Raw genomic sequence first — 143555 nt, forward strand, 5'->3', positions numbered from 1 at the left:
AATACGAGGTGACCATATCCGGATACATCACATTGGGCACTGACTGATAACCTTGAGCGGGCATTTGGTTGCAATAATCGGTTTGGTCTTTACTATGTGGACTATGACAGCCTGACAAGAATTCCAAAAGCTTCAGCCGAGTGGTACAAAGGAGTGATCAGACCAGAGAATACTCATCGTCAGTTCATAATCCAGGGGTAAAGGAATAAGGAATCATCAACTGGTTATGAAGAAATGCTATGCTCTAAAAAGCTACCAATAATAAATTATGCCCCTTGTGCCGTGGAGAAATATCAATGGTTTTCACGGTTTTGAATGTTCTTCTTGTTTATGGTTGCTATCCTTTTGTGGGATCAGCTTTATTGTAGTTTTTGTAATGTACCTTTATGTTGTTCTGGAATAAAGTTTGACTTATCCAAAAAATAGAAATAATTGGTTTTCAGCTTCTGTGATGCATCGAGCTACTGTAGTTATTGCTATGTATGAAACTTGTGACATATATTCTTACTAATAACGAGGGATCCATTACTAAATGCTCTTGGAGTTATATAAAGGGAACTTCATCTTTTTGGTCCCTGAATATTTTCACTAAAATCAATTTCATCCTTTATGAATTATTTTAATCAATTTAGTTCTTGAAGAAGTTTTTTATTTCCAATATAGGACTTTGGACCACATTTTACTCAATCTGCATGAACCTACCGGGGCATAATTGTCACACTTGTCTAATCTTCAGCAATTAAGGGACGAAATAATTTTTAGGAAAACTAGGAAAGAATGAACTTTACTTGCCGCTGTGGACTTATTGATTGCTTGTAAGTCGTAATTAGCTGCCTACTTTCTCCTTCCCTCCTTTTTCAATCCCCACTTCCTACCATCCAATTACTGCTACGCAATCCATTCTCTGCCCATGTCTCTGTTTCGGTCTCCTTTACTCAGACCCACCAATAACCTTTTGCTCTCTCTTCTCCTTCGTATCCATTTAGTGGGCATCTTAAGTTAAGTGTCCTCATGTCTATAATTTCTCCCTCCCTTTAATCCCTAAAATCCCTCTACCATCTAGCATCATTTGCCATATCATTTATTATAGTGTTTGCAGCCCTAAAATATATATATTCTAGGGACAAAAATAACAGTTTCTTCGATTTGGGTTTAAGGTCAGTGAGGTGATGGTAGATTTATGTGGAGGGTTGCTTTAGTGATTGAATATGGTGGTGGTAGTAATACGGCAGAGGAACTTCATACCTAGATGGTATGCGCTTTGATATCAATAATAATATGCCTTTGGCCACATAGTTATGCGATAAGCATTCCCGAGCAAAATTACATTCTAGATGTACATAAAATGATTAAAATCAATTTTTTTTTTCATTTTTTTAAGGTGAATAACATGATTATGATCATTACTCCTATCTCACCATTAATTAAGACTTAGTACCCCTTCTTCCCCCTCCCCTCTCCCCTCTCCCCTCTCCCCTTGTGATGAAAAGAGAAAAGAAGTGTTAGTTTAGGCAGGGTGAGAACGGAGGTTGGGGGGGCTTTAATCTCTCTTGGTATACCCATTTTTATGCTCACAATTAATGTACTATCCCATTCATCACTGTATTTCCTCCCATTTTTATATTAATTTGTTTTTTCATCAATGCATTTGATTAATACACTTGATTAATGCATTTGATGATGACCAATATTAATTCTTAATTAACGTTCCTTTCGAAGCCAATACTATAGTAATCAGTGAGACAAGTTTGGTAAACTATCCAACTTCTTTCTTGATTGTCTATTTCCATTCTTCCTCAATAAAATATGCGATGGAAGTGTTAATGATTATCAAATATGTCGTATGTATGTAGTCTCCAACATGGAGATTAATTATATTATATAAGTTCATGAATATTTTCTCATTTTAATTTGCTCCCACATATAAGTTTGAATTACCATACTTGATGGGAGTACGGAGTCTCCAAGTGTGGAGCTTGTAGTCTCATTTAGTTAGTCATAGTAATTGTCCAAGTGTCGTAATTGATGAAGACGGGCCTTGTTAGCCCTCATTTTCCAGCATTAGTTTTCGTTAACTTAGTTGTTGTTTGAGTTGGATTGGTCGTTAATTAGATTTGACCAGCTTATGTTTGGGTCCGTGGTCTTAGGCTAAGTTTTATGGGCCGGCTTCCAAGATCCATTAGTTGTGTTTTTTTGCATTACGGTGTAAGGAACGATAAAAACATTATTATTTTCCATTTTCAATGATAGTTCGCAATAGTTACAGAACTTTTTTCTTGACAGTTGCTCTCTTAACTCTACGAGCCTTTTTTGAACACTAGAATCATCTAGTGTTCGTTCAGATTATCAATCAAGAATAACATTCTTGATTGTGACGCCTTCTAACAATTCCTAAAGTTCGCTAATTCGTAGGATTGAGGATCGAGAATGTATCGAAATTCCAATCATGGGGATTAGAGGGTTCACATAGAAAATTCCGTCAAATTCAAACTTGCGATAAATCACCATCGATCCGGGGTTCACTATCACAAATTTCATCATCAACGTGATTCGTATCAATACTTATACATAAATAATTTGTTAAGCTACTTGAAACGGTGTAAAATAGATGGTGTTTTCTTTGACTTGCTAGTATGTACACATGAAATTTCTTTTTCCTAATAGAAGAATATAAATGCTCTCTGAACTATGTCAATGGTGGGGGTGTCTTTGTTGAGAAGACTTGGTAAAATAACAAACCAATAACAAACAAGCAATGAATACTTTAATTCATTTTCAATCATTAAATTACATAAGGGCAGTCGCATTTGACCATCTGCCCCCATCCACAAATCCCCAACAAGCATCTATAGTCTAACCTCTTTTGTCCAACACTTAAATAAATTCGTGGTATAATCTCACTTCCATAAACTTTCTTTTTCTTAATAGAAGAATATAAATGGTCTCTAAACTAATCATGAGAAGACTTGGTAAAATAATAAACCAAAACCAAACAAGCAAAGAATACTTTTAATTCATTTTCAATCATTAAATTACATAAGAGGAGTCGCATTTGACCATCTCCCCCCATCCACAAATCCCCAACAAGCATCTATTGTCTAACCTCTTTTGTCCAACACTTAAATAAATTCGTGGTATAATCTCACTTCCATAAAGATATTAATAAGAACAAAACAAAGAGAATACATTTGCTCAAAACAAAAAAGTTCAATTAATTAACTTAACAACTCTATGCCCTGTGTAATAAGGACAACATAGTGCAAGTGTATTATTTGGAATAATTACTGTAACACTTTTTGTAATGTGACGTATGTAAGATAAACAAGTGGTTGGAAATATAGAAATATGGATTGAAAAATGTTTTTCTGATGCAAGAAAAATATTATTTGTTTTTTTATTTAACAAAAGTAAAGTCAAGAAACCAATAGATACCTAAATTTCAAAAACGAAGGGGAAAAAAATAAGCCGTGGCTGTCATCTTCCGCTGTAGTCAAGAAAAAGTTTACAAGTTGCTTCCAGGAGCTTTTACTTTCAACAAGGCTCGGTGAAGGCTGGACTTTTTTATTGCAAGAGTCCTCCAACATTCATTGCACAGACTCGAGAATAAAGAATAAATTTCACTCGAATTAATGTCTCTGTTTACAAACATCAGCTTGCGTGAAGGGGTTTTTTTTTCCCTGTTTGTCAAATATTCATTTGTGAATGTAAATATTCCAGAGCAAACATGCAAATTCAAGAACGACTTTAACGTTCATTGGTGCGCGCAACTACTCAATCATGAATTGACAAGGCCTTTGCCAAACACTCAAACCTTTGATTATTTCTAAGTGCGCATGCATATGCGTATATTTGTTGGTTTTACACCTTGTGTAGATTTCTTTATTGTCGTGTTTATTCATCTAAAAAATCCTTATCTTATATTTATACTGCTTAATGATGTTCAGTCATAGTGCTGCCTTCAAATGGTTAAAACTGAGTTTGCAATTCGTGTAGTTACGTGCAGTCTTTGTGCTTTTATTCTTCACGTTAACAAAGAGAAGTCGCATTGATTCACGAGCAGGATTTCCTTTTTCATGAATGTTAACTGTTTTGGGGCAGGACGCAATTTAGTTCGTAGGTAGATTATTCTTGGTTCAACTCTCAAATCCTCCTATTTTCCCCTTTTTTCATTATAAAGCTTAGAGTTTCTCCTTAAATTCAAAAAAAAAAAAAAATTACTTGTTTCCCCTGCTCATGAGAGGTCTGCATGACGCTGAAGTTATTCTCATATATTTTTTTGGGTTTATTATACTTTGCACTTTTCTATTATACTCAAATTCTCACTTGGATTCTTATCTTTCAATGTGGAATACTTTAGTTCTTAAAATATAAAATCTATCCCACTTTGATTCCTAAAATATGAAAGCGGGAAAATGAAAAGAAAATTGAAGTGTTCAACTACCCACCCTCAACCTCCTACCACACCAAAAAATGGAAAAAGAAAAAGAATTAAATTATTATTTATCCATTGTGGTTTCGCATATTACTACATAATCCATCTATGAATTTATATACTCCCTCCATCCCATTGTTAATAGAACCCACTATTTATTCCCATTTAGAGAACCTAGAAGAGAGTGCAAGACAACTCCCACTTTATAAGGCTAGTATTAATGCGGGTCTTCAATGTATGAAAAGATGCATTTGATTGAGATGGAACCCATAGAATTATAACTCTTTGAAAAATACTACAAACTTTAGTTGACTAATGTCCTTCCAGCTAGGTAAATTTGAAAGTAAAGCATCGATTGGCGCTAATAATCTTAAAAAGTTGCAGTCCCAAGAAACGTTTCTCAATTTGGGACTGAGGGAGTAAAAAGGAAACTAGACATACGCATAAGTTAGTATACTAAAATTATGATATTCACTTAACCCTTTGATGTCTAATCCTCATATGATTTTGTGCAAAAGTGGTCAAATTTATCCAATTTTCATTTTATATAAAACTTTAAGTATGTTAGACAGATATTTTGAATTTGAAATGTGAAGTGGTGGTCTTGTGTTAATGGATGAAACATTAGAAGGTAAGTAGTAATTTATTCAAAAAAGAAAACATTGGCATTGCAAGTTAAAACTATCAATCAAACCTTTTTATTTCGTTCACAAGGTATGTACAAACTCCAAGGCAACTCAAAACCCCATCCCCTACCCAAAAAAATAAAAGAACAAAAACAGAGCAAATTGGCGTGCAAAAAAATTTTTTTTTTTTGTTGGGGCAACTTGTTAGCACTTATGTTTATCAGAATAGAAAGTATACACACAGAGGTAGACCACCTCTAAGTACATCAATCAACTACAAAGCCAACAAATCAAACACAAAAGATAAAACGATAGTATTATACCACTACTAAAACACTTAAAACTCTAGGCCCTATTCAACGGCAAGCTAGCTCCAATTCTCCTTTATCCTGAACCATTCCTGCAAGAAACCAGCACGGCTTTAACATCTCGAGTAAGCCAATTGTCATCATATTCAAAATTTTCCCCGTTTCATGAAAGAGCTGTGGATTATGCATATTCATGGACTTCAAATAGTACATCTGCTAGAGCAATTCTCTATCAGAAGGGACTTTAGGAAATTCTCTTTCTTTTCACTGCAATGGCAACTACACCATCCAAGTTCTACATGTCACCATCCATTTCAAGAGAAACGGCCAAAATCTTCATGGATTTTAAATACTTCGAAAGTCATAGGGTTCATATAAATTACTCATATCTATTTCCTTTGTTAAACTTGAAATCTATTTCCTTTGTTAAACTTGAAATGACGCTCGAAAAAATAAAACTTAAAAAGATACATAATGGCCTAATGTTGTCAACAATGACAACTAGTGTGGAAATCCTATTTATTTTCCTTAGGAAAATGTAGTCATGTCTAAAAATGCATGTGAACTTGCTCAATGGAATTTAATCAAATTGACCTCGACATTTTCAAAAATCTAGACAATTGCTTCACATCCTTTTACCAATATTTTAGTACTAAAACAAATAACTTAAACAGTTTTGAGCATAAATTATTTTCAAAATGAAAGAGACATATAGAATTAAATAGATGATCAGACTCAAAACCCTTGTACTAGCTCCAAGTCAATACTATTATTCTAGTCAAATAAAAATATGGCCAGATGCAGATTGTGCAATACCTGATACGTACATACAGAAAGGCTTTGCTCCATTACTGTAGTTGGATTGGATCTTTAACTAGTTCTCCTCCGAGGCTTCTGAAGTTTTCTGTTTGTTCTTCCAACCAGTTTATTCACTTGGATCTTCAACGAGTTTTCTGTTTATATGTCGCTTCTTCAACAAACGTTACGATCCATTGTGGCTTTCCTGTTGCAAACATTAGCCATCCCAAAGCAAGTCCAAGGACAATTCCAAAACCATATCCTATCATCACTGGTTTCCATGTAAATCCACTGAAGAAATCCGATTGCTCTTCTTCTTGATCTATAGGAAGTGGTGGTGGCACCTCAAAATCAGATTCGCTGCACTTCTTTGTTAGTGGGAGTCCACACAGTCCCACGTTCCCCTTGTATGAATCATTGGAAAATGTATTGAATTGGTTACCTTGAGGAATGCGTCCCACAAGATGATTCTGTGAGAGGTTTAAGAATTCAAGGGAGGTCATCATTGTAAGTTGCTGTGGGATCTCTCCATCAATTTGATTGCAAGAGATGTCCAATGATTCAAGGGAACTCAAATTCCCAAAGGAGGAGGGAATATGGCCAGAGAATCTGTTATGGGATAAGTTCAGAACTTCGAGGCCAACCAGGTTACCGATGACGTCGTCAATCTCTCCACTGAATCTGTTGCTTGATAAGTCAATGGCTGTGAGAGTTGTTATGATTTGGGCTAATTCCATTGATAGCCCTTTCATAGATATGCTTAACGAATATCTGTAATCATTGTCATAACCGATATAGCCAGCGCCCAAGTACATTGCTCTTGATTCAGTTCTGTCTGAATTCATCATTGCTCTCAAGCTTGTTAGAAGCCTTATAGGTACTACACCAGTGAACTCGTTGTTGGACAGATCCATAATTTGCAACTTCTTGAATGGGATTTTTGTTTTGAAATTATTGTCTATGGTTCCAAAGAATCGATTCGATTTCAGAACCAAAATTTTGAGCTCCTTGAGATTTTCCACCCACGTAGGGAATGTGTCATTTATTTTGTTATTCCCTACATCAAAGACTTCCAGTTTTTCACACTTCACCAAAGATCTAGGCAACTGTCCTTCAAAAAGGTTGCCCTGCAATCCAAGATATCTCAAACCATTGTTCCAGGCAAAAGTCATACCAATGCTTCCTTGAAGGCGATTATTTTTCAGATTGAGCACAGCCAGTCCGCTACTGAAGTTCCCGAAACAATGTGGAATTTCACCGTTGAATTTGTTTTCAGACATGTCAAGAAAGAAGAGGACTTCTAAATTGCATATTGAAATTGGCAGCGGACCTTGAAGCTGATTTGATCGAATATCCAATACAGAAAGACTCTTCCAAGGTGGCATGAAAGGAGTAGATATAGCATTATAAGACAGATTTAGGTAAGTTAGTGAATCCCAAGCCGTGGAAGGCAACCAACTAGGAATTTGACGAATGTTGTTGCTGGAGAGGTCTAAATATGACAAATTCTTTGAGTTTTGAATGAAACCTGGAAATTCTTTTAGCCCACAAGATGATAATCCCAACTGTCCAAGGTTAAGAAGTGAGACACCGCTGTCGATCCTACATACTAATCTATTGGAGGAAAGATAAAGGTAAACAAGGTTTTTCATATTCGAGAACATAATCAAATCAACAATGCCACTTAAATTGTTTGACGAAAGATCAAGCCATATTAGCTTCCTAAGTGTAGATATTGACTTGGGAATCGGACCTTGTAATTTATTATGATCCAAAAAGAAAAGAACCAATGAAGAATTTCCTGTGAAATCCGGCAATTGCCCAGTGAAATTATTAAATGCAAGATCTAACAAAATCACTGATGGAAGGTGAAACAACCATGATGGAAGTGTGCCATCAAGAAAACTGTGGGTTAACAGAAGACTTACGAGATTTTGGAGACCAGATGCATTAGAAGGAAGTGGACCAGATAACGAAGTGAATCTAATGTCTAATTCTACAAGCCCTGTAAGGTTGACAACTGAAGGCGGCAATGGACCAACTAGAGGGTTGGAAAAAAGAGATAGAGAGGTTAGTTTTTGGAGATTGTTGAAAGAATCTGGAATTGGACCTGGAAATCGATTGCCTGAAAGGTCTAGTGTCTTCAGCCACACAAAATTTGAAATACTCCTTGGGATTTGTCCCACAAAATTGTTGGAACCCAGTTCCAAGTCAGTGAGTTTTGAAAGGTTGCCAATGGATTCGGGTAAAGAACCAGAGAATTGACAGCCATATAATATCAAGGAGTTTAAGGATTTCAAGCAGCCGATTGACACAGGAAGCTCACCAAACAAGTTGGTAAAACTGAGATCCAAGACTTCCAAAGAAGATATGCTGGAGTTAAACTTAGGTAAAATACCGGTGAGGTTCTCATTGCTACCTAATACAAGCGCCTGCATGTTCGGTATCTCGAAAACATGATCTGGTAGATTACCATGCATTCCTGTACTGCTAAGATCTAGATATGTTAAGGATGAAGAAAAATTCAATGGAACCTCAGATGCTATATGTACAGAAGACAGACAAAGCACACTTATCTTGGTTAAATTTCGTAGAAGCATTTGAAAATCATGTTTTTGAAGTCTTAAAGTTGTGGAGCTTGGGGGATGTAGAGAGAAATCAAGCAAAACTAACTTGGACAAGTGAGATATTTCGGATGCAATTTGGCCATTGAAATTTGAAGTCGAGAGGTTGAGGTGTGTCAGCTGTGTTAATCCACTGAACTCGCGCAAAATTCGCGATTGCTGGAAATCATTATGTGCCAAGTTTAGTTTCCGGAGTTGAGAAAGGCCGAAGAGGCTACTATTAGGACTGATGACTCCTTCAATTTGGCTGCAGCTGAGGTCTAATTGAATTATATGACCAGTGATCTCATGGCATGTGACTCCATCCCAGGTGCAGCAATCTGTACTCTCGTTCCAAGATGTGATCTTCGGATGAGGATGCTGACCAAAGTAACTACAGTAGGAAGAAAATTCATTGGATGCGCTAATCTTGAATTGCTCTTTAAACTGAAGCAACGCAAGACCTTCATCATGGTGGCAGAAATGATGCACGGAAAAAGAGGAAGCAATTGCACTTTGCAGTATGAGAAGGTGAGCTGATATTAAACAAAGCCAATTTTGCTTCTCCATTTTGGTTGGTTTGATAAAATTTAGAAGGGCGAGAAGGTGAGTCTTTTATAGAGATTTGAGCTTCAACTTTCAACCAATCAGGATACGAATTGACTTCTGCTTACAATGACCAAAAATTCTTAGCCATCACCAAAATTCTTTTTTTGTCAATACTCTTAGCCATCACCAAGATTCGAAGCCATCAACTTGGGAGAATTTGTGGACGGAATATTTAACTTGGAAGACTTGACTAAACGAATAGTGACAAAATTACTTGAATAAAATTTCTTGCGGAGTCATTGGGCATGTCTGCCGTGATGTATTGGACGCAGACTTGACATTCTTGCTCCTGTTATCCATATTAGAGAGGAGTCTTTGGCCGTGTCTTCCTTCAAGTCTTCCATGATGTATTGGACAAAGACTTTGAAACATTCTTGCTCCTGTTGTCCACATTAGAGAAACTCATGAAAAGCATATTTTAAAACGTGAGAAGGCGTGAAATAGGGCCTCATAAATTGAGTTCTATCTATTATTCAAAACAATAAATACAATGCTAGTTGCGAATTTATAGGTGAACAACTTGACTTGTTAATGTGTTACCGTCTTCTTCCAAAGATGAAGTCAATTCATTTTTTCGCGGAAATGTGAATGAATTCACTTATGCTTACTTTTCTGAGTAGTGACAAAATCACAGACACTAAAATACTTTTGCAGAGTCTTTGGGCTATCGTTCCTTAGCTTCAACAATTCCATGACACAGTTGAGGAAGGCTTTCTAGGAACATTCTTGTGTGCCTTGCCCAAGCTGTTTTTGGAATTTTGTCTAAGTACTTCCATGCCTCCACATTCAGCTCCTTAATTCTTTCCATTGCTTCATTGAAGCCAATAATATCGAAGCTCTTAGCTGCTTGCCAAAAGTAGCTCCTTAGTAGCAATCCAGGGAATTGAGCTTTGAAATTGCTGCAGATATGTCTACAGCAGTACCTAGCATCAGCAATGGGAATTTTCTCTTCATAGGCAAGGTTTAGTCCCGACCCAAAAAAAAAAAAAAAAATCAATGGACTCAGTTATATACAATAAGAAGTGCAAAACAGAGACAAAAAAATGAGTAATGATGAATGAAAAAGTATATTTATTGCCTCTCACTCATGAATGTCCAAGGTATGTTGTTGTCAAATGGACCATAAAACTCCTCAAAAAAGTAGAAAAGCCAACTCCACGTTTCTTTGTTCTCACATTCTGCAATTGCAAAAGTAAGGGGAAATAAACTACTATTTCCATCAAAGGCTACAGCAGTTAGAAGCACGCCTCCATATGGCCCTTTGAGAAAACATCCATCAAAGCCAACAAATGGTCGACAACCTGATAGGAAGCCTTCTCTTTGTGCCTTGAAGCTGACAAAGAGCCTTAAGAATGTAGGTTCAACCTGTAAATTTGGTCTCATAAAATGAATTTTACATATGCTTCCGGGATTTGTACTTCTCACAAGTTTAGCATACTTTGGCAGCTTAGCATAAGATTCACTATGCGTGCCTTCTATCTCTTCAAGTGCCTTCTTTTTTGCCCTATACACTTGCATCTTGCTTGGAGTAACACCATATTTTCTCATTGCAGCAACTACCCCCTTGACATTTCTAGATGATCTCTGAGCACACTTACTAACTTCTTTGCAATCCAATCTGATGTAGCTTCCACAATCCTTTTATTCATAACACATGTATGCTTGGGATTGTATGACTTAATCATGAAAGTCACGGAATCAGCAATAGGAGATGCATGAATTCTCCAGTTACATCCCTGACCACCACATTTTGCAGTGCATCGACTTTTTTTCATTGTTAAGCCTCACAATTGGAAAGCCTTTCTGAATCACATAATCTTTCAATGCTACTCTGAAAGCATCTACATTTGTGAATAGCTGACCTTTCTCAAACTCTATCTCATCTCTTGGATTATACGTCCACATCTTGGACTTCATGACTTCTTTTATAGAATCAGGAATTTTCTCAGATTCAGAATCAGAATCTGGAACAATATTATCATCTTCATTTTCCTCAAAATCAGAAAAGTTTAAGTCACTGCTGTCACTAGATGCAAGGGACACTCGATCATCATCTAAACCATCTTCTTTATCACTGCCCAAATGATGTTTCCATGACTCATCAGAACTAGAATCATAATACTCATCATCATCCCCAGAATTTTGAAAGTACTCAATCTGTCTTCCAGCTTTATTATCAATTCTCAAGTTCTCTTGGAAAGATTGACCATTTAAATTGTTACCAACCTCATTAGGTATACTATCCATGTCAAGGACAAACAGATTGATTACAAGTTCACTCTTATGAACTTGGAACATTTCCTTCACAGATTGATCATCAATGATATCCATGCTACATATAGTTTTTGGAATTCCACATCTCATGTGCAGCAATAGATTCACATTCCCAAGCATGTCACTCAATGCCCGCTCAGCAACATCATTCAATAGTTGCATGTAAGAATATCTTTGAGGATCTACATTGGGAATTCTAGTTTTCTTCCCCATGTAGTGGACAACAATGTCATGAGCAGCAAGAGTTCCCATCCTGTAATTTCAACATTAAGATATTGGTAATCAAAGACTAATACAGCATGAACACACTTAATAAGAGATTTCAGTAAATGAGAGATTTTAGAAAGATCATTCCCAAAAACTCGGATTTTGTCAACATCAAATGAATTACTTAATAAGGCTTCAATCTTAAACTGGTGTACACCTAGTACTACATTTGGTAACTTTAACAAACATGACACACATGAAGAGCATCTGAACATACATGAAATACACAAAGAAATATCACCTGATCAGCATTATCAAAGCAACACATAAGTTTAGCAATCCTAGAAATCATGTAACTAATATAGGTAGAATAGAACAACGTTCCTCTTCCAAGCTATAGTACTTTCATCCTTGTCACTATATTGCTGCAAAACTACTTATATCACTTAAAAGAGCCATTTATTCACATGAAAACTACAAAACTCCATTCATTAGTTCTATAATGTCACAACATTATTTTGCTTTTACTACCTACTAGAGAAAATCTGTCATGATCTACACAAACCAGATGCTCTGTAGTTTATTTTGTTAAAGAATGAATAACTTATTTGATGTAGATGATATTTATTGACATAATAAACATTATATTTTCATCATCACAACCTAAAAGTCAAAACTTTCATGCATAACTAATCTAAACAAGCATAATGTTATCATCATCAGAATCTAAAACTCAGTTTTCATGGTAAACTAACCTAAATAACATGAATTAAGTATGATCATAAAAATAGTTTGTGCAAAATGCCTTGTAAAACCATAGTAATCGAAATTTCTAACTTCTGTTGCTGTGAAGATCAGCAGTGATTCAAGGAAGAATTGATTGTCTCACAACTTTATGTCTCAAACCTTCCTTCTAGAAATCTTTCTTTCTCTCAACTCTCAACACAATAGTAAAGATATGAGTAATATAAAGGAGATATATGACAAGAGCAATCTGCAATCATACATAATTGTCAGATTATGGCGCGATTGGAAGTATTGCTTTCGTGCCAATTCCTCTCTTCTCGTTAGGGGTGGGCAAAATTATCCGTTAACCTGAAAACCCGTCATATCCGATCCGATCCGAAAATCAGGATATCCGATTTTTATTATTTGCTCGGGTCAAAAGAGAGTCGGGTATCCGCTAAGATGCGGGGCGGGTTAGGGTCACATAATTAAAAACCCGCGGGTACCCGATCCGCCCCGCATATATATTTTTTTTATTTTTTTTATTTTTTTTTTATACACACACTATAAAATAATAAGTTAGAACTAAATAAGTAATTTTATTGAACAAATTACATTACAAATATGAGAGACTATAGTTTATTTACAAGATTCATTTGTAAAGGCCATGATCTTATATTTTATAGAAAAAAGTTTAATTAATGTGAAACATATATATTAAAAATTGTGCTACTTATTTTAAACTTTTATTGATTTTGAATTCTTTTAATTTTTATCCTTTATCTTATATTCTCTTCATATGCTTGTTTCTTGGTGGGAATCTTTTTGTAGAAAAAAAAATTATTAAATCTTAGATGAATGTGTAAAATATAAAATTAAATGGGTATAAATCATTTTTAAAAAAAAAATTAAATAATAAACGGGACGGAGCGGGTACCCGCTGATCCGACCCTATCTCAGCGGGTACCCGTTATAGGGTACTCGTTGATATGCGGGGCGGGTAAGGGTCAGAAAATGGCTGACTCGTAAGGTGCGGATCGGGTCAGCCAAATGGTGAATGGGGCGGGTATCCGATCCGCGCCCACCCCTACTTCTCGTTCAAGACTCCGGTTTCTTCTTTTATTTTCAAATTTAGTCCTAAAAATATTTTATCGAAATTACGTATGTTATTCAGTGCAAATATTAAGGGTATAAGAGTCATTATGCAGCAGCTTATGTCAGCAATGGGTCCCAATTCATAGTCAAGGGAGGTAAGTGATATTTTCAGAAGTTGAGGGGAGGCAAGTGCAACTGACAAAAACCTCAGGGAAGATTTATGAAATTATCCCTTCATGGAATTGTACATCCTCGGTTGAGTCATCATGATTCATGAATAATCTTGTTATTCAGTGTTTCGTTGGCTTTTATGATAGATGGGATGTTTTAGAAAATAACCTCGTTTTATATTTGATTTGAGATAGGATTATTTATTAATAGATCAAAACACCTTTTTTGGCAAACATTAGGGATGTTTGGATTTTGCTAAGCCTTGTCGTATAAAAAGTTATATATGTATGTGTGTGTGTATATATACACATACATATAAATATATACTGATGGATTTGAACATGAGTTTGATATTAATAAGCAGCACAAATATGTGAACTTTGTGTGGTAAGAGCCAAGACCGACCAACACATAATTTTTTTTTTGTGGACCAAGTTCAACCTTATTAAATGGGTTCACAAGTCTCAATTTACATGTTTAACTTTTTATGGATTTAATTTGACAAAAAAATATATGGTTATATAAGCAACTAGTAGGGCCAAAATAGTATGAAATTTACTTTTGCTTTTAGTATGGATAAATCGGTCTAAAATTTAGTAGAGTCAAATCAGTCAAAATTTTAATTTATTAATAATGGGTTTAAATTAGTCCAAAATTTAGTTATTTCATTAATATGAGTAAATGAGTGAAAATTTAGTTTTATTGATAACGTAGGCAAATCAGTCCAACATTATTGTATATCATTAATATGATTAAATTAGTCCAAAAATTAATTTTTTATTAGTAGGAGCAAATTTATTCAAAATTTTATTATGTGATTAATAAGGGAAAATTAGTTCAAGATTTAGATAATATTATAGCTAGAGATTAGGTTTATATAGATATTAGAATAAAACATTTTTTTATTAGTAGGGTAAATAAGTTCTAATTGTCATCATCCCAACTTTTACTCATCTCAGAATAACTCATACCACTTCTTCCATAGAATTATTTTATTCCCATGTAGAGGATTAATTCAGGCAGGTGGGATGCATCCTCCCATGCATAGAACACAGCCAAACCAAACATGAGATCATATAGGATTAACCAATACGAACCAGGGGCTTAATTGTGATTAACCCTAAAGTTTACATAGAAAATCCCGACGGAGAGAGGGTCCAAAAGTTAGGGGTTTAGGACAATTAGTCGATTACCTTCAATAATAACAAACAGAGTACCAGTCCCTTTAAGTAGGACACTACCGTAAATCCACCACTTGGACAAAACCTACTGCATCTATGGCTCCAACCAGGGGTCACACGCAGTCACACACAACCAACCAGATTACGAGTGAAGAAATTTACACGCAAAGCCATAACCATGCCCAAAACCCCCCTCCCCCTTCTCAACCGGTCCACAACTATTAGTAGAGATGGTGGGTGGGCAAATTTTGAGAGACAAAAGGACAAATGGAAATGGGAAAGAATAGGTGGTGTTGTGCGTTAGAAGTTGAGTGGTGGGAAATGGAAATGGAAATGGGATAGGTGAGTGGATGGGATGGGTGGGGGGCTGTGGTGTGGTGGTGAACTGGTGGAGTAGTTGCGGCCTTGTGGGGTGTACTGCACTGCTCACGTCCCATGCGCAAGCTAGCATCATCCGGCCCATCCTCATCATCATCATCATCATACTCTATCCGTAATCCACCCACCTTCCAGACCCAATCCCCATCCCCATCCCCATCCCAGCCGCTGCCTTGCCCTGATGCCCACTCCACTATCTATCCTCCTATTACTATTCTTACCACTGCATCAGAGCCCAAAAATTCAATGCTTTACCACACCCCTATCCCATCACCTATCAACTACCTTATCCCCACCACCACCTCACCCACTCTTTCTTTGTTTTTTTTTCTTTTTTTAACCTCCTCTGCTAACGTGCGCCGTCTAACAACACTACCACCGCCACCACCGCCTCTTGCCCCCACTATTTCTTTGCCCCACCCCACCACACTACGCCACTTGTCTCACCTCCCAACCAAGCCTCTTTTATATTCCTAATTTGCACCCAATGGAGCCCCAACCCAACCACTCTGCTTTTACTCCCACTCCTCACTATCTTTGCTAATGTCCGCCTCCACCTCATGGAACTTACCTCTACCATGTCTGGTTTTTCTTTGCTTCGTATGCCATTTCTTTTTATAGCTTTCCTCCAGCACCTCCGCCGGTCCCAAAGCTAGCACTCCAAGCATAGTTGCTAACGTCCGCCACCATCAGTATTGTCACCAATCATCATAATTTTTTTTTTTTTGGGGAAATTTTTTTTGGTCAATCATCATAAAGTTAGCATCTTTAAGGCAAGCTTATGTCCGTCACCACCACAACCGTTGCTCCGGCTGCTGCTGATGCCGCCGGGAAGCCTGCCAGGAAATTCCCACCGCCTTGTTGGACCCAAGAGGAGACTCTGGCCTTGATAGACGCCTACCGCGAGAGATGGTATGCGCTCCGCCGCGGATATCTTCGAACGGCTGACTGGGATGCGGTGGCGGCAGCTGTCACCAATCGCTGCCCAGATGCTTCTCCCGCCAAGACTTCCGCTCAGTGCCGCCACAAGATGGAGAAGCTCCGGCAGCGCTACCGAGCAGAAAAGCAGCGGTCACTCTCCTACCCCTCCGGCAGATTCTTCTCCTCTTGGTTTTTCTTTGAGAATATGGACGCCATGGAAAATGGAACCTCTGTTTCAGTGGCTGGATCGAATCGAGAACCTGAGAATCGGGAAAATTCTGCTAGTGGGTTTCCGTTGAAGACTTTTCTCGATCAGAATATATTGAAATTAAAACTTAGTACTAAAAACCGAAGTACCAAAGTTGATGGCAATTCAACTCCTAACTTTGGTTTCAGCCAAGGTGTTAGGGCTAAGAATTCGTCGAAAAATGCTGATAAAAAAGTGGGCTCTGATTTTAGTTCTAAAGTTTTCAATGGTGGATACTCTTCGTACATGGATATTGGATCTGATAAAGATGAGGAAGAAATGGATTTCCATGGCGGGTTTCGCGCTAAGAACGTTGATGATGGAATGCCAGGGCTTACGGGGTTTAAAGGGAAGAACTTTGGCAAGATTCTAGGGAATTCTAGGAGTGGTTTTGAGTTTGAATCTCTAGGAGGCAAAGGTTTTGAAGCTAGTGATGGATTTCATATGCAAACTTTGGGTGATGAGAGTATGGTTCCGCCGCGACTTAGGCTGAAGAGGATTGGGAAGGTGAACAGGAGTTTTGATGCTGATCAGGCTAAGGATGGGTCATGGGTGTCTCTTGGCACTAGGAGAAAGTATGCTGAAAATTTGGATTCTGATCTCGATTCGTCTGGAGGTTTGAATGGGTTTTACGATCAGTCAAGGTTGGGATTTGAGAAGAGGGGTTTTGGCGGCGACAGTGGTGGAAGAGGTGAGGCGAAAAGGGGGCGGAGTTCAATTGATGAAATGGTTTCGTCCATTAAGATGTTGGGAGAAGGTTTCATGAAGATGGAAAATATGAAAATGGATATGGCAAGGGAGATGGAGAAAAATCGAATGGAGATGGAGATGAAACGGAATGAATTGATACTCGAATCACAGCGACAGATTGTTGATGCTCTTGCACAGAGTTTGATGGAGATCAAGAGAAAAAAGGTGAAGATCACAGCTGCTCCAGAAACGTAGCTAAAGGCTGGGGGTTTGGGATTTACGGGTGTTGATTTTGGAAGGTGTGAGCTATTCCCAGTTTCCAGCTGGGAAAAGATGAGCTTTTCTACAGATTAACTAGTTTTTTTTTTTTTTTGGCATTCTTGATAGTTTTTTTTTTTTTGCTAAATCTTAGTTCTAACTTATGTAAGAAATTATAATTGAGGTTATGTAATGCGAATTCCTTGGCATCTGTATCTGTGAGGCATAACTTTGGTTCTACATCAGTAAATGTACATACACGTAATGTTGTCTTGTGAGGCTGTAGATATTCTGAAATGATCAATGGATCTTGGGACAGTGAATTTTCAGGATTGCCAGCTTTTGCGATCAGCGGATTAAATATAAATGTTGCCTGTGCTTATATGTTTCTATGTAGTACTACACGTGCGTTTGGATAGCTATTATTTGTACAAAAATTATTTATTTACATTATAAATATATTTTTTTTATCGTTCGAATAACTTTTTATCTTTCATATACATCACAAGTGTTATAATAATTATTTTTAATAATATATCAAATAAGCTCCTATCCATTCAAACCCAGAGAACTTTTTTTCATGTGTTTTGGAATTAGTGGCACGGTGAGAGTACCTCCAGCAGAGTACCTGCAGCAAATCGTTCCGTGACCATAAAAAAGGAATTAAATTTTTCTTTGGATTATACTTATAGGTTCGAACCTCACATACAATTAAAAAATTTCACCCCTTAGTGACCGCAAAAAAGGGACTAAGTTCTTCTTTGACTCGTAGGTGAGCACAGACCTCTAGGCCTAGAGTAGCTTTGTTGTAGGTCTGATGAAACTCCAGTAGGTTTGTTGGATTTTCCGGAGGGTTTTAGGCCTGTTAATTGAGGATTTTCTGGGCCAGGGAAGCCCAATTAGTCATAAATATTTGATTGACCCCTAGGCCTAGAGTAGCTTTGTTGTAGGTCTGATGAAACTCCAGTAGGTTTGTTGGATTTTCAGGAGGGCATTAGGCCTGTTAATTGAGAATATTCTGGGCCAAGGAAGCCCAATTAGTCTTAGCCTAACAAATGTCTCATTGACTAAGAAGGCCCGTTAAGAAGTTTCATCCCAAACTGGAAAGTGCTCTTGGCAAGGTTAGCAACCAGCGCATGCATTTCAGTCCCTGCCTAGAATGCACCTCCCAAATTCGACTAACCAGGCTTTTATTTAGTCCCTGTAGCTTTTTTAATTTAGAGAGGGTCAAAATTTCAAGAATCCAAGAAGAATTTCATGAAATAGTTCATAAAATTCACTTTTTTCAACAAAAACAACTAATTGAATAGTAAGAAAAAAAAATCGGAGAAATGGAAAAGCAAAGCAAAACTGGTTCCTTTCATTATAAAACTTGGATATCAAACTTTGTCGGCTGAACGGATGAGTTTGTGGTGACACCATTATCAACACATACTTCCATTTCTTCTGCATGATATGTAGAGTGAACACCATACACTACATAAAACAAAGTAATAAAGCATGCCCATATACCAAATCTTTGGTAGGAAAGCTTTTGTAAGGTAGTCATGAGAAAAACATTGAGAAAGATGGATATTGCAGCCGGCCATGGCATGAAGGGCACTGACCATTTGGCAGGTTCCTGGCGCTGGCTAGCAGGAGGGGCCACAAGATATTGGAAAAGGGCAGTGATAGTGATCATCAGGCCACCAAATAATGGTAGACCCCACCAGTGTCTTTTCAGCTTCCAAGAAATGGAGAAGCCAATTGAGGTGCAAGTGAGGAGGATGAGAAACAGGAGAGTGGGGAATGGAGGATGGCTGCTTGTGATTACGTATCGACGATATAGGAGAGCATTAGCCACCAGGTAGAACACCAGAAGGGTTCCAATGGAGATCATCTCAATCACAATGTCCAGTTCTGTGAAGAGTGCAATTGATGCTTGGCAAAATCCTGCATCAAGATTTGGAATCTAATGGGTCATATAAATTCATGGATATATAGTTTTTCCTGTTACACGTTGTAGCATTCGTAGTTTCCCTGGCAGAAACAAATTTTGAGCTCTTAGGTCTTGATGCTTGGAAAAGTTGGAAAACGAGTGTAATTTCCCCTATAATTGTTCGCTCATGAACATCTATGGTACCATAAAGTTAAAACCTTCAGCATAAAGATCAACCAGAATCAATTGGAGCAAGGCCATGATGAACTGTGATATAAAACTGATCAGAGGAATTCAGAAGGTTTTGGTCCTTATAGGCCTTCCAAAAACAGTAACATTGCACGAGTTCTAGAGCACTATTAAGTATTAGGATTAATCTTCTATACACTGACAGTATATACATTTTCATCGTTAGATGCATGATACATAATTTAAATTTAAATTTGAAATTCAAATTTTCCATATATATCGCATACCCAACCGTGATAGTGTTTACACCGTCAGTATATATAAGATTTACAAGTATTAATTCTACCAATTACACGGTACAAATGCTTACTCTTTAATTTCTCTATTGTCTAATCCATCATATTACTGAACTTATGCCAACAGATATGACTCATCATCAACTTGAGAACTACTCCCAAAATGTTAAATCAGACTCTCAACCTAATTCATATTTGATTGGTTAGAAAGTTTATGGTTTCAATGAACTGATGAAGGATCACTTAACATCCAAGAACCATACAGATATAATGACGATGATTATCAAGATTTAATTGCCAACATTGAAATGAAAGGACACGATAAGATAGACATTTAAGCATTTACGAGAGAATGCCATCAGGCATACGTTGACTCTATCTGCAATTGTCCTCTACTAAAAGTGCTTTGCATCAAGTGTAAAAGTAAACGACAAGCTTTTCCTGCATTTTCTCAGCCTCTAGCCGGCTATCATTTTGCAGGGATTCATGATCTCCAATCGATTAAACCAGGAGAAAAAGAAAATCTAGTATATCATTCCCCAAGATCATAAAGACGTTTTCGTTTCAAGAGTGGGATTATGAGTACAAAACTTTCTTGCTTTTCAAGAAAGACCTCAATCATTAAGTGAGGAAAAACTTTACTTTTCTTTTTTTCTTTGGGGGGTTCTTTTTGGGGGCCGGGGGGGGGGGGGGGGGGGGGGAGGGGGGTGATCGGGGGGTGTTTCTGCGGGCGGGTGTTGGAATGAATAATGATTGTATAATCATATGGTCAAAATATTAGAGCAATATTTGCCTTTTGAGACAAGGAGATTCTGGAATTTCCCATATTTGCACAAAGTAATAGTAAAAGAATGTACACTAAGGTCTCAAAAAATTGAGAATTTGGCTCAGTATAATCATCCAAATTTTCTTTCTTCCACATACAATTCCGTCAAGTAACTCAAGTTTCAATAAAGAGTACTACTTTTATGAAAACGTTTTGTAAGCAGACGAAAACCATTGAAAGGGTTGTAATTGAGAGACTCATTGGTTGAAAAAACTCACCCAAGAATATAGTTGCGTTTAGTGGGGTGCCTGTCTTCGAATGCACTTTAGCTAACCAGGATGGCACAAGCCGGGCCCTCCCAATAACACAAAGATATCTTGCTTGGCCGAGCATGGCAACCAGGAGAGAAGCCACAATTCCCAGGCTTGCACCAGCTCCTACTAAGTTGCTTGCCCATTTCCAACCTATATTTCGAAAAACAACCGAAAACGATGCCCTCTCTGGAATCTAGGAATCATTTGAAACATAGTATCAAATCATGAGAAGATACATATATCTGCATGTGTGTGTGTGTGTGTATTTCAGGATTTTTTTCCTCAATTTTTCCAAAGACTTGAATAAAATGATTCGCTTATATTTTTTGTCTACTGACCTTGTCATAAGGAACCAACAAGCACAAAGACAAGGCCATGAGGCAATAAAGTGCAGAAACAATAAGTACTGAGCCCACAATTCCAATTGGGAGGTTTCTTGAAGGATTCCTGATCTCTTCTGCCATTGTTGAAACTGAATCATAGCCTATGTAACTGAAATAGACTTTTGCTGCACCATCAAGGACTCCCTTAGCACCAAAAGGAGCCAGGCCTCCTGGTTTGATCAAGTTTTTGGGGCTTCCATTTTGAAAACCAGCAATGATAATAAAACCAAAGAAAGCTACATGGAACACTGTCATCGCTAGGTTCAAAATTGAGCTTTCCTTTGTACTGCAAATTTCCGAAAACAAAAAACCAAAAGCCATCGCTATGAAATGCCACTTATATATTTATGTTAATTAATACCTATGAAAATACAATAATTCTCTTGAAGCACTAGATGCTAAGATTGATCATAGTATTGGTGTCACTTCTATCACATTAACAAAAAAAAAAGTTGCATTTCAAATTTCATTCAATCAATGAATTTATCCAGATAATAGTAATTTGTGGCTGAACAGCGCACTATACCGGCCATCTCCAGTGGTTGATGCAACAAAAGTTCCAGATGAAGATCAAAATTCAATCACACACAACTTTTTTTCAAGTAGCATGAGGTATTATGGCATGTTTGCTGAGATCTTTTTCCAAACTTTTTTTTATATTATTATTGAGAATGGAATATCAGGGCAGTATACAAACCTTAAAAGCTGTCTTACTAACTAACTGGTATGAGAAATATAATTAGAACAAATATAAGAAGGAAAATCTGGGGAATGATTGGAAGCAGGAATTAAAAGGGATCAACCTATGACACAAGCACAGAGTTAGAACAGCAGTTAAAGCAACTGCTGGAAAGTCCAACATGTTATAACCCTTTACTAATCCATCCACTTCAACTCTCCATGAGTTTGGATCGTTCCTTCCAAAAGCAGTGCAGAGATACTCCGTGAAACTTCTTGCAACAGCAGCATTTGATAAGACGTACTCCATCAGTAAGTTGGCACCAGCAAAGTAGCCCACAAATTCTCCTGCATCATTTCAGACTATGAGCAACTTTCTGTCTTAGGCTGAACAGCTAAATGAAGACATGTCTAAAAGAAAGAATTAGTCCTACCCCTTAGTAAAAGAATGTCTGGGGATTGAAGCTCATGCCTTCCCCAAACTTCATAATAATATTAAAAGAGGTTAAGGATTATTTTCCTTACCAAAAGTAACTCTGAGGTAACTAAATGCGCCACCAGCAACTGGAATCTCAATGGAAAATTCAGTATAGCACAAAGAAGAGAGTAGAGCTGATATTCCTGCTATTATGTATGAAATGAAAACAGAAGGACCGGAGATATCTAGAGCAACAGGACCGGTAGTAACGAATACTCCGACACCAAGCATTCCTCCAACTCCAAGAGCCACTAAATCATACCAGGTTAGTTTTCTCTTCATGTCTGCACCAGACCTGAGCCTGACTTTATTGAGCTCTTGGTCTGGTGTCCATGTTGCTAATATTCTCTTCTTAAGCCTCTTAGGCGTCTGAGAGAGCGAATGAAGGTAAGTAGAGAAGTTCATAGATCCAGATGTTTCAGGCTGATCAATTGCTGCCATTTATACACTCCAGTGAATGTTTTTGGCTTCCACGAGAAGGTTAAGAAGTATGCATTGGGTTTTGTAGAATGTGTCTCTCTATATGTGTATATATATATATATTGCATGGTACATATTTCGAAGGGATGATAATTTCAAGAACCTCCCTCAAGATTTCTGAGAGATTCATCTAATACCCTTGAGATTTTCAATATTACACTAATTTCCCTTGGCCTTATAAAATAATAATAATAACCTTAACATATTAATGTTTTTCATGCAATTAAACAATCTGCTCCTAATCTACTCCTAATCTTATGCATATGAATGCATTTCATGCAATTAGACAATAAATGGAAACAAAAACAAGATTCGCTCGTTGAATAATCAATTATGTCTTAAACACTATTTTAGCATATTACAAATTAATTTTAACTTTGCTTGGAGGATTTGGGGAAGAATAGAACAAGATGAGGGCTGAAGGTTTAAGAAAGATGGGGTTGGTGTTGGTACTCCAACATTTGAAAGATAGAGTGTTATATTAATGCAATTGGTGAAATTTGTTTAAGTTTAATGGTGCTATTCCTTTTTTAGATTGAGATTTTAGAATTTAGGGACTTATGGTGATGGTGGTCATGGAGATAGTGGTACTGATGTAGGATGTGGGAATATGGAAAGTTTAAGATGGTAGAAATGAGAGTTGAAAGAATTTGTGATATTATGCATGTTCTAACTTTTTTCTGAGAATTTTATGAGAGTAAAATGAACGTTACAATTTCATGAGAGCATTTTGAGTTATTTATTCAAAATTTTGACCATTGAATAGTTTTGGTTATCAAAACAGTAACTTCAAGAGAGAGATATGTATAATTTTTAAAATCTCAATGGAAATATGTGAAATTGTCAAAAAAATCTCAAGGGAAGTTTCTAAAATTATCCCTATTTCAAAGGATTGTTGGATAATTGGAGAACCCTGATTGTGTGCCCCAAGATTGATGAAAGTACAAAGTTCTCCTTGGCCTCTAAGAGATTGATTTATCCCATTAATAATCCTTTTTCTCCTGAGCTTTTTAGGGCCCCAAGACATCAAAGAGGTTCTTCTCCTAAAGAAGCATGCAAAGAAAGGTGGGAAGAAAGCAAAACAATTTGAAAACAAACTTGTAAGACGAATCACAAAGCTGAAAGGACTTTGACCTAATCTTTGGAATTTCCCTATCCAAGTACTTTGAAAAGATGTGACTAGCATCCAAACTTTGTAAAAGCAAACTAAAGATTTCTTCCTCAAGTGTTGAGAACTATTTGGACTTGATTCCTAAACTGATTCTTCTCATAGTTTTAGTTCACAAATACTTGGTGGCAGCGTACTCAGATGCTTATTTATCCCCTTCCCACTCCGTAGAAATCGGCTTTCCGTTCTTTGGATTCTGTCTTCCAGATTAATCAAATTATACAGTACAAAACTTTTGTTGCAGTTTATATTCATCAGTTGCTGTGACAAGGAGGTTACAAATTCAAGTGTTTCACGCATGACAAGTTAATTTACCATCAGGCTATGGCTTATCAAGTCCAAAGGCGATGGTTTCGGAAGCTGTCGTAATGATTAGCGACCAACGGGCAGTATGCCAACTGCATTGCTTTATCAAGCAACTAAGTAATTAAAGAAGGATTTGCAATGAATGTAGGGACTGTTTAAAACAAGCTATGCCTTTTCCTGTAATTTATTACCCCATAATAGTACTGTGTCAGATTCATGACTCAACTGAGTTGGATTAGTAAGGGACAATTGCCAGGAAATTACTAAAGGTTGAATGGACCACCTTCTTTCTTTCTGTTACATTTTTTTGCAAAAATTTTACGTCTTATTTGAATATCATTTCTCAGATGTTTTTATATTTAGTTCTAGAGAAGGGCTTCATGTACCCCTTCGTCTATATATGTCCTTTGTTGTATATCTGCAGTGGCATAATTTTTTACATACATCATCGGTGTAGGAAATATTGATCTTAATTTAAGGTATTAGGTAACAATTATATTGAGCAGAACTTATGTACTTCTGTTCTTGAGTGGATGATTTATTCAATTCCAGTAAGGTATGAGCAAGAGATAGCAGTAATGCCTTTAATAGAAGGACCTTTCAACTTTCAACTAGGTATGCTTCAGGTGTACAGTCAATGCCAACTGTATCAAATTTAAGCTAAGATATTCAGAACAAACAAGATTCAGAAGCATGCATGAACTAGACTTCATATACGTTTACAACTGATCAATTTGATTTGCACACAAATGCAAGCAGAACAGCCCTCAGGATTTTCCTCACTAATGTCTCATAATTTAGAAATGATTAAGATGAACATGCGAGATGTCTTTGGACTCAGAGAGATCAACCAGGATTCCCTCCATTCGACCAATGTACATAGACAGCTTAGTCATTGCCTCTATCATCACAATTTGGCTGCTTGCCATTCATTCTGTTTGATAGAGACACTGGTTTATCTATATCCAGCAATTGTACCTGGCTAGCATATTTCGTACTGGAAAGGCTGGATTCATGACCTTAAGCTATGGTGCTTGATGGCCTTTTTGAATGTCCCTCATTCTTCAAATCTAGACATTTAGCCAAAAGAAAAAGTTAGGTAAAAGTCTTGTAGTTTGGACATGCAAATGGTTAATTAAGTTCTTGACAGATGCTGATTGCTTAGTAGCTATATAAGTAGCCATTTTGAGATTAAAGTTCAATATCAATGCATTAAGAAAGAGTTCCACGAGAGAGTAAACAATAAGAGTGGGAAATGCAATTAGCCACTCCATATTTAGAGGAAGGTCATTTTCCTTGGCAGAAGCAGATTCGGCAATTTCTTTCACGTAGCGTGTTACATATGTATTGGCGTTTCCTGCAAATCTCCATTGAATTCGGTTCAAGATAGGCTATTTTATTCCAGTAAAGGTTATGATTGCGTATAATTTGCGGAGAGCAGATGCAGTCGGTGGCTATTTTTCTTTGAAGCATATATTCATCAAGATCTCATAAAGTTTGTATTCATGAACTTATTTCGCCTTGATCTAGTAGGATGTACGCTTTTCCGTGCTAGTAAATCTCGAGGTTTCTAGGGCATATACCTATATATCCTTATCAAAGCTGTAATTACCTTTCTGAGATTTGCTCAAAGTTCAAGTCTGCATTATTGAGCAATGAGCCATAGTTGTCTAATGATATATATCTGAATGAGGGAAGTCTCTAGTAATCTATAATTGAACAAAGCCATTGTTTTTGTCATGTTGATGAATAAAGAAAAACTAGGACTCCTTAGCATCAGTTAAATAGTCAGCATAATTTTATGAAAACCTTTTACCCGAAAGACTGGTAATGGACATATACTGATATACATGATACAGCATCAGCAGGAAAAAGTCCAAAGGCTCTCTTACTTTGGCACAAATCAAATACAGCAACTGTAGTCACAGAATCAAAGAATATATGAACTCCTTGCCCTCAAGTATTATCTCCATATAATACGCAGAGCATCGCTGGCATAGTCCCCACAAAACTTTTAATTCTGCACGACTGAAAAGGCCAGAGAGTAAAGAATATTGAGTTCATATGGACCTTGGACTTTCCCCTCTTAAGGGTCCTCAAACAAGGAACTTTTAGTACTTTTAGTTACCGACACAAGTTTCTGTCAACAACATCTACTCGTATTGGAAATTAAGACGATTTCTTGTATGCATCAAGAATCCAGAGCAGCTCATACCCGAGATTTACTTTTCCTTGGTCTTGAGCATTTTTCAATCTTCTATACCAGCAAGAATTAGGTATATTTGGATGTCTGACTTACAATGTTCGGTTGCAATCCCACATTATTTTGACGAGGCTTATTAGTTGACAAAGCTACTGTGCTTGAATTAATTGATGGAGAGCTAAACCCAAACTCTAATCATGAAACTTAAACCATTAATCAGAATAAAGAGAATCAGCTGTTATTGCACTGTATTGCCCAAAAAAAAAAAAAACTATGCATTATTGCACCGGTGGGGTTTCTTGCCATGGTCCATTCTCAAATGCTAGAGAAGGTGAAGTCCTAAGCCTCATAATGATGGATAGTTCTGCAGCAGTATTGAAAACAGGTAAAGTTAGGCAAGGGTTTGAATATGCTTGAGCAACATTACTTCAGCAGGCCACAAATTTCTAGGGATATGGTTTCCCTCCTTCGAACACTAAGCTGGACCACTTGAATTTCCTACTTCAAACACCATGTTGATGATATCAGAGAAATTTGAAGTCCTAACAATGAAATCAACATGGGAACCTAATGTAATGCGTTGCCCAAAATAAAATGTCTTCTAAGAAAATAATGCTGGCAGTCAAAAAAAAAAAAGAGTGCCCTGTTTTAGCAAAGCTACAAGATGTTGATGGTTCTTGATTCTTGAATCATGATTTTACATGAGGTAACTCAAATTGCTGCCAAAAGATATCCCAATAGTCTATCTCACATATACTGCATGCTCAGGTCAATACCATTATCTCCGCAACCTTGCCGTGATTTGTGACAATATCCCCCCTCTGAAGCGACCCCGGACTGGCCCTTGTACATTCCCTTTTCTCGTAAAGTTCAAAACCTCTGTTAATGTTAGCAACTTTAAACATGGATGTGTTAGAACCACACATTGCAAATAAGGTACAAACTACGATGAATGGAGACTGGGACATTCAGGTGCCATTAAGATTAGATTATCATGCAGTAGTAAGCAATTGATCATAATCACAAGACTATTATATGAAAAGAATGAGGCCCGGCCAGTGGCATTGTTTGCTTTTCAATGTCATTGGTTGCTCATTTGCACTAATGAGAGTAGTAGGAACTAGTCGGAGCCTTTTGCATTTTTATTTTGACAAGTGGGGTATCCAAAACTTTCCAATTGACCTCATTCCTCACCCATCCTCGTTTGTGACTTTTGCCCAAGTATCAAATTCTTTAATCTCTGTGTTCTATGCCTTAGGAACACTCACAATGCCATTTCATGTGTTAAATAGAGCTTTCTTTCTTTTGAGTATCAGATGAGACAAGATACAACCGTAAAGATAATAAAAAGAACCCAAGCCGAGTCAGCTGTTCAGGAACAAAATACCTTTTCTTGAGGGGAGGAATCAACAAAGATAATCCTAGTTTAGCAAGTGTCTTTTGGTAGTTTCCTATATTTGAGAACAATCAAATTTGGTTTCACACTAGACCTGATGCACGTGAGACGAGCATGGTGATTGTAAGCCTGGATGGTCTAAAGGTTCAATGGATGGTGATATCCTTCAGATTCCTGGTTTGAGGTGTAAAGTGCTAAGCAGTCTCTTTGTTAACCATCATTAATCACACCATGAACACACACCTGCTTACTGTTTTAGAAGCTAATCAATCCTTTGGCAAAAGCTCAGCTCAAGATTGTTGTTGACAGCATATAATTTATCAGGAGTTGAGATATCCTACATGAGCTGCTAGTGAATAGCAATCAATTGGGAGCCCTGAGAAAGAGTTGGATATGATTCATGAATTCATCATGCCCCCGCACCTGTTTCCATTTGCATTCCCTGATGCAAATCATTATATAGCCCATCAACTATCAAGCATGCATAACTTTTGATCGTGTTCCTTTTAGGATTTATAGGCATATTTCTAGGCAAAGCATTATAGCTTGCAGTGCACGGTTATTTTTGATAAACCAGTACAGCCTTGACATGACTTCCATGTTAAAATATAATAAGGAGATAATGGTTCATGTTTGGGAAATGATTACTTCTTCATTAGTTACTCATATTTTATTAGGAAAGCCAAAATTTATGGATCTGAAAGTATGATTACAGCCTTCATACATTCGTTCTCAGATATGCAGAGCGCCCATGATGACTTCAATCAGTGTACTGCAATCGAACTTGGTATGCATGAAAGGACCTCTGGGCATTAAGAAGGCAGAATCCTTTATACTCTTTTTATGATTGAGTAAATATTATGACCTCCGTAAATTCCTTACAAAAACTAGATAGAATTTTCTTCTTTTCATTACTACCTCCAACGTGTTAATCATTTTTACTATGATGGAAATACTAGAAAGCTTCTACTTGAGATTTTGAGCATGCATAAGTATACTGTGCCCGGATTTAAATTCCAAGAAATTAATAAAGATCATCCTTGTGATAATTTTGTCTTAGCTGCTAGCTAGGTAATGTTCATGAACGTGACACAGAGAGTGCTTAATAACTATACCCTTGCCTGTATCTTCGGATTAAGCAACGTTGCCACACTTGATAATTCGCTATATGCAACTGTTCAACCCTAGTAATGATTGTCCTGCTCCGCAGAATGTTAATTTTTTGGTTTTCCAAATGGGAGTCCAGTCACCAATTTAAGATTTGATTTAACCTAACAAGTTGTCTAAGAATAGAAACAGAAAAAGTTTAAAGCACGTTACCATGAAATCATACCAGTGAATCGGATCTTACTTTCATGAAAACGTAAGCTTGGTATCAAACAAGACAAAAACAAAACTTCACCTAAGAACATATTGCTAAAGAGTTTGTCTGTTGTGAATTGCTTTTGGATTATCAGACATAAGATATCAAGAAATTATTTCTATTTAATTAAGATTGTCTGCCAACACTAAAAATAAACTTGTTTTGTTTCATGACAGACCAATAGAAAATTGATAAAATAGCAATGCATAGCCCACAAATCAGTAAAACCACCATTCGTTTTTCTCCTCTGATCAGCAGTGCTCAAAGTGATCTAGATTCATCTCATGGATGAATAGTCTTGTCTACCACAAGGAATGGATTTGGAATACTTAACACTTGAATAATTAAACAATCTTCTTCCTTTAGAAAATCGCAATCCACCAATATATACTGACATCCCAAAAACACATATCAAAAGTCACACATTTATTAAGCGAGTTTATCCCAGAAATCAAGTTGGGGGTTGACAATCAAAAAACAAACATCAGCATCAATCAGCATCAACAGAAACAGTTATTTCAGCACCCATACAATGAAAACAAAGTGGCGGCTTGTATAGATGTAAAATAAACAGGCCTTTCACAGACCAGAATTTTCTTGGATTTTTCTCCATTTGCTGTCTTTAGGTAGATACCATAAAAAATCAAGGTTGCTTCCACACGATAGCAAGTTCTAGAAGGCATCTGCAAAAGCAAATGGAAGTGGCTTCTGAAATTTCTCCATCTTAATAATGCCGACAATCTATTGAAACGAAATAGTTCCATTAGATCAACTAGACTAGTAGAAATATGCAGAACTCTCCATGAACTATTTCATGGAACTTAATTCATTCAGATTTCATTCTCAACTTGTTTTGTGAATGTCATTTTACAACATACTTCTTTCTGACTTGACGCCAATAGCTACCATATAATATGCAGAATCTAAGCAACTACTTTTTCATGATTGAAATTCAAACAGGACAGTTGCTATTTTCTTTAATTTCACAAGTACGAAAAGCAATTGTAATCTAAAACACTGTCCAACTGATAAGAACTCAAGCGCACTGATGTAGAGGATCCCTTTTCTCTTGAAGGTAACCATACTGAAATGATGACTGAGGTAAACAGTGGCTAGTACATAATGATGTTTAGGATAATGTTGAACATCAGGAATTTAGGACCTCGGTTTTATGGACACTAGTTCATGAATAGGATAAAAGAAACATCAAATCAGTGGGACATAAGGACCAGGAATTCACAAGGCCGGAAAGACCTGAGGGAGGGCTTCATTTGGATACATATTATTTCATGTATCTTTCAGATAGGAAACGTGAATTCTCAGTCAATCAAAATTATCCTATTCTCAAAATTCTGTAAGCTTTTAACAGCAAGAAAATGTCGGTAGTTGAATCTTGTTTGCTAAATCTATATGAATTTCAAAACACAGTTAAGAACATTTGTTAAAAATCTGACTTCTTCTAGCGTAAACTAGTAAAACTTTGGTTTAATCGTGAATTAGTTGTATGAATTGAAAAAATTCACGTTTACACAAAAAATGTAGTAATATCTTACAGCAAACGCTGTATGAATTACATAACTGGACAATGTCAATGGACATAATTTGCAGAAAGAAGCCGAAATTTGTTGAATTCTGGCTATGTAATGTATACATCGTATGAGATTAGAGTTACACAAATTAGTGTTTCTGTTAAGTTAGTACTATTTACGTGTATGTAAACTACACAATGTTTTTTTTCTTTTTGTCGACACGATAGATTCTATACTACAACTACTCCTACTCTACACTAAGGAGAGGGGGACCTAAACAAGTCAAAGGGAACCGGTAAATTATCACCAGTCTAGACGGTTGTTTATGCACCAACTAGCGAAATATTTTCAGAAAAGTCTAGATATTAGAATACAGGTTAAGGGATTTGATTTCTTGACCTACGTTCAAGTAGAGTTTTAAAACTCTCTTGATGACTAATTACTCTAGGAGCAGGTGGTTTACACAGCATTGTTAAGTAGATCCAAATTGATGTTCAGTAAGCGCTTTCCATGGCCAGCTCCACATTAGCATCAATAACTTGGCTCTTTTTAATTAGATGAAATTCATTGAGAATAATTACTTGGAACATAATTCGATTAAGGTTGACCAGAAGACTTGATTAGAGACCTTGCTCGATTTCAATGGACTTTAAGAAGCAGTCAAAAGCTTTAACATTAAAAAAGCACCAAAACCCGTTTTTGATCAAAGCTTTGGGAGGGAATTTATTAGAGGCATCTAAGCTGAATGAATGGCACCAATGATGACTTTAGAGAAAGTGAAAAGACTAAATCCTTTCGCTAGAGAATTAGGTAATGCTTTGGGATCGTGATATTCCCATTTGGGAAAGGCTGATCTGGATTGGATGTATTCCACCAAACATATTATTGTGGAAAATTGTATCAAACGAATGGTGAGGAAATTGGTCGTAGGATTTGTGCTCCCTTGCAATTTATTCGTGGGGACACGCAGCAGATGCATCCTTAGGTGGTCTCAGAGTTGCCACGTGGAGTCATTTCAACTCCTGGTTTATTTTCCATGATCATGATCATGATCTTGATCTTGTGGGGCAGCAAGGGTTTTGGCCATAGAAAGTGAGTACACATTTACTTTGGGGATGATGACGATAATGATGATGGTTAAATGCGGCTAATATAATTACGTGTCTAAAAGTGATTCCTAAGTTGAGACTAATACCACAATGCTGATTAATTTACAAGTTTGAAATCTGTAAATTGCTAGATCCATCATTAATTACTTGCTTGACCTTTCTTGCTTAAAAGGGTATAATAATCTTAGATTATCCTGATAACGTTTACAGTGTTGCATAGCATTTTACATCCATTGACTCTTTCAAGAAAATGCAGAATAGAGATAACATTCTAGCTAGAAAGAGTTGAACGTTGATGAAGGAAGTTATATATGTTTGGAAATCAACACCCTTTACAGCTACCTCACTAGATTGAAAACTAGCTTTTCTACCTCATTTCAACCATGTTTTATACAACGCAGCTTTGAATGGTGAATTCCTTGAACCATCATTTCTAAGAGGGTACATTTCTTTCTTGCTTCTGCTGCAGGAGTCACTGTTCCCTGCTAAATGTTTATTTACTATGTTGTTTAATACGGAAGCTGCATATCTCATCCTTAGTTTTGCAAGCCATTTCTGAATCACACAGGAGAGGAGCAAAAGATTTCACCCTACAAGTTTTAACATTTAGGGAAACAATGAAAAACAAATTTAAAGATCTAAAAAGTTCTATCACCTGACTAGTAATTGCTTCCACGGTGTTAAGAGTCCATTTGATCCTTTCTGTTGGTGGTATCACTCGGATTAATGGTGCATTAAGGGTTTGGTAACTACAAGGAGTTTTTTCAAGGAAAGACTTCACGCTTGACTTAATACTATGAGGTGGTATACAACATTCTTCCTCAAATTTTATTGAGAACTCTTTAATGTCCCAAGTTTACTTCATCATATGGACTGTAGCCATTATGTTCCTTGTACAATAGCACAGTCCCTTTCTTTCTCTTCAAGATTTCTCTGGTTAGGCGAACTGAATAACCAAAATTGACATTTGCTGAGCTGAAAATTCTCCATCCATTAGGTTATGATGCAATGAAATGAATCCAGAAGATAAATCAGATGGTGCAACTGACATGCCTTGTATAAAGAAGACTACTTTGTATTTTGCTTCGCCACGTGTACATGTACTCTTAGAAGCAGACCATCAAGCACCCCAGATATTACTACATGCCATTACATGGGATTCCTATTTACATCCTTATACAGCAAATAACGTGTTCGGCTTTTGCCAAGGGCAGCATACCTGAAAACAGGAGCAAAATGAATCACTATTAACTTAGGTTGTATCTATTTTAGGAAAAAGAAGCATAAAGACCCAGAGTCCCTCACTTACCATTGAGGAACAAATGGTGCCATCCAAATGGCATCACCAGCTTGAACAGGGTACCTGTTGCACAAGTTCACACAAACAAAAGGCTATAAGGCACCTTAAAAGCTAAGAATACCCAAATATGTTGCCAAGAGATGCCAGTAATAAAGTGCAAAGGACGAAAAAACAAAAGAGAAATGAAGCAGTAATTAGTCTTGATATTTGGCATTGGAGTTTTTATTAGTTTCTCTTCTCGTTAGAGTAAACAATATTCTCTGTGATCAGTCAAATCTCCATGAAAAAGGGACAAGTTCGTGTAGTTTGTGATGCTATGTCCTTGATCAGCATCCAAAGTCTGGCCGAAAATGCTGCCTACAGTCCAAAAGAAGCCTTTCTTGACCATCAAACAGCAAATCTTGGAATGACGGATCGAGCCCGTCCTTGGCCTCGACGACTGGCGAGCAGCACAGAACTTTAATCATTTTAAAGAATGTGCAACACTTTAATTCTAAGGGGGCTTATGGTTGCAGGCCTGGCCGGAATAAATTTCTAATAGATTTCATTTAACCCTCTCCCCATCATCTTTCCAATTGTGCCTTTTGGCATGAAAGCAGCCAATGCCAAGTATGTATGCCAATCAGGATAAGACCATAGTAAAATCACAGCAAAACTCAACATGTTTACTTTGAATTAATAGTCTGTGTGACAGATTGCAACTCTTACCAGCTGTCACCTAAGCGGTAAATTCCCTGGCCCTCCAAAAGCAGTAAACCATGCTGGTTATAATGGACCTCCTGCCAAAAAAACCGAAGATATTTTAGATGCATTCATAAATCTGGAAGGGAAACAATAGAAGGAACATGACAACCATGTTTGATTATGCTTGTTTGAAGAAGATTCCAAACACGTAGGTAAAAAATACTTGGCTTAACTTGGTATAGCGTAAATGATTTGGCTCAAAACAAGGCCAACATCATGAACGGATCCTTTTCACGGAATTTGCACACGAATTTACGTGCGTAAATTCCATGAATAAGAGGTGCAGCTTCTGTTTTTTATTGGAACTCTTGCAGAGACACAGTTTTCAGTTTTCAGAAATGAAAAGTGAAAATTTTAATTGTACAACAGAGTGTCTTTTTTTTTCTTTTCTTTTTTTCTTTCTAGAAGTCTAGAATGGAGAGTCTTTGATGAAAATTTATATGCATAAAGTCCACATATTAACAAGTAATTACAAATTTCCAAAAGCACTCATTTTTCATGAATTCCTTGTATTTGGCAAAGATGCTAAGAATTTACTCTGCGAAGAACCTCAATTGGTTGGAAAACTTTCAGGATCCGAAAAAGCAGAAGTCTGAATCACAAATAAAATGTTCATTTTGGAAATTGGCAGCAAAATGCAAACCTTCATCTAAGGATAACCAGAGATATTGGCAGTAAATTCAAAACAGGAAAGCTGCGGCAGAATCAAAGAAAAGTATACCTTCACATTAAGAAATTCTCCTGGTTGAAAATCCATAATCTGCGAAGTGGAGTATAATAGTCATTAACTGATGCTTCAAGCAGATATATCTATCAAAATTGCTACATGCTCTGTTGAATCCTTGTTCACAAACAGATAAGAATTTACATCTTGCTATCTAAAAGTGAGATGTAGTGTAGGCAGCCAATGCATCTCAACAACAAGATTATGCAAGGTAACAACTCACATGAATGTTGAAATCATATGGCAAAGAAGTGGGAAGTAGTTTCCTGAGTTCAAAAACCTGAGAATGAACAAGAAGGTAATATTTCAGTTAATAGTATTTATAATGTCTGATGAAATTCTAATAGCTTTGAGACTTAATTAAACTTCTAGTCATAATCTTCTATTCTTAGGAATATTGATCAGGAACTGCTCAGAAAGTAAAGTAAATTTACCTCGCCAGGAGTCTCAAGAAGAGGCTGCTTATCTGTTGTACCAACAATTAGCCCTGTACTATAGTTTTCCAGGTAGGAGTACCTGTAAGAACAAGACTTTGGTCACCTAATAGGAGAACCACTGCAAATTTTTTCAGAAGGCAAGAATAGGAGGTTGATTTCATATGCAGCAATCTAATAAATCTTCTGCATGTATTGTGTTGATTGGGTGAAAAAAGTTAATAAGTGGCCTTAAAAAAAAAAATAAAAATAGAGTTAGAAAGTATATTCAACGAGTACAATTCAGGGTAAATAGGCCTTTGTGATTAAACAGAGTAAGAAAAAACTGACTAAATTGTCAGTCAACTTTGATGCATAGGAAAGACAAACCTTCTTTCAAATACAACAAGAGTTGCGGTTGCCTCACAATTCAAGTGATGAGTTGAGTTTGGAGGAAGATAAGCATAGGAATCCACCTACATAAACTATGAAATTATTGAATAACAAGTGGCATCAAGTTTTCCAAGACTTCATTGAACAGCTGAAAAAATTGCTAGACCCCAGATAAGCAAAAGGACAGCAAAGATATCCAAAGAAACTCAGTGTTGCTCACTCGGACTTCATATTTGAAATTTATGATACAGAAGCCCAAGTAATGAATTAATTAAGAGAACATGAGCACCTGCAAGTAATATACTTGGAAAAAACCTCCCAACACTGCACACCCACAGAAACAGAAAATCCCACATTGTGCATAGAAGCAATCAGAACTTTAATATATCATTTCACATCATATTTGTTCCCTTCGATGCGCTCTTCCTCTTCATCATTATTACATCCCTTATGCAAACTATCACAATGAGCAGTAGTGCAGGGTTTCATGAGCGTTAAGCCTTGCTAATCTAATTGCAAAATCTAAAAAAGAAAAAAATGCTTAGTATTCTTACATTCAGATTATGGGTATAGCCAGATGCATCAATAAGAACTGCAGTACCATGAAGAACGAATATGAACCTGATTGTGAAAAACCAAAAGAGGGAGGTAGAATTTATAAATTGCAAGACAAATATTAAAATTGATTTTTCAGAAATTTACATAATAATGATTTTTCTATGTAGGATTTCTCAGCAGAGTCATAATAGCAGGTACCTCTCAGCATCACTTAGTGGAAGCCCTGACTTTGAATTTTCTGCAGACAAGAAGATGCAGAAACCAAGTTGAAGATTAAAAAGTAAATAACAATAAACAGCAGAAGATACGAAATAAAATTTACGACTAGATTTTCATGTTGATGTATCCAGTAGCTAGACCATAGAAGCAAGCTGTGCAATTTGTTGAAACAATAAGGTAATTTTTCACCTTAAAATCACATATCAATATACCAAGTAAATCATACCTTGCATCTTAGCCAAGTACATAACAAAATGTGAGCCCATTGCAGGTGTTATAAGATAAGCACCCAATGTATTTGTCCTGCCAAGCCGATTCTGAATAAAATTAAAAGAATTCTAGCTATCAACAAAACTAGCTGAACAAAGTCAAGCTGAATATACCAAGCAGGCAAAGGGCTGAACACTTGACTTTCAGGAGTTATCAGAGCATGGTCCCTTTTGTACACGCTGCGAGTGAACCCTGGCAAGTCTGCCAATAACATAATTCAAGATTAATTTCCTGTAACAGCACTACTTCTTCACAGAGTAGTATTGAAACAAATAATCAACTTTCAACAATTTCCAGCTACTAAATTGAGTTTCCCTTAAAATGCCTCAACCAACTTTCCCTCACATAAGCTCGATACCAAAAGCATACTATATTACAGTAGCCTCATACCATTATTAGTCCACAGAACCTAAAAAGTTGCTTAAGCCTTTCTGTGTTCATAAATCAATTTCAGTATAATTGATGCAACGTTCAATGAAAAAATTGAATCCCAAAAATCAAAAGTTGTGGCTGCTTTAGAGTCAGTAATAACAGACCTTGCAGATGAGAAGGAGACAAGGTGGGATTGGTAACTTTCCAGTAAAGTGGTAGAGCATTGGAGTCAGTCTTCAAGATTGATGGTGCAGTGCAGAACCCTTCTTGAGACAATGAAACTTCCAAGACGCCTGAAGAAACAATTGAAAATGGACACAAACAGAAACATAACATGTAGGATTCTGATTTTGACCAAGAAAAAGAGACAAGAAATTGGAAAATGAGTTTACCTAACATTAGTGAAAGAAGCAAGTAAAGTTGCACAGAGAATACTGAGAAAGATTGCATCTTTGGCATGATTATGGCTTCCTGAGATCGGTTGATTCTGGGGTTCCGGATTTTGTGCTTCTCCAGTGAGTGGAGTTCAGTCTCCGCCAATTCCTGACAGCTTTTGTCTACTTCTTGTTACATATCACCGGCAGCCTCACAGCGTGTTAATTTAGGATTTTTTGGTGGGAGCTGTGTCAGCTCCAAGAAAAAAGTGACACTTTCTGAGCATGAAAAAGAGGAAAAGGAGAAACGCTGCCAACCCTCAAGTTCTCGTGAAATGTATAATCATATCTATGACATTTCAGGTACCCTATATCACTATTACATTAGATTATGTGATTCCAAATTCATGAACACCAACCGTTGGTTGCATTTTTTAGAAGTATTTTGGAAAAATAATACCGAAACACTTTTTAGAATATAATATATATAAGATGAAAATGTAGTTGAAGAAGTACAAATGTGATTAAAAAAAATATATTTAGAGAAAAAAATTTTAAATCAACAAGGTGAACGTTCTAAATGTGTGCTACAAATAGTTAGCTAATTTTTTGTTTTAAAAAGTCACAATTTAATCCTTTCAATTCTACGATGATATAATATTTAAATTATCAAAAAACACGACGGAGCATAGTCACCCTTCTTGTTTGAGCATTTGTTGATTCAATTTAGGTGGGAATAAGAGTTCCTAGCATGAGCTTATTCAAAGATGTTTGAGAATTGGGGTTTCCATGCAACTCATAGAGCAATCACAATGAAAAATTAAGTGAGTATTTGACTCGTGTATCATCGTTTTTCCATCACCTATGTATCACTTCTTACACGGGCTAAAGATCTTGGTATTAAAAGGATAAAAAAAATTGTGCAACCGCACCGTGCAAATGATGCCTTGATCTACCATAGAGAATTGGAAGAAATTTGGACCATCTAATATAAATTTTAAATGAATAGCCTACATCAACCCAATTTCTTACAGCAGATTTTTGTCTGTGGCTGCACATGTAATCGCTGCAAACAACTCGATTACATCTTTGATTTCGTTTCCCATTGAAAAGAATGATGCTAAAGTTGTTATATTAAATAAAAGTAATGTTAATGAAACTTAAAATGCCTCACTATTTTATACAATCTTAAACATTTCTTTAAAAACTTCAATTAAAATTTGACACGTGCAAAATACGAATTTATAAGAGTAGATCCAGTTAAAAATCAACCTTTCGACGAGATAAAATATCTAGTTAAAATCAAGAAGAAAATCAAAGACGTGTAAAATATAATGTCAAAAAACCAAATTTGAATTAAAGAAGAGGTGATGAAATAGTGATTAACTAATACATATCATTACTTTGAAAAAAATAACTAAAAACTAAACCTAAAAGAGCTAAAATCAAACATGGTAAGATATAATTTAAATTGTTAAGTGCAGTGAAGGCATTCAATGATTAGCTAAGAATGGATGCCTAATAGAAATGTATTAAGGAAGTGGGAAATAAATGGGATATAAAGAAGGAAAACAAAGCAAACAAGAAAAAGGAAGGACTCAAAGAAGATATGGATGTTAGGGCCAAAATCAACATTGAGGCAATATTTTAGGGTTTTACTCTAATTAACCCAATGGTTTATCATCATAAAAAGAAATAGTTGAAGGGTCAAATTGAAAATTAAATTCTTAATTAACACCCCAAACATTTCTTTTCATTTGGAAAAACCCTTTGAAATAGTACTAATAGTCTACTAGGGTATATAATAGCCGTTTAAAGCCTCTTCCCTCTCCCCCGATTTCCTGACTCTCCGTATTTTCGATGGACCCCATACTCAATTCCTTGTTAAGCAGCTTCCGGCGGGTACCGCCGGCGGCTATTCCGGCGATGCTGGACTGCATCTTGGCTTCAATGAGCTCTTCTCCATCTTCCCTTTTCGCCTCTCTTCTCAATGAATTTCCCAACATTACCAAGGTAACACCAACTTCTTCCCTTTTTCTTATTCAAAAATCCCATTTTTCTGCTAGGAAAAAGAGCTCCTTTTTCTTCTTTCTTGAATAACTCTCTCATTTTTCCTTGCTGAAAAACAAAAAGAGAACAAAAGAAGAAGAAAAGCCCATTTTATTCATAAATAGTTCTCTATTGCTTGCTTAAGCAATTGGAGAAAGCCCATCTTTTTATTAGCAGTGAACGAAATTGTCGATTTTGAGCTTTATTAATATGATTTTTAGGATAAAATGGTGGGAAGCAATGAGAGGGATGCAGAGAGGGACTATTGCATTGTATCTTACGTGGCTGCTCTATGTCATCTTCTGAAAAGATCAGGTTTGCTTGAGTTCTGATTCAATTTTGGCTATCATTTTTGTTATTCAGCATGTTTTGAAGATTGAAGATGCTAATAGGTTGCATGACAAAATATACTGCTGCTTTTTTTTTTTCCCTCCTGGCTCAATCCTTGGACAAATGTAGAATTGAGGGCAGTATTACATTCTATGAGTATTATTTGAGGATTATCATCAGTGCCATTCTAGATTTTCAGGCTCAGCATTTTAGATAAAATGACGAGAAGCCATGTTGGGGATGGGTTGTACTTTTTGGATTTTTTGTTATTTTTGTGGTTCAAGTCCTTCTTGCTGAATTGTTAGTTTGCAAGTTGTTGTAATTGTTAGTTTGGATTTTTTATGCAGGTTCAATTACCAGTGAAATAGAGTTGTTTGTATGCAGAATTTTGATTCCTCTTCTGAAGTTGGCACCATCATCTCATCTTGACATATTTAATGAGGTAAGTTGACAAATGTCTGGGTATTGTCGGATGCCTTGGGCATGCCAAATTATGTATCTTGTGATCTGTGGATGGTCCAAAACCTGTCTGTTATGTCTCTCATGCTTTCTTTCTTTTCTATGGACGACTTTTAAGTTTAGGTTGCAAGTATGTTCTTTGACGCTGTGCTTGAAATGAACAGCTGGGATGCTGTTGAAGCAACCTTGGTTCCATTTTTGTTCAGATTGATTGGTCTATCTATGGGGATGATTCAAAGCCAAGAGTCGGCTATGTTTGAATGGAGTTCACGCCCAATTCTTCAGGATTCTGATGACCACCAGCCTAGGCTGCATTGTTTTCAGCAATGCAGTGACAAGCCAACTAATGAGCTGAACAGGGACTTGATACAGTCTCAGTTTGACTACTTTCCATTACCAATATCTTGCTATATCCTGGCCTTAACACTGGATGCTTCTTTACAATGTAAACATGTGGTGGATTGTACCTGTAGCTTGCAAGTTTTTGCTAACAAATGGATCTGGGATCTCTGTAACCTGACTTTTCAGATGCTTTTACACAGTGTTGAGCATCGATCTTTTGCACTTAGCATTCTTCTTCCATCTATTCTTAGAGTATTAGCTTCACATTGTGCTTTTGAAGTCTCAAGCGGTGTAAAAAGCCATATACTAACCAGGTGCTGTAACCATTGCTTTTGACTCTTATGAAGTCTAATGCATGTTAGTTACATGTTCATCATCAATACTTGGATTTATTTATAAAATTTGACATTGGCTTCCAGGAAGCATCTTCTTGAGGAAATATGGAAATGCTGCAAGAAGCTTTTCTCAATGGGGCTTTCAGAGAGAAGAGATGCATATACGATACTTTCTCTTTCCCTATCAACTGGTGCTTTTAATAGGAGAACTAAAGATGGGAATGTAATTGTCACCAGAGAAACATTTGATTTGACAGTTGACAATGATTTCTGGGATGAAATTAAAAGAGGCTTGGTAAATAGTGTTTGGTTATCATAAAGTGAATTTCATCTGGAATTTTGTGATTTTGCGAAAGAAAAATTTTGTTACTGATTTTAATTTGTGTTCATCTTGTGTTCTTGTGCTGCTAGGTTGATAAGGAGACATTAACCAGGAAACAGTCATTACACGTGCTAAAAAGTATATTAAACCTGAGGGCGGAAAGCTGTCAGTACCCTGGTCTTTCACATACTATAACTGACAGGAAGAGTTTAGATCTTTGTGGTATGACCAAAAGGGAAAGGTGGGCTGAAGAGGAAGCAAAGTCCCTGGGTGTTGGGAAACTCTATAATTTAAATGATCATCATTTGGACAATCGGCAGAGATGGGAAGCTTTTATTTTGCTGTATGAAATGCTTGAAGAATATGGTACTCACTTGGTTGAAGCAGCATGGCATCACCAGGTTTTACGAGTGACTGAGCTTTAAGTTCTTGATTTTTTATTACCCCACCCCCGAGACACACCCACAGAATACTGTTGTAAAAGATGAGCTGTTCTTGTTGGGACGGGTATTTATCAAATGGCCTGTTGAATAATTCAGATTATTGCTAGTCTTGGAAAAAGGATTACTTGCAGATTAGTTGTGAAACATTGAGACAATAAAAATTTTTTTCTCGCAACTGATGATGGATGACCTAAAACCACATATGTTCTATAATTCCTCTTCTTTAAAGTATGTCATAACTCTCAATGTTCTATTGAACTGCAACATATAGGATATCATATATATTCTAAAACATATTGAGTTGCATTTCTTGTGTTATCAGATGAATTTGTTACTCCAGTCTTCTCTTTCATTGGAGAATTCAGTGAGTTCTCATGGTGGAGATTTCCGTCAAAATTGGATGGAAAATTTGGAGGAAATTTATGAGTGGTTGGCTGTCCTGTGGGAACGAGGATTTTGTCATGATAATCCTCAAGGTAACATTGAGATTCTACAATGTATAGCCTCATAGTACTTTTTATTTTGTCAAATTGCTTTGTACTTCCACCGTCCCAATTTTTTTAAAAAGCATGAAGTTTAACTGGCTTTTCAGTTCTACTCTACCAAGCTAGTGGACGAAATTTTATAGTCCAAAGGATCTGACATTAGGAACAAAACACAGGGCCCACATGCTTAGGCATCTGAGCTGCATGCTTTCCAAATTCCACTCACTGGTGGAATCACACTTTCTTGTTCAACTTGGTAAACACTTAGTAAGAAATAATAGACCAAACATGAATCATCATAGATTTTGTGCTTTTTACAGCAACATGCAAGGGTAAAATTTGAAATGGAATGAAAAGTCCTTTGCCGATTTTACTTGGTGACATTAGTTTGGTACATCCCCAAAAGGAAATTATGACAGTATCAATTGGATGGAGGGAGTATTTGGTTATCCTTTGAATCTTCATGATGATGATGAATTTGCGTTGTCTGAATTTTGTAGTGAGGTGCTTGATCATGCAATCATTTTTGGGCGTTCCATGGAAGGACTATGGAAGCAATGTAAGATTAGTGCCAGAGGAGTTCATACTAGGTCCACTTATGCAAGGATTGAATGATCCTGTTCACCATCAGGATTTCGGTACGTTCACTTCCTGGAACTAACTTTTCATAAATGGTTATTTTCAATGAGGCTATTCGAGAGAAAAGGATACATTTGTCTTATTATAGGGGATCTATTATGTGCTAGTAGTTCTAGATCTATTTCCAATGCTTATTGTATCCTTGTCCAAATAACCTAAAGAGTGACAGAAAAGTCAGGTTAATGTAGCATGAATCAATCTTCTATCTTGTATACTGCAACTAGCTTCTTCAGAACTTAGTGAGCTAGTCTCCATGATGTCCTGTCAGCTTGTACCTTAAGTAGGCATCACATATAGATTTTAATTCTCAAATATATTTGTATTACATTTTCTAGGTTTGAAACGAGTCTACTCTTCCTGTACAATTGATGCTGCTGCCAGTTTTCTGTGCCAATACTGCTTCTATCTTGATCCGAGGTAAACTATTATTTAATTTGTCAGATTTTTAAATGCCTATTTATAGTCCTTGTCTTGATAAGTTGATGCAACAACAACTTAGAGCTGCTGAGGGTTGATCTTATGATTCTAATGATTTATCTTTTTTTAATAATTTCAGGAAACAGATTAAATTCTTGATTGACTTAGCATCAACTGCTAAAAAGCATTCTTTTGGGAGACCTGGATTAATGTGTCTTGTTGAGTGCATTGCTTCAGCTGCCCGTGGTGTTGAGCAACATAACAACCCTAGAGTTGCAGGATTTAATGATGCTTCCTTGAACATGATCCAGGTTAAATCTGGTCAAGGAAGCTCCTGGAAAGATGATAAAGTGGATTTACTAGATTTTCTGCGATATATTATTGAAAGCAGTAAACAACACTTTAATGCCAATTACCGTCTTCAAGGTAATAATTGGACATTTTAGTATCATCTTCAACTATGAACTTGCCAAATTGTGAAGGCCCTTAACTTTTTTTGAGTTTTTTAGTTTGTGAAAGGATGCTTGATGCTGCTACTTCTGTAATGGCTGCTGTTGACATTCCTCTTGAGATACTTCTGCACTTCATTTCAAACCTTCCTCGGGAGTTCACTGATTTTGGTGGTATGAGTTAGATGTACTTTCTGTCTTAATTTGAACTTTCTTGTGATAATTCTTTGTCTGATTCAGAGGGCTAATTTCTTCGCTTGTTCTTTCCTTTATGCCTACTAACATACTATTTTCTGAATCCAGGGCCCTTGAGATTCAAAATACAAAAATGGCTCATTAAGTCTGATGACAAACATTATACTGCCAGTTGTCGCATTCCGAATCTGGAACTTTTGACAGCTCTTGATGGCTTCCCCAAAAAATTTACCTATAGTTATCCAGTAGAAGCACGTTTTACTTTTGATGATGCTGACATTGACAAATGGGAATATGAAGCAAAGAGATGGGTGAGGGTGATTTTTCTTCTGAGTAAACAGGAAAATTTGGAAACTTTATTTACCTTTCTGCGGGACCATGGAAAAAATGTCTGCAAGCAGCAAAACCTTTTGGAATGGGTACCTGTGAAATATCTTATTCTGGTCTCTAGCTTGGTTCAGGAACTTCAAATAAACCAAGATAGAACGGTTGAAGGTCCCATCAGGGAAAGAATCAAGGCCAACATTCACCTTCCTGGGACAGCTGCTTATACAGATTTCCTTGTGGAATCAAGTTTTCTTCAGAAGTTTGCCAAATGTTTTTTGCTCATATTGGAGGAGCTCGTCTCATTTGCCAAATCCTCATGCTCCATTTTCTGGTCCAATCAGGTGGAACACGACTGCATTCTTCCCAGTTCAATTAGAGGGAGACTTGGCGGCCCAAGTCTACGCCGGTTATCATCTAGTATTGCTACTTCTGTTTTGCAAGCTATAATATCTTTGAAGTCTGTGGCATCCATTTCAAGGTGGTGTGCACAATTTACACCTGCTACGTCACTTAATTCTGCTCTTACCTTTCTGTGGAGCTTCTGCTGGAAAATAATTACCACTCCATCAGGTAGATCAGAAACAGAGGCAGAGATACGACTAGGGTCATATGAAGCATTGGCCCATATCCTAAAAGAATTGGTGTCTGTATTCTCTCCTTTGTCTTTCGATGTTGTCGTGGATGATGGAAAATCTTGTGTGTCAGAAGCAGATGATAGACCCACTTTAGATACCTTGGTTCAAACTTTTCTACAGTGTGTCAATAATCTCATTGAAACTGGAAACTTGGTACGAACTCGGCGGGCAATTTTGATTAACTGGAAATGGATCTGCATAGAATGCCTGTTATTAATTCCTAAGTATGTGCTTGAGAAAGGAGTTTATCTTAGAAGCTGCAATATTTTCCTATCAGATGTTACAGCAAACTGGATCTTTAGTGATCTTGTTGATAGCCTTGAAAATGCTGGAGAAGTGTCTGTACTGCCCCTGCTAAGATCAGTTAGATTGATTATGGAGCTGTTTGCTTCAGACAGAAAGGGTTTAGTTGTTACCTCCTCTGATGGCATGAATACCCGGATGATGTGGGATTTGGTCAAGTCCTCTTGGATATTGCATGTTAGTTGCAATAAAAGGCGGGTTGCTCCGATTGCTGCTCTTTTATCTTCTGTTCTGCATTACTCAGTTTTTGGTGATGAATGCATGCATGAAATTGATGGTGCACCTGGGCCTTTTAAGTGGTTCATTGAGAAAATTCTTGAGGAAGGGACGAAAAGTCCACGCACAATTCGTCTTGCTGCATTACATTTAACAGGGCTGTTGCTTGCAAATCCCATGACCATAAAATACTATTTGAGAGAGCTGAAGCTCTTAACCTTGTATGGGTCTGTTGCATTTGATGAAGATTTTGAAGCCGAACTGACCGAAAATCAGGATGCAAAAAGTGAAGTATCAATGTTAGCCCAAAGCCCAGATCCTGAGCTAACTGAAGAATTTATCAATACAGAGCTGTATGCACGTGTCTCTGTTGCCGTTTTGTTTTACAAACTTGCAGACATGGCTGATATGGTTGGTTTTTGTAATGGAGGCAGAAACAGCCTGGCAGCCCTTGCATCTGGCAAAATCTTTTTGCTAGAGCTTCTTCAGTCTGTGCTAAATGACAAGGACCTAGCTAAAGAGTTGTATAAGAAGCATAGTTCAATTCACAGACGAAAAATTCGTGCATGGCAGATGATTTGCATTTTGTCACGATTTGTTTATGAAGATATTGCTGAGGAAGTTATGTGTAGCTTGCATAAAGCACTTCAAAGAAACAATTTGCCCTCAGTTCGTCAGTACCAGGAAACATTTGCAATCCATATATACTTGAAGTTTCCTTCACTTGTTGGCCAACAGTTAGTTCCTCAGCTCCATAATTATGATGTGCGTCCTCAGGCTTTATCTTCATATGTATTCATAGCGGCTAATGTTATTCTGCATGCTGGTGAAGAGTATCAGTCCGGGCATCTTGATGAATTACTACCTCCTACAATGCCTTTGCTTACTTCACATCATCATACTTTGTGTGGGTTTACACAGTTACTAGTGTATCAAGTTCTCCATAAATTATTGCCTGGCATTGATGCTGGTCCCTCCATTGTCATGCCACTGGAGAAAAGGTGCCTGGAGGATTTGAAGTCGTACTTGACAGAAAACCCAGACTGTGCACGGCTAAGAGCATCAATGGAGGGTTATCTTGATGCTTTTGATCCAAAAAGTTCTGTCACACCAGCTGGGATTTTTGCAAGCCGGGTGGAGGAACAGGAATTTGAATGTGTCCCAAAGACTCTAATGGATCAAGTGACCTGCTTTTTAAATGATACGCGTGATGAACTCAGATGTTCAATGGCCAGGGATGCAGCTGTTATCAAATATGAGGGCTTACCTTCTGGTGATTATAGCAATTCTCCTAAAGAAGCAAAAAATTCCAATCAAGAACAACCTTCCTTCCATCTGCAGGAAGATGTGTCATTGGATTTCCAGAAGAAGTTTACCCTGTCTGATCAGGAAACACAAACTACTGCTGTTTTTTCAATAGACAACAGCAAGTCGTTGAAATTGCTTGCTGCTATTGAGAAGGAAGATGAACTACTTGATCAGCTGCTACATTCAAGAAATCTAGCGATGCAAAAATTAAAAGCAAGACGACAGCAGTTTATCCTTGTAGCGTCATTGGTTGATCGAATCCCAAACCTTGCTGGATTGGCACGGACATGTGAAGTATTTAGAGCAGCAGGACTGGCAATAGCAGACAAAAATATATTGAGTGACAAGCAATTCCAACTTATCAGTGTAACGGCAGAGAAGTGGGTTCCAATAATAGAAGTTCCAGTTAGTAGCATGAAAAATTTCCTGGAAAAGAAAAAGAAAGAGGGTTTTGCCATCCTAGGTCTGGAGCAGACTGCAAACAGCAAACCTCTCGACCAGTATGCCTTTCCTAAAAGGACTGTTTTAGTCCTTGGCCGGGAGAAGGAGGGTATTCCTGCAGAGATAATCCATGTTTTGGATGCTTGCATTGAGATCCCACAGATGGGAGTAATTAGGTCACTCAATGTCCACGTCAGTGGTGCGATTGCATTATGGGAGTATACCCGGCAGCAAAGGTCCCATTGATCTTGCTTGCCTAAGTGGGTATGATATCTAAATGAAAGGGATTGAAGCTCACTGCTTTGTGGAAGAAATTTGCATGTAGGATAGGATTTAGACAGCGGAATTTCTTTGTGTATATATGGTGTTGATCACTACGAGCCTTTTTGTATTCATTCAGGTGGAGTAACTGACCAGTAGTCTGGTGCCAGTGCTCTCATGTTCCTTTACAGATCCATTTTGTACATTGATGATATATATTGGTTACAGTATGGCCACTTGCTATACTTGCACAAAAGTGTACAGTGCCGGAACGTGTTCTGTGATCTTTCATCTCTATTTCATGTAGGCAACGTTAGTTTTAGTTATACTATTCTTAGAATTGATAGAAGCAGATGAATACCGTTGTGCAATGCATATCATGAATTTCTCTTTCAATTGGCTGAAGGAGTGGAGATATTTGAAGAAGGATCTTATCATTTGAATTCAAATCTCTTTGCTTTTATACTAGTGTCTGCGATTCTCTGGTTTGCTAATTATCTGTGTAGACATGATTGTCGAATAAAGGAAATTACGGGCAAACGGAGAATACCACCATGTTTACTTTTGTTTCTAGACAATGAGCTCAGCTGATGCTTCCTAACAGGATCCTGAAAGAATGTCACTTCGCAAATATTTCACTGATGTAAGCTAAGTCTCAGTCATCCATTGTGGTCAAGGGGATGAAAAAGGAGCCAATTGCATGAATGCGGTTGTTTAAAAATGAGAAAGGTGTGCATGGTCTTACTGAAGGCATGAAATCGATTACCTGATTGATCATGGAAGGTACACGGTAGACTGGGGCAGAGAAAAGACTAGGAACCATGCTTTGCATCTTTAAGATACCATCGTATGTGTCAGTTCATCAAGCATTTCCTTTACTTCTGTAGAACTATGGACTCATTTAGCGTTTTCATTTTACTCGTCCTCTTTATGAATGCTTTTATGACCTTTACAAGTGAGGCCAAGGTTTACATGGTTTTACTGGACAAAGCTTCTGGTGGCTCCTCCAAGAACACAAAATTATTGTTGAGGTACCAAATGATCTGCTCAAAAGCATAGACAAGAAATCTCTTTCTTTTCATTTTTCTTTCTGTTGCTAGTTATGGGATGTTCTGCTTCACTTCTTAGTCAAATCATCTGCTGAACTTCATGGTAGGAATCAGGAAAAAATAGCCAGTTTCAAAGAGAAGATGGCACAAGAGCATGACGCTTTCCTTGAATCTCTGTTATCCAGAAGTGCCTATACGAAACTGTACAGCTACACCCATCTCCTCAATGGATTTGCGATCGAGGTGTCATCTAAGGAGGTCTGTAATCTGAGGCCATAGCTGAGTTTAGATAGGCATGCTTTTATGTGTGTATATATATATATATATATATATATATATATTAATAGTATGTATACTTAATACATATAGATGGGACACTCTTGCTCTACCATTTCTTATTCAGCAAGACATACGTACATCATGTTCAATTGTTTTGATGATTATGTGATATATGCGAACCATGAATGCAGATGTGTGAAGAAGAGCAGTCGTATCGTATCATCTGTTTATGTGGAAATTTGAAACTATGCTGCCAATAGAAAAAGCTGTTCATTATGAGATAGAATAATTGCATTAATTTTATTTTTTTTTTGGTTTTGTTTGACATGACTTGCTCAATAATTCAATACTAAAACATGTAAATATTCCCTAGGACATTGACACCCTACGGAATGCTGAAGGAGTTAGGACAATCCATGAAGATGTGAAAATGGAGAAGATGACAACACATACGCCTGACTTTTTAGGGATTCCTACTGGGGTTTGGCCAACACTTGGAGGAGCTCGGACATCAGGGGATGGAGTGGTGATAGGTTTCATTGACACGGGGATAAATCCTTTCCATCCAAGCTTCATGATTCAATCATCAACAGATACGAGTAGGGGAATATATTCAAAACCTACAAAATATAAAGGGAAATGTGCATCTGGGGAGCAATTCCCTCCAACAGCATGCAATGGTAAGATAGTAGGGGCGCAATATTTTGCAAGAGCTGCAGTTGCTGCCGGTGAATTCAATGCTACCCGTGACTATGCCTCCCCTTTTGATGCTGATGGTCATGGGAGGCAAGTACTACAATAGAGGATTATCTGCATATTTATTGGATCTTGACATGATTTTTACTTAAAGTCATTATTTTTTGCTCAAGCAGAATCTGTTACTAGGTGCATATTTCGGGTTTCTAATATTTGAATTGTCCAGTTATATAACAATACTAGTCCTGTACTCTTAACTCATTGGAAATGGTGCAAATTAAGCAGCCATACAGCTGCAACAGCAGCAGGAAACCACCAAATTCCTGTAATAGCAAATGACTTCAATTATGGTTATGCCAGTGGCATGGCTCCAGGAGCCAGGTAAAAAATATCTGCTTTGATACAGTTCTCTTATAAAAATTTTGAAAGAAAGGAAATCCTAAAGGTTCCCTTTTATTCAAATTCTATAAATGTATATGTAATATGCAAGTCTTCTCTTTTGCTTATACAGGATTGCTATTTATAAAGCTCTGTATGCTTTTGGAGGGTATATGTCTGATGTTGTGGCTGCTGTTGATCAGGTTTCTACTTTAGGAGTCAATGCACATGAAGAAATTCTTATAGATAATTGATTTGTTTCTCAATTAATTTGACATGGAACTTTGATCAAACAACTTTAAAGTAACTTGTAATGTTATTGTCTTGTGCAGGCTGTGGAAGATGGAGTTGACATACTGAATCTTTCTATAGGGCCATCAAAAGTGCCATCTGGACCTTCTGCTTTTCTGAACCTGTTAGAGATGGAGCTTTTATTTGCCACAAAAGCTGGTGTTCTTGTTGTTCAAGCTGCTGGAAATGGAGGGCCTTCTTCCAGTTCTATGCTTTCTTTTAGCCCATGGATCACAAGTGTCGCTGCCTCTATAACTGATCGCAGATACAACTCATCAGTTAGGTTGGGCAATGGACAAAGCTTTTCTGGCACAGGACTTGCACGTAGGTTTGTTGTTAATGGTTAATTTTGTGAATCTTTACTATTGCATCCTCTAGCAATTTTAACAAGGAGATGTGCTCACTGATTTTCATTTTAGCAGCTCCAACAGTTGGAGAAGTGTTCTTCCCTCTAGCTGCGGCAGCAGATGTTGGGCAAATAAACTCCACTGATGGTCTTCTGACGATTGATAGCTGTCAAAGCTCGGAGCAATTTGTCCGCTCCTTAGTTCAGGGGAAGATAGTTATTTGCACATACACACTTGATTTCGACTCTGAGCGTCTGGTATTGCCACAGTTGCAGACACCATGAGTAAAGTTGGCGCTGCTGGCTTCATACTTACAAGGAACCCTGATATTGGTTTTGAGCAGATTAAGGGTGCTGCAGTAACCTTACAAGTTCCTGGAGTCATCTTGAACAATATGGAAGCCTCTTCGGTACTTCAATCAACATTTGTTTATAATACTGAAGTATACTTTCTGTACTTGTATGGAAAACGTTTCGTTACTCTAGCATCTGACAATTCACAAGTGTAAAGGATGATCCGACATACATTAAAGCCAAGTTTATTGCATAAAATTGCATTTCTTATCATTGTAATGCAGCTGATTTTAAATGAAGACCTTCTTCCATTCTCAAAAAATTTTAGATGGAATTGAATCTGTTGACATATATTTTACAAGAAGAAAAGGAAAACATATTCTTTCTTCTCTTGCAATGTGTGAGTCAATCCGGGACTTATTTGTTTACTGAAGTAATTTGGCAATAGTGAATTTATGGTTTGCAGAAGTTGTATAAAGACATCTTGTATTACAGGCACTCTGGGAGTACTACAATGCAAATACAATAAGAAGCAGAAACGGAAGAGCCATTGGCTTCAGAGCCACAGCAAGAATTTTGGATGGGAGGCGAGCAATTTACACAGGGCAGGCTCCAACAGTGGCATCATATTCATCAAGAGGCCCTGATGTCAATAATGAACTCTTAGAGAATGCTGATGTCCTCAAACCAAATATCATGGCTCCGGGCTCCTCAATATGGGCGGCCTGGAGCCCAAACAGTGAAGGAGATGCTCACATCAAAGGTATGCAGAAATCCAGTATTCTCAACTCTTTTAGCTAAGTTCGAAGCTGAAACTAGGTAATGGACAGCCTACTTATTTCAGATAAAAACTTGTAACCAATGGTTTAACTTGTATAATATGCCTTCCTTTCATTTATTAATACACATCTGGCAATTAGAACTGCAAAATGATATAGATAAACAGGCAACCTAATTTGGTCTATGTAAACTAGTCTTTTAACGAGACACGTGACATGCTACAATTGTGATCCTTTTCCCAGGTCAAATTTTTGCGCTATTGTCCGGGACAAGCATGGCTACTCCACATATTGCCGGTATTGCAGCTCTAATTAAGCAAAAACACCCACACTGGAATCCTTCAGCTATTATATCAGCAATGACGACAACAGCGGATATAGCTGATCAAACAGGTGCTCCAATACTAGCCCAAAAAACCAAGCAGATATCTGCTGCAACCCCCTTCGACTTTGGAGGTGGTGCTATCAACCCCTCTCGAGCAATTGATCCTGGACTTGTTTTCAACATCAACTTCATGCAATATGTAAAGTTTTTATGCTCAGTTCCAGGTGTTGATGACATGTCTGTTAGACAAGCAGTCGGCGTTTCATGTCCAATTCAGAAGACACGGTGCTCAGATCTGAATACACCGAGTGTTACAGTTTCCAAGTTGATTGGATCAAGGAGGATTCTCAGAAAGGTAACTAATGTTGGTAATGCAGATGAGAAGTATATGCTGATAGTAAAAGAGCCTTTAGGGGTGAAAGTTACTGTGATACCACAGGTTTTTAAGATCAGTGTCAATGCTTCAAGACGTATTACCATTCAGTTTAATGCAACTGAGGCAACAAATGCTTACACATTTGGTGAAATACTGATGCTGGGAGAAAAGAAGCATGTTGTAAGAGTGCCTATGGCTGTCTATGTAAGTAGCACTATAGGATGATGAAGTCTGTCGCGCCCCATTTTTCGCGATGGAAAAGAAAAATAAAGTGTGAGGTTTATAAAAGATATGATTTTATTTTTAAACAAGTTAAAAGGGACCTAGAATGGGACTTAAAAAGAATGCGACAATTTGGGTCCAAAATTTAGTCTAAAAGGGTTTTTAAGAAAAAACAGGAGTCGCCACTTGGTATGGAGTTTTGGTGTACCAAGTCACCCAAAAAATAAAGTAAAACAAAATAAAACCCTTTTTGACAACTCCAGGTCTTTGAAAACAAGAGAAAATGGATTCGGGAGTCACGGTTGAAGAAAGGGAAGGCAAAGATTCGATTAACTCAAATCTAAGGCACCCTTTCAACCTAGTCTAAGCTAGTTGCGAGGTTTAGTCAAAATTTTCCTAATCTAACCCTTAATTTATCACATTTGGATGTTTTCTATATGAATGCAAATCTAAAAAATATCGCAAGGGACAACATGTTCATTCAAGGGTTTAATTGAACCAATCGCATTAATTGCGAAGGTCAAAATAGATCCTCGAAGGTGTCACAAGGATGCAAATGATGAAAAAGAAAAGAAATTAAATTATATACATATATATAAGTGATCAAAGAAAAAGGGAATGCAACATAAAGGGTACGGGAGGCAAAAAAATTCGTGACATAATTTTCTTATACAGGGATTAATGGGGTATTTAAACTAAAAAGTTATAATCACCCATTTCCATATTTGAAAAATAATTCTCCTAATATGCACAAACAAATGAGCTAACTTACTATACAATGTCCTAAATGAAATGCAATTCTAAATGACATGATTAACACATATAGAGGATAGGGGATAATATAATAGGAAATATCATGCAAATGGGAAAAGATCCTAAAAATGAAAATATGCGTGAAAATGTAATAAATATCACACAAAAATGAATCTAACGCACGAACGATCTAAGGGTCTAGCGTTGCACTAACCCATTTCTAAAAATCCTTACTAGCGTTGGACTAGCAAGTAAACGGAGGGAGAAACCACAACTAGCGTTGGACTAGTGTGGTGACGTCATGCATTTTTAATACATAATAAGACAAGTAGACATAAATTAAAACAAATAAACACATAAGAGCACGTAGCACGTAACACATAAGCATAATATCTAGATGCAAAAATCCTAAGGAAAGCAAGTAAGGCACGTAACACATAAGCCACATAAGCACACAACCTATCTATTACATCGGGGAGCGCCTAACTACAATCTAAAAGGGGAAATAAAATAAAACAAATCTAATTATCCTATCTATTACATTTTTTGAGGTATTTAAATGCCTCTCAAATAATTATAAAATTAACTAAACAAGTATAAGAAAATTTAAATGAACATTCAAATCAAATAAACAAAGCATATAAAAATATATAAACATATAGGAGCACGTAAGAGCACATAAGAGCACGTAATTGACATTGAAATAATAATAATGAGGTACCTCCCTTTTGAAGTGGTGACTAAACGGAGTCAAATTGCCCTATTTATACTCAAAATGAACAAAAGAATCACGGCACCAATTTAATTGAAAAATAATAATAACAAAAATACTAAATTCACACTAATATGTCAAACGTAAAGAAATTTAAGAACATCTAAAAATTACAAGTTAAGTATATTCAAAAGTAGCATAATTAGCTATTAAAGAAAAGAAACAATCATAATAAAGAGAGTCAAAATTCACTAGGGACTGAATTGCAAAAATTGAAAACTTTTGGGGGACAAAAATTATATTTTCCAAAGTTCAGGGGTCAAAATTAAATGAAAGATAAAATTCAGGGACCAAAATGCAATTAATATAAGGACCTACATGAAAGAAATTTAAAATGTTCTGGGCTGCAGTGAAACTACTCAAAAGATCAGGGGGCCAAAGTGCAAAATTCGGTTTCTGATTTGGGAGAAGAAAGGCCATCGGGCCGTTATTTTTATTTATTTGGGCCGGATACTACCTAAGCCCAGCCGAAAATCCAAGACCAAACACACAGGCCAGCCCGTCTTTTATCACTCAAACCCAACCAAAATTAAAGCATGGGCTCCGACCTTCTAGCCCAACCGAAACCCGAAAGAAATAAAACAAAAGTCCATTCCCCAAACCCAACCAAAATAACCACAGGCCCACCTAAAAAAAAAACACTAGCCCAAACCACTTTCCTTTTCTTTCTTTTCTTTTCTTTCTTTTCTTTCTCTTTTCTTCCCCATACGTTTCCTCTTCTTCTTGTTCGGCCAGCTGAAGAAAACTTCAGCTGGTGGCCATGGCGGCTGCCGGTGGCGCCGCCGCCGCCGACCGCCACCGCCGGTGACCTCTCCGGTCACCAAAAATCCTCAAAATACACCCCCTCACTCAATTTTTCGCGTAGACTCCATTTCCGGAGTTAGTTTTTACAAAAAATGAGTCGAAAGCGGTCAAAATGCCAAGAAATCAGTTCAGTTTTTTATTTTTTAAAACCTTCACATCTTCACCAAAAATCATAAAAATTATGCCAAAACCCTCCTGATAACTTCTACATTACAACTATAATCTTAGTTTGACAAATAAACAACAACAAAATAAAGCATTAAGTCAATAACAGCCCCAAAAATGAAGAAAATTATTCTAATGCTTTGAAGGCTCAAAAACTCCCAAAATTTTGGATAACCAAGCATTTTCAGATCTTTGCTAGCTAATGGTCATCCATTTAAGCAAAACATACACACCAAATTCACTCCTTTGATTCATTTTTTTTATTCAAACATTTTTTCAAACATTTGGCATGCATTCACAGCACCGTTTCTTTTTTTCCTAATTTTGTTCATGACCCATCCCAAAATTTCATCCATACAACACCAACAAAAACCAGCAAAAATAAGCAATAAAAAGTAACCACACATGCATTCAATCTAGTTAATTAAAAAAAAAGAAAAGCTGGAAAAAAGGAGATAAATACCTCAATGAAGATTTTGGTCCCTTTGCCAAGATTTTTGATGAAATTGCCAAGCTCCAATCCAACCGATTGCTGCCTTGTTGTGTGCAAATGTGTTTGGATTTTGTGAAAGAAAATCTGTAAAGGGAGCCCCCCCCCTTTTTTGTTCCTCTTGTCTGATGAGGGAGAGAGCCGAGAGAGCAAATTGAGCCAAAAGGGTGGAGTCTTTTTTTTTTTTCTTGTCCTCTGTCCGTGAGAGCCGAGAGAGGAGATTGAGGAAGTAGTTTTTTTTTTTTTGGTGGGCCTGTGGTTTTTTGTTCTCGTCTGTTAAGAGCTAGCCGAGAGAGGGAGGGAAAATTTTTTTCCTTTTTTTTCCTTCTTCTCTCCTGGAGAGAGCCGAGAGATGTCTTGTAGCCAAAAAAGGAGCTTGTGTGCTGAATCTTCCAAAATGATGATTTCTCAATTAATGAAAAGACAAGTCCAAGGTCATTGAGTGTGAAAATGGGTTAATAGTTAATTTGGTGAAACAAAATGATCAAAATGATTTTTTGATTTTTTTTATTTTTGTTGTTTTGTTGTTTTTTTTTTTTCTCTTTTCGTAAAGCAAACCTGCAAAAAATGAGAAAATGTACATTAAAATACAAGAAAATAAATAACTTATTAAATAGAAAAATCCTGGGAAAATATTAAAAATTGACAAAAATTTGGTGTCTACAGCTTGCCCCTCTTTGTCTAGAGTTTCAAAGAAACTCAAGACAAGGACGTAGACACCAAATTGCTTATCTGTCTCTTGTAGCTGCACCTGAACTAAAATAAACAAACCAACACTTGGCTGAAATTATTGGACAAAATGATGCAATAACATTGCAGAAAATGTGACCGGACCCATGTAGAGTTGCCTACGTATCCCACCATGGGAATCAGGTCAAACGTAGTTCGAATATCCATGTTTATCACAATGAAACAAGTGCATTGACCAACTGTGGTCTTTGCAAAGTCGAAAAAGTCTGAGCTCTCAGAACTTCTAAACATGAAACACCAAATGAATGAGAAAGCACAACAATTATTGGTCAAAACAGTCAAGAAAAGTAACTTGTCATAATTAGAAAAAGATGCGCGGAGGGACGCGATTACGCTCCAAGAAGGGGGATAGAAGGGTGCGCGGCGGACGCTGAGACTCACCAACAAAAATTTAAATTGTCGAGAAGGGGGACAGAAGGGTGCGCGGTGGACGCTGAGACTCACCAATAGGAAATTAAATTGATCAAGAATGGGAGGTAGAAGGGTGCGCGGTGGACGCTGAGACTCACCAACAGGAAATTAAATTGATGCGCGGAGGGACGCGATTACGCTCCAACAGGAATTTAAATTTGTTAAGAATGGGAGATAGAAGGGTGCGCGGTGGACGCTGAGACTCACCAACAGGAATTTAAATTTGTCAAGACGGGGAGGTAGAAGGGTGCGCGGTGGACGCTGAGACTCACTAACAGGAATTTAAATTGATGCGCGGAGGGACGCGATTACGATCCAACAGAAAATTAAATTTGTCAAGAAGGGGAGGTAGAAGGGTGCGCGGTGGACGCTGAGACTCACCAACAGGAATTTAAATTGATGCGCGGAGGGACGCGATTACGCTCCAACAGAAAAATTGATGCGCGGAGGGACGCGATTACGCTCCAACAGGAATTTAAATTAGTCAAGAATGGGAGATAGAAGGGTGCGCGGTGGACGCTGAGACTCACCAACAGGAATTTAAGTTGATAGAAGGGAGATAGGAGGGTGCGCGGTGGACGCTGAGACTCACCAACAGAAATTTAAATTGTCTTTTAGAAAAAGATGCGCGGAGGGACGCGATTACGCTCCAACAGAAAATTTAAATTGATTCTTCTGATCTGTCAAGAAGGGGAGATAGAAGGGTGCGCGGTGGACGCTGAGACTCACCAACAGGAATTTAAATTGATGCGCGGAGGGACGCGATTACGCTCCAACAGGAAATTAAATTGATTCTTCTGATCTGTCAAGAAGGGGAGATAGAAGGGTGCGCGGTGGACGCTGAGACTCACCAACAGGAATTTAAATTGATGCGCGGAGGGACGCGATTACGCTCCAACAGGAAATTAAATTGTCAAGAAGGGGAGATAGAAGGGTGCGCGGTGGACGCTGAGACTCACCAACAGGAAATTAAATTGATCTTCTGACTTTTTTGATTTTTTTTTAATTGAAATTTTTTTATTTTTTGATTTTTTTGATTTTTTGATTTTTTTTTTTCCTTTTTTTATTATTCTCTTTTTTTTTTTTCTTTCATTACTCCTTTCTTTTCTTTTCTTTTCTCTTTACTTTTTTTTTTTCTTTATTCTTTCTCTTTTTTTTTTTTCACTTTTCATTCCCTCTTTTTCTTTTCTTTTCTCTTTTTTTTTTCAAGTTGGCTGCTAAAGTATGTACTCCTTTTGAGCAAATAGCCGATCCTCTACTTTGCAATGTAGCATTATTGCTCCATTTTTATTCGTGACTAATCTCCAAATTTGCAAGTTGAATTGCATTTTTTCCTCGATCTCAACCATAAACACCTGCATAAGGAGAATTTTTCAAAGCACTTGAATTTTTCAATTTTCAAAAATTTTTTTTTTTTTTTTTTTTGTTTTTTTTGAGTAATGATATAACAATTAACATTCATGCAAAGTGTTGACTTATCAAGATTTGAGAAATGTACTTGACCTTGGACATACCCTACAAATGTATTAAAAATTTTACCTCAATTTGAACCTATTTGACAAAATCTCACAGATATATTACAAAAAATTTTGCCCCAATTTGGGTCTATTCTAAAATTTTATTCGAGTGATTCTCCATTTATTCGGACAAAACAAGAAAACTGTGTCTTCCAAAATTTAAAAAACTAACATGCAATGTGAGTTGATGTATAATAGAAAAAATGCATTTTTCCACAAAAAACTTTAAATGCCATGTAGAAAGCTCCATGATAAATCTCTCAAAACAAAACCAAATTACAAAAGATCTCTTCCTCTTTTTGGGATCGATATCGAGGGAAAAGGGTCCTCTTCTCGTTGGCTCATCTTTTAGGACCAATCAAATGGGTATTACTCATGATTTTGAGGTGACTCAGGGAGATGGTATGTCAGGATCTGTCTTTTTTTTTTTTTTTTTTTTTTTTTGGTGCCTAAATTGTATCCAACACATTTAGTATCACATCTTGGTGAAAGCAAATAGCTTATCACCCTTATTTCTTAAGAAAATTCAGTTAACATATAAGCTCTATGGGCTTGTAATGTATGGGTAGAAACGATAGTTAAACATATGGAAACAAGTTATGGCCTAATGATCATGAGTAATTGGTAAATTCCTTAAAGGCGAAATCTTCACTTCAAATTGTCATGAAAGATAAGTCAGCAATGGACTTTATGAGCTTGTAATGTGGCTTAACAATGATAGCTAAAAAAAATAGAATTTTCAAGGACAACGCACTTAAGATCGCCTTCTTTCACAAAAATTGCCCCAGTTTTGGATTTAAAATCCGGGACCCCCTTTTGACTCCATTTTTCTTATCAATCCTCTTTTTTTTCTTCAACAATCACTAAGGGGAATGCAGCATTGGATGTCTTCGTATTTTCTTTCTTTTCTTCTCTTTTTTTTTTCTTTCATCATTTTTTCATTTTTTTCATTTTTTCTTTTTCTCTTTTTTTTTCCCTTTTTTTTTTTTTTTTTTTTACCAATACTGATATCCCAATGTCAATGATAAAATTGAAAACTCCCTAATTTGGAGTGTAGATGGCCCCTGTTTCTTTTTGATATTGAAGACCAAAATGTCAATGGTAGAGTCAAATTCCCCCCAACTTGTAATTTTTCTCTTGCAAAAAATTTTGAGCATTTTTGCCATTTTTTTTTTCAATTCTCAAATCTCCTTCCCCAGTGTGGGGGTGCAATCATAAGTGCTTTTGAAACGAACCACCAATTTAGGTTCAAATGAGGATGCAAAGGATAAGAGTGTTTAGATGATAGAAACGATGGCCAAAGCATCATTCTTATTTCTCATGACAACTAAAGTAAAGAATAACCCGTTGGAAAAACCCATTTCCATTTGACATTCGAAAATTTTTCCGTGGAGGGTCATGATCATTGAGGCTTTTATTTGAAACGAAATTCTATTTTTAAAAGTCTCAAATGGGAAAATAAATGATAAAATCTGTATAGATAGAGAAATGAAGGCCTAAAGTATCATTCCAAATTTTCAAAACAAATATGAAGTAATGTACATTTTTGCTTTCACTCAGATGTGGATTGAATCTGGTTAGACACACTGGACATTTTCATGGTAAAAATTGTCTCACTTTGAAGCTAGTCAATCAATGCGACTGATCTTAGATGTTAAATAGAAGTGGACAAAAAATGAAAAAGAAAAGTATCTGGGTTGATCTTTTATGGGAAACTATCAAATTTGTGTGACCCTTTTTATTTCAATTACTCCCATTGAATAGTTTAGACCACAAATCTAGTGTATGCAAAGAAATTTGGGAATTGGACATACACTCATGAATTTTCGAACAAGAGGTCGAAAATTTTTAATTTAGTCTTATTTCTTAAAATCTATCATGAATTCTCCCAATGAGCAAATAAAGAATGAATATATACAAAACAATAATTGTCTAAATAAAAACTTTATTATTCAAATGTTTGAAATTTTTTTTTTTTTTTTTTGTCAAATATAATACATGTGAGCAAATAAAAATCTCTAAAGAATACATTTTCAAATATATACACACTTTTTCTTTCTATCTTTTGAGACAAAATATATTAGAAACAATGAATCAAAAGATTTTTGAGATACTTTACACTAGCGTTTTCAAATGGATTTTTCATTCATTTTTTTCATCATCATTTTTTTTTTTTACATTGTTGGATCTGCCCAAGAATCAAGTAACACTTGTAATTTTTTAAAATTTATCAGACCAAAAATATTATCAGATATAGGAAAAATATTTTTACTTTGTTGAAACAACTTTTATAAATGCAGGGGAGGGGGAAAAAATTAAAGTAAAATACCCAGAGTTAGTAAGCAAAACTGCAAAATCGGTATGCATGTCCTATGGGGGAACCCTTTTATGCCAAGGGTTGGCCTAGCATGAAAAATGCAATCCTCTGGGATAGGCACCATACAATACCTGACGGATCCGATTGGCTTATTGAGATTCAATTAAAAGACAAATTTTGAAAAAATTAGATAATTGTAGTGACAAAAGACAATTTTGTCCAACAAAATGAGGACAAAGTCCGAATGAATTGATTGCTTTGATTGACACATAAAATGATATCAAAATCAATTTAGTGTGAAAAACTTATTTTTTTTTTTAGGATTGAAATGTCTCGACTAGTTTTTTCAGTGAACCATAGATCGAAACTTTAAAAGAGAATAAATAGGTTAAATGAATCGAATGAAATTGATGGTTAGTTCAAAAATTGACTGGATTATCCTGAAAGTGAATAAAACTGATTCAATGGATTGGATGAAATTGAGAATTTATTCAAAAAAAATTGACTAAATGAATAATGAATTGGATGGAATTGATGATTTATTCAAAATTGATTGTATTGTCCTAAAAATGAATAAATTGGTCAAATGGATTGGATAGAATTGATAGTTTATTCAAAAATCGACTGGATCACTGGCCAAATGAACAGAATGAAATTGATGATTTATCCAAAATGAAATTGAATGAAAATGAAATTAAAAATGAACAAAATTGTAAGGATCGAATGATCTATAAAAAAAATCGACTCAATCATCTTAGATGTAAAAATGGAATGAATGAAATTGATGATTTATTCAAAATCGACCGAATTGCCCTAAAAATAGGTAAACTGGTCACATGAATTGAATGAAATTTAATTTATTCAAAATTGACCGAATCACCTTAAAAAAGGGTAAATTGGTCAAACGAAATTGATGATTTATTCAAAATTGACTTAGTCCTAAAAGTGAAGAAATAGGAAAAAATGGATTGGATGAATTTAATGAATAAAATGATCCAATGAAATTGATGGTTTATTCCAAAAATTGATTGAATTGTCTACCCATTGGAAATTTTCAAAAATTCATTAGTCTATGAGCCTTCGAAAATCAAGATTTGGCGTTAACATACTTATCATCTCAACAATGAGGAATTTGTGAATTTCTTCAACTTAATGTCCTTTACGCAAGGGATTTTTACCAATTCTGATAAAATGGTCAAAAAGTGATTATTAAAGGCTCATATTCTAATGCGTAAAAACTGTTCCATTATTTTCAATGTCGTCACACGAAAGGGATCGAATCCTACCTTACCTTGTGCACTACCCCTTTGAATAGTACAAGAAATATAAACGTGCCAGTCTCATTGGATTATATATCCGAGACACAAGGCGGTTTATGCCTAACGCGGGATTCCCTAAGAGGCATTCCCTTTCTAAGGCTTATGCATGATGCCATTCTTATCAAAGCAGGGAAAAATGCGATTTGAAATGAGACGTGACCTAAGGAGCCCTTTGTTTGCCAGGGTAAGCCTAAAATGGTATAACATTATGAATTTATGAACAAAATGCATCACAATTTTCAAACGTGTGATAACCTATCTACAAGGGTGGGCTTCTAAAAGAAGGTCATGCCAGACCTCTTATTTGCTAAGGGTTTGTGAATGCAATGGGGACACAAAAACCAAGAAAAGTTAGTTTAAACAGATAAATACACATAACACATTGTAGCAACGGAATCAACACAAGGAAATAAAGCAATAAAAAGAGGAAAAGGGTTGGACCCCTCCCCTCGTGAATAGTGTCCCTAATAGGGTAAGGTCGACTCTACCCTAGGCAAGCTAAAATGGATGCATGAGGTTAGGGTTCACTAATTCATCTAGACTCGATAAGTCATAGGTCCCCGAGCCTTCAGACTTAGAAACCAAGGGTCATCACTCCCAAGGTTCCTTGTCGGTGGCTCGAGCGATTCCCCAGACGTTGCTACGCACACGTCGTGTTACGGCTACCCGTCTGGGCGAATCTAAAAAGAATCCTCAACCTTCGACTAAAAACTAATAGGTCATCAACCTAAAGTTTGAAGCGGAAGATCGAGTGACCCCTCGGATCATACTACGCACACGTCGTGATACGATCACATGTCCAAGTGGGTCGCCTAAAATCCTAGTAGGGTGGAGTGGCGTGACAAGCCACTAAAAGAAAAATAAATAAGGGATAAAAAATAAAACGTATGCACGTATGCCAGTGCTCATTCTTAGAATTGATAGAAGCAGATGAATACCGTTGTGCAATGCATATCATGAATTTCTCTTTCAATTGGCTGAAGGAGTGGAGATATTTGAAGAAGGATCTTATCATTTGAATTCAAATCTCTTTGCTTTTATACTAGTGTCTGCGATTCTCTGGTTTGCTAATTATCTGTGTAGACATGATTGTCGAATAAAGGAAATTACGGGCAAACGGAGAATACCACCATGTTTACTTTTGTTTCTAGACAATGAGCTCAGCTGATGCTTCCTAACAGGATCCTGAAAGAATGTCACTTCGCAAATATTTCACTGATGTAAGCTAAGTCTCAGTCATCCATTGTGGTCAAGGGGATGAAAAAGGAGCCAATTGCATGAATGCGGTTGTTTAAAAATGAGAAAGGTGTGCATGGTCTTACTGAAGGCATGAAATCGATTACCTGATTGATCATGGAAGGTACACGGTAGACTGGGGCAGAGAAAAGACTAGGAACCATGCTTTGCATCTTTAAGATACCATCGTATGTGTCAGTTCATCAAGCATTTCCTTTACTTCTGTAGAACTATGGACTCATTTAGCGTTTTCATTTTACTCGTCCTCTTTATGAATGCTTTTATGACCTTTACAAGTGAGGCCAAGGTTTACATGGTTTTACTGGACAAAGCTTCTGGTGGCTCCTCCAAGAACACAAAATTATTGTTGAGGTACCAAATGATCTGCTCAAAAGCATAGACAAGAAATCTCTTTCTTTTCATTTTTCTTTCTGTTGCTAGTTATGGGATGTTCTGCTTCACTTCTTAGTCAAATCATCTGCTGAACTTCATGGTAGGAATCAGGAAAAAATAGCCAGTTTCAAAGAGAAGATGGCACAAGAGCATGACGCTTTCCTTGAATCTCTGTTATCCAGAAGTGCCTATACGAAACTGTACAGCTACACCCATCTCCTCAATGGATTTGCGATCGAGGTGTCATCTAAGGAGGTCTGTAATCTGAGGCCATAGCTGAGTTTAGATAGGCATGCTTTTATGTGTGTATATATATATATATATATATATATATATATTAATAGTATGTATACTTAATACATATAGATGGGACACTCTTGCTCTACCATTTCTTATTCAGCAAGACATACGTACATCATGTTCAATTGTTTTGATGATTATGTGATATATGCGAACCATGAATGCAGATGTGTGAAGAAGAGCAGTCGTATCGTATCATCTGTTTATGTGGAAATTTGAAACTATGCTGCCAATAGAAAAAGCTGTTCATTATGAGATAGAATAATTGCATTAATTTTATTTTTTTTTTGGTTTTGTTTGACATGACTTGCTCAATAATTCAATACTAAAACATGTAAATATTCCCTAGGACATTGACACCCTACGGAATGCTGAAGGAGTTAGGACAATCCATGAAGATGTGAAAATGGAGAAGATGACAACACATACGCCTGACTTTTTAGGGATTCCTACTGGGGTTTGGCCAACACTTGGAGGAGCTCGGACATCAGGGGATGGAGTGGTGATAGGTTTCATTGACACGGGGATAAATCCTTTCCATCCAAGCTTCATGATTCAATCATCAACAGATACGAGTAGGGGAATATATTCAAAACCTACAAAATATAAAGGGAAATGTGCATCTGGGGAGCAATTCCCTCCAACAGCATGCAATGGTAAGATAGTAGGGGCGCAATATTTTGCAAGAGCTGCAGTTGCTGCCGGTGAATTCAATGCTACCCGTGACTATGCCTCCCCTTTTGATGCTGATGGTCATGGGAGGCAAGTACTACAATAGAGGATTATCTGCATATTTATTGGATCTTGACATGATTTTTACTTAAAGTCATTATTTTTTGCTCAAGCAGAATCTGTTACTAGGTGCATATTTCGGGTTTCTAATATTTGAATTGTCCAGTTATATAACAATACTAGTCCTGTACTCTTAACTCATTGGAAATGGTGCAAATTAAGCAGCCATACAGCTGCAACAGCAGCAGGAAACCACCAAATTCCTGTAATAGCAAATGACTTCAATTATGGTTATGCCAGTGGCATGGCTCCAGGAGCCAGGTAAAAAATATCTGCTTTGATACAGTTCTCTTATAAAAATTTTGAAAGAAAGGAAATCCTAAAGGTTCCCTTTTATTCAAATTCTATAAATGTATATGTAATATGCAAGTCTTCTCTTTTGCTTATACAGGATTGCTATTTATAAAGCTCTGTATGCTTTTGGAGGGTATATGTCTGATGTTGTGGCTGCTGTTGATCAGGTTTCTACTTTAGGAGTCAATGCACATGAAGAAATTCTTATAGATAATTGATTTGTTTCTCAATTAATTTGACATGGAACTTTGATCAAACAACTTTAAAGTAACTTGTAATGTTATTGTCTTGTGCAGGCTGTGGAAGATGGAGTTGACATACTGAATCTTTCTATAGGGCCATCAAAAGTGCCATCTGGACCTTCTGCTTTTCTGAACCTGTTAGAGATGGAGCTTTTATTTGCCACAAAAGCTGGTGTTCTTGTTGTTCAAGCTGCTGGAAATGGAGGGCCTTCTTCCAGTTCTATGCTTTCTTTTAGCCCATGGATCACAAGTGTCGCTGCCTCTATAACTGATCGCAGATACAACTCATCAGTTAGGTTGGGCAATGGACAAAGCTTTTCTGGCACAGGACTTGCACGTAGGTTTGTTGTTAATGGTTAATTTTGTGAATCTTTACTATTGCATCCTCTAGCAATTTTAACAAGGAGATGTGCTCACTGATTTTCATTTTAGCAGCTCCAACAGTTGGAGAAGTGTTCTTCCCTCTAGCTGCGGCAGCAGATGTTGGGCAAATAAACTCCACTGATGGTCTTCTGACGATTGATAGCTGTCAAAGCTCGGAGCAATTTGTCCGCTCCTTAGTTCAGGGGAAGATAGTTATTTGCACATACACACTTGATTTCGACTCTGAGGCGTCTGGTATTGCCACAGTTGCAGACACCATGAGTAAAGTTGGCGCTGCTGGCTTCATACTTACAAGGAACCCTGATATTGGTTTTGAGCAGATTAAGGGTGCTGCAGTAACCTTACAAGTTCCTGGAGTCATCTTGAACAATATGGAAGCCTCTTCGGTACTTCAATCAACATTTGTTTATAATACTGAAGTATACTTTCTGTACTTGTATGGAAAACGTTTCGTTACTCTAGCATCTGACAATTCACAAGTGTAAAGGATGATCCGACATACATTAAAGCCAAGTTTATTGCATAAAATTGCATTTCTTATCATTGTAATGCAGCTGATTTTAAATGAAGACCTTCTTCCATTCTCAAAAAATTTTAGATGGAATTGAATCTGTTGACATATATTTTACAAGAAGAAAAGGAAAACATATTCTTTCTTCTCTTGCAATGTGTGAGTCAATCCGGGACTTATTTGTTTACTGAAGTAATTTGGCAATAGTGAATTTATGGTTTGCAGAAGTTGTATAAAGACATCTTGTATTACAGGCACTCTGGGAGTACTACAATGCAAATACAATAAGAAGCAGAAACGGAAGAGCCATTGGCTTCAGAGCCACAGCAAGAATTTTGGATGGGAGGCGAGCAATTTACACAGGGCAGGCTCCAACAGTGGCATCATATTCATCAAGAGGCCCTGATGTCAATAATGAACTCTTAGAGAATGCTGATGTCCTCAAACCAAATATCATGGCTCCGGGCTCCTCAATATGGGCGGCCTGGAGCCCAAACAGTGAAGGAGATGCTCACATCAAAGGTATGCAGAAATCCAGTATTCTCAACTCTTTTAGCTAAGTTCGAAGCTGAAACTAGGTAATGGACAGCCTACTTATTTCAGATAAAAACTTGTAACCAATGGTTTAACTTGTATAATATGCCTTCCTTTCATTTATTAATACACATCTGGCAATTAGAACTGCAAAATGATATAGATAAACAGGCAACCTAATTTGGTCTATGTAAACTAGTCTTTTAACGAGACACGTGACATGCTACAATTGTGATCCTTTTCCCAGGTCAAATTTTTGCGCTATTGTCCGGGACAAGCATGGCTACTCCACATATTGCCGGTATTGCAGCTCTAATTAAGCAAAAACACCCACACTGGAATCCTTCAGCTATTATATCAGCAATGACGACAACAGCGGATATAGCTGATCAAACAGGTGCTCCAATACTAGCCCAAAAAACCAAGCAGATATCTGCTGCAACCCCCTTCGACTTTGGAGGTGGTGCTATCAACCCCTCTCGAGCAATTGATCCTGGACTTGTTTTCAACATCAACTTCATGCAATATGTAAAGTTTTTATGCTCAGTTCCAGGTGTTGATGACATGTCTGTTAGACAAGCAGTCGGCGTTTCATGTCCAATTCAGAAGACACGGTGCTCAGATCTGAATACACCGAGTGTTACAGTTTCCAAGTTGATTGGATCAAGGAGGATTCTCAGAAAGGTAACTAATGTTGGTAATGCAGATGAGAAGTATATGCTGATAGTAAAAGAGCCTTTAGGGGTGAAAGTTACTGTGATACCACAGGTTTTTAAGATCAGTGTCAATGCTTCAAGACGTATTACCATTCAGTTTAATGCAACTGAGGCAACAAATGCTTACACATTTGGTGAAATACTGATGCTGGGAGAAAAGAAGCATGTTGTAAGAGTGCCTATGGCTGTCTATGTAAGTAGCACTATAGGATGATGAAGTCTGTCGCGCCCCATTTTTCGCGATGGAAAAGAAAAATAAAGTGTGAGGTTTATAAAAGATATGATTTTATTTTTAAACAAGTTAAAAGGGACCTAGAATGGGACTTAAAAAGAATGCGACAATTTGGGTCCAAAATTTAGTCTAAAAGGGTTTTTAAGAAAAAACAGGAGTCGCCACTTGGTATGGAGTTTTGGTGTACCAAGTCACCCAAAAAATAAAGTAAAACAAAATAAAACCCTTTTTGACAACTCCAGGTCTTTGAAAACAAGAGAAAATGGATTCGGGAGTCACGGTTGAAGAAAGGGAAGGCAAAGATTCGATTAACTCAAATCTAAGGCACCCTTTCAACCTAGTCTAAGCTAGTTGCGAGGTTTAGTCAAAATTTTCCTAATCTAACCCTTAATTTATCACATTTGGATGTTTTCTATATGAATGCAAATCTAAAAAATATCGCAAGGGACAACATGTTCATTCAAGGGTTTAATTGAACCAATCGCATTAATTGCGAAGGTCAAAATAGATCCTCGAAGGTGTCACAAGGATGCAAATGATGAAAAAGAAAAGAAATTAAATTATATACATATATATAAGTGATCAAAGAAAAAGGGAATGCAACATAAAGGGTACGGGAGGCAAAAAAATTCGTGACATAATTTTCTTATACAGGGATTAATGGGGTATTTAAACTAAAAAGTTATAATCACCCATTTCCATATTTGAAAAATAATTCTCCTAATATGCACAAACAAATGAGCTAACTTACTATACAATGTCCTAAATGAAATGCAATTCTAAATGACATGATTAACACATATAGAGGATAGGGGATAATATAATAGGAAATATCATGCAAATGGGAAAAGATCCTAAAAATGAAAATATGCGTGAAAATGTAATAAATATCACACAAAAATGAATCTAACGCACGAACGATCTAAGGGTCTAGCGTTGGACTAACCCATTTCTAAAAATCCTTACTAGCGTTGGACTAGCAAGTAAACGGAGGGAGAAACCACAACTAGCGTTGGACTAGTGTGGTGACGTCATGCATTTTTAATACATAATAAGACAAGTAGACATAAATTAAAACAAATAAACACATAAGAGCACGTAGCACGTAACACATAAGCATAATATCTAGATGCAAAAATCCTAAGGAAAGCAAGTAAGGCACGTAACACATAAGCCACATAAGCACACAACCTATCTATTACATCGGGGAGCGCCTAACTACAATCTAAAAGGGGAAATAAAATAAAACAAATCTAATTATCCTATCTATTACATTTTTTGAGGTATTTAAATGCCTCTCAAATAATTATAAAATTAACTAAACAAGTATAAGAAAATTTAAATGAACATTCAAATCAAATAAACAAAGCATATAAAAATATATAAACATATAGGAGCACGTAAGAGCACATAAGAGCACGTAATTGACATTGAAATAATAATAATGAGGTACCTCCCTTTTGAAGTGGTGACTAAACGGAGTCAAATTGCCCTATTTATACTCAAAATGAACAAAAGAATCACGGCACCAATTTAATTGAAAAATAATAATAACAAAAATACTAAATTCACACTAATATGTCAAACGTAAAGAAATTTAAGAACATCTAAAAATTACAAGTTAAGTATATTCAAAAGTAGCATAATTAGCTATTAAAGAAAAGAAACAATCATAATAAAGAGAGTCAAAATTCACTAGGGACTGAATTGCAAAAATTGAAAACTTTTGGGGGACAAAAATTATATTTTCCAAAGTTCAGGGGTCAAAATTAAATGAAAGATAAAATTCAGGGACCAAAATGCAATTAATATAAGGACCTACATGAAAGAAATTTAAAATGTTCTGGGCTGCAGTGAAACTACTCAAAAGATCAGGGGGCCAAAGTGCAAAATTCGGTTTCTGATTTGGGAGAAGAAAGGCCATCGGGCCGTTATTTTTATTTATTTGGGCCGGATACTACCTAAGCCCAGCCGAAAATCCAAGACCAAACACACAGGCCAGCCCGTCTTTTATCACTCAAACCCAACCAAAATTAAAGCATGGGCTCCGACCTTCTAGCCCAACCGAAACCCGAAAGAAATAAAACAAAAGTCCATTCCCCAAACCCAACCAAAATAACCACAGGCCCACCTAAAAAAAAAACACTAGCCCAAACCACTTTCCTTTTCTTTCTTTTCTTTTCTTTCTTTTCTTTCTCTTTTCTTCCCCATACGTTTCCTCTTCTTCTTGTTCGGCCAGCTGAAGAAAACTTCAGCTGGTGGCCATGGCGGCTGCCGGTGGCGCCGCCGCCGCCGACCGCCACCGCCGGTGACCTCTCCGGTCACCAAAAATCCTCAAAATACACCCCCTCACTCGATTTTTCGCGTAGACTCCATTTCCGGAGTTAGTTTTTACAAAAAATGAGTCGAAAGCGGTCAAAATGCCAAGAAATCAGTTCAGTTTTTTATTTTTTAAAACCTTCACATCTTCACCAAAAATCATAAAAATTATGCCAAAACCCTCCTGATAACTTCTACATTACAACTATAATCTTAGTTTGACAAATAAACAACAACAAAATAAAGCATTAAGTCAATAACAGCCCCAAAAATGAAGAAAATTATTCTAATGCTTTGAAGGCTCAAAAACTCCCAAAATTTTGGATAACCAAGCATTTTCAGATCTTTGCTAGCTAATGGTCATCCATTTAAGCAAAACATACACACCAAATTCACTCCTTTGATTCATTTTTTTTATTCAAACATTTTTTCAAACATTTGGCATGCATTCACAGCACCGTTTCTTTTTTTCCTAATTTTGTTCATGACCCATCCCAAAATTTCATCCATACAACACCAACAAAAACCAGCAAAAATAAGCAATAAAAAGTAACCACACATGCATTCAATCTAGTTAATTAAAAAAAAGAAAAGCTGGAAAAAAGGAGATAAATACCTCAATGAAGAGTTTGGTCCCTTTGCCAAGATTTTTGATGAAATTGCCAAGCTCCAATCCAACCGATTGCTGCCTTGTTGTGTGCAAATGTGTTTGGATTTTGTGAAAGAAAATCTGTAAAGGGAGCCCCCCCTTTTTTGTTCCTCTTGTCTGATGAGGGAGAGAGCCGAGAGAGCAAATTGAGCCAAAAGGGTGGAGTCTTTTTTTTTTTTCTTGTCCTCTGTCCGTGAGAGCCGAGAGAGGAGATTGAGGAAGTAGTTTTTTTTTTTTTGGTGGGCCTGTGGTTTTTTGTTCTCGTCTGTTAAGAGCTAGCCGAGAGAGGGAGGGAAAATTTTTTTCCTTTTTTTTCCTTCTTCTCTCCTGGAGAGAGCCGAGAGATGTCTTGTAGCCAAAAAAGGAGCTTGTGTGCTGAATCTTCCAAAATGATGATTTCTCAATTAATGAAAAGACAAGTCCAAGGTCATTGAGTGTGAAAATGGGTTAATAGTTAATTTGGTGAAACAAAATGATCAAAATGATTTTTTGATTTTTTTTATTTTTGTTGTTTTGTTGTTTTTTTTTTTTCTCTTTTCGTAAAGCAAACCTGCAAAAAATGAGAAAATGTACATTAAAATACAAGAAAATAAATAACTTATTAAATAGAAAAATCCTGGGAAAATATTAAAAATTGACAAAAATTTGGTGTCTACAAAGTCAATCCCCTTGTACACATAGTATTAGGAAAATTATTACCTCAAAAGCCAATTATCCATTTCCCTTTATCTTTTAGTACCGGTTAACCATTCTGACTGTCCTTTCTTTACAATGAATAAGATTGTCAGAACATTCCTGTTAGATTGTGTTTTCATGCTTATCAGCAAAATGTATCTCAGATGCAGAACTTCTCTCTTTCTGTTATCAGTTGAATTCTGGGAACGAGAGTACAAGAAAATTTTGTAAAATTTCATTCATCCAAATTGATATTATTGGATCGAACTATTACAGATCAAGCTTCTATAATGCTGTACCTTCCCATTAAACCCCTCCCTTACAAACCATGAGGGGTTAAATAAAAATGAATGGTCTGGTTTGGAGGAGGTAGAAAGCGTCATACATCAACGCTAGGAGGAGACATATCACAAAGCAAGAAAAGAACACTTTTGAGAATAGATATTTATTGAAAGCTACAATTGACACCTCCATTGCTGAAGAATATTTCTAGCGACGTTTCCGTAGTGTTGCAAACATTTTTGATGTAAAACCTTTTCTCCTGTTCACCTGTAACCGGAAGGCATTGAGAAATTGAGGCTTAGTCCTCACATTTTGGGGTAATCTTATAATTTGCCGAACAATAATCTATTGCCCAAGTGAGCAACTTCTGTTTACCTTCTAAGTTGAATATAGAGTTATAGACAACCATGGGTGGATATTAACAGCTCAATATTTTCCAGAATTCCAAATGCCAAGATTCGATGTCTTTTAAGAAACTAACAAGCTGATAAAATGTTCCTTTGATGGTCAAATACCTGAAAGCTCTTCATAATAGCTTTTATCTTGGTAGCCGTGGATCGATTGTTTGTTCTCTTCGTTTTGTTCTTTGGTTTCTTGTTGTGCGGCATCAACAACGATCTAAAAAAGCCTGGTACCAGCAATTTCCAGTTTCCCATGCAAGTTGGAGTTACTGCATGTCTTCTCTTCTTTTGAACAGCAATCATCTGTCAAGAAATCACAATGGTTGACATTTATATCTCCACACATATGTACATAAATGAAACTCAAAGAGCTTCTAACGAGATAAGGTACAAAATACCACTGGGGAAGTGACAGATAGTTGCAGCTTAGTTGATTTTTAGTGGTAACCTGCCATTTCAAAGATTACGTGATTGAAATTTGAAAAAGAAAATGCTAGTGAAAGAAAGTAGTTTGTCATGGAAATTAGTATAAGAATTGCATTCTCTTTCATGCATTTCTTGGAAGATTATACGTTTGCCATCAGGAAATAATTAAAGATTATCATGAGATCTCAGTATCCACCTGTCTTTCTTTTTAAAGAACCTTCCCTATACTTTTCTCCTCTTCTAGAAACAGTCTTTGGCTTTATCAACTCCAAGAATGCTGTCTTTTTATATCTTTTTTGGGAGATTGGTGTTTCCTATGCTTTAGCAGCATGATGATTGAATAAAATTAAAGTTTCACGTGTCACCTGAGTCATAGGTTGTCGGTGGTGGTTATGATTGGCAACAGGCTTTGGATGCAACAAGGGAGAAGATGCCTGAGATCGAGCCGATTCTCTAAGTTGTCTTGTGTACTCGAGAAGCTGAGCTTTCCTATTGTATCCTCTAGTATTACAATCCTGATGAAGGTGAAGGTGTTGGTGATGATGATGATGGTGCTGAGGCTGACGGCTATTTGATAACATTCTTCTCCTTGATCTAGGCCTCTCTACATATACTGCCACCCAAACTCCTTTCTGTCTGCCAAATGTTGCCTACAGAAATTGTAGTGCAAAACATGATCAAAAGATTCTCATTGCAACATCTCAGAGAATTAGATTCATGATGAAAAAATAAAAAGAAGGGATCATATAACTTACCATAGAGAGATGGGATAGGAGGAGGCATGGTTTGATGAAGAAATTATGCTTTGTAGGAAGAGATGGTGCAAAGAATGTGAAATAAGAATTGGATTATATGGAAAAACCCTGCAGGCCTAGTGATAATGCCAACCTAATTGATTCATATCTAACCGAATGCAGATGTTTCTTTATCTGTTCCTCCAAACATGAGAGCCAAACTTTAATAGAAAACGTTTGAAATCAGAAAACTTTAATAGAAAGTTGAAGCATATAAAGAAAGTGGAATCAACGAAAGCAACCCTAAAACAAGAGGATGAATATTTTTTAAATGCGAATATTTGACCTGCTCAATATTTGCTACCATATTATATTTGTGCTTTTGTTACCAATCATCATTAGCAAACTCCACACGTCATTTTGTTGTTGTCAGACAAATCACCTCCAGCAACAATATTGTTGCCCCTCACCTGTAAATTTTTTACTGCATATATTTTAAGTTACTAGAATGAAAATTGACACTTTGTTTCTACTAATCCCATGTTACTAGAATTTATTGCCAAATATTTGGAAAAGAAGAAAAAGAAGTTCAAGAATTTGATTTCTCTTGACCACAGTTGGACCCTCTTTACACATGATCATGATTATTTTTGGATGAACTCTGAACTTCACTATGCAATGCTGGTATTATGAGGTCTCTCTGCCGACAAAATTATGTGATTGAACATCACATCTCTTACCAAGAACTTTGAATTAGATCATCTGCCTAATCTATTCTCGAAAATAAAATTTGAAGTATCTTGTCTAACATATTGTGTGTTAAAATCCTTTCAAGCCTTTAAACACACACAATTCTTTTCCTTTCAATGCAAGATTATCAAGGATAGAGATAGAGAAAGATTTCTACTCATGACTGTGCATAGTGTTCCTTCTAAAGGGTTGTAATATTACATGCCACCATTATTTTACCTTTTCACCTGCATTGATGATTTGGATGGCAAGTCACCTTTCAACGTATGGAAAACTTTTGTATTGCCTATGAATATGAAGTATAGACTTTAGTTTTTGTTTGGAAATATAGGTAAAATGCTATTCTCATTTTGTGCAAGGGGCTGAAACTCCATCACATCTTACCAAATGTTGAAAAGTAAGTGAGTTTTTGTGTATTCTAGAGGGAAATGTTGATGGCATTCCTCTTGAATTACAACTCCATAAAAACGGAATGCCATTGGCATTTCTGTTTTCTAAAATGCTCCACCTAAATTTTTTGGAACCATTTCAAAAATTATTTGCCGACACCAACATTTTTGCCTTGAAACATGAAAAATATTCTTTATACAGATTACTGTTTAATTTAACTAAAAATTTTTAAACAACCCTTTGGCAACATGACAAAATGATAAATGCATGGTCAAAAATTGAGGAAACAGGAAAAGTTAGGCATCCGCTTAGTGGATAAGCGACTATTACAATTGCCGGCGGAATTTTAATGTGCCATTCAAAGGTTGGGTGGATTTTTTTTTTTTTGGAATTCAATGGCAGTGATTGAATTTGGTAGTAAATCCCAGATTTGAGTAAGCACTCTTTACTTCTCCATATTAGGATTAAGATTAGAGGTCACAATCTGACAGGTTTTGAGGCATTTCAAGCCAAGATATAGTGAAGGATTAACTCGCTAAAAATAAAAATGTTACACAATTAGAATGTCAAGGTTCTTATATTGGGAAAGTATAGCAATTTTTAGACATTACAGATTACCTACAACAAAATGGAGAACAGAACTTCGGTTCTCCATCAGCACAAAAAGACGCAAAATGCCGGGCAAAAGCGATGCCAAAAGGAGAAAGCTATCAGAAACATCAACTAGTCTTTCATAGAACTGCTTGAGGTCTCATCTTGCCAAGTTGCTTGCCATTGCTTGTCATAGAATGTTGATTCTTCCAGTAGCCTTTTAACTGTTTCTATGTCCTCATTCTTTCGGATCACAAGAACACCAACTACAGCTACAAATAACAATGTTTTGCAGAAGAAATTGCCCATTTGGTCGACAAGTCCTACCCCTGTTAAACTATCCACCAGGTAAGCCATAATGAAACCAATCATTGCCGCACGACCTGCAAGAATTTTGTACAGCACCATCAGTTATAAGTACAGTCAACTAGTATGCTTTGATTTCTGTGTAATTATCAAAACTCAGAAGATAGGTGTACAATGGAGACTAATCACCGTTAAGCAGTTCAGCTTCAGGAAGATGGTACCGCTTAATCCATGCCCACCACGGAATAATGGAAGTATCAAAAACTATAGGGTTATCATTGTTTGATGATTCTGGGTTATCTTGTAGCCATTTTCTTCTCCTAGCCTCTGCAGAAGATTAGTAAAACAATTTGAAGAAGAACACGGAGCAAAAGAACCCCAGCAGGTGCTACCATAAAAGTAGGAAAATATTTCCTTCCCTTTGAGACTACATGGAGCAAAAGTTGGTTGGAGGATACACCAAATAAAGTGAAATGTCAACAGCTCACACATATATCATGGACCTCTTGCGGTTGAAAAAGTAGATTAACTTGTATAGGAAAAAAGAAGTTAAATAAAAACATTTGATTTGCAACCTGTAACCAGGTAAATCAAAAGCATGACTTTAAAGTGGAAAACACGTCCAAACTTTGTTTCTTTTTCTTGCAAAGACAGTACTGTATACAAAAGCTGGTTAGAATTATTTATGATGATCTTGTAAAACATCCAAATAGTCAAACACTGCAAAGAATTCGCCAAATGTAGACTCAAAGAAAAAAAAAAAAAAAAAGCATTGCCCACAGTACCAGGGTTCATTTGGTTGGCAGATTCGATGATTTTCCTTGTGCTCTTAAGAAAGTGCATTTGTAACTTGATATGAGAAAAAAGTGCGGCACTTTAGAATAGCCCACTAAAGCATTATACAAGCTATCTTTCAAATATTTGTCACTTCCATGGTTACCTGCTAATAATTAAAATTTGTTAAAAGCATGTTAATGCATTTGCACATAGGAGATCATATCTTCTTCTCACAGATCAATTTCTTTTTCCTCATCCAAGCTTATTTCTCATAGGGCATCCATAAGTATATAAAATTTCTCAAGACAGAATGGATTGAAAAATGGCAATCATAATACCAGCACCAAGCGAGATTGCACTCAAACCATGAATATTTTTTTTTGAAAGGTAGTCTTTCTCATTATCCAATAGCAAACAAAAAGAATGCAAGAGGAAGAAATCCTGACATCTTGAGCTTCAAAGTTTTACCACTTTAAATCTTCAAAAACTAGGCAAGATGCAGTGAAAACAATGGTCCTTTACCTCATTCCCCCTAGAAAACTTTGGTCATTTTACCTCATTCCCCCTTGTTGCTCTGTTCTCTTTCTATACCACGTAATATACATGGAGATTTCCACTGTATTAAGTTATAAAACATACATCATAATTATCATAAATGCACCAGAATATTTTCAGGATAAAATTGCAAAGAATGATACTTTTGTTAGTATACTTCACAAAATTGTCATCTTCTCTACACGCACTTTGGCAGGATATAACTTTGAAAAACAACATCACATTACTTCATCTTAATTTATCGTATGAACCAGAATAGTAACTGAATTAGTGAAGCTATTTCCTCGGATGATCACAGAAAATTCAAAAGACCAAATACAAATATTTTGTCTACGGATTCAATTCTGTAATTGCCTGTATGACCTGTCCGCTAAAAATGCATCATATAAACTCAGACTAAAGCAAACATCCAAAAACTAATAGTACAATTCTTAAATTCATTTGTTCTATTTTCTACTATATAAAACTAACACATTTTCTACATCCAACAAGAAACAACCTCCCAAATTCAACATTTGTTAGACAGAGAATCATTTATAAAACTCATACGAAAAATCAATTGATAATTATCATCAGCCAAGCACCCCTGCCTGCAAAAACACACATTTAAGGTAAGAAATTCACCAGCATCAATTACAGCATCCCAATCAGTTTTCCCATCTTTCTGAAATTGGGTTAAGTCCCAAGTCCCACCAATCCATCTGGGGTCTTGAAAAGCAGTCACCGGCGCCGGAGCAGCGGTTGCATCCACTGCCACCGACCCATTGGACCCCAAAGACTCCTCCTTTTTATCCTCAGAAACCTTCTCTTCAGCAGCAGCAGGCTTATCCTCCTCTACAATTGCAGCAGTAGAAGTTGAACCAGCTCCATTTTCAGCAAATACCCAAAAAGGGGGCTGCTTTTTGGGTCTCAAAGAGATAAAATGCCTCAGGGCCAATTGGGTTTTGGCAGTAGAATGTGGTGAGGAGGGAGATGGAAGGTGGGTTGCGGGCGGAGATGAGAATAAGGCGATGGACATTGTTAATAACGATGAACAGAACGGTGGAAGCAAGTTTTGCAGAGGGAAATGGGAAAAGGAGATAGTTGTGAGTTCAGAACATTGTGATCTATGGGATATCCTTAGCCGCAGAATTTTGGGAGTTTTATATCTTGGCTTTTGCTACCAGCTGGTAGCAGTAGTATTTCCTTTCCTATTCTAGGTAGCAATAGAATAATAGACTTTAAAGTCCCATTTTATATACTTATTGACGTTTATTATTACTACTAGTTTTTCATATAAAAAAGAACTCATAGCTCGTAGTACTCTGGGTCTGTTTGGTTATCAAAATTTGTAAAAATATATATATATATTTTTTGTTTATATTATAAATGCAATTTTGAATCATCTTTTTATGTTACTTACATCACATTATAAAAAAAAACTCTGGTATTATTTCAGATAAAATATATAAGGTTTACTTGTAAGTCTGATTGGATTTAACACAAAAAATCGACATTTGTTTTCCTTTTTATTGACCATTATCATGATAAAAACAATTATCTATGAAATGAAACTTGGTGACTTGAAGACATCTCGGCTCTTGGCTTGGTAAAAAAACTGAGAAGTTAGATTTTATACTTTTAGACATGAGTAGTATATGGCCAATGTTTGAGATAAGAGCACAAAAGGAAAACCACTATGTGGAGTTTTTGGATCCTAAGAAACTTGATGATGCAATAAAAGAAGTTATTTATTTGTGGGGGAAAGAGATGAATTGAATGGTATGGGAGAAGGGAGTGTAAATGGAAAGTTTCGAATTTGCACAAAAAAAAAATATTTTCTTTTATCCGAGTTAAACTTTATCAAGATAGTGAAATTTTGCATAAACTTCAGGTGCCATTTATGATTTCTTTCCAAGAACTGTAAAAAGAAAATTTTTATTATTTTTTTTATCCAAGTTAAACTTCATGGATCATAATGAAAATTTGCGTAAATTTAGAGTTGTAAATGAGTCAAGTGGAATCGAGTATCTCATATTTGAACTCTATTGGTTAAAATACTCGAATAAGACTCACGGTTGTTCAATAATATTGGAGCTCCAAATCTATGTTAGGTTCGGTTCATTAACTAAAATTTTAGTTCGAATTCAACTCATTTAACATAAACAAACTGATCGCGAACAAGTTTTAGAAGTTCAAACCTAGATTCTTTCTCTCACAAAATTGATTCAATCTGCTTGTCTATAGCATTAACTATTAAGGAATATCATGTTTGAGACTTACATAGGTTGGAAAGCCTGGAATAGGAATTAGGAATACAGTACGAACCCTAAATTTAGTGAAATGATAATTAAACCCATATTCGCGAACGATCGTTTAAATTTACGAACGAGCTTATATTTGTTCGATTACTTATCAAGTCAGAGAATATTTGTTTAACTCGACCCATATAAAATTTTGAACCAACCATTATCGAACATGAAAGAGTCTAAACAAGTTTATAAGCTACCCAACAACTCTGTTCATTTAACAGTACTACATAAACTTTAGGTGCCATTTATGATTTCTTTCCAAGAACTGTATGATAATTTATGTCCTCCAGTTTGCGACTTCATTGGATTTTGAATTTCTTTGTCTGCCAGCAAGGAGGAAGCAAACAATCCTGGACGCTACTTGCCTGTATGGACCCGACTTGGAGCAAGGGGTTGGCAACAAATTAGAGACAATTTGTTACAAGACGATCATAAAGTATAGAGACAATTAAAGGAGGAAGACAAACGAGCAAAAATGACGTCAGAATCAACACGCGTAGTTTAGTTGGTAAGAATCACTTCCTTTCATTGTCAATACGAAGATTACATTGATAATAAGTTTTAAGTACTCGTAAGTAGGGTTACAAACGAGCCGAGTCGAGTCGAGTTTTGAACTAATCGAGTCGAGCCTCGATTGAATTTTACCAAGCTCGAACTCGAGATCGAGCTCGACGAGCCGGCAATTTTCAAGCTCGAGCTCGACTCGAATCAAGTCGAGCCGAGCTCGAGCTCGAAAAAAATAAAAGATAATTATTTTATTTTTTAAAAAATAAATAAACTAATATTTTTTTCTTAATAAATAATAAAATATTAAGGATATATACGTAATTTGACTATGAAAATAAAAAATAAAAAATAAAAATATATAATATACGTAATTTTATTATTAAATAAAAATAAAAATAAAAAAAATTTTTATATATATATATACTCAAACTCGCGAGCCGATTCGCGAGCTAACGAGCTTAATATTCTGAGCTCGAGTTCGAGCTCGAATTTGACTCGAGCCGCTCGCGAGCGGCTCAATTCGTTTGCAGTCCTACTTGTAAGGGACATTTTGTTTTGAAATATGCCTTGACACATACTCGAATCGGAGCAAAAATTACCTAAATTTTTTTTACCCAAAAAAAAAAAAGAGGATGGCATGAGAATTAACTTTATACAAGAATTCTGGGGTGGGAAGGGGTTAAATAAATAAATTTAAAAAAAAATCTCTTTATACAAGAGTTCCAGCAGGGCCTTTAATAGTGGAAACAAGGAAGCATGATTTGTTGGATAGTTTAGAATTTTAGCAATTCACGACTTTACCACCGAAAGCATGAAGGCGTAATTACTATAAACAAACTCGCGTTTTCAAGAGTTGGAATTGCTTTCTCTTAATCCGGTTAAACATTCAACGTCTTCCTTCTGATAAACATTGATTTAAATATATGAAATCAATTGAGCAAAACTAGTTTACACCAAAATGTAATTCCAAATTTAGGACAAAATGCAAATCCATTACAGAGTTATCATACATTCCTCCTCTCATTTCCACAAAGCTAATTCATGTTATGCATTGGCCACATTTTGGCTGCCATGGAGACACTGGTGGATTGGAAGATTCTCTAACTTGAGCTCCTAATGACCGGATGATTTGATCAACTATTCAGTTTATAATCTGCTTACTCTGTGTTGCATTTTAAGCCGGTAACCAAACTGGATAATTCTTTCTACCCCCTTGATGGGGATTTGGTAAAGGGAGTTTGTAGCTAGCAGAGACAGCCTGGGCAGCCACCAAGCATCATAGAATAGAGCTTTTGCAATAAACAGGAAAATCCTCACTCCAAATGCAACAGAAATGACAAACCAGGAAATAATGATCAAGAACTTAGTACTCTTACTCAGCTCTGCTATGATCTGAATTGCATTAAGATAGCTGTAGGTTAGAAAAACTAGAGAAATGTGAAGACCTAATATATAAGGCCGACCTGGGAGCACCGAGAAAATTACCATAGTTGCAAAAACGAAAGCCACGGTATTGCCAGCTATGAACTCATTGAAATTGTGGTAGCTCATAACTACTTTTCCAGCCACTTGTTTCGCCTGGAATTGTTTTCGGATATCATATACGTCAAGATTGGCTCTGTTATTAGCTGAATTGATTCTAGAGACTGTTTGATTGGTGATTTCTGCATTCCCTTGCCAAAATCCACCAGGAGGCTGGAGTATTCCCTGGAAAGCAGCTGTGACAATTAAAACTGCAACAACTAGTATAACATTGCGCATGTCGAAGGACATTTCCTTTTCCATGTAAATTAGTAGCCTGAGTGGTCTCTCAGCAAAACCCTCTCTCGATCTCAAAAACTGAGGAAGAACTTCCATTGGTGGGATGAGGGCTGCAGATCTGCCTCCACCGCGTTGCAAGATTTCTTTAATCTGAAGGTTTTGCTTTTGCACGGCGATGTCCAAAGCTGTTAAATTTTTTGAATTCAACGAATTTGTTTTGACTTTGTGAATTAACTTCTTCACAACCTGCGCTAGGAAAGATGTACCATTTCAGTTCTCTTCAAGAAAGCAAATTATGCCAGATTCATTTATAAAGCATTGAATATTGACTAGGGGTGTACAGCATCTGGGATGGGACAGGTACATACAGTTGGCTGGTGCAATTGTTGTAGTTGTACTTTGCTTAAAATTTGATATTTCTCTTATAGACACGATCGATTGCACTCATGAAAGGAATTGGTGTGCACAAATAAAATTATACATGAGATTATGTACAAAAATGCAACATGGCATGACCGTAACAAAACCGCAGCCTTGCCTGCCGAGAGTCCCTAACCTGTGTGCACAAAAAATGCCTGATGTAGATAGTAAGGTTGTCTGCATTTAACTAGCCTACCATATACCCATATATTCCATTACCTATTTTTAAAATCCTTTCGTATCCTAGAATTTTATCTAATGAAATGACATTCAATGCTATTCGATTTATATCATTGTGATGTGGTGAACCTATATATATGGGCAAGAAAGAGATACTAAGAGCTAAATAGTTTGATAATCGATGAAGGAAGGAACAAGAAGAATACCTCAGCCTGTTCAGTTTCAACTGCAATGTGCAATGCAGTATTTCTGTGCTCATCCTTGAAACCGAGCACATCTTCCCTGTTCCTTCTCAACAGCCATCCCAGAAGGACGTCAAGTGCCTCGAGCTTTCTCTCTTTTACAGCAATATGGACTGCAGATTGGAACTTATTCGTCAAATCATCAATTGCATTTGGGCAAACACACAGGAATTCAGCCAAAAGTTCCAAATTATTTTCTTTTACTGCATGATGCAGAGCGGTCATCCTTTCCCTCCCTTTTACTCGGATGAGCTCAGCGTCTAATTTTATTAAGGCTAGTGCAGTTTCATTTTTCCTCCTCCTCCTCTCTTCAGGTTCATCTGCTTCATCTATAATTGCCACATGAAGAGGGCTTAGCCCTTGAGGGTTCAGCTTCCTACCAAATGATGGCATCAATGTCATTAGTTCAATGGCAAAATCGACTTGGCCTGCTTTTGCAGCTTCGTGCAAAGGAGTGTGAACAAATTGGACTTTGTTGAAGCTGTCCAAAATCTCAGGATCCTTCTCAATGAGCTTATACAAGGCATCAATGTTTCCCTCTCCACTGGCAGCCTTGAGAGCTTCCTCCATGAATTATTTCTCTCTTCCTAACTACTTCGGGCTTCTATAGATGTTGCTTAGCCTAATTTAAGTATGATAGATCAGTAGTATGGTTTAGAAAAAGCAGCAAAGTATAGGAAAGAAATAGTAGTGTTCCACAACTATTGCTAGTATCTAGTTCGTAATAGAATATTAAACTTGCTTGTGGGGGGGATAAAGACAATAATGAAGCTGTAAAAGGTTGGCCGAATAAAGTTACTTTGTCAAAGCCATAACTCATGGTCCATGGATCATGCCCTCACAAGTTGTGTTTTTTCCTAATCAAATCCGTTCATGTAATTTTTAGAATTTTTTGAACTTGGACAACATGAACATAAACTTGAATTTGTATAATTTTACAAAATAAATGTATAATTTTACACCAAATATAATAAAAATCACGCGAATAAATCTGGATTGGACACAACTCAACTTGTGTGAGTCCCTTATGCTTGCTGCATAGGATTCAATTATGTCATTCTAGTACTACTATATTTTAAATTCTCCCTTCTTGTTGTGTGGGAAATGATAGATCATTTTCAACTTCTTTTTTAAATTATATACATTACATCATAAAAAAAATTATTATAACATATGTGAAAAAGAAAACGGAACGTGTAAAACTTGAGACAACAAACTAGAGGTTATCGAATGCAGGGGCAGAGTATGATATAAGCTTGTCATTTCAGCGAATTCCTTTTCTAACCGGTCCGGTACGTCTGCATCTCTTTACTAAAGAGGCTTGCAAGGGAATCACAATACTTTGGAGCAAGATTTGAGGAATAAAGTTTAATTCGTCGTGACTCATGTTTTGATCCTATCATGCAAACAACCATTTGTGTAGCAGCAGCTATGAGCAAGTATAATATGTGAAACCAAAATCAAAATACATTATTTGCCTTTTTGTGATCTAAAATTCCAAATAATTGACTTTGAGTAGAATAGAGAATAAAAGGAAAAATGAATTTGTTATATAAAAGGAAAAATAACACTCAAAAGTAAGATTAAAAAATGCCCCCCAAGCTAAATAGCTAAGAGTTTACGGATTCATGAATTTTACTTCAAAATTCAAGGGTGCGAATGAACATGAGACTTTTACTACCACCGTCTTTAACTAAAGATGCAACGGTGTGATGACCAAAGGCTTAAAATTGAGCTAGATGAAAGCATTAGTGTTTTTCTTTTATTTGTATTTCTTCTTTTGTGGTACAAATTAAATCTATGTTCTTTTTTTTTTTTCCCACCTAGCTCATATGTTACTAGTTTCTCAAATAGAAAGGTAATAATACAGCATAAATATTTTCCTTTGACTCCAGAATGGTAACATAATATTCAACTAAAGATTGGAGGTCATTTTAGTCTTTTTGTTTGACTTACACTAACATTTCCTTTTGACCACTCGTTATAGGGGGCAAGTGATGATAAAATTTTTCAAGGTGCCAAAATGAAACAGGTTTCATACTACAGGGGGCACAGTGTAATTAACGCTGGTTGTAACAATAATAGTAAACTATACTCGTTTTAGAGTGTTATAATTGCACTTTTGCTCAACTCATAATTTTCTTTTTCTTTCTGTCATTCTTAATTTCTTTTATTCTCAATCTTGTTTTAGAGTGTTAACGCCGTACGTATTGGTGATTGGGAAACCATTCTTTAAGAAAAAAAGAGTAACCGACTCTTTATTGATAGAGAGGATACAAATCAAGTCTGCAAATACAATCCATATATTAATCCTATTTCTTATTTCACTTCTTAGCATTGTTACATTAATGATGACAAATCAACTAAAAGACTGATCACACTCGATCTCCTCTTATTTCATCAAGCAAATTAAGGGTTGTACATACCAAACCACCCACACATCCACTGGCTGGAATGGAAATTTTCTAACTTGAACTCATGATGGTTCGATCAAATATCCTCAGGTTGCCATCTCAGTCAATTTCTTCAGTTTCTAATCTGCTCACTTTATGGTGCAGCATAAGCCGATTAGCGAATCGATTAAGACTTCTAGCCACCGGGTTTGTAGGAATTTGGTAGAAAGTGTTTGTAGCTAGTACATACAACTTGGGCAGCCACCATGCATCATTGAATATTGACTTGGCAATGTGCATGTAAAATCTCAAGACAAGGACACCACAAATGAATAACCCGATAACAATGAGGAGGGACGTAGTAAGCAAATTCTGGTCTGATATGATACCGACCGCAGCGAGATAGGCGTAGGTCAGAAAAAGCAGAGAAATATGAAGACTATATATATAAGGCCGAGCAGGGAGTGCCCAGAAAACCACCAGAATTGCAGAAACGAAAGCCACAGTATTTCCTCCCATAAAGTCCCTGAAATCGCTGGGGCTCATGATAACTTTTCCAACCACATCATGTTTCACATGCTGTTGTTTTCGAAAATTATATACGTGGAATTTGGTACTGTTACCAGATCGGTTGAATGTCGAGACTTTTTGACTCGGTTCTCCATTCCCTTGCCAAAACCCACCTGGAGGCTGGAGTGCTCCCTGGAAAGTAGCTGTGATAATTAACACGGCTACAACTAAGATAACGTTGCGCATGTCCAGGGACATTTCCTTGTCCACGTGAATTAGGTATCCGATTGGTTTCTCAAAGGGACCCTGTTTTGATTTCAAAAACTCGTGGAGGGGTTCCTTCTTGGGGAGCGAATCTGCAGATCTACCTCCTCGATGTTTCAAGAACTTTCTTATGTTCCCGTTTCGCTTTTGCACTGCGATGTCCAAAGCCGTCAATCTTTTTGAATTCAGTGAATTTCTGTTGACTTTTGAACTTAACTTCTTCACAACCTGTACAAGGACAAGTAATTTCATCTATTAGGCCTAATAACGTTATATAAACAGAAGCCGATAATACCAGCCTATGATCATAGCTATGTATTTTGTCCCCCATAGTCAAAGCCTTTTGCATCCAGTAATACTTTTACCTAATGAAATGAAGTCTCTACCCACCCTATTCAAAATTAGATTGCAGTACTGTTGGAATTGAGTATACATATATTGCTAAATGTCACTCAACTAAAGGGTTCTGAGGCTACTACAATACATGAACATGTTTTCTGGTAGGCACATAATTTTAGTGGTTGCTGCATGATCGATTGTACATACTTGGATGCTATAGGAAATAAACAAGAAACACATATACCTCCAACTGTTCCGTTTCTACTGCAATATGCAATGCAGTATTTCGATCATTGTCCTTGAAACGGAGCACCCTTTCTTTGTTCCTTCTCGAGAGCCATCCCAGGAGGACATCAAGTGCACCGGACTTTCGCTCTTGTACAGCAATATGAACAGCAGACTGGTGCTTAATCGTCAAATCATTGATGGATTTCGGACAAGCACACAAGAACTCAGCCAAAAGTTCCAGATTATCTTCTATGACGACATAATGCAAAGGAGTCATCCTTGCCCTCCCTTTTACTCGGACCAGCTCGGCGTCTAGCTTTATCAGCGCCGTCGCAGTTTCATTTTTCCTCGCCCTCTCTTCAGGTTCATGTGCTTCTGACATTACTGCCAGATGAAGAGGGCTTAGCCCTTGAGGGTTCAGCTTCTTGGCAAATGACGGCATCAATGTCATCAGTTCAATGGCAAACTCAGTTTGCCCAGCTCTTGCAGCTTTGTGCAAAGGAGTGTCAACATATTCGACCACGTTGATGCTGCTCAAGATTTCAGGAGCCTGCTGAATCAGATCATACAAGGCATCAACATTGCCCTCTCTACTAGCAGCGTTGAGAGCTTCTCTACGAGCAGCGTTAAGAGCTTCCTCCATGAATGTTCCACTCTTTCTAAATATGGGCTTCTATATCTTGTCTAGAAAAAGAATGGCCAGAAATGGAATTATGACTAGGCTGTACGATAGTTTCAAATTAAGGAACAGCAAAGTATGCGTATAAAACTGGTGATATCTCTTTGGAGACACGCTATACATTGATTAGAAGTTGTATATTTATAGTACCTGTTCATAATAGAACATTACACATGCGTGTGATATAGATAAAGATGACGGTACGGATTGATAGAATAAAGTAATCACTTGTGGCGCACGCATGTTTTGTACGCTGTACATAAGAGTCATCTGTTATCACAGTTTTGGTTTTCATTGTTACTGCTCCTGTCATGCCATGCAAATTGCCATTTCTTTTTTAGCAGCTCTGAGCAATTCTGATATGTCAAAACGTTGCTCGCAATGCTAATTATATTGTTCAAGATAAACTACATGAGGCATAATTTTCTCTAAAACTGGTTTACTAATGAGCAATTTACCAGATGGAGTGGTTTAGTTACCTTCACGGCTTGTTCGGAACATATACTTTGTACAGACAAAAGTCAGTAATTGACTTTGAGTGGAACACAGTTAAATAATATATACGAATCTTGGAACAGCAGGATCGAATAGTTGAAGCAGATTAAGAGAAACTTTATGTATCTTCATGCCATTTGAATACATTTTTATTTTTAACACAATTTCATGAGTTTCTTATTGAGGACTTTTGTCGTATTTGTTTGAAAATATTATCATTACTTACAACCCTCAAATTTGAGCAAGTACATGGGTTGGGGAAGAGAATTTAAGGCAAGCTCGCAACGTTAGAAATGTACATGGCTTCAATTAGAGCTTTCAGAAATACAACTATTCAGAACATGGTCATATTCGACTAGTTCGAATTAAAAAAAAAAAACCGATTGTTTAATAAACGAATGGAATGCAAACATAATATTAGACTCATTTAATAATTGAGTTGAATATAAACCTGTTCGCGAGTAACTATCGTTATGGTAACTAAACAGTTTTTACCTAATATAACATGTTATTATATTTTTAGTGATCATTTGATTACCTGTTGGACCAATCCACCTAAGTAGGATAATGCCTAAAAATAAGAATGTAAGTTTCTCATCTAAAATAGGAAGTTAACCGTAATAATTAGTAACTTTTGTGTCTCAAAAAGTAAATTGGAATAAATATGAAACTTACTTTTTAAAGAGATAAATTACTATTTTATATCCCAAACATACTTTTGAGAGAGTAAGTTTAGTTCAAGTAATAGTAAGTTTTTATACATAAATAGTAATTCTTACTTATAACATAGTAAATTTGATTAATGACCAAAACTTACTAATTTATGGCACAAATGTACTATTTTGCTTAAAAAACTTATACCAAACCAATACTAGGAAGTTTATTTGAAATAACAATAAAATATTTTATTAATGATTAAAACTGAGTACCTTAGTTAGTAGGTACTCATAATATACTTGTATAATACATGATTATATGTATAATTTAAAAATTTTTTGTATTTATATATTTTAAAATTCTATGGAAAATATTTTGACCTTCCACATAACCTTATAAAATAATAAAAAATTTTTGTATTATAATTTTGAATAATTTTTGAAAAGTTTAAAAGTGTGGATAATAATAACAACACATCTTCCTAGTTATGTATGGAATATCGCTTATCTATGTAATTTCTATAATTTAAAACCTATTAATATAATAAGATGATAAAGTTTTAATATATTTATTGCCTGGGACACAAGAAATAATAAGAATTAAACTTGTATTAATATCGACCTAACAAAATGAGAGAAATAGTGTAACAATTAATACAACAATAGAAATAACAGAAATAGTATAACAAAATTAATATAATCTGGAATTTTTTTTCTCTGGGGATTGTTCACGAATATAAGATCCAAGCACTAAACAAAAATCACATGCATATATAATCTATTGTATAATTTAAATTAAATTTAGTTCATGTACAAAATGATCCTAAAATAATTAGTACACTACAATACCATATTATTTTAACAACAAAAATTTTTTTTGCCAAAAGTCTCCAATATCTATGACATATGTATGAGAGATATTTTACCATATTTTTATCTCTTTTTTTCCCATATTTGTATCTCATGTCTAATCATTGCTGTTAATTTGAGGTAGAATATTTTTTATAATAAAATCATTTTGAATTTAATTAACAAGTTGAGATTTTTTTTTAAAATAAAAGTGAAATATTTTGGGAACTTATTTTTTATTTTCCCAAAATTAAAAGATTGCTATTCTTTACCAATTGTTGCCATTAACATTTCATTTTCTAGACTAATTTTTATCAATGTAAAATTAGTTTAGTTAACAATAATTGAAGTCCTGTTGGTCCGAGGATTGGCATGCTATTGTTATTATTTTACATGTAAATATATAACCTAAGTAATAAAATAAATAATAGATACTTAAAAAAAGGAAATAGGTGCTCAATTGATTGCATTAAAACTACGAATTCTGTTAATGCATAATTGCTAAATTATATTTTTATTTACAAGAAATCAATATGCATCATATATTGACCAGGACTAAATTACTGATTACTTAACAAATCATATCTAAACACATGATGTGATATTGATATTACATTTGGTCACCTTTATACTCATACCATTTTCCTTTCTTTCTATTTATATTTTAAAGATGCAAAATTCTGTTGATTATATTAGTGAAAATGCGCAAAATCTTTTACAAAATTATTTCAAATTTATTTACAAAATATTAGTACTTTTAGGAGAAGCAATGCATTGTAGGAGTGGTTTACTAATTTTTTAATAAACATAACTACTACATTAAAAAGTTAAAAAAAAACTTGATTTTTTTATGCTTTAATTAGGAGTGCTTTTGAAGAGAAGAATTAGGGGATTAATTTCTTTGATTCAAGAATTTTTAGAGATTGTAACTCTCTTATTATTTGATTTAATAAATTTGATATTTGTGCAAGTTTTCATGTCTTTTATTTTCGGCAACGAAATTTGTGCTTACAATTAGATACAAATATGGTAAAACATCCCTCATAAGTATACCATGGATATTTGAGACTTTCAGTAAAAAAATTTTGTTATTAAAATAACATCGTATCATAGTGCGCTAATTATTTTAAGACCGTTTTATACGTGAACTGAATTTAATTTAAATTATACAATAGATAATATGTGCAAGTGATCTTCATTTAATTGTCAGATCTTATTTTTATTAACAATCTCCCAAGAAAAAAAGTCCAGATTATACTGATTTTCTTATTAACTGTTATACTAATTTTGTCATTTTTATTGTTATACTATTTCTCATTTTGTTTAGGCTTTAACTCTTATTAATTCTTGTGTCCCAGATGTAAATTTATTAGCACTTTATCATCTTAATTGTATTCATAGGTGTTAAATTATAAAAATTGTGATATATAAACAAGTGATATTCTATACATAACTAGAAAGATTTGTTGTTATTATTATCCAAACTTTCAAAATTTTCAAAAATTGAAAATACTTAAAAACTTATAATATGACAAAATTTTATTACATATTTTACAAGATTATCTGAAAAGTGAAACTACTTTTCATAGTATTTTAAAATATATAAATACAAAAAAAATTTATATTATACCTATAATCCTTTATTATACAGGTATATTACGAGTACTTACTAACTAAGATACTAATTTTTAATCAGTAATAAAACATCTTATCATTATTTCAAATAAACTTCCTAATACTAGTTTGAGATAAGTTTATGTAAAATTGTACATGTATTCCAAAAATCAGTAAGTTTTGATCATTAATCAACTTTATGATGTTATTAATAAGAATTACTATTTATGTATAAAAACTTACTGTTACTTGAACTAAACCTACTCTCTAAAAAGTAAGTTTGCGATATAAAGTAGTAATTTATATATTTAAAAATTAAGTTTAATATTTATTTCAATTTACCTTTTGAGGTATGAAAATTACTAATCTATTAAGGTTAACTTACTATTTTAGATGGAAAATTTACTTCCATTTTTTTAGGTGTTATTCTATTTAGGTGGATAAGTCCAACAAGTAATCAAATAGTTGCTAAAAGTGCAACAACCTGTTATATTAGGTAAAAACTGTTTCATTACCATAACTATAGTTACTAAAGCATTGTCCTTCTCTAAAACTGGTTTAGTAATGAACAATTTACCAGATGCAGTGGTTAGTTACCTTTATGGCTTGTTCGGAACATATACTTTAAACCGACAAAAGTCGAGTAATTGACTTTGAGTGGAACACAGTTAAATAATACATACGAATCTTGGAACAGCAGGATCGAATGGTTAAATCAGATTAAGAGAAAGTGTACTTTATGTATCTTCATGCCATTTGGATACATTTTTATTTTTACCACAATTTCATGAGTTTCTTATTGAGGACTTTTGTCGTAAAATGTCATTTGTTTGAAAATATTATCATTACTTACAACCCTTAAATTTGAGCAACTACATGGGTTGGGGAAGAGAATTTAAGGCAAGCTCGCAACGTTAGAAATGTACATGGCTTCAATTAGAGGTTTCAACAAATACAACTATTCACAACATGTTCATATTCGACTAGTTCGAATTTAAAAAAAAAAAATCGATTGTTTAATAAACAAATGGAATGCAAACATAAATTAGACTCATTTAATAATTGAGTTGAATATAAACCTGTTTGCGAGTTATTTGAATAGTTCGTGAACACATATATAATTATAAAAATATAAATACATTTAATATTAGTAAATATATATATTATATTTTACTAAAAAGGTAATTATACATAAAATATATAGTAGTATTATTTATTTTCTTTAAACCAAGAAATACAATTAAGCTTATTCTAAATAATGTACTACTCCTTCCGTCCTAGAAAGTACTTTGCATTTCGGGACTTGCAATTATTATCAATAGTGCAAACTTTTAAATGATTCGGATTTAAGTTCCGGTAATACGCTACTTAACTTTCATATGTGGTTGAATGATAAAAAAGTCACTAATTGTGATAAGACATGTGGGACCCAAAAGAATGAAATGTCTCCAAACTACTTTAGAGGAAAGTGTCATGTACGATTGTTATTTGCATTTCATGTGGGAGTCATGCACTATTAAGTGCAGTGTTTGTACTTGGTAAGTGCATAATTGAGCCCCCTAAAAGATTAAAAAGAGTGGTCACATTAAAGGGTATGGAACAGAAATGTGTGAAAGTTTTCATTGCCAATTTTGGTAAGTGACAATCATTTTGAAACAAATAAAAAAGGAAAAAGGAAAGTACAACACTTTTAATAGGACAAGGGAGTATTATTTATTAAAAATTATAATTAAGTCATCTCCAAACTCAAATTCAAGCTTGAGTTTGAGGTTGAGGTCATTTTAAACTCATTTCAAACTCGAATTCACATATTTATACAAATAAATAAATCGAATTCGAATAACACTTGAAATTCGTCTAATATTCAAGTCAAATTCGAACCTTAGTCACATAATATACAAATAGAGTCTAAACACTAAATATTCGGCTCAATTTAACTCATTAAAAGCTCTAGCTTCAAAGCCTATCAATCTACAAGCAATGGAAATTTACAAGAAAAACTTAAGAGCAAGACATTTGTAACACAAAGCATAGGCCACATTCAAAATGCAACATGAGATTATTCGAGTATACATGAGATTATGTACAAAATGCAACATGGCATGACCGTAACAAAACCGCAGCCTTGCCTGCCAAGAGTCCCTAACCTGTGTGCACAAAAAATGCCTGATGTAGATAGTAAGGTTGTCTGCATTTAACTAGCCTACCATACCCATATATTCTATTACCTATTTTTAAAATCCTTTCGTATCCTATAATTTTATCTAATGAAATGACATTCAATGCTATTCGATTTATATCATTGTGATGTGGTGAACCTATATATATGGGCAAGAAAGAGATAGTAAGAGCTAAATAGTTAGATAATCGATAAAGGAAGAAACAAGAAGAATACCTCAGCCTGTTCAGTTTCAACTGCAATATACAATGCAGTATTTCTGTGCTCATCCTTGAAACCGAACACATCCTCCCTGTTCCTTCTCAACAGCCATCCCAGAAGGACGTCAAGTGCCTCGAGCTTTCTCTCTTTTACAGCAATTGGAACTTATTCGTCAAATCATCAATTGCATTTGGGCAAACACACAGGAATTCAGCTAAAAGTTCCAAATTATTTTCTTTTACTGCATGATGCAGAGGAGTCATCCTTTCCCTCCCTTTTACTCGTATGAGCTCAGCGTCTAATTTTATTAAGGCTAGTGCAGTTTCATTTTTCCTTCTCCTCCTCTCTTCAGGTTCTTCTGCTTCATCTATAATTGCCACATGAAGCCGGTACATAACTGGAACAATGGGATCAATACAATACCAATCCCTGAATCGCACATTTAACTATATCCGAGATGACTCGTAATAACTCGGCCGATATCATTCGAGTTGTGACGGTTTTGCTATGTATCGTTGAGAAATCGGCGAGTCAGATTGAGTTGTATTGAAAACGGAACCAAAAAAATTTTTGGCTGTAGAGGGACAAAAGCTGCAGCTAACAGGGAGATGAAGAAATGAGAGAAGAGTAGTTCTATTGTGAGAGTTAATGTGGGCGTATGTAAAAGAGAGAGGGTAAAAAAAGAATAAAAAGGGAAGAGACCACCGGCCTTTGTGGTGGTTGGCAATGGTTATGGAGGAAATAAATAGAAACAACAACAATGGTAGTAGTTTGAGGAGTGACGTTGAGGAAGAAGAAAAGAAAAGAAAAAGAGTTATAAGTTGCTCCTCAATCTTTTTAAAATTAGGAATCTGCCCCAAAAGTTCCTTAAACTATATTACAACGTAGGTATATTTTTTATGATCACTTTTTCCTCCTATCAATTTCATCCTTGCTAACTAGATTCATCTTAAACTCTACATTTGGTGTTTTATTTAATGCTAATTTGTTAACGATAATTGGGGTACAAGGTGCTTTTGCTACTATAATTATTACTTTTAATGCTACGAGGCCATGGCTACACTAGCATCATTTTGTCTCAATATTAGTTTGTATATATATGATAATATGGATATTCATCAAATCTAATTTGATAATTGTGCTTGTTACGTTATTTTCTATTTTTTTTAATAATTTTGCTAGGTTTTTTGAAAATTTTATATGGTATAACGTACGTATCACCTGATATATGATCGATATACCGTGACGGATGTGGAACAACCACGATCGCAATGTGACCAGACCCGCGATGGCGAACCAAGCCTTGAAGGTTCAGCTTCCTGCCAAATGATGGCATCAATGTCATTAGTTCAATGGCAAATCGACTTGGCCTGCTTTTGCAGCTTCGTGCAAAGCAGTGTGAACAAATTGGACTTTGTTGATGCTGTCCAAAATTTCAGGATCCTTCTCAATCAGCTTATACAAGGCATCAATGTTTCCCTCTCCACTGGCAGCCTTAAGAGCTTCCTCCATGAATTATTTCTCTCTTGCTAACTACTTGGGGCTTCTACAGATGTTGCTTAGCCAAATTTAAGTATGATAGATCAGTAGTATAGTTTAGAAAAAGCAGCAAAGTATAGGAAATAAATAGTGTTCCACAACTATTGCTAGTAACTATTTCCTAATAGAATATTAAACTTGCTTGTGGAAGGGATAAAGACAATAATAAAGCTGTAAAAGGTTGGCCGAATAAAATTACTTTGTCAAAGTCATAACTCATGGTCCATGGATCATGCCCTCACAAGTTGAGTTTTTGTAACTTGGACAACTTTGAATGAAAACTTGGATTTGTCAACTCTTATAACTAAATTAGTGATTACACAATAAATGTATAATTTTACACCAAGGGTCTGTTTGGTTGGAAGTAAAATGTTTTCCTTGGGAAAATATTTTCCGTGGAAGTAATTTTCCATGAAAATCATTTCCCTTTCATCATTTTCAGGTGTTTGGTTAGTTTATTGAAAATATATTTTTACTTCATTTTTCTGGTGTTTGTTTAACTTTTGAAATATTTTCACTTTTATCTATATCTTTACTTTCTACACATTATAACTACATACTTCTTCCCATGTAAAATAAGAAAATTTATCTCATTGTTTAACTTTAAAAAATCTTGGAGAAATGTATATATGAATAAAAAAATATCTCCTTAAGCAATAAACAAATTGCTGGCCATTTAGTGTCAAATATCAATCACATGCAATGCTTATTGTGACATATATCTTGCACTCTCAGTACTGCTGAAAGTTTCTCTAGAAAAGAATGTCCTTATTATACATAATTAATTACTAGCATAAGATGAGCAGGATGAGGTTTTTTTTTTATTTTGAATATACTAGGGGGAGGGTTGGGTTGGGTTGGGTGGTACGGGGAGGGAGTGTAAGGAAGGGGTCTTGGATTCGAGTCCTCCTGTTTACACTAAAAAAAAAAAAGAACATACTACAAGATGTTTTCAGTAAGTTTGGAACATACTACAGGCGGGATGCATGCATTTCGGAAAACAACTTCAGTAAGTTTGGAAGGGAAGTTGTTTTCCATAAGATGAGTGAAAATATTTTACATAGGAAAATGTTTTCAGTAACTTTTGTGCAACCAAACACGGAAAATTAGGAAAATATTTTCCTGGAAAACATTTTCATCCGAAACAAACGGACCCCAAATGTAATAAAAATTACACAAATCAATCTGGATTGGATAGAATTCAACTTGTGCAAGTCCCTAATCCCTTGCTGCATAGGATTCAACTATGTCATAGGTGTCATTCTAGTGCTATATTTTATATTCTCCCTTCTTTTTTTTTTTTAGGAAATCATCGGTCATTTTCAACTACTTTTTTAAATTATATACATTACACCGTAAAAAAAATTATTACAACACATGTCAAAAAGAAAAAAAAAAGAAAAGAGAACATGTAAAACTTGAGACAACAAACTAGCTTATCAAATGCAGGGGGCAGAGTATGATATAAGCTTGTCATTTCAGCAATTTCTTTTCTAACTGATCAGATATGTCTGCATCTCTTTACTAAAGAGGCTTGCAAGGGAATCACAATACTTTGGAGCAAGATTTGAGGAATAAAGTTTAATTCGTCGTGGCTCATGTTTTGATCCTATCATGCAAACAACCATTTGTGTAGCAGCTATGAGCAAGTATAATATGTGAAACCAAAATCAAAAGACTAATGACTCATTCGGGATTTGCCTTTTTGTGATCTAAAATTCCAAATAATTGACTTTGAGTAGAATAGAGATAAATAACACCATTCTGATCTTGAAGTTAAATAATATATGCTTTCTAAGTAGTAGAAGTACAAATTACTTTTTTGAAGTACCGTTTTGTGGTCTTCTTGAAGTTTATTACTACTAGTTTTATGATGTCAAGATAACGTTAAAAACTACATTACTCTATGAATAATTATTTCCAAAGAGAAATTCTTAGAGTTGATTTTGTATATATCACGTTTACTTATATGTTATGGTTAAGCATTCACCACGGGTGTAATATGAACTCATAATTTTTACTACTTGTGTAAAGAATTTAAAGCTGCTTGATTAGGAAGTACTTTACACTAATAAGGTATGGACCATTTAATTTGAGTCTTATTTGTTTCAACGTGGGAAACTTTTCTGGCCTCTTTGCTTACCATCTTCATGATAAACAAGAGATCACTTGATAATGCAATAAAAGAAGTTACTTATTCCAACCCAAGTAAGTATTATAGAACAAAGCAAAATTTTGCATAAACTTCAAGTATCATTCCACAAGTGTACATAGTGGATTTCTCATTTAAGTCCTCGGGTATAATGATCTTAAGAAATATGAATTTGTTATATAAAAGGAAAAATAACACTCAAAAGTAAGATTAAAAAATGCCCCCCAAGCTAGATAGCTAAGAGTTTAATAAAATAGTATTCTGGATTCATGAATTTTACTTCAAAATTCAAGGGTGCAAATGAACATGAGACTTTTACTACCACCGTCTTTAACTAAAGATGCAACGGTGTGATGACCAAAGGCTTAAAATTGGGCTAGATGAAAGCATTAGTGGTTTTTTTTTATTTGTATTTCTTCTTTTGTGGTACAAATTAAATCCATGTTCCATTTTTTTCCCACCTCATATGTTATTAGTTTCTCAAATAGAAAGGTAATAATACAACATAAATATTTTGTTTTGACGCCAGAATGGTAACGTAGTATTCAACTAAAGATTGGACGTTATTTTAGTCTTTTTGTTTCACTTACACTAACATTTCCTTTTGACCACTAGTTATAGGGGGCAAGTGATGATAAAATTTTTCAAGGTGCCAAAATGAAACAAGCTTCATACTACAGGGGGCACAGTGTAATTAACCCTGATTGTAACAATAATAGTAAACTATCTCGTTTTAGAGTGTTATAATAGCACTTTTGCTCAACTCATAATTTTCTTTTTCTTTCTGTCATTCTTAATTTCTTTTATTCTCAACCTTGTTTTAGAGTGTTAACACGGTATTGGTGATTGGGAAGCCATTCTTCAAGAAAAAAAAAAAGAGTAACCAACTCTTTTTCCAGCATCTTATTGATATAGAGGATACAATCAAGTCTGCAAATACAATCCATATATTAATCCTATTTCTTATTTCACTTCCTAGCATTGTTACATTAATGATGACAAATCAACTAAAAGAGTGATCACACTCTCCTCTTATTTCATCAAGCAAATTATGGGTTGTACATACCAAACCACCCACACATCCACTGGCTGGAATGGAAATTTTCTAACTTGAACTCATGATGGTTCGATCAAATATCCTCAGGTTGCCATCTCAGTCAATTTCTTCAGTTTCTAATCTGCTCACTTTATGGTGCATCATAAGCCGATTAGCGAATCGATTAAGACGTATAGCCACCGGGTTTGTAGGAATTTGGTAGAAAGTATTTGTAGCTAGTACATACAACTTGGGCAGCCACCATGCATCATTGAATATTGACTTGGCAATGTGCATGTAAAATCTCAACGCAAGTACACCACAAATGAATAACCAGGTAACAATGATGAGGGACGTAGTAAGCACATTCTGGTCTGATATGATATCGACCGCAGTGAGATAGGCGTAGGTCAGAAAAAGCAGAGAAATATGAAGACAATATATATAAGGCCGAGCAGGGAGTGCCCAGAAAATCACCGCAGTTGCAAAAACGAAAGCCACAGTATTTCCTCCCATGAAGTCCCCGAAATTGCCGGGGCTCATGATAACTTTTCCAACCACACCTGTCATATTGTGTTGTTTTCGAGAATGATATAGGTAGAATTTGTTACTGTTACTGTTACCAGGTCGATTGAATGTCGAGACTTTTCGACTCGTTTCTCCATTCCCTTGCCAAAACCCACCTGGAGGCTGGAGTGCTCCCTGGAAAGTAGCTGTGATAATTAACACTGCTACAACTAAGATAATGTTGCGCATTTCCAGGGACATTTCCTTGTCCACGTAAATTAGGTATCCGATTGGTTTCTCAAAGGGACCCTGTTTTGATTTCAAAAACTCGTGGAGGCGTTCCTTCTCAGGGAGATCTTTTGCAGATCTACCTCCTCGATTTTTCAAGAACTTTTTTATGTTCTCGTTTCTCTTTTGCACTGCGATGTCCCAAGGCGTCAATCCTTTTGAATTCAGTGTATTTCTGTTGACTTTTGAAATTAACTTCTCCACAACCTGTACAAGGAAAAGTAATTTCATCTATTAGGCCTAATAACGTTATATAAACAGAAGCCGATAATACCAGCCTATGATCATAGCTATGTATTCTGTCCCCCATAGTCAAAGCCTTTTGCATCCAGTAATATTTTTACCTAATGAAATGAAGTCTCTACCCACCATATTCAAAATTAGATTGTAGTACTGTTGGAATTGAGTATACATATATTGCTAAATGTTACTCAGCTAAAGGGTTCTGAGGCTACTACAATACATGAACATGTTTTCTGGTAGGCACATAATTTTAGTGGTTGCTGCATGATCGATTGTACATACTTGGATGCTATAGGAAAAAACAAGAAACATGTATACCTCAAACTGTTCCGTTTCTACTGCAATATGCAATGCAGTATTTCCATCACTGTCCTTGAAACGGAGCACCCCTTCTTTGTTCCTTCTCGAGAGCCATCCCAGGAGGACTTTGAGTGCATCGGACATTCGCTCTTGTACAGCAATATGAACAGCGGACTGGTCCTTATTCGTCAAATCGTTGATGGATTTCGGACAAGCACACAAGAACTCAGCCAAAAGTTCCACATTATCTTCTATGACTGCATGATGCAAAGGAGTCATCCTTGCCCCCCCTTTTACTCGGACCAGCTCGGCGTCTAGCTTTATCAGCGCCATGGCAGTTTTGTTTTTCCTCGCCCTCTCTTCAGTGAGTTCATCTGCTTCTGACATTACTGCCAGATGAAGAGGGCTTAGCCCTTGAGGGTTCAGCTCCTTGGCAAATGACGGCATCAATGTCAGCAGTTCAATGGCAAACTCAGTTTGCCCAGCTCTTGCAGCTTCGTGCAAAGGGTTGCTCAAGAAATCAGGAGCCTGCTGAATCAGATGATACAAGGCATCAACATTGCCCTCTCTACTAGCAGCGTTAAGAGCTTCTCCACGAGCAGCGTTAAGAGCTTCCTCCATGAATATTCCACTCTTTCTAAATATGGGCTTCTATATCTTGTCTAGAAAAAAGAATGGCCAGAAATGGAATTATGACTAGGCTGTACGATAGTTTCAAATTAAGGAGCAGCAAAGTATACGTATAAAACTGGTGATATCTGTTTGGAGACACGCCATACATTGATCAGAAGTTGTATATTTATAGTACGTGTTCATAATAGAATATTACACATGCGTGTGATATAGATAAAGATAAAGATAACGGTACGGATTGATAGAATAAAGTAATCACTTGTGGCGCATGCATGTTTTGTATGCTGTACATAAGAGTCATCTGTTTTCATTAAAAACCAAGCTTAGTACGTAAGTACCTTGTCTAGTAATTTGGAAATGAACTGAAAAACTCCATAAGAAGGACTTATCTTTTCTAGGATGATCAAATGTGGTACTTATTGTCAATTTTATTCAAATAATGATATGAGCTTTTTTTAATTATGAATGTTTTTTAAAATTATGAATATTTTTAATGATTCCTTAGAAGTTAAATGGACTCTTTGATAGAGGTCTTACTAAAACTTCTTTAGAAAAATCTTTATTGGTCTATATCTATCTATAAAAAGAGCATAAAGTATGAGGCATATGTGTACTAATTGAACCAATGACTATTCATGATTCTATAATTGAATCAATTCCATACCGGTTTCTAACTAGAGAAATGTTATGCTAAAACTTTGTTTGAAACGATGTGGTTGCTATTTTTTAGAGTTTCGTAGGGAAAAAAAAATACTACCATAATAATTTGATGTATGTGAAATAAAAAAAAGTGATTGAAAAATATATTCATAAAAAATGTAAAAATTTTTTGTTAGAAAACTATAATCCAAACATAGCAGCACTAGGTAATTGGGTCCATCATGCGAAAGATATTAGAATCAAAGTTTTGGTTTTCATTTTTGTTGGTCGTGTCATAGTTTTGGTGAAAGATTTTATCATAGTTTTGGCTTTTATTGTTACTGTTCCTGTCATGCCATGCAAATTGCCATTTCTTTTTTAGCAGCTCTGAGCAATTCTGATATGTCAAAACGTTGCTCGCAATGCTAATTATCTAATTTTTTGCGCAAGATAAACTAGATGAGGCGTAACTTTCTCTAAAACTGGTTTAGTAATGAACAATTTACCAGACGGAGTGGTTTAGTTACCTTTTTATGGCTTGTTCGAAACACATACTTTATACCGACAAAAGTCGAGTAATTGACTTTGAGTGGAACACAGTTAAAGTAATATATACCGACAAAAGTCGAGTGATTGACTTTGAGTGGAACACAGTTAAATAATATATACGAATCTTGGCACAGCAGGATCGAATAGTTGAAGCAGATTAAGAGAAAGCGTACTTTATGTATCTTCATGCCATTTGGATACATTTTTGTTTTTAACACAATTTCATGAGTTTCTTATTGAGGACTTTTGTCGTAAAATGTCGTCATTTGTTTGAAAATATTATCATTACATACAACCCTCAAATTTGAGCAAGTACATGGGTTGGGGAAGAGAATTTAAGGCAAGCTAGCAACCTTAGAAATGTACATGGCTTCAATTTGAGCTTTCAACAAATAGAGCTATTCACGAAGATGTTGATATTCGATTAGTTCGAATTAAAAAAAAAAAGGTCAATCGTTTAATAAACGAATGGAATTCAAACATAATATTAGACTCATTTAATAGTTGAGTTGAATACAAACTTGTTCGCGAGCTATTTGAATAGTTTGTGAACACATATATAATTATAAAAATAAATAAATAAAAATATAAATACATTTAATATTATTAAATATATATTATATTTTTCTAAAAAAGTAATTATGCATAAAATATATAATAATATTATTTATTTTTTAAAAAACCACAAAATACAATTAAGCTTATTGTAAATAATGTACTACTCCCTTTGTTCCAGAAAGTATGTCGCATTTCGGGACTTGCAATTATTATCAAAACTACAGACTTTTAAATGATTCGGGTTTAAGTTCCGATAATACCTCGCTTGACTTTCAATATATTTATATGAATGATGATAAGACATGTGAGATCCAAAAGAATGAAATGTCTCTGTACAGCTTTAGAGGAAGGACGCAACGGATCTTCTGTCCCACACTCTGTGCCACTCTCTGTCTCATTTTTTATTATATTGCTATTTCTCCTACATAAACATCATGTTTTAGTTCTTTTTTGTTTCCATAACATTCAATAACTATTAATTGAGTAAAAAATAAATACAGCAGCTTCAAAAAAGTAATATATAATAGAAAATTTAAAAATATGGTTATTGGATCTTAAGAAAACAAAAAAAGAACTAAAACATGATATTTATGTAGGAGAAATAACAATATAATAAAAAATGGAACAGAGAGTGGCACAGAATATGGGATAGAAGATCCGTTGCGATGGAAAATGTCATGCACAACTGTTATTTGCATTTTACGTGGGAGTCATGCACGATTAAGTGCAGTGTTTGTTTTTGGTAAGTGCATGATTGGGCCCACTAAAAGATAACAAAGGGTTGTCACATTGAAGGGTATGGAATAGAAATGTGTAAAAGTTTTCATTGCCAATTTTGATAAGTGGCTTATTTTGGGAAAGATAAAAAAGAGAAACACGATACTTTCAATGGGGCGAAAGAAGTATTATTTATTAAAAACTATAATTAAAGCATCTCCAAATTCAAATTCAAACTCGAGCTTAAGATGGAATTCGGCTCATTTAGTTGAACGAGTTAAGTTCGAACTTGAATTCACATATTTATACAAATAAATGAATTAAATTCGAGTAACATTTATAATTTATTTAATATTCGAGTCGAACTCGAACCCTATTCATATAATATACAAATAGAGTCTAACCACTAAATATTCTGCTCAATTTGGCTCATTAAAAGCTCTAGCTTCAACGCCTGTCAATCCACAAGCAACGGAAATTTACAAGAAAAACTTAAAAGCAAGACATTTGTAACGCAAAGCATGGACCACATTCACGACTATCTATTACTAGCAATATTTTCCAGGCTCAAGAAAAAGAAAAAGGTCAAATTAAAAGTCTTTAAGTTAATATTTTTATCTTTGAAAGTCACGCAAGCAAAAAAAAAAAAAGAAAAAGAATGGCACTAAAAATTGCTAAAATAGTACCTGTGAACCTTTTTCTCACCAGGTTTCAGTTTCTTCCTAAATGATTTAAACATTAAAAGGTGAAAACATAAGATTAAATAGGCCAATATATATATATATATATATATGTATAGACACAATTACTTTTTAGAGGGCTAAGTTAAATTTCTTACTTTTTTTCAGAGGCTTAATTGAAAAGTTTGACTAAAGGCCAAAATGCACAATTGGGCCATTAATCGGGGCAGATATCATATAGGGCAACGACCCACCCGAATTAATTGCCAAATCGGGCCATAATATGCCCAAATGTAGACTTCCACAACTTTGCTTCCTTCTTTCTCAGCTGCTACTGCTATGGAGGTCGCTACCATGGCTTCTCATTCGTTCCCACTCGCAAGATTGAAGCTATCGCAAACGTGCTCTTCATGCGCTCCAACTTCTTCTCCCTCTTGTCTTACTAAACCCTCCCTTCCGTCTACTCCCTTTCTCTCCTCTTCCTCTATCGGCGGCTCCGTCTCCGCCGCCTTCTCCGGCCTTAGGATCCGTCCCGCTTCTCTCAACCCTTATTCACCCTCCTACTCTCGCGGGGGCAAACGTGGCGTCGTGACTCGTGACCATGGTAAGTTTTTCCCTTCTGTTTCCCTATGTATTCTTCTAAATTGTTATTTATTTATTTTTATATTTTTATTGATGCTGTAGTTGCTAACGTGGCATATATAAGAAACTCTAATGTTGATGAAAGTGGTCTTCATTTTTAGTTACAGGTTTTCAGCCTGTGCAATAATAAAACCTGCTCAAACTAAAAGTGATTTCTGTAGATAGCGGTGAGCAGAGTCGAATCCACAGGGACTGGGAGTAATTATTTCTTTTCAAGTTCACAGTGCCAAGGGGGGTGTTTTTATATCAGGGGTAACAATTTAAGCAATTCAACTAAAAGTAAAATAATAAAAATAAAATAGCCAACTAGAAATTAAATAACAATTTACTAAAATCAAAGGATCTAGCCAAGGAATAACTTCAGAAATGGTTCACCTAATTGATCATTGAAACAAAGGCAATTCTAATTATTTATCAATAAATAGGTTATAACTACCAAACAAGCGATGACAGTCAACCCCTCCTTACTGTGTCGGTGATCAAGGTACGCCCGTTAATCACTGCTCTAATTGAGAAATAATCCTAGGTACGCCCGTAGAATTTAATTCCCCAATTGCCTTACGTATTAGAGGAGCCCTATTCTAAACAAATAACGCACTACCAGGATTATTTTAGATTAGCCCGCATATTCCCCTGACACAAACCTAATCATGTCAGTTGTCACTATTTTAGAGCAATTAAACAATTACGGATTTAAGGCCCTAATTGACAATAGATTACCCAATCAACTAATTATCTGGATCCAAGACAATCAATTAATTAATTAACCATAAGCATAGCAATCAAGAAATATGCGGATACCAATAAATAAAAGGAAAAGATTAAATTAAAACGATCTCACAATTTTTAGGCGATCCAAAGCATCCGTTATCCCTTGACTAGACAAAGGGAATTAGTTCATTTTTGGTGAACAAATCCCACGCAAAATTGAAGAGGAAGCCGCAGCCATCAATTGGGAAATGCAAAAATTCAATTCGGTCAAAGTTATAAAGCAAAGCAAAGTTGCAGAGTGTGATACAATAATGTCTTCCTAATTGCTCCTGCCATCCGCAGGAGAACTCCACTAGCAAGAAACTAAGGAAAAGTCAACAATTCAAAAAGCTAAGCTAGTGCTCCTCTGCCATGCGTAAGAGAAGCTATTCCTAAACTAACAAAAGAAAAGGCAGAGAGCAAAAGCTCTCCCGAGATAGTCCTCCTCTGCAATTCTTATTCTATCTAAATACTAACTAAGATCCCTGTGCGGCGGCTCCTACCAGCAAGAAGAAGCCCTCCAGCCGTCCTAGCCTTTGTGGTAATTACCAAAATGGGCTCAAGTGTTCCTTTGCCAATAATGCCCCTAGGATAAGCTCTGTTATTTGAGCTCTTTTCTTGTTAAATTGGCACTTATTATCATATTTTCATTCTACTCCCTGAAATAAATGCAAAATATCAAAAGTGAGTAGAATCTAGCAATTAATCCACATTAGGTAAGATAATAGGGGAAATTAATAATAAAATAAATGGTAAAATTGCAACCTATCATTTAGCATAATTTTAAGTTTTGAGAAGGTGGAATATGTGAATTTTTTGGCACAATTTGGAAAAGTAGTAAAAGGTAATTATTTCCACTATTCGTGAATTATGTATCTGAAAATGAGCTTGAATTGTTGGTTTGAACTTGCAGCATTTTACTTCTGTTGCTTACTTTTTACATGGCATGGGTTTGAGGAGATGTTAAAAAGGTGTTTGAACAGGAATTGTGGATTTTTGAATGAAATATGCACGTTTCAGATTGTAGAAATTTTTATTAGCAGAATGAAATATTAGCAGAATTTCTTTACCTTCAGTACGAAGATGAGCAAAAGCCAATTTATCTTTACATAAACTCAACGGGGACAACCAAGGTTAGAACCTGATTTACCTACTATCTTCAAAAATTTATACATACTTTTAAATTTATGATTGGACCTTAGTAAAACTCAGACTCTTCTTGGAGGGTTCGGAATCAGAAATTTTTTTTTTTTTTTAATTTTAGGCCATTTCTGAATGGATTCTTTATCCCGTTCTCTAAAAATGTAATTTGCTTGACTAATATGCATTTATGACGAACTTGGGCTTGAAGGATCTGGGAACTTTTGGGCTCGCTGAAATTTAGCGCACTCATGTAAAATTGGAAATGAAAAAGCAGAGAAGAAATATGCAATGTGACTGAAAGTGTGTGCTTTCTGTTGCAGGATGGAGAGAAGTTGGGATATGAAACAGAGGCTTTTGCAATTTATGATGTCATGGGGTAATGAAATCATTAGCTGCTCCTAATTGACAAAATGTTCTGATAAGGTTGTAATGAGTTTTTAAAATTGCATGCGTTTCAGAAGTGCCTTCTGAACTTAATGCAACATAAAGTATAGAGACAATTAAAGAAGGAAGACAAACGAGCAAAAATGACATCAGAATATGCTTGACACGGAGCAAAAATCACCTAAATTTTTTTTACCCGAAAAAAAAAGGATGGCATGAGAATTAACTTTATACAAGAGTTCTGGGGTGGGAGGGTTAAATAAAAAAAAAAAAAAATCTCTTTATACAAGAGTTCCAGTAGGGCCTTTAATAGTGGAAACAAGGAAGCATGATTTGTTGGATAGTTTAGAATTTTAGCAATTCACGACTTTACCATCTAGTGTACATAGTGGATTTCTCATTTAAGTCCTCGGTGTAACGACCCCACCTCCCCCTAAGGCGTACCAGAGGGTTCGGCGGGCCGCCTGCCCAACTCTCGCCGGGACTCAGTCGTTCGCTACAGTCCTCAATTAAAAATTGAAATAAATCACAAGAATAAATAGGGCATTGATCAAAACTTAAAGCGGAACTTATATACATTGCCAACCCAAAAGAGAATATAAACATCAAATATACAAGGGTTCTCAATCCTTCATACGTCCAGCCCGTGCCAAGCACTAGGCGAGAACCACTACAAAAGAAACAAAAGAAACAAAACTAGATTGGCTAGTCTATCTCAAGCTCACGTCCTCGCTCGCCTTCCCCTGTAAGGAAAACAAAACTAAAGGGATGAGCTAAAAGCCCAGTGAGGTTCCGAACACATAATCAGATATTCAATCCAATACATTAAACATGGAGTATCAATAATTCAAGAAACATTTACAATGGAAAGCAGGAGTAACACATTCATTAAAAGGATACGGCTCACAAGGAGCAATTCGTTATGTCGTTCATTCGTTCTCCTGACATTTCCCCTTATTCCTCCAATCATTTGAAAATACATTTTTCGTTTATCAATAAACCCTCGTTCGTTCGTTCGTTCATTCATTCATTCATTCACCCCCGTCCTGGCCGTTGGCCAGTCTCCACCAACCTACAGGGTAATACTCGAGTATACCAAACGTTCACCCAAGTCCCTAATCGCCCGACCGAGTCCGCTTCTGGCTCGAGACGACTGGTAACAAGGGGCAATGGCCAGTTCAGCCCAAAAGGCTTACATTCATGCGCAAGTAACATTTCAATCATTAAATCCTTGAAAATTGCACAATTATTTAGGTCGAGTGCGATAAAGTATACACTCGCCTAGAAAGCTCGTTTTGGAAATCATTAAAAGCACTTAACACATTAGCAAATGATAACAACAAACCATAGAATCAAATAAGGAACACTCACCTAGAAATGCAAAATATCGTGCAAAATATCCTTCCGGATATTACCCTTAATCACCAATGAAACCTAAGGTTGAACAAGAGAACATTATTATGGTTTATCGAGCAAAACATTTAAGGGAAACAAAGAAACCCGACTAATTAAGAGTAAAACGTGTAAAGATGACTTTCAAGTAAGAAGAGGGTTGTTTGAACCCAAGGATGAAAAATCATGTTTTAAAATGGAAAACCGGTCATGGTATTGGCCTAACAAAATTATACAAGTTCAAATAGAAACCTAGCCCTCGGGCGAAAATTTGGGCAGCATGCCCTTTGTGTTTACCTAATTTTCCAGCCATTTTGGCTTCATTATTTTCCTCAACCACAACCCAACATCACACATAATCAATTCAAGTCAAGAGCCGTTCCATAGGCTCAGAATATCATAAGAATAAGAAATACAGTAATAACAAGTGCAGAAATTCAATTTAGCAAAAGACAGATTTGACGTATGAAAGCGGAAATAACTTATCCGAGGCTACGCTTATCGGATTAAAACGAAACCTATGCCGTTTCGAAGTTAAGACACAAGGCTACAATGTTCATGAAGGTCACTTAGTCCAGTTTCTAATGTAACTGGGTCAAATTCTCAAATTACTAAACCAGAAACCAATTCGTCGGCTGTTTAAACGCAGAACACTGTAATGGTCATAACTCAGTCCACACAAGTCCGAATCAGGTGTTCTTAGAGGCATTTTAAAGCTAATACAGAACACTACAACTTTCATGTTTTGTCCCAGAGCTAAATCAGAATGAATCCTGGTCAAAAAACGTGATAAACTGGACTGAACTGAAGAAACGGACTGCTGGGAAATACTTAAAACAGTAAGGGTATTTTGGACTTTTCACGTCCTACGTTGCTCCGATTGAGCTGAAATTTTGTAGGCACCTATAAAATGCCATTCTATACAACTTTTCTTCTTTGACCTAAGGCCAAATCAGCCTCTAACATACAGATACAAATTCGGACAGAATGTTGAGCAAATTTTCCAGATTTTGGAATTTTGAGTTTCTAGTGCAACTTTCCTTAATTTCTTGGTCTAATCACTACCACAACACCTTATAAACCCTCAATTGCAACATATAAGCATCATACAACAATTTGGGCAGAATTTCCACAAGCCCTAGTTCATCAAATAAATTGGGGAAAACTTCTAAAACATGCTAATCATCCATGATTCCACCACAAAATCAAACTACTAAGCTTAATTTAACAAAATTGAAAGCAAAACTTAGAGAGATAAACTCTCTTACCTTGAATAAAGGTCACTAAGAGTAGCCCAAGCTTCCTCTTTCAAAAATCACACCACAAGCCACTAGCTAATCACTCAAGAACAAGTTTAATCGGTTTACTTTGTTTGTTTTCTCACTAAGTTGCTGGATTTGAAGATGAAATGAAGAAATTTCTCTCTTGTTCTTCCCCTCTCTCTCTCTCGGCTCCTTGGCAGAAATATGAAGAGAAATGGAGCTTAGTTGCCTTATAATAAAGCAAGAGGATTAGGACTAATGGTGTCCACAAATTGGGCAAACACTTGGACTAATCTTGGCCACAAAATTTTTCTCTTTCTTTCTTGTTATTTCTAGCCTCACATTCGGTCAAGCTTGCTGCCAAGAGAGAAGATATTTTGCTCAAGTTCAATAAATTTGTTTGGTAAGGAAAAATGGTGGTCAAGCGGTGCGTTCAAACGGTAGTGCGCGCGACCCGCCGGTTCGCGCCGTTTTTCTTAAAAACTCACGTACTAGGGTTTTTACTTCCCATTCACTAACCTTATATCATTGCCACTAGTCACATATTATTTCTCACTTAAAAGTCACTTTTAATCCCCAAATTAATTCTTACTCTGTACCGAAAATTCATCCGGCGAAAAATCGCGAAAACCCTAATTTCGCTCCAAACTTGAAACCGAAGCGTAAAACCCTATTTTCTAGGTTTATCTACACTTAATGTGAAATATTTGGGTAGTGGGCTTTGATAAATAATAATTTTCAAATAAAAGGGTATTTTTGAGAAAAATACAAGAAATATGCGAGTCCTCACATTCTCTCCCCCTTAAAAAAATTTCGTCCTCGAAATTTTACCTTCAGTTGCCTCAGACGAGTCCGGAACTTGTCGGTTGTCTAAAGCATAAACCTTTGCCGGTCCGCTAGTTCGTTTCCCTCCTTCATTCACTTGTGACTTAGCTCCATCCAGTTGCAGAGTATTGCTTTCACGTGACTGTCTCCTCGGACAGTTGCTAACTTGATGATCGCCACTTCCGCAGATTAAACATTTCCGCCCCTTTCTCCAACAATCGCTTTCGACATGATTTGCCTTTCCACAGTACCCACAGACCACGTGAGAAGCCATCTTTTGGCTTTCTTGAAAACTTTTCCCAAATCTGATTTGGCTTTCTTTTGTAGATCCTTCACCTATCGCCCGTAATGTCCATGGTGGGTGGGACAAAAAGTTCACTTTTTGCACTTTGGAAGGGACTCTCGCTTCACTTAATTCCTCCACTACACTACTCGATGCACTCCTTTTCTGGGTCTGGGGAGCTTTTATCTGTGCCTTTGCAGTCTCGATTCTTTGAGCTTTCTCAAGGGCCTCCGTAAACGTATTCACTTGTACTGCCGCTAATGCTTCTTGGAGTTCCAAATTTAATACTTGTATAAACCGTCTTACTCTTCGCCGTTCTGTGGCCACCAATTCAGAAGCAAACTTGGATAGTTTCGTAAATTTCGTTTCATATTCGGCCACACTTAACGTTCCCTGGCGTAGTCCAATAAACTCTTCCTCTCTCCTCTCTTGAACTAAAGGAGGGAGGTATTTCTCATTAAATTCCCTTATGAAATTCGTCCATGTCCATACGGTCTGTTCTCTTTCCCATTTTGCTTTAATAACGTTCCACCACGCTCGGGCCGATCCTTCAAATTGGAACACCGCAAAGTTTACTTGTCTTTGTTCGGTGTAGTTCAAGACGGTGAAAATATTAATCATGGCCTCTAACCATTGTTCGGCTTTATCCGGATCAGATCCTCCAAGGAATTTCGGAGGAGTAAATTTCTGGAACCTCTCAAGAGCCTTATCTTCTCCGATTTCAGGGTTTCGAGGTTGATTCACGGCCGTTTGGCCTTGTTGATCCACCAGTCTTGCCAAGATATCTGTCATTTGTTGCATTACCGTTGCCATTTGGTCTTCGGCTTCAACCCTCGTTCCTTGCTCTTGTGCAGCTGTTGTTTCTCTTTCCTCTCTTGGCTCTTGAGCTCGTTCTTTCCCACGGCCACGTCCACGTCCACGGCTACGTCTCCCGTCCATATATATGTTTTCCCTCTCTTTTCTTTTCCCCCAAAAGGTAATTTAGTAAATAAACACGATAAGGTTACGAAAGTAACTATTGAGGGCACCAAATATTCAAATAAACATATACCCACATAACACGCCATACCGAGAAGATGGATAAGCAAATACACAAATACATATCAAGTTGGACAGATAACCATGTACATACAGGTATACTAACGTCATGTAGTAACAATATACAGGTAAATCAAAAGGAAAAGGTGAAGTCGCCCCAGTATCAGCCCGTCTGGTCTCTCACGTCACTTACTATCCAAACTAGATGTCCCTGACCTCTTGTGCTCATTCTAGTCAGACAAAGCCTGTTCATGTTCCCAAAATACAAGTCTCAAGTATTTAGCAGCACCTCAACTATAGAGTACTCAGGCACGAGAATCCGAAATAAGATAATTCACATCTCGAGCTGCAGTCTCAAGAGTAAACTATCTACAATCGGAATTCCTACCTGACATACCTATCTATGGTCTTCAGATACCATGAAAAAGATTTAAGGCCTATAACATTCGCAATTCATAGCTTCACTTAGTCCCTCATACTTTTTCACCACTTAGTCCAGGGTCACTCCACGTAGAAACCACGCGAAGCAGCTATAAGTTTTATCCCTCAATCGCTTAACTTTCAAGTCCAATCAAATCCCACAGTCCGGTATCCTAATCTTTAATCTAGGATACACTACAGAGATCTGAAGCCTAAGCTCTGATACCACTTGTAACGACCCCACCTCCCCCTAAGGCGTACCAGAGGGTTCGGCGGGCCGCCTGCCCAGCTCTCGCCGGGACTCAGTCGTTCGCTACAGTCCTCAATTAAAAATTGAAATAAATCACAAGAATAAATAGGGCATTGATCCAAACTTAAAGCGGAACTTATATACATTGCCAACCCAAAAGAGAATATAAACATCAAATATACAAGGGTTCTCAATCCTTCATACGTCCAGCCCGTGCCAAGCACTAGGCGAGAACCACTACAAAAGAAACAAAAGAAACAAAACTAGATTGGCTAGTCTATCTCAAGCTCACGTCCTCGCTCGCCTTCCCCTGTAAGGAAAACAAAACTAAAGGGATGAGCTAAAAGCCCAGTGAGGTTCCGAACACATAATCAGATATTCAATCCAATACATTAAACATGGAGTATCAATAATTCAAGAAACATTTACAATGGAAAGCAGGAGTAACACATTCATTAAAAGGATACGGCTCACAAGGAGCAATTCGTTATGTCGTTCATTCGTTCTCCTGACATTTCCCCTTATTCCTCCAATCATTTGAAAATACATTTTTCGTTTATCAATAAACCCTCGTTCGTTCGTTCGTTCATTCATTCATTCATTCACCCCCGTCCTGGCCGTTGGCCAGTCTCCACCAACCTACAGGGTAATACTCGAGTATACCAAACGTTCACCCAAGTCCCTAATCGCCCGACCGAGTCCGCTTCTGGCTCGAGACGACTGGTAACAAGGGGCAATGGCCAGTTCAGCCCAAAAGGCTTACATTCATGCGCAAGTAACATTTCAATCATTAAATCCTTGAAAATTGCACAATTATTTAGGTCGAGTGCGATAAAGTACACACTCGCCTAGAAAGCTCGTTTTGGAAATCATTAAAAGCACTTAACACATTAGCAAATGATAACAACAAGCCATAGAATCAAATAAGGAACACTCACCTAGAAATGCAAAATATCGTGCAAAATATCCTTCCGGATATTACCCTTAATCACCAATGAAACCTAAGGTTGAACAAGAGAACATTATTATGGTTTATCGAGCAAAACATTTAAGGGAAACAAAGAAACCCGACTAATTAAGAGTAAAACGTGTAAAGATGACTTTCAAGTAAGAAGAGGGTTGTTTGAACCCAAGGATGAAAAATCATGTTTTAAAATGGAAAACCGGTCATGGTATTGGCCTAACAAAATTATACAAGTTCAAATAGAAACCTAGCCCTCGGGCGAAAATTTGGGCAGCATGCCCTTTGTGTTTACCTAATTTTCCAGCCATTTTGGCTTCATTATTTTCCTCAACCACAACCCAACATCACACATAATCAATTCAAGTCAAGAGCCGTTCCATAGGCTCAGAATATCATAAGAATAAGAAATACAGTAATAACAAGTGCAGAAATTCAATTTAGCAAAAGACAGATTTGACGTATGAAAGCGGAAATAACTTATCCGAGGCTACGCTTATCGGATTAAAACGAAACCTATGCCGTTTCGAAGTTAAGACACAAGGCTACAATGTTCATGAAGGTCACTTAGTCCAGTTTCTAATGTAACTGGGTCAAATTCTCAAATTACTAAACCAGAAACCAATTCGTCGGCTGTTTAAACGCAGAACACTGTAATGGTCATAACTCAGTCCACACAAGTCCGAATCAGGTGTTCTTAGAGGCATTTTAAAGCTAATACAGAACACTACAACTTTCATGTTTTGTCCCAGAGCTAAATCAGAATGAATCCTGGTCAAAAAACGTGATAAACTGGACTGAACTGAAGAAACGGACTGCTGGGAAATACTTAAAACAGTAAGGGTATTTTGGACTTTTCACGTCCTACGTTGCTCCGATTGAGCTGAAATTTTGTAGGCACCTATAAAATGCCATTCTATACAACTTTTCTTCTTTGACCTAAGGCCAAATCAGCCTCTAACATACAGATACAAATTCGGACAGAATGTTGAGCAAATTTTCCAGATTTTGGAATTTTGAGTTTCTAGTGCAACTTTCCTTAATTTCTTGGTCTAATCACTACCACAACACCTTATAAACCCTCAATTGCAACATATAAGCATCATACAACAATTTGGGCAGAATTTCCACAAGCCCTAGTTCATCAAATAAATTGGGGAAAACTTCTAAAACATGCTAATCATCCATGATTCCACCACAAAATCAAACTACTAAGCTTAATTTAACAAAATTGAAAGCAAAACTTAGAGAGATAAACTCTCTTACCTTGAATAAAGGTCACTAAGAGTAGCCCAAGCTTCCTCTTTCAAAAATCACACCACAAGCCACTAGCTAATCACTCAAGAACAAGTTTAATCGGTTTACTTTGTTTGTTTTCTCACTAAGTTGCTGGATTTGAAGATGAAATGAAGAAATTTCTCTCTTGTTCTTCCCCTCTCTCTCTCTCGGCTCCTTGGCAGAAATATGAAGAGAAATGGAGCTTAGTTGCCTTATAATAAAGCAAGAGGATTAGGACTAATGGTGTCCACAAATTGGGCAAACACTTGGACTAATCTTGGCCACAAAATTTTTCTCTTTCTTTCTTGTTATTTCTAGCCTCACATTCGGTCAAGCTTGCTGCCAAGAGAGAAGATATTTTGCTCAAGTTCAATAAATTTGTTTGGTAAGGAAAAATGGTGGTCAAGCGGTGCGTTCAAACGGTAGTGCGCGCGACCCGCCGGTTCGCGCCGTTTTTCTTAAAAACTCACGTACTAGGGTTTTTACTTCCCATTCACTAACCTTATATCATTGCCACTAGTCACATATTATTTCTCACTTAAAAGTCACTTTTAATCCCCAAATTAATTCTTACTCTGTACCGAAAATTCATCCGGCGAAAAATCGCGAAAACCCTAATTTCGCTCCAAACTTGAAACCGAAGCGTAAAACCCTATTTTCTAGGTTTATCTACACTTAATGTGAAATATTTGGGTAGTGGGCTTTGATAAATAATAATTTTCAAATAAAAGGGTATTTTTGAGAAAAATACAAGAAATATGCGAGTCCTCACATTCTCTCCCCCTTAAAAAAATTTCGTCCTCGAAATTTTACCTTCAGTTGCCTCAGACGAGTCCGGAACTTGTCGGTTGTCTAAAGCATAAACCTTTGCCGGTCCGCTAGTTCGTTTCCCTCCTTCATTCACTTGTGACTTAGCTCCATCCAGTTGCAGAGTATTGCTTTCACGTGACTGTCTCCTCGGACAGTTGCTAACTTGATGATCGCCACTTCCGCAGATTAAACATTTCCGCCCCTTTCTCCAACAATCGCTTTCGACATGATTTGCCTTTCCACAGTACCCACAGACCACGTGAGAAGCCATCTTTTGGCTTTCTTGAAAACTTTTCCCAAATCTGATTTGGCTTTCTTTTGTAGATCCTTCACCTATCGCCCCTAATGTCCATGGTGGGTGGGACAAAAAGTTCACTTTTTGCACTTTGGAAGGGACTCTCGCTTCACTTAATTCCTCCACTACACTACTCGATGCACTCCTTTTCTGGGTCTGGGGAGCTTTTATCTGTGCCTTTGCAGTCTCGATTCTTTGAGCTTTCTCAAGGGCCTCCGTAAACGTATTCACTTGTACTGCCGCTAATGCTTCTTGGAGTTCCAAATTTAATCCTTGTATAAACCGTCTTACTCTTCGCCGTTCTGTGGCCACCAATTCAGAAGCAAACTTGGATAGTTTCGTAAATTTCGTTTCATATTCGGCCACACTTAACGTTCCCTGGCGTAGTCCAATAAACTCTTCCTCTCTCCTCTCTTGAACTAAAGGAGGGAGGTATTTCTCATTAAATTCCCTTATGAAATTCGTCCATGTCCATACGGTCTGTTCTCTTTCCCATTTTGCTTTAATAACGTTCCACCACGCTCGGGCCGATCCTTCAAATTGGAACACCGCAAAGTTTACTTGTCTTTGTTCGGTGTAGTTCAAGACGGTGAAAATATTAATCATGGCCTCTAACCATTGTTCGGCTTTATCCGGATCAGATCCTCCAAGGAATTTCGGAGGAGTAAATTTCTGGAACCTCTCAAGAGCCTTATCTTCTCCGATTTCAGGGTTTCGAGGTTGATTCACGGCCGTTTGGCCTTGTTGATCCACCAGTCTTGCCAAGATATCTGTCATTTGTTGCATTACCGTTGCCATTTGGTCTTCGGCTTCAACCCTCGTTCCTTGCTCTTGTGCAGTTGTTGTTTCTCTTTCCTCTCTTGGCTCTTGAGCACGTTCTTTCCCACGGCCACGTCCACGTCCACGGCTACGTCTCCCGTCCATATATATGTTTTCCCTCTCTTTTCTTTTCCCCCAAAAGGTAATTTAGTAAATAAACACGATAAGGTTACGAAAGTAACTATTGAGGGCACCAAATATTCAAATAAACATATACCCACATAACACGCCATACCGAGAAGATGGATAAGCAAATACACAAATACATATCAAGTTGGACAGATAACCATGTACATACAGGTATACTAACGTCATGTAGTAACAATATACAGGTAAATCAAAAGGAAAAGGTGAAGTCGCCCCAGTATCAGCCCGTCTGGTCTCTCACGTCACTTACTATCCAAACTAGATGTCCCTGACCTCTTGTGCTCATTCTAGTCAGACAAAGCCTGTTCATGTTCCCAAAATACAAGTTTCAAGTATTTAGCAGCACCTCAACTATAGAGTACTCAGGCACGAGAATCCGAAATAAGATAATTCACATCTCGAGCTGCAGTCTCAAGAGTAAACTATCTACAATCGGAATTCCTACCTGACATACCTATCTATGGTCTTCAGATACCATGAAAAAGATTTAAGGCCTATAACATTCGCAATTCATAGCTTCACTTAGTCCCTCATACTTTTTCACCACTTAGTCCAGGGTCACTCCACGTAGAAACCACGCGAAGCAGCTATAAGTTTTATCCCTCAATCGCTTAACTTTCAAGTCCAATCAAATCCCACAGTCCGGTATCCTAATCTTTAATCTAGGATACACTACAGAGATCTGAAGCCTAAGCTCTGATACCACTTGTAACGACCCCACCTCCCCCTAAGGCGTACCAGAGGGTTCGGCGGGCCGCCTGCCCAGCTCTCGCCGGGACTCAGTCGTTCGCTACAGTCCTCAATTAAAAATTGAAATAAATCACAAGAATAAATAGGGCATTGATCCAAACTTAAAGCGGAACTTATATACATTGCCAACCCAAAAGAGAATATAAACATCAAATATACAAGGGTTCTCAATCCTTCATACGTCCAGCCCGTGCCAAGCACTAGGCGAGAACCACTACAAAAGAAACAAAAGAAACAAAACTAGATTGGCTAGTCTATCTCAAGCTCACGTCCTCGCTCGCCTTCCCCTGTAAGGAAAACAAAACTAAAGGGATGAGCTAAAAGCCCAGTGAGGTTCCGAACACATAATCAGATATTCAATCCAATACATTAAACATGGAGTATCAATAATTCAAGAAATATTTACAATGGAAAGCAGGAGTAACACATTCATTAAAAGGATACGGCTCACAAGGAGCAATTCGTTATGTCGTTCATTCGTTCTCCTGACATTTCCCCTTATTCCTCCAATCATTTGAAAATACATTTTTCGTTTATCAATAAACCCTCGTTCGTTCGTTCGTTCATTCATTCATTCATTCACCCCCGTCCTGGCCGTTGGCCAGTCTCCACCAACCTACAGGGTAATACTCGAGTATACCAAACGTTCACCCAAGTCCCTAATCGCCCGACCGAGTCCGCTTCTGGCTCGAGACGACTGGTAACAAGGGGCAATGGCCAGTTCAGCCCAAAAGGCTTACATTCATGCGCAAGTAACATTTCAATCATTAAATCCTTGAAAATTGCACAATTATTTAGGTCGAGTGCGATAAAGTACACACTCGCCTAGAAAGCTCGTTTTGGAAATCATTAAAAGCACTTAACACATTAGCAAATGATAACAACAAGCCATAGAATCAAATAAGGAACACTCACCTAGAAATGCAAAATATCGTGCAAAATATCCTTCCGGATATTACCCTTAATCACCAATGAAACCTAAGGTTGAACAAGAGAACATTATTATGGTTTATCGAGCAAAACATTTAAGGGAAACAAAGAAACCCGACTAATTAAGAGTAAAACGTGTAAAGATGACTTTCAAGTAAGAAGAGGGTTGTTTGAACCCAAGGATGAAAAATCATGTTTTAAAATGGAAAACCGGTCATGGTATTGGCCTAACAAAATTATACAAGTTCAAATAGAAACCTAGCCCTCGGGCGAAAATTTGGGCAGCATGCCCTTTGTGTTTACCTAATTTTCCAGCCATTTTGGCTTCATTATTTTCCTCAACCACAACCCAACATCACACATAATCAATTCAAGTCAAGAGCCGTTCCATAGGCTCAGAATATCATAAGAATAAGAAATACAGTAATAACAAGTGCAGAAATTCAATTTAGCAAAAGACAGATTTGACGTATGAAAGCGGAAATAACTTATCCGAGGCTACGCTTATCGGATTAAAACGAAACCTATGCCGTTTCGAAGTTAAGACACAAGGCTACAATGTTCATGAAGGTCACTTAGTCCAGTTTCTAATGTAACTGGGTCAAATTCTCAAATTACTAAACCAGAAACCAATTCGTCGGCTGTTTAAACGCAGAACACTGTAATGGTCATAACTCAGTCCACACAAGTCCGAATCAGGTGTTCTTAGAGGCATTTTAAAGCTAATACAGAACACTACAACTTTCATGTTTTGTCCCAGAGCTAAATCAGAATGAATCCTGGTCAAAAAACGTGATAAACTGGACTGAACTGAAGAAACGGACTGCTGGGAAATACTTAAAACAGTAAGGGTATTTTGGACTTTTCACGTCCTACGTTGCTCCGATTGAGCTGAAATTTTGTAGGCACCTATAAAATGCCATTCTATACAACTTTTCTTCTTTGACCTAAGGCCAAATCAGCCTCTAACATACAGATACAAATTCGGACAGAATGTTGAGCAAATTTTCCAGATTTTGGAATTTTGAGTTTCTAGTGCAACTTTCCTTAATTTCTTGGTCTAATCACTACCACAACACCTTATAAACCCTCAATTGCAACATATAAGCATCATACAACAATTTGGGCAGAATTTCCACAAGCCCTAGTTCATCAAATAAATTGGGGAAAACTTCTAAAACATGCTAATCATCCATGATTCCACCACAAAATCAAACTACTAAGCTTAATTTAACAAAATTGAAAGCAAAACTTAGAGAGATAAACTCTCTTACCTTGAATAAAGGTCACTAAGAGTAGCCCAAGCTTCCTCTTTCAAAAATCACACCACAAGCCACTAGCTAATCACTCAAGAACAAGTTTAATCGGTTTACTTTGTTTGTTTTCTCACTAAGTTGCTGGATTTGAAGATGAAATGAAGAAATTTCTCTCTTGTTCTTCCCCTCTCTCTCTCTCGGCTCCTTGGCAGAAATATGAAGAGAAATGGAGCTTAGTTGCCTTATAATAAAGCAAGAGGATTAGGACTAATGGTGTCCACAAATTGGGCAAACACTTGGACTAATCTTGGCCACAAAATTTTTCTCTTTCTTTCTTGTTATTTCTAGCCTCACATTCGGTCAAGCTTGCTGCCAAGAGAGAAGATATTTTGCTCAAGTTCAATAAATTTGTTTGGTAAGGAAAAATGGTGGTCAAGCGGTGCGTTCAAACGGTAGTGCGCGCGACCCGCCGGTTCGCGCCGTTTTTCTTAAAAACTCACGTACTAGGGTTTTTACTTCCCATTCACTAACCTTATATCATTGCCACTAGTCACATATTATTTCTCACTTAAAAGTCACTTTTAATCCCCAAATTAATTCTTACTCTGTACCGAAAATTCATCCGGCGAAAAATCGCGAAAACCCTAATTTCGCTCCAAACTTGAAACCGAAGCGTAAAACCCTATTTTCTAGGTTTATCTACACTTAATGTGAAATATTTGGGTAGTGGGCTTTGATAAATAATAATTTTCAAATAAAAGGGTATTTTTGAGAAAAATACAAGAAATATGCGAGTCCTCACATTCTCTCCCCCTTAAAAAAATTTCGTCCTCGAAATTTTACCTTCAGTTGCCTCAGACGAGTCCGGAACTTGTCGGTTGTCTACAGCATAAACCTTTGCCGGTCCGCTAGTTCGTTTCCCTCCTTCATTCACTTGTGACTTAGCTCCATCCAGTTGCAGAGTATTGCTTTCACGTGACTGTCTCCTCGGACAGTTGCTAACTTGATGATCGCCACTTCCGCAGATTAAACATTTCCGCCCCTTTCTCCAACAATCGCTTTCGACATGATTTGCCTTTCCACAGTACCCACAGACCACGTGAGAAGCCATCTTTTGGCTTTCTTGAAAACTTTTCCCAAATCTGATTTGGCTTTCTTTTGTAGATCCTTCACCTATCGCCCCTAATGTCCATGGTGGGTGGGACAAAAAGTTCACTTTTTGCACTTTGGAAGGGACTCTCGCTTCACTTAATTCCTCCACTACACTACTCGATGCACTCCTTTTCTGGGTCTGGGGAGCTTTTATCTGTGCCTTTGCAGTCTCGATTCTTTGAGCTTTCTCAAGGGCCTCCGTAAACGTATTCACTTGTACTGCCGCTAATGCTTCTTGGAGTTCCAAATTTAATCCTTGTATAAACCGTCTTACTCTTCGCCGTTCTGTGGCCACCAATTCAGAAGCAAACTTGGATAGTTTCGTAAATTTCGTTTCATATTCGGCCACACTTAACGTTCCCTGGCGTAGTCCAATAAACTCTTCCTCTCTCCTCTCTTGAACTAAAGGAGGGAGGTATTTCTCATTAAATTCCCTTATGAAATTCGTCCATGTCCATACGGTCTGTTCTCTTTCCCATTTTGCTTTAATAACGTTCCACCACGCTCGGGCCGATCCTTCAAATTGGAACACCGCAAAGTTTACTTGTCTTTGTTCGGTGTAGTTCAAGACGGTGAAAATATTAATCATGGCCTCTAACCATTGTTCGGCTTTATCCGGATCAGATCCTCCAAGGAATTTCGGAGGAGTAAATTTCTGGAACCTCTCAAGAGCCTTATCTTCTCCGATTTCAGGGTTTCGAGGTTGATTCACGGCCGTTTGGCCTTGTTGATCCACCAGTCTTGCCAAGATATCTGTCATTTGTTGCATTACCGTTGCCATTTGGTCTTCGGCTTCAACCCTCGTTCCTTGCTCTTGTGCAGTTGTTGTTTCTCTTTCCTCTCTTGGCTCTTGAGCACGTTCTTTCCCACGGCCACGTCCACGTCCACGGCTACGTCTCCCGTCCATATATATGTTTTCCCTCTCTTTTCTTTTCCCCCAAAAGGTAATTTAGTAAATAAACACGATAAGGTTACGAAAGTAACTATTGAGGGCACCAAATATTCAAATAAACATATACCCACATAACACGCCATACCGAGAAGATGGATAAGCAAATACACAAATACATATCAAGTTGGACAGATAACCATGTACATACAGGTATACTAACGTCATGTAGTAACAATATACAGGTAAATCAAAAGGAAAAGGTGAAGTCGCCCCAGTATCAGCCCGTCTGGTCTCTCACGTCACTTACTATCCAAACTAGATGTCCCTGACCTCTTGTGCTCATTCTAGTCAGACAAAGCCTGTTCATGTTCCCAAAATACAAGTTTCAAGTATTTAGCAGCACCTCAACTATAGAGTACTCAGGCACGAGAATCCGAAATAAGATAATTCACATCTCGAGCTGCAGTCTCAAGAGTAAACTATCTACAATCGGAATTCCTACCTGACATACCTATCTATGGTCTTCAGATACCATGAAAAAGATTTAAGGCCTATAACATTCGCAATTCATAGCTTCACTTAGTCCCTCATACTTTTTCACCACTTAGTCCAGGGTCACTCCACGTAGAAACCACGCGAAGCAGCTATAAGTTTTATCCCTCAATCGCTTAACTTTCAAGTCCAATCAAATCCCACAGTCCGGTATCCTAATCTTTAATCTAGGATACACTACAGAGATCTGAAGCCTAAGCTCTGATACCACTTGTAACGACCCCACCTCCCCCTAAGGCGTACCAGAGGGTTCGGCGGGCCGCCTGCCCAGCTCTCGCCGGGACTCAGTCGTTCGCTACAGTCCTCAATTAAAAATTGAAATAAATCACAAGAATAAATAGGGCATTGATCCAAACTTAAAGCGGAACTTATATACATTGCCAACCCAAAAGAGAATATAAACATCAAATATACAAGGGTTCTCAATCCTTCATACGTCCAGCCCGTGCCAAGCACTAGGCGAGAACCACTACAAAAGAAACAAAAGAAACAAAACTAGATTGGCTAGTCTATCTCAAGCTCACGTCCTCGCTCGCCTTCCCCTGTAAGGAAAACAAAACTAAAGGGATGAGCTAAAAGCCCAGTGAGGTTCCGAACACATAATCAGATATTCAATCCAATACATTAAACATGGAGTATCAATAATTCAAGAAACATTTACAATGGAAAGCAGGAGTAACACATTCATTAAAAGGATACGGCTCACAAGGAGCAATTCGTTATGTCGTTCATTCGTTCTCCTGACATTTCCCCTTATTCCTCCAATCATTTGAAAATACATTTTTCGTTTATCAATAAACCCTCGTTCGTTCGTTCGTTCATTCATTCATTCATTCACCCCCGTCCTGGCCGTTGGCCAGTCTCCACCAACCTACAGGGTAATACTCGAGTATACCAAACGTTCACCCAAGTCCCTAATCGCCCGACCGAGTCCGCTTCTGGCTCGAGACGACTGGTAACAAGGGGCAATGGCCAGTTCAGCCCAAAAGGCTTACATTCATGCGCAAGTAACATTTCAATCATTAAATCCTTGAAAATTGCACAATTATTTAGGTCGAGTGCGATAAAGTACACACTCGCCTAGAAAGCTCGTTTTGGAAATCATTAAAAGCACTTAACACATTAGCAAATGATAACAACAAGCCATAGAATCAAATAAGGAACACTCACCTAGAAATGCAAAATATCGTGCAAAATATCCTTCCGGATATTACCCTTAATCACCAATGAAACCTAAGGTTGAACAAGAGAACATTATTATGGTTTATCGAGCAAAACATTTAAGGGAAACAAAGAAACCCGACTAATTAAGAGTAAAACGTGTAAAGATGACTTTCAAGTAAGAAGAGGGTTGTTTGAACCCAAGGATGAAAAATCATGTTTTAAAATGGAAAACCGGTCATGGTATTGGCCTAACAAAATTATACAAGTTCAAATAGAAACCTAGCCCTCGGGCGAAAATTTGGGCAGCATGCCCTTTGTGTTTACCTAATTTTCCAGCCATTTTGGCTTCATTATTTTCCTCAACCACAACCCAACATCACACATAATCAATTCAAGTCAAGAGCCGTTCCATAGGCTCAGAATATCATAAGAATAAGAAATACAGTAATAACAAGTGCAGAAATTCAATTTAGCAAAAGACAGATTTGACGTATGAAAGCGGAAATAACTTATCCGAGGCTACGCTTATCGGATTAAAACGAAACCTATGCCGTTTCGAAGTTAAGACACAAGGCTACAATGTTCATGAAGGTCACTTAGTCCAGTTTCTAATGTAACTGGGTCAAATTCTCAAATTACTAAACCAGAAACCAATTCGTCGGCTGTTTAAACGCAGAACACTGTAATGGTCATAACTCAGTCCACACAAGTCCGAATCAGGTGTTCTTAGAGGCATTTTAAAGCTAATACAGAACACTACAACTTTCATGTTTTGTCCCAGAGCTAAATCAGAATGAATCCTGGTCAAAAAACGTGATAAACTGGACTGAACTGAAGAAACGGACTGCTGGGAAATACTTAAAACAGTAAGGGTATTTTGGACTTTTCACGTCCTACGTTGCTCCGATTGAGCTGAAATTTTGTAGGCACCTATAAAATGCCATTCTGTACAACTTTTCTTCTTTGACCTAAGGCCAAATCAGCCTCTAACATACAGATACAAATTCGGACAGAATGTTGAGCAAATTTTCCAGATTTTGGAATTTTGAGTTTCTAGTGCAACTTTCCTTAATTTCTTGGTCTAATCACTACCACAACACCTTATAAACCCTCAATTGCAACATATAAGCATCATACAACAATTTGGGCAGAATTTCCACAAGCCCTAGTTCATCAAATAAATTGGGGAAAACTTCTAAAACATGCTAATCATCCATGATTCCACCACAAAATCAAACTACTAAGCTTAATTTAACAAAATTGAAAGCAAAACTTAGAGAGATAAACTCTCTTACCTTGAATAAAGGTCACTAAGAGTAGCCCAAGCTTCCTCTTTCAAAAATCACACCACAAGCCACTAGCTAATCACTCAAGAACAAGTTTAATCGGTTTACTTTGTTTGTTTTCTCACTAAGTTGCTGGATTTGAAGATGAAATGAAGAAATTTCTCTCTTGTTCTTCCCCTCTCTCTCTCTCGGCTCCTTGGCAGAAATATGAAGAGAAATGGAGCTTAGTTGCCTTATAATAAAGCAAGAGGATTAGGACTAATGGTGTCCACAAATTGGGCAAACACTTGGACTAATCTTGGCCACAAAATTTTTCTCTTTCTTTCTTGTTATTTCTAGCCTCACATTCGGTCAAGCTTGCTGCCAAGAGAGAAGATATTTTGCTCAAGTTCAATAAATTTGTTTGGTAAGGAAAAATGGTGGTCAAGCGGTGCGTTCAAACGGTAGTGCGCGCGACCCGCCGGTTCGCGCCGTTTTTCTTAAAAACTCACGTACTAGGGTTTTTACTTCCCATTCACTAACCTTATATCATTGCCACTAGTCACATATTATTTCTCACTTAAAAGTCACTTTTAATCCCCAAATTAATTCTTACTCTGTACCGAAAATTCATCCGGCGAAAAATCGCGAAAACCCTAATTTCGCTCCAAACTTGAAACCGAAGCGTAAAACCCTATTTTCTAGGTTTATCTACACTTAATGTGAAATATTTGGGTAGTGGGCTTTGATAAATAATAATTTTCAAATAAAAGGGTATTTTTGAGAAAAATACAAGAAATATGCGAGTCCTCACATTCTCTCCCCCTTAAAAAAATTTCGTCCTCGAAATTTTACCTTCAGTTGCCTCAGACGAGTCCGGAACTTGTCGGTTGTCTACAGCATAAACCTTTGCCGGTCCGCTAGTTCGTTTCCCTCCTTCATTCACTTGTGACTTAGCTCCATCCAGTTGCAGAGTATTGCTTTCACGTGACTGTCTCCTCGGACAGTTGCTAACTTGATGATCGCCACTTCCGCAGATTAAACATTTCCGCCCCTTTCTCCAACAATCGCTTTCGACATGATTTGCCTTTCCACAGTACCCACAGACCACGTGAGAAGCCATCTTTTGGCTTTCTTGAAAACTTTTCCCAAATCTGATTTGGCTTTCTTTTGTAGATCCTTCACCTATCGCCCCTAATGTCCATGGTGGGTGGGACAAAAAGTTCACTTTTTGCACTTTGGAAGGGACTCTCGCTTCACTTAATTCCTCCACTACACTACTCGATGCACTCCTTTTCTGGGTCTGGGGAGCTTTTATCTGTGCCTTTGCAGTCTCGATTCTTTGAGCTTTCTCAAGGGCCTCCGTAAACGTATTCACTTGTACTGCCGCTAATGCTTCTTGGAGTTCCAAATTTAATCCTTGTATAAACCGTCTTACTCTTCGCCGTTCTGTGGCCACCAATTCAGAAGCAAACTTGGATAGTTTCGTAAATTTCGTTTCATATTCGGCCACACTTAACGTTCCCTGGCGTAGTCCAATAAACTCTTCCTCTCTCCTCTCTTGAACTAAAGGAGGGAGGTATTTCTCATTAAATTCCCTTATGAAATTCGTCCATGTCCATACGGTCTGTTCTCTTTCCCATTTTGCTTTAATAACGTTCCACCACGCTCGGGCCGATCCTTCAAATTGGAACACCGCAAAGTTTACTTGTCTTTGTTCGGTGTAGTTCAAGACGGTGAAAATATTAATCATGGCCTCTAACCATTGTTCGGCTTTATCCGGATCAGATCCTCCAAGGAATTTCGGAGGAGTAAATTTCTGGAACCTCTCAAGAGCCTTATCTTCTCCGATTTCAGGGTTTCGAGGTTGATTCACGGCCGTTTGGCCTTGTTGATCCACCAGTCTTGCCAAGATATCTGTCATTTGTTGCATTACCGTTGCCATTTGGTCTTCGGCTTCAACCCTCGTTCCTTGCTCTTGTGCAGCTGTTGTTTCTCTTTCCTCTCTTGGCTCTTGAGCTCGTTCTTTCCCACGGCCACGTCCACGTCCACGGCTACGTCTCCCGTCCATATATATGTTTTCCCTCTCTTTTCTTTTCCCCCAAAAGGTAATTTAGTAAATAAACACGATAAGGTTACGAAAGTAACTATTGAGGGCACCAAATATTCAAATAAACATATACCCACATAACACGCCATACCGAGAAGATGGATAAGCAAATACACAAATACATATCAAGTTGGACAGATAACCATGTACATACAGGTATACTAACGTCATGTAGTAACAATATACAGGTAAATCAAAAGGAAAAGGTGAAGTCGCCCCAGTATCAGCCCGTCTGGTCTCTCACGTCACTTACTATCCAAACTAGATGTCCCTGACCTCTTGTGCTCATTCTAGTCAGACAAAGCCTGTTCATGTTCCCAAAATACAAGTCTCAAGTATTTAGCAGCACCTCAACTATAGAGTACTCAGGCACGAGAATCCGAAATAAGATAATTCACATCTCGAGCTGCAGTCTCAAGAGTAAACTATCTACAATCGGAATTCCTACCTGACATACCTATCTATGGTCTTCAGATACCATGAAAAAGATTTAAGGCCTATAACATTCGCAATTCATAGCTTCACTTAGTCCCTCATACTTTTTCACCACTTAGTCCAGGGTCACTCCACGTAGAAACCACGCGAAGCAGCTATAAGTTTTATCCCTCAATCGCTTAACTTTCAAGTCCAATCAAATCCCACAGTCCGGTATCCTAATCTTTAATCTAGGATACACTACAGAGATCTGAAGCCTAAGCTCTGATACCACTTGTAACGACCCCACCTCCCCCTAAGGCGTACCAGAGGGTTCGGCGGGCCGCCTGCCCAGCTCTCGCCGGGACTCAGTCGTTCGCTACAGTCCTCAATTAAAAATTGAAATAAATCACAAGAATAAATAGGGCATTGATCCAAACTTAAAGCGGAACTTATATACATTGCCAACCCAAAAGAGAATATAAACATCAAATATACAAGGGTTCTCAATCCTTCATACGTCCAGCCCGTGCCAAGCACTAGGCGAGAACCACTACAAAAGAAACAAAAGAAACAAAACTAGATTGGCTAGTCTATCTCAAGCTCACGTCCTCGCTCGCCTTCCCCTGTAAGGAAAACAAAACTAAAGGGATGAGCTAAAAGCCCAGTGAGGTTCCGAACACATAATCAGATATTCAATCCAATACATTAAACATGGAGTATCAATAATTCAAGAAACATTTACAATGGAAAGCAGGAGTAACACATTCATTAAAAGGATACGGCTCACAAGGAGCAATTCGTTATGTCGTTCATTCGTTCTCCTGACATTTCCCCTTATTCCTCCAATCATTTGAAAATACATTTTTCGTTTATCAATAAACCCTCGTTCGTTCGTTCGTTCATTCATTCATTCATTCACCCCCGTCCTGGCCGTTGGCCAGTCTCCACCAACCTACAGGGTAATACTCGAGTATACCAAACGTTCACCCAAGTCCCTAATCGCCCGACCGAGTCCGCTTCTGGCTCGAGACGACTGGTAACAAGGGGCAATGGCCAGTTCAGCCCAAAAGGCTTACATTCATGCGCAAGTAACATTTCAATCATTAAATCCTTGAAAATTGCACAATTATTTAGGTCGAGTGCGATAAAGTACACACTCGCCTAGAAAGCTCGTTTTGGAAATCATTAAAAGCACTTAACACATTAGCAAATGATAACAACAAGCCATAGAATCAAATAAGGAACACTCACCTAGAAATGCAAAATATCGTGCAAAATATCCTTCCGGATATTACCCTTAATCACCAATGAAACCTAAGGTTGAACAAGAGAACATTATTATGGTTTATCGAGCAAAACATTTAAGGGAAACAAAGAAACCCGACTAATTAAGAGTAAAACGTGTAAAGATGACTTTCAAGTAAGAAGAGGGTTGTTTGAACCCAAGGATGAAAAATCATGTTTTAAAATGGAAAACCGGTCATGGTATTGGCCTAACAAAATTATACAAGTTCAAATAGAAACCTAGCCCTCGGGCGAAAATTTGGGCAGCATGCCCTTTGTGTTTACCTAATTTTCCAGCCATTTTGGCTTCATTATTTTCCTCAACCACAACCCAACATCACACATAATCAATTCAAGTCAAGAGCCGTTCCATAGGCTCAGAATATCATAAGAATAAGAAATACAGTAATAACAAGTGCAGAAATTCAATTTAGCAAAAGACAGATTTGACGTATGAAAGCGGAAATAACTTATCCGAGGCTACGCTTATCGGATTAAAACGAAACCTATGCCGTTTCGAAGTTAAGACACAAGGCTACAATGTTCATGAAGGTCACTTAGTCCAGTTTCTAATGTAACTGGGTCAAATTCTCAAATTACTAAACCAGAAACCAATTCGTCGGCTGTTTAAACGCAGAACACTGTAATGGTCATAACTCAGTCCACACAAGTCCGAATCAGGTGTTCTTAGAGGCATTTTAAAGCTAATACAGAACACTACAACTTTCATGTTTTGTCCCAGAGCTAAATCAGAATGAATCCTGGTCAAAAAACGTGATAAACTGGACTGAACTGAAGAAACGGACTGCTGGGAAATACTTAAAACAGTAAGGGTATTTTGGACTTTTCACGTCCTACGTTGCTCCGATTGAGCTGAAATTTTGTAGGCACCTATAAAATGCCATTCTATACAACTTTTCTTCTTTGACCTAAGGCCAAATCAGCCTCTAACATACAGATACAAATTCGGACAGAATGTTGAGCAAATTTTCCAGATTTTGGAATTTTGAGTTTCTAGTGCAACTTTCCTTAATTTCTTGGTCTAATCACTACCACAACACCTTATAAACCCTCAATTGCAACATATAAGCATCATACAACAATTTGGGCAGAATTTCCACAAGCCCTAGTTCATCAAATAAATTGGGGAAAACTTCTAAAACATGCTAATCATCCATGATTCCACCACAAAATCAAACTACTAAGCTTAATTTAACAAAATTGAAAGCAAAACTTAGAGAGATAAACTCTCTTACCTTGAATAAAGGTCACTAAGAGTAGCCCAAGCTTCCTCTTTCAAAAATCACACCACAAGCCACTAGCTAATCACTCAAGAACAAGTTTAATCGGTTTACTTTGTTTGTTTTCTCACTAAGTTGCTGGATTTGAAGATGAAATGAAGAAATTTCTCTCTTGTTCTTCCCCTCTCTCTCTCTCGGCTCCTTGGCAGAAATATGAAGAGAAATGGAGCTTAGTTGCCTTATAATAAAGCAAGAGGATTAGGACTAATGGTGTCCACAAATTGGGCAAACACTTGGACTAATCTTGGCCACAAAATTTTTCTCTTTCTTTCTTGTTATTTCTAGCCTCACATTCGGTCAAGCTTGCTGCCAAGAGAGAAGATATTTTGCTCAAGTTCAATAAATTTGTTTGGTAAGGAAAAATGGTGGTCAAGCGGTGCGTTCAAACGGTAGTGCGCGCGACCCGCCGGTTCGCGCCGTTTTTCTTAAAAACTCACGTACTAGGGTTTTTACTTCCCATTCACTAACCTTATATCATTGCCACTAGTCACATATTATTTCTCACTTAAAAGTCACTTTTAATCCCCAAATTAATTCTTACTCTGTACCGAAAATTCATCCGGCGAAAAATCGCGAAAACCCTAATTTCGCTCCAAACTTGAAACCGAAGCGTAAAACCCTATTTTCTAGGTTTATCTACACTTAATGTGAAATATTTGGGTAGTGGGCTTTGATAAATAATAATTTTCAAATAAAAGGGTATTTTTGAGAAAAATACAAGAAATATGCGAGTCCTCACATTCTCTCCCCCTTAAAAAAATTTCGTCCTCGAAATTTTACCTTCAGTTGCCTCAGACGAGTCCGGAACTTGTCGGTTGTCTACAGCATAAACCTTTGCCGGTCCGCTAGTTCGTTTCCCTCCTTCATTCACTTGTGACTTAGCTCCATCCAGTTGCAGAGTATTGCTTTCACGTGACTGTCTCCTCGGACAGTTGCTAACTTGATGATCGCCACTTCCGCAGATTAAACATTTCCGCCCCTTTCTCCAACAATCGCTTTCGACATGATTTGCCTTTCCACAGTACCCACAGACCACGTGAGAAGCCATCTTTTGGCTTTCTTGAAAACTTTTCCCAAATCTGATTTGGCTTTCTTTTGTAGATCCTTCACCTATCGCCCCTAATGTCCATGGTGGGTGGGACAAAAAGTTCACTTTTTGCACTTTGGAAGGGACTCTCGCTTCACTTAATTCCTCCACTACACTACTCGATGCACTCCTTTTCTGGGTCTGGGGAGCTTTTATCTGTGCCTTTGCAGTCTCGATTCTTTGAGCTTTCTCAAGGGCCTCCGTAAACGTATTCACTTGTACTGCCGCTAATGCTTCTTGGAGTTCCAAATTTAATCCTTGTATAAACCGTCTTACTCTTCGCCGTTCTGTGGCCACCAATTCAGAAGCAAACTTGGATAGTTTCGTAAATTTCGTTTCATATTCGGCCACACTTAACGTTCCCTGGCGTAGTCCAATAAACTCTTCCTCTCTCCTCTCTTGAACTAAAGGAGGGAGGTATTTCTCATTAAATTCCCTTATGAAATTCGTCCATGTCCATACGGTCTGTTCTCTTTCCCATTTTGCTTTAATAACGTTCCACCACGCTCGGGCCGATCCTTCAAATTGGAACACCGCAAAGTTTACTTGTCTTTGTTCGGTGTAGTTCAAGACGGTGAAAATATTAATCATGGCCTCTAACCATTGTTCGGCTTTATCCGGATCAGATCCTCCAAGGAATTTCGGAGGAGTAAATTTCTGGAACCTCTCAAGAGCCTTATCTTCTCCGATTTCAGGGTTTCGAGGTTGATTCACGGCCGTTTGGCCTTGTTGATCCACCAGTCTTGCCAAGATATCTGTCATTTGTTGCATTACCGTTGCCATTTGGTCTTCGGCTTCAACCCTCGTTCCTTGCTCTTGTGCAGCTGTTGTTTCTCTTTCCTCTCTTGGCTCTTGAGCTCGTTCTTTCCCACGGCCACGTCCACGTCCACGGCTACGTCTCCCGTCCATATATATGTTTTCCCTCTCTTTTCTTTTCCCCCAAAAGGTAATTTAGTAAATAAACACGATAAGGTTACGAAAGTAACTATTGAGGGCACCAAATATTCAAATAAACATATACCCACATAACACGCCATACCGAGAAGATGGATAAGCAAATACACAAATACATATCAAGTTGGACAGATAACCATGTACATACAGGTATACTAACGTCATGTAGTAACAATATACAGGTAAATCAAAAGGAAAAGGTGAAGTCGCCCCAGTATCAGCCCGTCTGGTCTCTCACGTCACTTACTATCCAAACTAGATGTCCCTGACCTCTTGTGCTCATTCTAGTCAGACAAAGCCTGTTCATGTTCCCAAAATACAAGTCTCAAGTATTTAGCAGCACCTCAACTATAGAGTACTCAGGCACGAGAATCCGAAATAAGATAATTCACATCTCGAGCTGCAGTCTCAAGAGTAAACTATCTACAATCGGAATTCCTACCTGACATACCTATCTATGGTCTTCAGATACCATGAAAAAGATTTAAGGCCTATAACATTCGCAATTCATAGCTTCACTTAGTCCCTCATACTTTTTCACCACTTAGTCCAGGGTCACTCCACGTAGAAACCACGCGAAGCAGCTATAAGTTTTATCCCTCAATCGCTTAACTTTCAAGTCCAATCAAATCCCACAGTCCGGTATCCTAATCTTTAATCTAGGATACACTACAGAGATCTGAAGCCTAAGCTCTGATACCACTTGTAACGACCCCACCTCCCCCTAAGGCGTACCAGAGGGTTCGGCGGGCCGCCTGCCCAGCTCTCGCCGGGACTCAGTCGTTCGCTACAGTCCTCAATTAAAAATTGAAATAAATCACAAGAATAAATAGGGCATTGATCCAAACTTAAAGCGGAACTTATATACATTGCCAACCCAAAAGAGAATATAAACATCAAATATACAAGGGTTCTCAATCCTTCATACGTCCAGCCCGTGCCAAGCACTAGGCGAGAACCACTACAAAAGAAACAAAAGAAACAAAACTAGATTGGCTAGTCTATCTCAAGCTCACGTCCTCGCTCGCCTTCCCCTGTAAGGAAAACAAAACTAAAGGGATGAGCTAAAAGCCCAGTGAGGTTCCGAACACATAATCAGATATTCAATCCAATACATTAAACATGGAGTATCAATAATTCAAGAAACATTTACAATGGAAAGCAGGAGTAACACATTCATTAAAAGGATACGGCTCACAAGGAGCAATTCGTTATGTCGTTCATTCGTTCTCCTGACATTTCCCCTTATTCCTCCAATCATTTGAAAATACATTTTTCGTTTATCAATAAACCCTCGTTCGTTCGTTCGTTCATTCATTCATTCATTCACCCCCGTCCTGGCCGTTGGCCAGTCTCCACCAACCTACAGGGTAATACTCGAGTATACCAAACGTTCACCCAAGTCCCTAATCGCCCGACCGAGTCCGCTTCTGGCTCGAGACGACTGGTAACAAGGGGCAATGGCCAGTTCAGCCCAAAAGGCTTACATTCATGCGCAAGTAACATTTCAATCATTAAATCCTTGAAAATTGCACAATTATTTAGGTCGAGTGCGATAAAGTACACACTCGCCTAGAAAGCTCGTTTTGGAAATCATTAAAAGCACTTAACACATTAGCAAATGATAACAACAAGCCATAGAATCAAATAAGGAACACTCACCTAGAAATGCAAAATATCGTGCAAAATATCCTTCCGGATATTACCCTTAATCACCAATGAAACCTAAGGTTGAACAAGAGAACATTATTATGGTTTATCGAGCAAAACATTTAAGGGAAACAAAGAAACCCGACTAATTAAGAGTAAAACGTGTAAAGATGACTTTCAAGTAAGAAGAGGGTTGTTTGAACCCAAGGATGAAAAATCATGTTTTAAAATGGAAAACCGGTCATGGTATTGGCCTAACAAAATTATACAAGTTCAAATAGAAACCTAGCCCTCGGGCGAAAATTTGGGCAGCATGCCCTTTGTGTTTACCTAATTTTCCAGCCATTTTGGCTTCATTATTTTCCTCAACCACAACCCAACATCACACATAATCAATTCAAGTCAAGAGCCGTTCCATAGGCTCAGAATATCATAAGAATAAGAAATACAGTAATAACAAGTGCAGAAATTCAATTTAGCAAAAGACAGATTTGACGTATGAAAGCGGAAATAACTTATCCGAGGCTACGCTTATCGGATTAAAACGAAACCTATGCCGTTTCGAAGTTAAGACACAAGGCTACAATGTTCATGAAGGTCACTTAGTCCAGTTTCTAATGTAACTGGGTCAAATTCTCAAATTACTAAACCAGAAACCAATTCGTCGGCTGTTTAAACGCAGAACACTGTAATGGTCATAACTCAGTCCACACAAGTCCGAATCAGGTGTTCTTAGAGGCATTTTAAAGCTAATACAGAACACTACAACTTTCATGTTTTGTCCCAGAGCTAAATCAGAATGAATCCTGGTCAAAAAACGTGATAAACTGGACTGAACTGAAGAAACGGACTGCTGGGAAATACTTAAAACAGTAAGGGTATTTTGGACTTTTCACGTCCTACGTTGCTCCGATTGAGCTGAAATTTTGTAGGCACCTATAAAATGCCATTCTATACAACTTTTCTTCTTTGACCTAAGGCCAAATCAGCCTCTAACATACAGATACAAATTCGGACAGAATGTTGAGCAAATTTTCCAGATTTTGGAATTTTGAGTTTCTAGTGCAACTTTCCTTAATTTCTTGGTCTAATCACTACCACAACACCTTATAAACCCTCAATTGCAACATATAAGCATCATACAACAATTTGGGCAGAATTTCCACAAGCCCTAGTTCATCAAATAAATTGGGGAAAACTTCTAAAACATGCTAATCATCCATGATTCCACCACAAAATCAAACTACTAAGCTTAATTTAACAAAATTGAAAGCAAAACTTAGAGAGATAAACTCTCTTACCTTGAATAAAGGTCACTAAGAGTAGCCCAAGCTTCCTCTTTCAAAAATCACACCACAAGCCACTAGCTAATCACTCAAGAACAAGTTTAATCGGTTTACTTTGTTTGTTTTCTCACTAAGTTGCTGGATTTGAAGATGAAATGAAGAAATTTCTCTCTTGTTCTTCCCCTCTCTCTCTCTCGGCTCCTTGGCAGAAATATGAAGAGAAATGGAGCTTAGTTGCCTTATAATAAAGCAAGAGGATTAGGACTAATGGTGTCCACAAATTGGGCAAACACTTGGACTAATCTTGGCCACAAAATTTTTCTCTTTCTTTCTTGTTATTTCTAGCCTCACATTCGGTCAAGCTTGCTGCCAAGAGAGAAGATATTTTGCTCAAGTTCAATAAATTTGTTTGGTAAGGAAAAATGGTGGTCAAGCGGTGCGTTCAAACGGTAGTGCGTGCGACCCGCCGGTTCGCGCCGTTTTTCTTAAAAACTCACGTACTAGGGTTTTTACTTCCCATTCACTAACCTTATATCATTGCCACTAGTCACATATTATTTCTCACTTAAAAGTCACTTTTAATCCCCAAATTAATTCTTACTCTGTACCGAAAATTCATCCGGCGAAAAATCGCGAAAACCCTAATTTCGCTCCAAACTTGAAACCGAAGCGTAAAACCCTATTTTCTAGGTTTATCTACACTTAATGTGAAATATTTGGGTAGTGGGCTTTGATAAATAATAATTTTCAAATAAAAGGGTATTTTTGAGAAAAATACAAGAAATATGCGAGTCCTCACATTCTCTCCCCCTTAAAAAAATTTCGTCCTCGAAATTTTACCTTCAGTTGCCTCAGACGAGTCCGGAACTTGTCGGTTGTCTAAAGCATAAACCTTTGCCGGTCCGCTAGTTCGTTTCCCTCCTTCATTCACTTGTGACTTAGCTCCATCCAGTTGCAGAGTATTGCTTTCACGTGACTGTCTCCTCGGACAGTTGCTAACTTGATGATCGCCACTTCCGCAGATTAAACATTTCCGCCCCTTTCTCCAACAATCGCTTTCGACATGATTTGCCTTTCCACAGTACCCACAGACCACGTGAGAAGCCATCTTTTGGCTTTCTTGAAAACTTTTCCCAAATCTGATTTGGCTTTCTTTTGTAGATCCTTCACCTATCGCCCCTAATGTCCATGGTGGGTGGGACAAAAAGTTCACTTTTTGCACTTTGGAAGGGACTCTCGCTTCACTTAATTCCTCCACTACACTACTCGATGCACTCCTTTTCTGGGTCTGGGGAGCTTTTATCTGTGCCTTTGCAGTCTCGATTCTTTGAGCTTTCTCAAGGGCCTCCGTAAACGTATTCACTTGTACTGCCGCTAATGCTTCTTGGAGTTCCAAATTTAATCCTTGTATAAACCGTCTTACTCTTCGCCGTTCTGTGGCCACCAATTCAGAAGCAAACTTGGATAGTTTCGTAAATTTCGTTTCATATTCGGCCACACTTAACGTTCCCTGGCGTAGTCCAATAAACTCTTCCTCTCTCCTCTCTTGAACTAAAGGAGGGAGGTATTTCTCATTAAATTCCCTTATGAAATTCGTCCATGTCCATACGGTCTGTTCTCTTTCCCATTTTGCTTTAATAACGTTCCACCACGCTCGGGCCGATCCTTCAAATTGGAACACCGCAAAGTTTACTTGTCTTTGTTCGGTGTAGTTCAAGACGGTGAAAATATTAATCATGGCCTCTAACCATTGTTCGGCTTTATCCGGATCAGATCCTCCAAGGAATTTCGGAGGAGTAAATTTCTGGAACCTCTCAAGAGCCTTATCTTCTCCGATTTCAGGGTTTCGAGGTTGATTCACGGCCGTTTGGCCTTGTTGATCCACCAGTCTTGCCAAGATATCTGTCATTTGTTGCATTACCGTTGCCATTTGGTCTTCGGCTTCAACCCTCGTTCCTTGCTCTTGTGCAGCTGTTGTTTCTCTTTCCTCTCTTGGCTCTTGAGCTCGTTCTTTCCCACGGCCACGTCCACGTCCACGGCTACGTCTCCCGTCCATATATATGTTTTCCCTCTCTTTTCTTTTCCCCCAAAAGGTAATTTAGTAAATAAACACGATAAGGTTACGAAAGTAACTATTGAGGGCACCAAATATTCAAATAAACATATACCCACATAACACGCCATACCGAGAAGATGGATAAGCAAATACACAAATACATATCAAGTTGGACAGATAACCATGTACATACAGGTATACTAACGTCATGTAGTAACAATATACAGGTAAATCAAAAGGAAAAGGTGAAGTCGCCCCAGTATCAGCCCGTCTGGTCTCTCACGTCACTTACTATCCAAACTAGATGTCCCTGACCTCTTGTGCTCATTCTAGTCAGACAAAGCCTGTTCATGTTCCCAAAATACAAGTCTCAAGTATTTAGCAGCACCTCAACTATAGAGTACTCAGGCACGAGAATCCGAAATAAGATAATTCACATCTCGAGCTGCAGTCTCAAGAGTAAACTATCTACAATCGGAATTCCTACCTGACATACCTATCTATGGTCTTCAGATACCATGAAAAAGATTTAAGGCCTATAACATTCGCAATTCATAGCTTCACTTAGTCCCTCATACTTTTTCACCACTTAGTCCAGGGTCACTCCACGTAGAAACCACGCGAAGCAGCTATAAGTTTTATCCCTCAATCGCTTAACTTTCAAGTCCAATCAAATCCCACAGTCCGGTATCCTAATCTTTAATCTAGGATACACTACAGAGATCTGAAGCCTAAGCTCTGATACCACTTGTAACGACCCCACCTCCCCCTAAGGCGTACCAGAGGGTTCGGCGGGCCGCCTGCCCAGCTCTCGCCGGGACTCAGTCGTTCGCTACAGTCCTCAATTAAAAATTGAAATAAATCACAAGAATAAATAGGGCATTGATCCAAACTTAAAGCGGAACTTATATACATTGCCAACCCAAAAGAGAATATAAACATCAAATATACAAGGGTTCTCAATCCTTCATACGTCCAGCCCGTGCCAAGCACTAGGCGAGAACCACTACAAAAGAAACAAAAGAAACAAAACTAGATTGGCTAGTCTATCTCAAGCTCACGTCCTCGCTCGCCTTCCCCTGTAAGGAAAACAAAACTAAAGGGATGAGCTAAAAGCCCAGTGAGGTTCCGAACACATAATCAGATATTCAATCCAATACATTAAACATGGAGTATCAATAATTCAAGAAACATTTACAATGGAAAGCAGGAGTAACACATTCATTAAAAGGATACGGCTCACAAGGAGCAATTCGTTATGTCGTTCATTCGTTCTCCTGACATTTCCCCTTATTCCTCCAATCATTTGAAAATACATTTTTCGTTTATCAATAAACCCTCGTTCGTTCGTTCGTTCATTCATTCATTCATTCACCCCCGTCCTGGCCGTTGGCCAGTCTCCACCAACCTACAGGGTAATACTCGAGTATACCAAACGTTCACCCAAGTCCCTAATCGCCCGACCGAGTCCGCTTCTGGCTCGAGACGACTGGTAACAAGGGGCAATGGCCAGTTCAGCCCAAAAGGCTTACATTCATGCGCAAGTAACATTTCAATCATTAAATCCTTGAAAATTGCACAATTATTTAGGTCGAGTGCGATAAAGTACACACTCGCCTAGAAAGCTCGTTTTGGAAATCATTAAAAGCACTTAACACATTAGCAAATGATAACAACAAGCCATAGAATCAAATAAGGAACACTCACCTAGAAATGCAAAATATCGTGCAAAATATCCTTCCGGATATTACCCTTAATCACCAATGAAACCTAAGGTTGAACAAGAGAACATTATTATGGTTTATCGAGCAAAACATTTAAGGGAAACAAAGAAACCCGACTAATTAAGAGTAAAACGTGTAAAGATGACTTTCAAGTAAGAAGAGGGTTGTTTGAACCCAAGGATGAAAAATCATGTTTTAAAATGGAAAACCGGTCATGGTATTGGCCTAACAAAATTATACAAGTTCAAATAGAAACCTAGCCCTCGGGCGAAAATTTGGGCAGCATGCCCTTTGTGTTTACCTAATTTTCCAGCCATTTTGGCTTCATTATTTTCCTCAACCACAACCCAACATCACACATAATCAATTCAAGTCAAGAGCCGTTCCATAGGCTCAGAATATCATAAGAATAAGAAATACAGTAATAACAAGTGCAGAAATTCAATTTAGCAAAAGACAGATTTGACGTATGAAAGCGGAAATAACTTATCCGAGGCTACGCTTATCGGATTAAAACGAAACCTATGCCGTTTCGAAGTTAAGACACAAGGCTACAATGTTCATGAAGGTCACTTAGTCCAGTTTCTAATGTAACTGGGTCAAATTCTCAAATTACTAAACCAGAAACCAATTCGTCGGCTGTTTAAACGCAGAACACTGTAATGGTCATAACTCAGTCCACACAAGTCCGAATCAGGTGTTCTTAGAGGCATTTTAAAGCTAATACAGAACACTACAACTTTCATGTTTTGTCCCAGAGCTAAATCAGAATGAATCCTGGTCAAAAAACGTGATAAACTGGACTGAACTGAAGAAACGGACTGCTGGGAAATACTTAAAACAGTAAGGGTATTTTGGACTTTTCACGTCCTACGTTGCTCCGATTGAGCTGAAATTTTGTAGGCACCTATAAAATGCCATTCTATACAACTTTTCTTCTTTGACCTAAGGCCAAATCAGCCTCTAACATACAGATACAAATTCGGACAGAATGTTGAGCAAATTTTCCAGATTTTGGAATTTTGAGTTTCTAGTGCAACTTTCCTTAATTTCTTGGTCTAATCACTACCACAACACCTTATAAACCCTCAATTGCAACATATAAGCATCATACAACAATTTGGGCAGAATTTCCACAAGCCCTAGTTCATCAAATAAATTGGGGAAAACTTCTAAAACATGCTAATCATCCATGATTCCACCACAAAATCAAACTACTAAGCTTAATTTAACAAAATTGAAAGCAAAACTTAGAGAGATAAACTCTCTTACCTTGAATAAAGGTCACTAAGAGTAGCCCAAGCTTCCTCTTTCAAAAATCACACCACAAGCCACTAGCTAATCACTCAAGAACAAGTTTAATCGGTTTACTTTGTTTGTTTTCTCACTAAGTTGCTGGATTTGAAGATGAAATGAAGAAATTTCTCTCTTGTTCTTCCCCTCTCTCTCTCTCGGCTCCTTGGCAGAAATATGAAGAGAAATGGAGCTTAGTTGCCTTATAATAAAGCAAGAGGATTAGGACTAATGGTGTCCACAAATTGGGCAAACACTTGGACTAATCTTGGCCACAAAATTTTTCTCTTTCTTTCTTGTTATTTCTAGCCTCACATTCGGTCAAGCTTGCTGCCAAGAGAGAAGATATTTTGCTCAAGTTCAATAAATTTGTTTGGTAAGGAAAAATGGTGGTCAAGCGGTGCGTTCAAACGGTAGTGCGTGCGACCCGCCGGTTCGCGCCGTTTTTCTTAAAAACTCACGTACTAGGGTTTTTACTTCCCATTCACTAACCTTATATCATTGCCACTAGTCACATATTATTTCTCACTTAAAAGTCACTTTTAATCCCCAAATTAATTCTTACTCTGTACCGAAAATTCATCCGGCGAAAAATCGCGAAAACCCTAATTTCGCTCCAAACTTGAAACCGAAGCGTAAAACCCTATTTTCTAGGTTTATCTACACTTAATGTGAAATATTTGGGTAGTGGGCTTTGATAAATAATAATTTTCAAATAAAAGGGTATTTTTGAGAAAAATACAAGAAATATGCGAGTCCTCACATTCTCTCCCCCTTAAAAAAATTTCGTCCTCGAAATTTTACCTTCAGTTGCCTCAGACGAGTCCGGAACTTGTCGGTTGTCTAAAGCATAAACCTTTGCCGGTCCGCTAGTTCGTTTCCCTCCTTCATTCACTTGTGACTTAGCTCCATCCAGTTGCAGAGTATTGCTTTCACGTGACTGTCTCCTCGGACAGTTGCTAACTTGATGATCGCCACTTCCGCAGATTAAACATTTCCGCCCCTTTCTCCAACAATCGCTTTCGACATGATTTGCCTTTCCACAGTACCCACAGACCACGTGAGAAGCCATCTTTTGGCTTTCTTGAAAACTTTTCCCAAATCTGATTTGGCTTTCTTTTGTAGATCCTTCACCTATCGCCCCTAATGTCCATGGTGGGTGGGACAAAAAGTTCACTTTTTGCACTTTGGAAGGGACTCTCGCTTCACTTAATTCCTCCACTACACTACTCGATGCACTCCTTTTCTGGGTCTGGGGAGCTTTTATCTGTGCCTTTGCAGTCTCGATTCTTTGAGCTTTCTCAAGGGCCTCCGTAAACGTATTCACTTGTACTGCCGCTAATGCTTCTTGGAGTTCCAAATTTAATCCTTGTATAAACCGTCTTACTCTTCGCCGTTCTGTGGCCACCAATTCAGAAGCAAACTTGGATAGTTTCGTAAATTTCGTTTCATATTCGGCCACACTTAACGTTCCCTGGCGTAGTCCAATAAACTCTTCCTCTCTCCTCTCTTGAACTAAAGGAGGGAGGTATTTCTCATTAAATTCCCTTATGAAATTCGTCCATGTCCATACGGTCTGTTCTCTTTCCCATTTTGCTTTAATAACGTTCCACCACGCTCGGGCCGATCCTTCAAATTGGAACACCGCAAAGTTTACTTGTCTTTGTTCGGTGTAGTTCAAGACGGTGAAAATATTAATCATGGCCTCTAACCATTGTTCGGCTTTATCCGGATCAGATCCTCCAAGGAATTTCGGAGGAGTAAATTTCTGGAACCTCTCAAGAGCCTTATCTTCTCCGATTTCAGGGTTTCGAGGTTGATTCACGGCCGTTTGGCCTTGTTGATCCACCAGTCTTGCCAAGATATCTGTCATTTGTTGCATTACCGTTGCCATTTGGTCTTCGGCTTCAACCCTCGTTCCTTGCTCTTGTGCAGCTGTTGTTTCTCTTTCCTCTCTTGGCTCTTGAGCTCGTTCTTTCCCACGGCCACGTCCACGTCCACGGCTACGTCTCCCGTCCATATATATGTTTTCCCTCTCTTTTCTTTTCCCCCAAAAGGTAATTTAGTAAATAAACACGATAAGGTTACGAAAGTAACTATTGAGGGCACCAAATATTCAAATAAACATATACCCACATAACACGCCATACCGAGAAGATGGATAAGCAAATACACAAATACATATCAAGTTGGACAGATAACCATGTACATACAGGTATACTAACGTCATGTAGTAACAATATACAGGTAAATCAAAAGGAAAAGGTGAAGTCGCCCCAGTATCAGCCCGTCTGGTCTCTCACGTCACTTACTATCCAAACTAGATGTCCCTGACCTCTTGTGCTCATTCTAGTCAGACAAAGCCTGTTCATGTTCCCAAAATACAAGTCTCAAGTATTTAGCAGCACCTCAACTATAGAGTACTCAGGCACGAGAATCCGAAATAAGATAATTCACATCTCGAGCTGCAGTCTCAAGAGTAAACTATCTACAATCGGAATTCCTACCTGACATACCTATCTATGGTCTTCAGATACCATGAAAAAGATTTAAGGCCTATAACATTCGCAATTCATAGCTTCACTTAGTCCCTCATACTTTTTCACCACTTAGTCCAGGGTCACTCCACGTAGAAACCACGCGAAGCAGCTATAAGTTTTATCCCTCAATCGCTTAACTTTCAAGTCCAATCAAATCCCACAGTCCGGTATCCTAATCTTTAATCTAGGATACACTACAGAGATCTGAAGCCTAAGCTCTGATACCACTTGTAACGACCCCACCTCCCCCTAAGGCGTACCAGAGGGTTCGGCGGGCCGCCTGCCCAGCTCTCGCCGGGACTCAGTCGTTCGCTACAGTCCTCAATTAAAAATTGAAATAAATCACAAGAATAAATAGGGCATTGATCCAAACTTAAAGCGGAACTTATATACATTGCCAACCCAAAAGAGAATATAAACATCAAATATACAAGGGTTCTCAATCCTTCATACGTCCAGCCCGTGCCAAGCACTAGGCGAGAACCACTACAAAAGAAACAAAAGAAACAAAACTAGATTGGCTAGTCTATCTCAAGCTCACGTCCTCGCTCGCCTTCCCCTGTAAGGAAAACAAAACTAAAGGGATGAGCTAAAAGCCCAGTGAGGTTCCGAACACATAATCAGATATTCAATCCAATACATTAAACATGGAGTATCAATAATTCAAGAAACATTTACAATGGAAAGCAGGAGTAACACATTCATTAAAAGGATACGGCTCACAAGGAGCAATTCGTTATGTCGTTCATTCGTTCTCCTGACATTTCCCCTTATTCCTCCAATCATTTGAAAATACATTTTTCGTTTATCAATAAACCCTCGTTCGTTCGTTCGTTCATTCATTCATTCATTCACCCCCGTCCTGGCCGTTGGCCAGTCTCCACCAACCTACAGGGTAATACTCGAGTATACCAAACGTTCACCCAAGTCCCTAATCGCCCGACCGAGTCCGCTTCTGGCTCGAGACGACTGGTAACAAGGGGCAATGGCCAGTTCAGCCCAAAAGGCTTACATTCATGCGCAAGTAACATTTCAATCATTAAATCCTTGAAAATTGCACAATTATTTAGGTCGAGTGCGATAAAGTACACACTCGCCTAGAAAGCTCGTTTTGGAAATCATTAAAAGCACTTAACACATTAGCAAATGATAACAACAAGCCATAGAATCAAATAAGGAACACTCACCTAGAAATGCAAAATATCGTGCAAAATATCCTTCCGGATATTACCCTTAATCACCAATGAAACCTAAGGTTGAACAAGAGAACATTATTATGGTTTATCGAGCAAAACATTTAAGGGAAACAAAGAAACCCGACTAATTAAGAGTAAAACGTGTAAAGATGACTTTCAAGTAAGAAGAGGGTTGTTTGAACCCAAGGATGAAAAATCATGTTTTAAAATGGAAAACCGGTCATGGTATTGGCCTAACAAAATTATACAAGTTCAAATAGAAACCTAGCCCTCGGGCGAAAATTTGGGCAGCATGCCCTTTGTGTTTACCTAATTTTCCAGCCATTTTGGCTTCATTATTTTCCTCAACCACAACCCAACATCACACATAATCAATTCAAGTCAAGAGCCGTTCCATAGGCTCAGAATATCATAAGAATAAGAAATACAGTAATAACAAGTGCAGAAATTCAATTTAGCAAAAGACAGATTTGACGTATGAAAGCGGAAATAACTTATCCGAGGCTACGCTTATCGGATTAAAACGAAACCTATGCCGTTTCGAAGTTAAGACACAAGGCTACAATGTTCATGAAGGTCACTTAGTCCAGTTTCTAATGTAACTGGGTCAAATTCTCAAATTACTAAACCAGAAACCAATTCGTCGGCTGTTTAAACGCAGAACACTGTAATGGTCATAACTCAGTCCACACAAGTCCGAATCAGGTGTTATTAGAGGCATTTTAAAGCTAATACATAACACTACAACTTTCATGTTTTGTCCCAGAGCTAAATCAGAATGAATCCTGGTCAAAAAACGTGATAAACTGGACTGAACTGAAGAAACGGACTGCTGGGAAATACTTAAAATAGTAAGGGTATTTTGGACTTTTCACGTCCTACGTTGCTCCGATTGAGCTGAAATTTTGTAGGCACCTATAAAATGCCATTATATACAACTTTTCTTCTTTGACCTAAGGCCAAATCAGCCTCTAACATACAGATACAAATTCGGACAGAATGTTGAGCAAATTTTCCAGATTTTGGAATTTTGAGTTTCTAGTGCAACTTTCCTTAATTTCTTGGTCTAATCACTACCACAACACCTTATAAACCCTCAATTGCAACATATAAGCATCATACAACAATTTGGGCAGAATTTCCACAAGCCCTAGTTCATCAAATAAATTGGGGAAAACTTCTAAAACATGCTAATCATCCATGATTCCACCACAAAATCAAACTACTAAGCTTAATTTAACAAAATTGAAAGCAAAACTTAGAGAGATAAACTCTCTTACCTTGAATAAAGGTCACTAAGAGTAGCCCAAGCTTCCTCTTTCAAAAATCACACCACAAGCCACTAGCTAATCACTCAAGAACAAGTTTAATCGGTTTACTTTGTTTGTTTTCTCACTAAGTTGTTGGATTTGAAGATGAAATGAAGAAATTTCTCTCTTGTTCTTCCCCTCTCTCTCTCTCGGCTCCTTGGCAGAAATATGAAGAGAAATGGAGCTTAGTTGCCTTATAATAAAGCAAGAGGATTAGGACTAATGGTGTCCACAAATTGGGCAAACACTTGGACTAATCTTGGCCACAAAATTTTTCTCTTTCTTTCTTGTTATTTCTAGCCTCACATTCGGTCAAGCTTGCTGCCAAGAGAGAAGATATTTTGCTCAAGTTCAATAAATTTGTTTGGTAAGGAAAAATGGTGGTCAAGCGGTGCGTTCAAACGGTAGTGCGCGGGACCCGCCGGTTCGCGCCGTTTTTCTTAAAAACTCACGTACTAGGGTTTTTACTTCCCATTCACTAACCTTATATCATTGCCACTAGTCACATATTATTTCTCACTTAAAAGTCACTTTTAATCCCCAAATTAATTCTTACTCTGTACCGAAAATTCATCCGGCGAAAAATCGCGAAAACCCTAATTTCGCTCCAAACTTGAAACCGAAGCGTAAAACCCTATTTTCTAGGTTTATCTACACTTAATGTGAAATATTTGGGTAGTGGGCTTTGATAAATAATAATTTTCAAATAAAAGGGTATTTTTGAGAAAAATACAAGAAATATGCGAGTCCTCACATTCTCTCCCCCTTAAAAAAATTTCGTCCTCGAAATTTT

At 37.1% G+C, this 143555-nt stretch overlaps 11 protein-coding genes and 1 pseudogene across 18 annotated transcripts; 4 read left to right on the forward strand and 8 right to left on the reverse strand.

The window, feature by feature from the left end:
* Window positions 1–5107: 5107 nt before the first annotated feature.
* LOC113706685 (receptor-like protein 6) lies at window positions 5108–12965 on the reverse strand. Of its 3 annotated transcripts, none has more exons than XM_072062234.1 (4): window positions 12864–12965; window positions 9985–11903; window positions 6183–9756; window positions 5108–5458 (listed from the first exon to the last, which is right to left on the reverse strand). In XM_072062234.1, the coding sequence occupies exon 3, from the start codon at window positions 9335–9337 to the stop codon at window positions 6308–6310; it is 3030 nt and encodes a 1009-aa protein (XP_071918335.1). In that variant the 5' UTR covers window positions 9338–9756; window positions 9985–11903; window positions 12864–12965; the 3' UTR covers window positions 5108–5458; window positions 6183–6307. The 3 variants fall into 3 exon arrangements, with proteins under 3 accessions (XP_071918335.1, XP_027084424.2, XP_071918336.1); XM_027228623.2 differs by having other exon boundaries at window positions 12695–12947; XM_072062235.1 differs by lacking the exon at window positions 5108–5458 and having other exon boundaries at window positions 9357–9756.
* Window positions 12966–16189: 3224 nt separating this feature from the next.
* Window positions 16190–17521, forward strand: LOC140012832 (uncharacterized). Its single transcript, XM_072061155.1, has one exon. The coding sequence runs from the start codon at window positions 16190–16192 to the stop codon at window positions 17519–17521; it is 1332 nt and encodes a 443-aa protein (XP_071917256.1).
* A 1335-nt stretch (window positions 17522–18856) lies between these two features.
* On the reverse strand, window positions 18857–23033 carry LOC140013013 (cationic amino acid transporter 6, chloroplastic-like). The gene is made up of 5 exons (XM_072061912.1): window positions 22594–23033; window positions 22194–22416; window positions 21346–21676; window positions 20972–21200; window positions 18857–19456 (listed from the first exon to the last, which is right to left on the reverse strand). The coding sequence occupies exons 1-5, from the start codon at window positions 22985–22987 to the stop codon at window positions 18888–18890; spliced, it is 1746 nt and encodes a 581-aa protein (XP_071918013.1). The 5' UTR covers window positions 22988–23033; the 3' UTR covers window positions 18857–18887.
* Window positions 23034–33136: 10103 nt separating this feature from the next.
* Window positions 33137–37788, reverse strand: LOC113707339 ((S)-ureidoglycine aminohydrolase). Its single transcript, XM_027229617.2, has 13 exons — window positions 37486–37788; window positions 37258–37386; window positions 36835–36922; window positions 36678–36754; window positions 36431–36470; window positions 36229–36295; window positions 35672–35757; window positions 35303–35384; window positions 35092–35148; window positions 34866–34904; window positions 34109–34179; window positions 33410–33463; window positions 33137–33319 (listed from the first exon to the last, which is right to left on the reverse strand). The coding sequence occupies exons 1-13, from the start codon at window positions 37550–37552 to the stop codon at window positions 33250–33252; spliced, it is 927 nt and encodes a 308-aa protein (XP_027085418.1). The 5' UTR covers window positions 37553–37788; the 3' UTR covers window positions 33137–33249.
* A 1482-nt stretch (window positions 37789–39270) lies between these two features.
* On the forward strand, window positions 39271–47679 carry LOC113707194 (uncharacterized). 4 transcript variants are annotated; one of them, XM_027229396.2, is made up of 12 exons: window positions 39271–39480; window positions 39738–39831; window positions 40194–40288; window positions 40429–40961; window positions 41067–41277; window positions 41394–41705; window positions 42070–42223; window positions 42733–42870; window positions 43207–43288; window positions 43428–43714; window positions 43798–43911; window positions 44041–47679. In XM_027229396.2, the coding sequence occupies exons 1-12, from the start codon at window positions 39328–39330 to the stop codon at window positions 47406–47408; spliced, it is 5541 nt and encodes a 1846-aa protein (XP_027085197.1). In that variant the 5' UTR covers window positions 39271–39327; the 3' UTR covers window positions 47409–47679. The 4 variants fall into 4 exon arrangements, with proteins under 4 accessions (XP_027085197.1, XP_071917543.1, XP_071917541.1 ...); XM_072061442.1 differs by lacking the exon at window positions 39271–39480 and having other exon boundaries at window positions 39790–39831; window positions 40512–40961; XM_072061440.1 differs by lacking the exons at window positions 39271–39480; window positions 39738–39831 and having other exon boundaries at window positions 40424–40961.
* A 569-nt stretch (window positions 47680–48248) lies between these two features.
* On the forward strand, window positions 48249–52809 carry LOC113706174 (subtilisin-like protease SBT2.6; annotated as a pseudogene).
* Window positions 52810–63160: 10351 nt separating this feature from the next.
* On the forward strand, window positions 63161–67435 carry LOC113706172 (subtilisin-like protease SBT2.6). Its single transcript, XM_027228064.2, has 9 exons — window positions 63161–63364; window positions 63490–63640; window positions 64035–64447; window positions 64643–64738; window positions 64869–64938; window positions 65068–65350; window positions 65449–65783; window positions 66163–66430; window positions 66690–67435. Exons 1-9 carry the CDS (start codon window positions 63183–63185, stop codon window positions 67370–67372), a joined length of 2481 nt encoding a protein of 826 aa, XP_027083865.2. The 5' UTR covers window positions 63161–63182; the 3' UTR covers window positions 67373–67435.
* Window positions 66503–73473, reverse strand: LOC140012964 (uncharacterized). Of its 3 annotated transcripts, XR_011820000.1 has the most exons (5): window positions 72898–73473; window positions 72508–72792; window positions 72115–72164; window positions 71831–72019; window positions 66503–70908 (listed from the first exon to the last, which is right to left on the reverse strand). XR_011820000.1 is itself a non-coding variant. In XM_072061707.1 (4 exons), exons 1-4 carry the CDS (start codon window positions 72898–72900, stop codon window positions 70858–70860), a joined length of 528 nt encoding a protein of 175 aa, XP_071917808.1. In that variant the 5' UTR covers window positions 72901–73465; the 3' UTR covers window positions 66503–70857. The 3 variants fall into 3 exon arrangements, 2 of the variants coding, with proteins under 2 accessions (XP_071917808.1, XP_071917807.1); XM_072061707.1 differs by lacking the exon at window positions 72115–72164 and having other exon boundaries at window positions 72898–73465; XM_072061706.1 differs by lacking the exons at window positions 66503–70908; window positions 72115–72164 and adding an exon at window positions 71197–71582 and having other exon boundaries at window positions 72898–73456.
* A 1101-nt stretch (window positions 73474–74574) lies between these two features.
* LOC140012955 (light-harvesting complex-like protein 3 isotype 2, chloroplastic) lies at window positions 74575–77457 on the reverse strand. Its single transcript, XM_072061665.1, has 3 exons — window positions 76870–77457; window positions 75103–75240; window positions 74575–74990 (listed from the first exon to the last, which is right to left on the reverse strand). Exons 1-3 carry the CDS (start codon window positions 77261–77263, stop codon window positions 74740–74742), a joined length of 783 nt encoding a protein of 260 aa, XP_071917766.1. The 5' UTR covers window positions 77264–77457; the 3' UTR covers window positions 74575–74739.
* Window positions 77458–80189: 2732 nt separating this feature from the next.
* Window positions 80190–82254, reverse strand: LOC113706180 (ankyrin repeat-containing protein BDA1-like). The gene is made up of 2 exons (XM_072061156.1): window positions 81611–82254; window positions 80190–81050 (listed from the first exon to the last, which is right to left on the reverse strand). The coding sequence occupies exons 1-2, from the start codon at window positions 82214–82216 to the stop codon at window positions 80190–80192; spliced, it is 1467 nt and encodes a 488-aa protein (XP_071917257.1). The 5' UTR covers window positions 82217–82254.
* Window positions 82255–83931: 1677 nt separating this feature from the next.
* Window positions 83932–86120, reverse strand: LOC140013068 (ankyrin repeat-containing protein BDA1-like). The gene is made up of 2 exons (XM_072062097.1): window positions 85397–86120; window positions 83932–85041 (listed from the first exon to the last, which is right to left on the reverse strand). The coding sequence occupies exons 1-2, from the start codon at window positions 86021–86023 to the stop codon at window positions 84160–84162; spliced, it is 1509 nt and encodes a 502-aa protein (XP_071918198.1). The 5' UTR covers window positions 86024–86120; the 3' UTR covers window positions 83932–84159.
* A 10553-nt stretch (window positions 86121–96673) lies between these two features.
* Window positions 96674–98871, reverse strand: LOC140012582 (ankyrin repeat-containing protein BDA1-like). The gene is made up of 2 exons (XM_072060822.1): window positions 98137–98871; window positions 96674–97782 (listed from the first exon to the last, which is right to left on the reverse strand). The coding sequence occupies exons 1-2, from the start codon at window positions 98737–98739 to the stop codon at window positions 96898–96900; spliced, it is 1488 nt and encodes a 495-aa protein (XP_071916923.1). The 5' UTR covers window positions 98740–98871; the 3' UTR covers window positions 96674–96897.
* Window positions 98872–143555: the final 44684 nt, after the last annotated feature.

This window comes from Coffea arabica, chromosome 8e (genome assembly GCF_036785885.1).
Source record: "Coffea arabica cultivar ET-39 chromosome 8e, Coffea Arabica ET-39 HiFi, whole genome shotgun sequence".
NCBI lineage: Eukaryota > Viridiplantae > Streptophyta > Magnoliopsida > Gentianales > Rubiaceae > Coffea > Coffea arabica.

Coding starts and splice junctions, on each gene's coding strand:
- LOC113706685 (XM_072062234.1), bottom strand. CDS start 9,337: ATGGAGAAGCAAAATTGGCTTTGTTTAATATCAGCTCACCTTCTCATA.
- LOC140012832 (XM_072061155.1), top strand. CDS start 16,190: ATGTCCGTCACCACCACAACCGTTGCTCCGGCTGCTGCTGATGCCGCC.
- LOC140013013 (XM_072061912.1), bottom strand. CDS start 22,987: ATGGCAGCAATTGATCAGCCTGAAACATCTGGATCTATGAACTTCTCT. Junction 22,417..22,593: donor TTACCTCAGAGTTACTTTTG/GTAAGGAAAATA, acceptor GAAATGATGCAG/GAGAATTTGTGGGCTACTTT. Junction 19,457..20,971: donor AAACGCAACTATATTCTTGG/GTGAGTTTTTTC, acceptor ATCTTGATGCAG/GATTTTGCCAAGCATCAATT.
- LOC113707339 (XM_027229617.2), bottom strand. CDS start 37,552: ATGCCAAAGATGCAATCTTTCTCAGTATTCTCTGTGCAACTTTACTTG. Junction 35,385..35,671: donor CTTGTTGTATTTGAAAGAAG/GTTTGTCTTTCC, acceptor TTGTTCTTACAG/GTACTCCTACCTGGAAAACT. Junction 34,180..34,865: donor GAGAATTTCTTAATGTGAAG/GTATACTTTTCT, acceptor TTTTTTTGGCAG/GAGGTCCATTATAACCAGCA.
- LOC113707194 (XM_027229396.2), top strand. CDS start 39,328: ATGGACCCCATACTCAATTCCTTGTTAAGCAGCTTCCGGCGGGTACCG. Junction 39,832..40,193: donor TCATCTTCTGAAAAGATCAG/GTTTGCTTGAGT, acceptor TTTTTTATGCAG/GTTCAATTACCAGTGAAATA. Junction 40,289..40,428: donor ATCTTGACATATTTAATGAG/GTAAGTTGACAA, acceptor TTTTAAGTTTAG/GTTGCAAGTATGTTCTTTGA.
- LOC113706172 (XM_027228064.2), top strand. CDS start 63,183: ATGTGTCAGTTCATCAAGCATTTCCTTTACTTCTGTAGAACTATGGAC. Junction 63,641..64,034: donor TCGAGGTGTCATCTAAGGAG/GTCTGTAATCTG, acceptor AATATTCCCTAG/GACATTGACACCCTACGGAA. Junction 66,431..66,689: donor AGGAGATGCTCACATCAAAG/GTATGCAGAAAT, acceptor TCCTTTTCCCAG/GTCAAATTTTTGCGCTATTG.
- LOC140012964 (XM_072061706.1), bottom strand. Junction 72,020..72,507: donor ACCGACAACCTATGACTCAG/GTGACACGTGAA, acceptor ATTTCTTGACAG/ATGATTGCTGTTCAAAAGAA. Junction 71,583..71,830: donor CTATTATGAAGAGCTTTCAG/GTATTTGACCAT, acceptor TTCCGGTTACAG/GTGAACAGGAGAAAAGGTTT.
- LOC140012955 (XM_072061665.1), bottom strand. CDS start 77,263: ATGTCCATCGCCTTATTCTCATCTCCGCCCGCAACCCACCTTCCATCT. Junction 75,241..76,869: donor GGATGCTGTAATTGATGCTG/GTGAATTTCTTA, acceptor AATCTTCTGCAG/AGGCTAGGAGAAGAAAATGG. Junction 74,991..75,102: donor TGAAGCTGAACTGCTTAACG/GTGATTAGTCTC, acceptor AAATTCTTGCAG/GTCGTGCGGCAATGATTGGT.
- LOC113706180 (XM_072061156.1), bottom strand. CDS start 82,216: ATGGAGGAAGCTCTCAAGGCTGCCAGTGGAGAGGGAAACATTGATGCC. Junction 81,051..81,610: donor TTGAAACTGAACAGGCTGAG/GTATTCTTCTTG, acceptor TTCCTAGCGCAG/GTTGTGAAGAAGTTAATTCA.
- LOC140013068 (XM_072062097.1), bottom strand. CDS start 86,023: ATGGAGGAAGCTCTTAACGCTGCTCGTAGAGAAGCTCTCAACGCTGCT. Junction 85,042..85,396: donor TAGAAACGGAACAGTTGGAG/GTATATGTGTTT, acceptor GTCCTTGTACAG/GTTGTGAAGAAGTTAAGTTC.
- LOC140012582 (XM_072060822.1), bottom strand. CDS start 98,739: ATGGAGGAAGCTCTTAACGCTGCTCGTGGAGAAGCTCTTAACGCTGCT. Junction 97,783..98,136: donor TAGAAACGGAACAGTTTGAG/GTATACATGTTT, acceptor TTCCTTGTACAG/GTTGTGGAGAAGTTAATTTC.